Source organism: Alligator mississippiensis, chromosome 4 (genome assembly GCF_030867095.1).
Source record: "Alligator mississippiensis isolate rAllMis1 chromosome 4, rAllMis1, whole genome shotgun sequence".
Classification (NCBI taxonomy): domain Eukaryota; kingdom Metazoa; phylum Chordata; order Crocodylia; family Alligatoridae; genus Alligator; species Alligator mississippiensis.
Window position 1 is genome coordinate 1,235,639 of NC_081827.1, and position 138,794 is coordinate 1,374,432.

The 138,794-nt window shown below is 55.9% G+C and overlaps 5 protein-coding genes across 8 annotated transcripts; 3 read left to right on the forward strand and 2 right to left on the reverse strand.

Moving 5' to 3' along the window:
* Positions 1-14,677: 14,677 nt before the first annotated feature.
* LOC102568062 (olfactory receptor 5V1) lies at positions 14,678-15,634 on the forward strand. Its single transcript, XM_006261152.3, has one exon. The coding sequence runs from the start codon at positions 14,678-14,680 to the stop codon at positions 15,632-15,634; it is 957 nt and encodes a 318-aa protein (XP_006261214.3).
* Positions 15,635-21,097: 5,463 nt separating this feature from the next.
* On the reverse strand, positions 21,098-43,488 carry LOC132243222 (src substrate protein p85-like). Its single transcript, XM_059725584.1, has 17 exons — positions 42,022-43,488; positions 40,328-40,411; positions 39,688-39,761; positions 38,703-38,832; positions 34,036-34,146; positions 33,618-33,672; positions 33,404-33,514; positions 32,819-32,929; positions 32,428-32,538; positions 31,786-31,896; positions 31,443-31,498; positions 25,227-25,296; positions 24,754-24,899; positions 24,193-24,324; positions 23,435-23,732; positions 22,364-22,435; positions 21,098-21,956 (listed from the first exon to the last, which is right to left on the reverse strand). The coding sequence occupies exons 1-17, from the start codon at positions 42,298-42,300 to the stop codon at positions 21,820-21,822; spliced, it is 2,088 nt and encodes a 695-aa protein (XP_059581567.1). The 5' UTR covers positions 42,301-43,488; the 3' UTR covers positions 21,098-21,819.
* A 2,820-nt stretch (positions 43,489-46,308) lies between these two features.
* On the reverse strand, positions 46,309-89,302 carry GOLGB1 (golgin B1). 4 transcript variants are annotated; one of them, XM_014605672.3, is made up of 24 exons: positions 89,240-89,302; positions 87,279-87,425; positions 84,483-84,579; positions 82,661-82,813; positions 82,297-82,452; positions 77,026-77,178; positions 74,319-74,441; positions 72,700-72,813; positions 70,572-70,986; positions 68,732-68,841; positions 68,348-68,459; positions 66,965-67,038; positions 64,609-64,699; positions 64,084-64,157; positions 58,240-63,311; positions 54,915-56,865; positions 52,530-52,708; positions 51,081-51,246; positions 50,789-50,923; positions 50,353-50,511; positions 50,130-50,227; positions 48,685-48,819; positions 47,845-47,950; positions 46,309-47,054 (listed from the first exon to the last, which is right to left on the reverse strand). In XM_014605672.3, the coding sequence occupies exons 3-24, from the start codon at positions 84,570-84,572 to the stop codon at positions 46,920-46,922; spliced, it is 9,801 nt and encodes a 3,266-aa protein (XP_014461158.2). In that variant the 5' UTR covers positions 84,573-84,579; positions 87,279-87,425; positions 89,240-89,302; the 3' UTR covers positions 46,309-46,919. The 4 variants fall into 4 exon arrangements, with proteins under 4 accessions (XP_014461158.2, XP_019350468.2, XP_019350469.2 ...); XM_019494923.2 differs by having other exon boundaries at positions 89,236-89,277; XM_019494924.2 differs by lacking the exon at positions 89,240-89,302 and adding an exon at positions 89,172-89,190.
* Positions 89,303-93,778: 4,476 nt separating this feature from the next.
* LOC102559646 (guanylyl cyclase-activating protein 1) lies at positions 93,779-103,147 on the forward strand. The gene is made up of 4 exons (XM_006272647.4): positions 93,779-94,597; positions 100,316-100,465; positions 100,948-101,038; positions 101,747-103,147. Exons 1-4 carry the CDS (start codon positions 94,400-94,402, stop codon positions 101,872-101,874), a joined length of 567 nt encoding a protein of 188 aa, XP_006272709.1. The 5' UTR covers positions 93,779-94,399; the 3' UTR covers positions 101,875-103,147.
* Positions 103,148-131,313: 28,166 nt separating this feature from the next.
* Positions 131,314-136,527, forward strand: LOC109284983 (regenerating islet-derived protein 4-like). Its single transcript, XM_059725473.1, has 7 exons — positions 131,314-131,355; positions 131,809-131,888; positions 132,367-132,461; positions 132,978-133,115; positions 133,328-133,442; positions 135,361-135,432; positions 136,152-136,527. Exons 2-6 carry the CDS (start codon positions 131,822-131,824, stop codon positions 135,426-135,428), a joined length of 483 nt encoding a protein of 160 aa, XP_059581456.1. The 5' UTR covers positions 131,314-131,355; positions 131,809-131,821; the 3' UTR covers positions 135,429-135,432; positions 136,152-136,527.
* Positions 136,528-138,794: the final 2,267 nt, after the last annotated feature.

The window sequence follows — 138,794 nt, forward strand, 5'->3', positions numbered from 1 at the left end:
GCCTCCAAATCCGGGCTCTCTGCCCTGGTGTGACCCAGGGAGCCCGGCGCAGAGCCTGCAGGCACCTACCTGTGGCGGGGGGGCAGGCGCCGGGGCCAGGGCTGCTTCGGTGGGGACGAAGGACGGTTTCAGGCCTGGGGCCGGGGCCGGGGCAGCGCTGTGTGGTCCCAGGCAGGAGCGTCTGGACGCGGGCGGCGCGGGGTAGGGGTCCCGGGCACCCCCGGGCGCTGAGTCGCTCCTCTCCGGCTGGCTCTCCGTGCAATGGGGCCGACACAGTCACCCCGGCACTGGGGACGTGGCTGGGGCTCAGCACCGAGGACACTGACTTCCCCAGCTCCCGCAGCACCAACCCGCACACAGCCCCTCCTGCTCGCTGCACCCCGAGGGCTTCCTTAGCACTGGCTTCAGGGCCGAGTGGGACGGGGGAGCCCGAGCAGGGCTTTTCTGTCTCCCTGCCTGCGTCCCCACGGACCAGCCCCTTCCCCGGGGTCCCAGGGCATCTCCAGGGTGGAGGCCAGCACTGGAGTGGGGTGGAGGGTCCAGGGCTGTGACCTGGGCGCCGACTCTTGGCCCTGGGCTCACGGCCTCGTGCTGCCCCAGGCCGCCCATCCTCTCATGCCCACGTCCGAGTCCTGCGGCTCCTGCCTGCCCTCTCCTCTGCTCCTGTTGGTGCCGGCGCCCGCGAGGGCCCCGCTCGCAGCCGCCCGCCCCGTGGGGCTGGGTCAATTCAGCCTGTGGGGTGCAGAGCTGGGTCCCTCGGGTTCCTTGCTCTTGCTTGCAGGCAGCAATGGGCAAGTGTCGCCCCTCGCTGTCTGGGGCGTCGTGTCGTTCTCCGTGGCCGGGAGCGCAGGCAGCAGGGCAGGGACGCGGCGATGGCATGGGACAGGGACCCTGGGGGGGCAGGGGCAGGGGCAGGGGCTGCTCCGTGCCCAGGGCAGGTTGGGCTGAGTGCGCCTTTCGCTTCTCCATCCCTCTCCACCACCTTTGCTCACGACAAAACCTGTGCCATTTGCTCCAGACCACAGGCTTGGCCGACAGCCGCCCGCGTGCACCTTCTCTACCTCTTTGGGTCACAAATCTTTTTCTCTGTGGTCCCCATTTGCACCGTGTTGCGGCTGAGCCCAGAGACTCATTCCTAGTCCCTGGGGGCTCTGCTCCCCCCTCGCTCTGACCAGGCCTCTCCCTGCCCGGGGGTGTCCCTGCCTCCAGGCTCTCATGAGCAGGGGCAGGGCTGGGCTCTTGGGGTCGTGCTGTGCACCCTCCAGGAGGGAGTATGGGGGACACGGCCCCCCTCGATGCAGACTGACTGCTGTGGCCTGGGATCCCTGCGCAGCCATGTTGGCGCACCCCTGCCCACCGGGCAGAAGCAGGGACTGCCGTGGGCTCAGTGCTGCTGCTGGGTGTGCGGTTGTCATGGGGCTCCCGGGGAAAGGGCAGCGGGGTGGGCAGCCCCCACCCGCCCCCGCCATGCTTGGCTCTGCTCTGGCTGTACCACCGGTGGAGCAGGGGAATGGTTGGGTCGGGGAAAACGTGGCACGTGTCCCACCTTTACATTTGGAAAGGTGGTCACCTTAGTGCCACGCCCTGCTGATTTTGGGGACCTCTTGCCTTTTGACCCATGTGTCCTGTCTCCAGCCAACCAGTGCTCAGTGCAGCAGCTACACCCAGGCATTTGCAGACCCTTAGCTGGATGCAGCATAGTGCAAGACCCCAGCTCTCTTTCCTGCCCAGCTCAGGGGGTCAGACTCGATGACCTACCAAGGTCCCTTCTGACCTGAGCGTCTATGAATCTACAACTCCAGCCTGGTGTGACAAACCCTGATGTCTCCCATGACTTCCACTTCATGATGCAATCAACTAAATTTAGCACCAAAAAGTTTTGGAGTCAGAGCTGAGCACTGCTGACAAACAAGCCTTTAACAGTTCCCTCTGGACCTCGTTTGTGTGCTACGAAGAGCAGACTGGGTAACGAGGCCCCATTGTGTCCTGCTGTCCTCGTTAGTGCCAGGCCCAGGGGGGTAGACAGGGCCATCGGGATTGGGACCCAAGCAGCGAAGCGGAGCAGCAAAGCAGTGTTTTCCAGCGTGGTGGTTTTGCTTCCGGAGTCCTATTAGACCAGCACTAATTGGCCCCTGCGCAGACTTGGCCTCTGCCAGACAGACGCCGGGGGCTACCTGAGCCCCTCCAGGTTGCAGGATGAGGCAGAAGAAGGTGCTGGTCCAGGGATGGCTACACTGGCCCTGTCGGGGCAGCTTCTGTGTCAGCACCCAACACCTCACTAACACAACAGTGTCTTTCCCACCCCTGCAATGGGGATGGGGCGTCCTGTGTCACCAGGCCCCTTGCAGCCCCCCCTGCATTCATTGCAGTGAATGTCTTGGCCACTAAAAACCCATGCAATGAGCGCAGCTGCTCTGCTCAGGGCAGGACCGTCCTGGAAGGGACTCCTGTGCCTAAGAAGGACAAGGTCAACAAGGACAATTGAGAAGTCCTGCCCTTAGGACAGAGCAATCCCCTGCACCGGTGCAGGCTGGGGGTGACGGGCTGGGCAGCAGCTCTGCAGAAAAGGGCCTGGGGGGACGGGACAAGAAGCTGAACAGGAGCCAGCAGTGTGCCCTTGGTGCCAAGAAAGCTCCCGGCATCCTGGGCTGCATTGGCAGGAGCGCTGCCAGCAGATCGAGGGCAGTGATTCTTCCCCTCTATGCAGCACTGGGGAGGCCACATCTGGAGTCCTGTGTCCAGCTGTGCCCCCCACTGCAGAAAGGATGTGGACGCATTGGAGAGAGTGCAGCGGAGGGCAATGGAGATGTTTGGGGACCTGAGGAACAGGGCTGGTGGGGAGAGGCTGAGGGAACTGGGCTGACTGAGCCTTCAGAAGGTAAGACGGAGACGATGTCTGACAGCCGCCTGAAGCTGCCTGTGGGGCGGTTACAAAGAGGATGGGGGTAGACCAGGAATTGGCAAAATACCACCCGCGGGCCGACTCCGGCCCTCCAAGGGATTTTATCTGTCCCCCAGCAGGTCTGGCGGGCCCCAATGGCCCAGGGACGGGGTGCAGCCTGGTGCTGACTCCTGTGGCCAGTCCCTCTGCCCCAGGGTGAGCACCGGTCTGCGGCAGGGCGGCAGCTGGACGGAGCTTCCTGGCGATCCCGGCAGCTGCAGCTCCTTCCAGATTCAGCTGCCCAAACCCTGCCACCCATCGCCTTGCTCCTACCGCCGGGTGCCAGCTGGAGAGGGCGGGCTGGATTTCCACACAGCCGGCCCAGGACCCGCGCAGGCAGGGCACCCTTGTCCAGGCAGATGGGCTGGGGCCGCAGGCAGGCAGGGACCAGCTTCCAGGAATGGGGCCGTGCATCCTGCTCCCAGACACTGCTCTCCCCAGCCCACAGCCCATCTCCAGCATCCCACCCCGGGGCCAAGATCGGCATGGGGCCGGGCTCCAGGGCAGGGCCACCGAGGGATTTCTGGTGAGCTGTTGTGGGCAGTGTGGCGGGCGATGCTGGCATGGCACAGCATGGCCCAGCGTGGTGGAGGGTGCTGGCCTGGGCTGCAACAGCTCCCCACCACTCCCTAAGTCACTTTGGGTACAAATAATCACCCACCCATGAGCTGGACTGGTCTCAGTGGGAGCAGATGACAGAAGGAGCAATGGGCTCAAGTTGCAGCAAGGGAGGTTTAGGTTGGATATTGGGAAAAACTCTTTCACTAAAACACTGGAACAGGTTACCCAGGGAGGTGGTGGAGTCTCCATCCTTGGAGGTTTTGAAGATTTGGCTAGAAAAAGCCTTGGCGGGGTTGATCGCGTTGGGGCTGGTCCTGCTTGGAGCAGGGCAACAGGCTAGATGTTTCTTTGCAAACCTAATGAGCGACGACTCTGTGATTCTCGCCCATGCTCACCTAACACATGCCTGACAGAGATGGCTCACAGCATGGGGGGGCACAGGCTGCATCCCACGGCCTGCAGTGCTGTTCGCCAAGGGCCGAGGCTGGGGCCAGAGCCAGTGCAGCACCTCCCTGCGCGGGGATTCATAGATTCATAGATGTTAGGGTCGGAAGGGACCTCAAGAGATCATTGAGTCCGACCCCCTGCATAGTCAGAGAAGAGTGCTGGGTTCAGATGACCCCAGCTAGATACTTGTCTAACCTCCTCTTGAAGACCCCCAGGGTAGGGGAGAGCACCACCTCCCTTGGGAGCCCGTTCCAGACCTTGGCCACTCGAACTGTGAAGAAGTTCTTCCTAATGTCCAGTCTAAATCTGCTCTCTGCTAGCTTGTGGCCATTGTTTCTTGTAACCCCCGGGGGCGCCTTGGTGAGTAAATACTCACCAATTCCCTTCTGTGCCCCCGTGATGAACTTATAGGCAGCCACAAGGTCGCCTCTCAACCTTCTCTTGCAGAGGTTGAAAAGGTCCAGGTGCCCCAGTCTCTCCTCATAGGGCTTGGCCTGCAAGCCCTTGACCATACGAGTTGCCCTTCTCTGGACCCTCTCCAGGTTATCCACATCCCTCTTGAAGTGCGGCACCCAGAACTGCACGCAGTACTCCAACTGCGGTCTGACCAGCGCCCGATAGAGGGGAAGTATCACCTCCCTGGACCTATTTGTCATGCATCTGCTGATGCACGATAAAGTGCCATTGGCTTTTCTGATGGCTTCGTCACACTGCCGGCTCATGTTCATCTTGGAGTCCACTAGGACTCCAAGATCCCTTTCCACCTCTGTGCCACCCAGCAGGTCATTCCCTAGGCTGTAGGTGTGCTGGACATTTTTCCTCCCTAGGTGCAGCACTTTGCATTTCTCCTTGTTGAACTGCATCCTGTTGTTTTCTGCCCACTTGTCCAACCTGTCCAGGTCTGCTTGCAGCTGTTCCCTGCCCTCCAGCGTGTCCACTTCTCCCCATAGCTTTGTGTCATCTGCAAACTTGGACAGAGTACATTTCACTCCCACGTCCAAGTCACTGATGGAGACATTAAAGAGTATCGGTCCAAGGACCGAACCCTGCGGGACCCCACTGCCGACACCCTTCCAGGTCGGGTCCGACCCATCCACCACGACTCTCTGGGTGCGACCCTCCAGCCAATTTGCCACCCACCGGACTGTGTAGTCATCCACATCACAGCCTCTTAACTTGTTCACCAGTATGGGGTGGGGTACCGTATCAAAGGCCTTCCTGAAGTCTAAGTATACGACATCCACCCCTCCTCGTGTGTCCAGGCGTTTCGTAACCTGGTCATAGAAAGAGACTAGATTGGTCAGGCACGATCTGCCCGCCACAAACCCGTGCTGGTTTCCCCTCAGCATAATTTGTCCTGCCGGGCTCTCGGAAATGTGAGCCTTGATAATTTTTCAAAGATTTTGCCAAGGATGGAGGTGAGACAGACTGGCCTATAGTTGCCCTGGTCCTCCTTCCTCCCCTTCTTGAAAATGGGGACCACATTGGCCCTTTTTCAGTCCTCCGGGACTTGGCCCGTGCACCACGAGCGTTCGAATATTCCCGCCAGTGGCTCTGCAGTGATGTCGGCCAGTGCCTTCAGCACCCTCCGATGGAGCCCATCCGGGCCTGCCGATTTAAAGGCATCCAGCTCTTCCAAGTGACTCTGCACCGTCTCAGGGTCTACGCATGGCAGTCTGGCGCCTTGCTGCTGCCTCTCCACAACCCCAGTGAGAGACTTGTCGTGCCCCTCGCTTAGGAACACTGAGGCAAAGAACTCGTTGAGGAGTTCAGCCTTGTCCCCCCTGTCTGTCACCAATTGTTTCTGCCCATTTAGGAGGGGTCCTATTCCTCCCTGGGCCTTCCTTTTACTCCCTATATATCTGGATCATTGAGTCTGACCCCCTGCATAAGCAGGAAAGAGTGCTGGGTCTAGATGACCCCAGCTAGATGCATATCCAACCTCCTCTTGAAGACCCCCAGGGTAGGGGAGAGCACCACCTCCCTTGGGAGACCGTTCCAGACCTTGGCCACTCGAACTGTGAAGAAGTTCTTCCTAATGTCCAATCTAAATCTGCTCTCTGCTAGCTTGCGGTCATTATTTCTTGTAACCCCCGGGGGCGTGGTGGTGAATAAAACCTTACCAGTTTCCTTCCATGCTCCTGTGATGATGTGTGAGGGATGGGGTGCTGCTCTCTCCAGCGTGCAGGGTCCAGCACCGGGGCACAGGGCAGCTGGGACCCAGGTAGCACGGGGGCATCATCCACTTGCCAACGCCTCGGGGTAATGCCGAGCCTTCGGGCCGGGTCTCTGCAGGGTGTGAGGGGGCAGCGGGGCCACAGCTCGGGCCTGGGGGTGGGAGACACCCAAGGACACTAGGAGGGTCCCTGCCATGCACGACCCTTCTGGGCCCGCCCAAGGCACTCCACGCAGATGTAACTGCTCTTTCCCTGGGGGATCGTGGTCTCCGTGGCCCTGTGCTCACGTGCTCCCATCCCCAGTGATCCTGCGTGACTACAAATTCCCCGTATCAGTCCCGTGTGGCATTGAGACGTGTCTCTATTTGCTGGGTCAAACCTGGTGGTGTGCAGATGCACCCTGGCACGTGCACGGGCTCTTCTCTTGCGGGAGACGGCGACAGGCGAGCGACCTCTGTGTTCCTGTCCTAATTCCAGCCCTCTCGCCCACCCCGCGTCACGTCTCCTCCCCACGCTCAGGAGGCAGATGGACGTGCTCCTGCATCGCCGTCACCCACTGCAGAGCCTCCCTCCTTCTGCCGGATGTCTTCTCACACAGGGCGACCGGAGCTGCGCACTATAATCCAGGTGAGGAGTTCGCAGGGGACTGGGACAGGGTTAGGGGCAGTCTTTCCCATCCTGCTGTTCAGCTTTGTCCCCGCTGCTCTGACTTCTGGTGCAAGAGGCCACAGAGTTTCATGGAGTCACGGACAACGAGGGTTGAAGGGACGTCCGGAGGTCACATCCAGTCCAACCCCCTGCTCCAAGCAGGACCAGCCCCAACTACACCATCCCGGTCAAGGCTTTGTCCACCCTGGTCTTCAACACCTCCGAGGATGGAGACTCCCCAGTGCTTTACTACCCTCCTAGTAAGAAAGCTTTTCCTAATCTCTGATGTAAACTTCCCTTGCTGAGACTTGATGCAGTGAGGTCAAAGGCTCCAGTTTGCTTAACTATGATTTCTGAGGTCATAGCAGCTTCTGGCACATTAAATGGTGTCAAGAGTAAGGTCAGGACGTGGGTTTCTGCCTTGTTGCACTCTAGCATGATGCTGTGTTTCCATGTCCCTTTGCATTTTTGGCTGCCAGTGTTTTCCTGCAGGATTTCTCAGGCACTGCATGTGCGGTAGGTGAAATGCAGTGGGAATGAAACCTGTGTCATGGGTAGCAGGGATCTGAGTATTCAGGGGTCTGGTCTGATCCAGGTGCATTTGCAAATGAGTGCTTGGTCACTCTCACACTTGAGAGGGGACAAGACATGTGGGAATGTTTTGCATCACTCAGATGTGCTGCTTGGGAAGAAATGCTCTTGTCCCGTGTCCTGGAGGTCTGCGTTCCCCAGCAGAGGTTTCTTTCAGAAAGGAGCCGTGGCGCTGGTGCGGCTGCCTGGCTCGAGAACTCAAACCTGAGCCTAGAAGTGATGAACCTCACCCTTCGGAAGGGCAATAGGCTAAAAATGGTCATTGCACTAAAATTAGCTCAATTTCCCAGAATTAGAGGTTATCCAGTTGTAATTGTGGAGTGAGTCTTGCTGGAGTCGTGACCAGCTGTCACAGACCCACCTAAGAGGAAAGTAGAGTCTGACTTTGTGAGCACAGGACTGTGCGGGAGCAGAGCCCCTCGAACGTATTTTAATTGCATCCACTCCCTCATGTGCTCGGCATGTAAAGCTCGCCTGGACTGATTTCAGCATGGAGACAATTAACAGCATGACTCGACCAGTAGCAAGGCATCACTGCCCTGATACACTCCTGCACTGATATAGGACTCTTGTTTCAGTCTTGCTTATACTGCTTTCAAAGCCAGATGGGCTCCATCAGGAAAAAGCATTCCTATGGTCCAATCGTGTCATCTAAGTAGGGACTTACACAGCTTCACCTGCCCCATCCTCAGGACTGACCTGTCCTGAGTGCTAGCACGTGCACACCGGTCAGGGATGAACCCAGTTGGATTTGCCATCCTATTGGAGTTGGGAAACCAGCCACCAGGACAGTTTCCTCCTGTGGCTAATCATTAAAATTGGTACCTCATTTTGCATTTGAACGCCTTTAGCTTTTTCTTTTGCCTTCAGTCGATCAACCTCTGTTTTTTGGCATTATTTGAGCCCTCTTGCCCACCCCCTCTGTCACGTCTCCTCTCCACTCTCAGGAGGCAGAAGGACGTGCTCCTGGGTCACCATCACACACTGCAGAGCCACCCTCCTTCTGCGGGACCTCTTCTCCCACAGGGTGACCGGAGCTGGTCTTTGGCCATCCTAGTGTTTAGCTTTGTCCCATCTGCTCTGACCCCTGATGCTGCAGCCCAGAGTCTCACCTTCCCCGTCCTGTATTGAGCCCTGTTGAAGTTATATATTAGGAAAAACTTTCATAGATTGTAAGGCTGGAAAGGACTTTGTAGATCATCAGGTCCAGCCCCCTGCACCACATAGGAAAGATAACTGGGGGTCTGCTGACCCCAGCAAGGTGACTGTCCAGTCTCTTGAAGATTTCCAGGGTCGGCGATTGCACCACCTCTGCAGGGAGCTTATCCCACAGCCTGGACACCCTCATTGTGTAGAAGTTTTTCCTAATTTTGAGCCTGAATCAGTCTTCCAGGAGTTTGTGGCCATTATTCCTGGTTTCCCCCTCAGGTGCCCTGGTGAAGAGTTGCTCACCGAGCCCTTGATGCACTCACCTAGTGTAGCGGTAAGCTGCCACCACGTCCCCTCTCAGCCTTTTCTCCAGGCTGAAGAGTCCCAGATCCCTCAGCCTTTCCTCGTACGGCCTGTTGTGTAAGACTGATCACGCGGGTGGCTCTTCTCTGGACTCTCTCAAGCTGGTCCGTGTCCTTGTTGAAGTGCAGTGCCCAGACCTGGACGCAGTCCTGCAGCTGTGGTCTCACCAGTGCTGAGTAGAGCAAAAGCATCACCTTGGTTTTGCTGGAGACGCATCGATTGATGCACACCAGAGTATTGTTTGCCCTACTGGCTACAGCGTTGGCTCACACTCAGATTGGTCTGTTATTACTCCCAGGTCCCTTTCATTCGTGGTGCTGGTCAGTTTGGTGCTGCCAAGCCTGTAGGTATGTTGGGGTTGCTCGTCCTGAGGTGGAGCAACTTTCTCACTAGGAGGGTAGTAAATCACTGGAAAAGGCTCTCCAGAGAGGTGGTGGACTCTCATCCTTGGAGACTTTGAAGACCTGGCTAGACAAAACCTTGGCTGGGATGATCCAGTTGGGGATGGTCCTGCTTGGAGCAGGGGTTTGGACTAGATGCCCTCGCAAGGTCCTTTGCAAACCTAGTTTTCTATGATTCTAGCATGTGTGCACCTAACGCATGCCTGCCAGAGATTGATCAAGTCAGGTTTTTCAATTTATTGGCGTTGGAAAATCATCCACCTGGGACAGTTCCTTCCTGTAGCTAATCGCTAAACCTGGCATCTCATTTTAATTTGAACCCTTTTGAACTTTTCCTTCACCCTCTGGTTCCTGTGCTGTTTTCTGCCCTAGGTCCAGTGGGACCTGACTCCTTCTGCTCTGGGAAGGTGCCTCTGCCCTGACATCACTGCGTGTCTCATGTGCTGTGTGTTAGATGTCCAGGCTGACCACCACAACTGCCCTGAGAAGTAGGTCCCCCAACTGGACCTTGTAACAAGCAAACTGGAGAAATGGGGCTGGAGATAGTTGATGCCAAGTGGGTAGATATGATGTTGAATAAGGACAAGCAAAGGGTTGTTACAAACATATCCTTGTGAGAATGGCAGGGGTTGCATGTGGGGTCTTGCAGGGAACAAACCCTATGTCTAACTTAGGATTCTGGATGACCCCAGAGACCACACGAGCGAGCCAGGGGATGCAGCAGTGAAAAAGACCCAGCCATTGAGAGTCGCATCAGCCAGAACAGAGGTGTGAGCCACTCTTCTCCATGCTGTTGAGCACTAGGACTGCTGTGTGCATCTTGCTGAAGATGGGCATGGAGAAGGCAGAGATGGGCTAGACGTGGGCACTAGCATTATACAAGGAGGGAGACAAGTCGGATGAAGGAAGGTTGGTAGAAATAGGCAGGTTCAGCTCGGAGGCAAGGCTCTGGGAACCACACAGGCGAGAGCGGGATCTGCTCAGGCTGGTCCCAGGATCAAGTCACACAAAATGTGGCAGGTAGGGGCCAAAACCTGCTAGCAAAAATGGAGGCCAGCAACACCTATGTGCAGATACTCGCCCCATTTGAAATAGCCCTGGGGGATGGAGGGAAGAGCCCTGGGGAGAACAGAGCAGCCATGGGGTGGAAGTGTCTCCAGGGATGGGCTCTGTGTTAGGGCAGTAGGGGACACTCCTGTGAGCCACCCACCTCACTACGCCTGACCAAAAGCCATGCTTTGGGTGCCCCCCATGGGGTGCCTATATCTGGCCGACCACCTTTCCTGGAGCACACCCACAAGCCTGGGGTAACCGCTGCCACCACCCAGGCCCTGGCCTTTGTTAGGGCTCTGTGCCACCTGGGATACACAGACCCTGTTGACCTTGGGGTGCTTAGCTCACCATGGTATTTCAGGGTGCTTCTTTTAGCCTGAGGCATTCACAGGTAGTCTTCTGTACAGGAGGAAAGTAAAAAGCCGTGCACGCCTTAGCCAGCCGAGCAAAGGGGCTTTAAAGGCTAGCCTCACCCTCATAAGCATTGACAAGGCCTGGTATAACAGATAGCTTTATTGATCAAAGAGGGAGAGTGAGGAAGGAATACAAATCAATGGACAATTGAAAGAAAACCTACTTGAGCAAAACAGAGTGGGCTTGTTGGCCCTTTTGATACACATCGAGTTCACTTAATCCTAAATTACTAGCTAAATTTCAGGTAAGTTACTTACACGTTCAGCCAGAGACTGATGGAGCGCTGGAGGCCTTTTGCTTGTTTCAGCATACCAAAAATGTCTCTCCTCTCCAAGATGGGGTGACCCTTTTTATCACTTTTTGTGACCTCATCACTAAGTCCCAACTAGAAGATGGAGAAGGTGGCCAACAAGGAGGCTGGCTGAAAAGACCCACCTGGAGCTACCTGGGAAGCAGTTGTCTCAGGCTCCAGGACATCCAGGGCTAGGGCTGCTCCTCCCCTGGCCCTGAACAACAGGTACGCTCCCCTCACCATGCATAAGGATGCTACAATGGAGGAGGAGTGTAGACAGAGAGCTGCCACCCTCAAGAGATGCAAGGTGGTGGTGGTGAGGGACTCCTTCCTGTGGGGCACTGAGCGACCCCGTAGCCCATGAGGTCTGCTGCCTCCCTGGGGTCCACATCCGGGATGTTGTGGAGAGGATCTCTAGGCTTGTCTGGCCCTCCGACCACTACCCCACACTCCTCATCCATGTGGGCATGAATGACATGGCCAGGAGTAATCTGGACCGGGTCATGAGTGACTGTAGAGCTCTGGGGGCTGGGTTCAAGGGGTCAGGGGTGAAGGTAGTCTTTTCCTCTGTGCTCCCAGTTGCGGGCCATGGGACTAGGAGGGGAAGATGCATTGAAGAAGTGAACCATCGACTCCGGCGGTGGTACTACCGAGAGGGCTTCAGTTTTGCGACCACAATGCACACTTCAGGGAGAGAGGACCCCTGGGAAGGGATGGCATCCACCTCACATGGAGGGTAAGTCCCTGTTCTCAGCCAGGATGCCTGATCTTCAAGATAGGGCTTTAAACTAAGATCGCAGGGGGACGGGGAAACACTGACTGGAGCGTGCCTGGGGATTGGCATACAAGAAAGCTCTGAAGCTGGGGACGCTTGGAGAGCCACTCTTGCAAGAGCTGAGGGACTGGCTCCCCCTCAGCATGACAGGAAATTGAGGACTCAGGTGCCTGTACAGTAATGCCAGGAGCGTGGGGAACAAGCAGGAGGAGCTAGCCTCCTACTCTCCAGTGGACGTTATGATCTAGTAGGGATTACGGAGACTGGGTGGGACTCCTCACATGGTTGGAGCGGAGCCATGGAGGGCTACGCCCTGCACAGAAGGGACCCAGTAAGGAAGAGGTGTAGCTCTCTATGTGAGGGAGCAGCACACCTCCTTGGAGGCCAACATCGGCTCCAAAGATGAGTGACTTGAAACCCTCTGGGTCAAACTATGGGGGTGCGGGGACGGGGGGGGGGTGCAGTGAGAGAGACCTAACTGTAGGTGTGTACTACAGACCACCAAAACGGGGGGTGGAGCTTGATCTGGAGTTCTCTTGAGAACGGCAGAGGCCGTGCTCACCCAGGATGTGGTCATCATGGGTGGCTTCAATTATTCAGACATCTCTTGGGAGGAACACTCGACCAAGTCAGATCGGTCACGCTGCTTCTTCACCTGTATTGAAGAGTCTACCTGACTCAGGATGTGCACGGGCCAAACAGAGGTAACCCTCTCCTAGATTTGGTCTGCACCAAAAGAGACAATTTGGTGAGCAACTTGAATATAGAGGGTAATCTGGGCAAGAGCGACCATGAAACCATCACGTTCACTGTTCATCACAAGGCAGGCAAACCAATTAGCAGGATTGAAGTTTTGGACTTCAAAAAAGTGAATTTCAACAGGTTCAGGGCAATAGTAGGGGAAGCGCTGTGGAAGCAGGGACCGAAGGTGAAAGGAGTGCATGAAGAGTGGTCATTCCTTAAGGATACAACCCTTGAAGCACCAAAAAAGACCACTAGCATGCGGAGGAAAGGTAGCAGAAGGGCTTGAAAGCCCTCTTTGCTTAATAGGAAAATCACAGTCCTTTTGCAAAAAGAAGAAAGAGGCAATGGGACAATGGGAGCTTGGGACAGTCCCCAAGGAGGGCTATACAACAATTGTAGGGAGCAGATTAGAAAGGCTAATGTGGTGACTGAATTTAAACTAGCACCAGAAATCAAGGACAATAAGAAGTCTTTCTTTAGGTATGTAGGGAAGAAAAGGAAAACAAATGAGAGTGTGGGGTCACCGCTCAACAACTCAGGAGAGTTGGTTACTGACACTCGGGAGAAAACTGAACCCCTGAATGACTACTTTGCTTCGGTCTTTCACCAGACTAAGGGGAAATTCATGCTAGATAGGGTACAGAACGGGCATGGTGGGAATGACTGCCTTCCTACTGTTGACATTGAGCGGGTGCATGATCAGTTAGAAAAGCTAGACATTTATAAGTCAGCAGGACCGGATGAACTTTAACTGCGAGGGCTGAAGGAGCTGGATGAAGTCGTCGCGGGGCCTCTGGCAAAACTCTTCCAAAGCTCGTGGAGCTCGGGGAGGTCCCTGGAGACTAGAAGAGGGCTTAACTGCTTGACAGTCAGGTGGGTAGGAAACTGGCTATGGGAAAGGACCCACAGAGATCTAATGAACGGATCTGTGTCATCCTGGTGAGAAATGGCCAGTGGTGTCCCTCAGGGGCTGGTGCTTGGTCCAGTGCTTTTCAACATCTTTATCAATGATGAGACTGCAGCTGGAGGACTGTGTCCAGTTCTGGGCGCCGCACTTCAGCAAGGACGTGGAAAAGCTTGAGAGAGTCCAGAGAAGAGCCACCCGTATGATCAGAGACTAGCAAAGCAAGCCATCCAAGGAGAGGCAGAGGGACTTGGGTCTCTTTAGCCTAAAAAGGAGAAGGCTGAGAGGGGACCTGGTAGCATCTTACCGCAACATCAGGGGAGTATATCAAGGGCTTGGTGAACAACTGTTCACCAGGGCACCCGAAGGGAAAACCAGGAGTAATGGCCACAAACTCCTGGAAGACCGTTTCAGGCTTAACACTAGGAAAAAAAAATTCTTCAAAATCAGGGTGTCCAGACTGTGGAATAAACTCCCCTCAGAGGTGGTGCAGTCATCTACCCTGGAAACCTTCAAGAGGAGACTGGAGGGTCACCTCGCTGGGGTCACCTGAGCCCATGTCCTTCCTGCCTAAGGCTGGAGCCTGGGCTGGCTCCCAGGGACTTTCGGTGCAACTCCAGGTGCTGGGTTGACCCTAGACCCACAGCAGTCCTGGCCCACAGACCTAGGGGACTGCCTGCTCCCCTCTGCCCCATCCCTGTCCTCCAGGTCAGCCGAGAGCAACCTCTGGCAGCACCATGAGCACGACAAGGCTGGGTCCCCGAATTGCACGGGACGCCGTTCAGGGCGGCCACACCTCAGTTCTGTGACTTCTTCTCTGGAGGCTGCCAGAGCTGGAGCCTGGACATGGGCCAGCAGCAATGTGCTCTGGCCTGTGTGGGCAGCAGGTAGCAAACACAGCAGTGCCCAGATGTTGCTGAGGGCATCTCCGTCCTCTTTGATCTCCTGCTTCCTTTTCAAGCCCTTTTGGTCACTGGCTGCTCTCCTGTTTTGCAAGTATCCCATTGTCTCTCATGTAGCTCCATTCTCTCACACTTCCTGGAGCCTTGATTGTGAAGGGCATGTAGAGCAAATGAATAAATAAGCGCCCTGCCCGTCGGCGTGACACGGCCCAGCTGCGCTGGGGAAGGGTCTGGTCTTGCTCTGGATCCCTGTCCCCGTGCTCTGCCTCCGCTCACTGCTGGTCTCTCTCCCCACAGCCAGATGCCACCGGCCCCATGGACGGGGTGAACCAGACGCAGGTGACAGAGTTCGTCTTCCTGGGCTTCTCCCGCGTCCTGCAGGGCCAGGCCTTCGTCTTCCTGGCCTTCCTCGCCATCTACCTCGTCACCCTGCTGGGGAACTGCCTGATCCTCACCCTCATCGTGCTGGATCCCCAGCTGCACAGCCCCATGTACTTCTTCCTCGGCCACCTCGCCTTCCTGGACATGAGTTACTCCTCCGTCACGCTGCCCAAGATCCTCGTCAACTTTATACGCCAGCAAGAGACCATCTCCTACCGGGAGTGCATGGCACAGATGTTCTTCCTCATGATCTGCGCGGGGACAGAGTGTGCACTGCTCACTGTCATGGCCTTTGACCGGTACATGGCCATCTGCAAACCCTTGCACTATACTCGCATAATGAGTAAGAAGGTGTGTGTCCCATTGGCCATGGCCTGCTGGCTCTGGGGCATCCTGGACTCAGCCATCCACACCTTCCTGGCCACGGACGTCTCCTTCTGTGGAGCCAACCAGATCCACCACATCTTCTGCGACGTCCCTCCTCTGCTGAAGATCACCTGCAGCGACACCTACGTCAGTGAGATCATGCTGCATTTGGCTAGTATCTTTGTGGGCTTAATCCCGTTTCTGCTCGTCCTCATTTCCTACGTCTACATCCTGCTGGCCATCCTCCGCATCCACTCCAACACGGGCAGGCGCAAAGCCTTCTCCACCTGCACCTCCCACCTGGTCGTGGTCATCATCTACTTTGGGATGGCCATCCTGAACTACAACCGGCCCAGCACCGGCTATTCCCTGGAGGTGGACACGCTGATCTCCACTCTCTACTCCATCATCACCCCCATGCTCAACCCCCTCATCTACAGCCTCCGCAACCAGGACGTGAGGGGCGCCCTGAGGAGGGCTCTGGGGCACCAGAAGAAAGACTGTGTTTCTCCACAGAGCTCGTGAGTCCCTGGGCTGACCCAACAGCCATGAGCAGCCTCTTGCTCCACCTGGACATTAGTGACTCATCTTCAATCCTGTAAAAGAAATTTTCCTTTGTAGTCACCTGTTTAAGAAAACCCTTTTCTTTAGAATAAAATGACTTTGTCCTCAAATGTGAGCACCCAGGGGAAGGGACTCTTGTGTATCACTTAGCATCATAGATAATAAGGCTGGAAGGGATCTGAGAAGGTCACATCTAGTCCAACCCTGCTCCAAGGAGGACCAGCCCCAACTCCATCATCCCAGCCAAGGCTTTGTCTAGCCGGGTCTTCAAAACCTCCAAGGATGGAGAGTCCACAACCTCCCTGGGGAGCCTGTTCCAGTATTTCATTAATATCTTGGCAAGAGAGTTTTTCCTAATATCCAACCTTAACTTCCCTTGCTGAAACTTGAGCCCATTGCTCCTTGTCCTGTCATCTGCCACCACTGAGAACAGTCCAGCTCCAGCCTCTTTGAACCCCACTTCAGATAGTTGAAGGCTGCTATTAAATCTCCTCTCAGTTTCCTCTTCTCTAGACAAGTAAGTCCAGTTCTCTCAACCTGTCTTCATACACCATGTCCCCCAGCCTCACAACCATTTTTGTTTTCCTCTGCTGCACTCTCTCCAATGTGTCCACATCCTTGCTGTAGTGGGGGGCCCACAGCTGGACACAGGACTCCAGATGTGGCCTCCCCACTGCATAATAGAGGGGAAGAATCACTGCCCTCGATCTGCTGGCAACACTCCTACCAATGCAGCCCAGGATGCTGTTAGCTTTCACGGCACCAAGGGCGCACTGCTGGATCCAGTTCAGCTTCTTGTCCCCTGTCCCCCCAGGTCCTTTTCTGCAGAGCTTCTGCCCAGCCCATCACCCACAGCCTGCACCGGTGCACGGGATTGTTCCCTCCTAAGGGCAGGACTTTGCACTTGTCCTTGTTGAACCTCATGATTTTTCTTTTACCTCAGTGCTGAAAGATCAGGCTAGGGACTACTTAGGAAAGCTGGACGTGTACAAGTCCATGGGGCCGGATGGGATGCACTTGAGTGTGCTGAGGGAGTTGGCCGATGTGATTGCAGAGCCATAGGCCACCTTTGAAAACTCGTGGTGATCAGAAGAGGTCCTGGGCGATTGAAAAAGGGCCAACATAGTGCCCATATTTAGGAAAAGGAGGAAGGAAGATCCAGGGAACTACAGACCCATCAACCTCACCTCAGTCCCTGGAAAGGTCACGAAGCAGGTCCTCAAGGAACCCATTTCTAAGCACTCGGAGGAGAAGGAGGTGATTTGGAACAGTCCCTTCCTCAGCACAGTGTGGCCCCGATCCCTGGTCGGGGTGGGGTGGGGGTGCGGGGGCACGGGCACCTCTGTGGTAATGACCAAACCCCGTCACTCTGCTGCTGGCCTCCATATCCTGCTGTTTGCTCTCAGGCAGCATCAGCGAGGGGCACTGCACATCCCAGGCCAAAGACAGTCTGCGACTTCTCCTGGAACGATCTCCTCTCAGGAGACGTTACATCCCTGAAGCCTGCTCCATGGCGAACCCCAGCTGTCCCCCAGGTGTCAAAATCCACCATGCACATTGCTGACTGCTCCGAGAGCAGCAGACGTGCATCACACCAGAAGTTGAGGTCCAGACCCTGGGCTACAGCCCCGCTCGTTTCTCAGCTCTTCCCCGGGTGCACAGGAGGGGAAGTCGGGGGGTGGGAGGCTGGATCCCTGTCCAACAATAGAGGATGAACGAGGAGGCACTGGGCATGAGGAACCCATGGGCCATTTCAAGAGCCCAGGTAGACCCGACCCCTTTCTTCCTAGATCGCTACTATGATGTTGTCTTGCAGATGTGTCCCTCACCTGATCCAGCCCGGCGTCCGACCCACATCCATGACACTCTGCGCTGCAACGGTCTGTGCTGGGGACAGCAAACACACTTCCACGCACCCCAGCTGGAGAGCCAGCACCATCCTTACTCTCCTCACCCTGGCCTCCGGAAACCTAACCCAGCTCTTCTCATGTTTTTGCCAGTCGTAGCCATTGCCAAGGGACTTGGCCCAGCTGCAGAAGAGCAGCTAAAGCAGAAGGCGCAAAAACCTGGTTCTGAGCAACTGCAGAGGGGACTTTTGCAGATGTGCCAACCCGCTTTGCCAGGAATGTAAAAAAAGCGATCAAACCTGTCGGGTAAAGCAGAAATGTCATCCAATTAAACAGAGCACGAGGCCTGAATGGAGGCATCCTAAAAGAAGACTTTAAATTGGATCATCCACATAGGGTATAGCATGACCGTATCCCAAAAGCGTTAGCAGTACTGACTGACATAACTATAGGCTATTCGGCTTTGTTGTTAAATTTCTTAGCTAAGGAGTGAAAACAAAGTGGCCTCGTCTGGGAAGATGGCAAAGGAAAGGGTGAGCAACCCTCCTTCTACTTTCCCAAGGATGAAAGCAACAGCAAATTGCCGCCGCCAAGCTCACAAGAGGCCTGCTTCGCTCCAGCCCCTAACGTTTCAGTGACAGAAAGAAATTGGACTAAAACCAAACAGAAAAGAAACCATTATTGGAATACGAGACCCAGCCTCATATTGACTGCACGCAAGGCTGGGCTGCAGACCTGTGTCTTGCCTCTTCTATCAGTCTCCGACCTGCCAGTTCACCCGTCCCCCAAGTACCCAGGTCCAAACGAGGCGTGGAGCTCTGCCGCCTTCTCCTGCTTCTGAGCACAGCCCGCCCTCATTGCCACCTGCTCTTCCCAAGTGCATGGATGGGGATTTCCTGTGCTTCCAGCTGCTGCTATTCCCAGTGCACGCCAGGCAATGCTAGTCCCAGACCAGGGGTAAGCAATTGTTTTGGGACACTTAGGGAGATTTAGTGAGCTGCCGAACCGGGTCAGCACTCCCCCGCAATAGCTCACCAAAACTCCCTAATTGCCCCCCCATGTGCAGCCGGGTGGCTGGGATGGGGCTGCATCCAGGTGGAGAGCAGTATCCAGCTGGGGATGGGGATGGGGATCTTGAGGAGGTGAAAGCAGGCAGCTGGCCCCGGCCAACAGCCATGAACCGCTCTGTGCATCCCTGCAACAGGAGCCGGCTCTGTGGGCAGGGGCGTGCAAGGAGCAGATCATGGCTCTGGCCCAGCCCTGTGCTGTTACCACCCCATGGTCCCGATCCCCAGCCCTGCCGCTCACCCGCCCACGGCCTTGTCCCGTCTGTCCTGGTGCCCATGAAGGTCCCAGCTGGTCTCAGTGGAGATCCTGCCTACTCGCTCCGTGCGGTGCCTCCGGCTGTAGGTTTGGGCGTGCACTGCTGGAGCTGCCGGGCTGCCAGGAAATCGTCTGGCCTCTGCTGCACCCCCGAGGGTGGCAGAAACAGCCATGCGTGCCACGGTTTGGGCTGCCCCTTGCACCTGGGCCAAGTGGGGCCAAGGGATGTGCTGCAGGCCAGACAAGATGCCTTGGCTGTATTTTACTCACCCCTGTCCTAGATCATCCCTGCCCAGTGGCTGTCCACCCTCTCCTTGAACACCACCAGAGACGAAGAGTGCCCCTTCCCGGGGCACCTCTGCCCCTGCCTCCTTGCTCCGGCAGTGAGGAGCTTTTTCTGACCCCTGCTTGGCTGCAACGTCCAGCCACCGGTCTGCACCCTCCTCTCCACAGCAATGCAGGAAAGGCATTTCCCCCTTTTTTATGGCATTTGAAGACTGCTGTCATGTCCCCCCTTCCAGCCTTTTTCTGCAAGCTGAACACACCCAGCTCCCTCAGGCTCTCCTTGTACAGCTTGTTTTCCAAGCCCTTGATCATCTTTGTCACCCATTTCTGGACCAATTTAAACACCAGAGCCCGTCACCTCCCAGGGCTGTCACCTGCAACTCCTGTCGATGCACGACTCACCTCTGTGTGTCGCCAGCAGTGACATTTCTGCAAACCCCTCACACAGATCCTACTCCTCATAAAGGGCCACGACCAGCTCCTGGAAGCCACAATAGGAAAGCAGAAAGGAAGCAACAATGCACCCGTGGTGAGAAGGCAGCTAACAGCATTGGTAGGAGCGCTGCCAACAGCTCAAGGGCAGCGATTCTTCCCCCTTGTTCAGCACTGGGGAGGCCACATCTGGAGTCCTGTGTCCAGATGTGGGCCCCCCACGACAGAAAGGATGTGGACAAGTTGGAGAGTCAGCAGAGGGTGACAAAAATGGCTTGAGGACTGGCACACGACTTGTGAGGAGAGGCTGAGGGAACTGGGTTTATTTAGTCTGCAGAAGAGAAGACTGAGGGGGGACTGAATAGCAGCTGTAACGGTGCTGAAGGGTTTGCTCAGAGCCTGCAAACCCAATCAGGGCATTTGCACTGTTGGGACGGGGATTTGCAGCAGGCTGTTGTACGCAGACGCAACAGCCGAGATAACCATTTTGGAGATGAAGGTTGCAGCGTGCGTGCACACGCTTGCTTGGGCAGCTGTGCCTCCAGGGTGGGAAGCCGGGGAAAAGGAGCGAGCGGCTGCTGAGAGGGCTGAAGGAGAGTAGCTGAGGTCTGAAGCGAGAAGTTTTGCTTACCAGATTGGTTGTGGATTACTTTGCATTTGGCAGAACGGTTCTGTGCAGTTTTAGCTGATTAGGTATATATATAAGTTGCCTGAATGTTAAAGCTGTTAACATAATTATTTCCCCCCCATATAACAAGTACTTTCTTTTATTTGTTCGTGTAGATTATTATCGAGCTTATTGAAAATATTGTGTTGGTTATTTATGGGACGGTGAACCTGTTCATTTCTCAGTTACTGTTGTAAATAATAAACGATTGCAAATAGTCATTTAGTGTGAGGGCTGGTGTGGGGAGAACCACGGGACAGCGCTCCACCGAGGGGTGGCTCCCAGCCTGTAAATGGAGAGGAGTTGGCCAATGCCGACTGGCACCCCAGGATCCCGAAAACGTGGACGTGGCGGCAGGTAGCACCCCCGCCAGGGTTACACCGCCTTCAGCTCCTTGCAGGGGGTTGCAAAGAGGATGGAGCTGGACTGTTCTCAGTTGGGACAGACGACAGGACAAGGAGCAATGGGCTCAAGCTGCAGCAAGGGAAGTTGAGATTGGATATTAGGAAAACATTTCTCATGAGGAGGGTGGTGAAGCGCTAAAACGGGCTCCCCAGAGAGGCGGTGCAGTCTCCATCCTTGGAGGTTTTGAAGGCACGACTAGACAAAGCCTTGGCTGGGATGATGCAGTTGGGGCTGGTCCTGCTTGGAGCAGGGGTTGGGCTAGATGAGACCCCCTGAGCTCCCTCCAACCCTCATTGCCCGATTCTAGAAGCAGGCAAGACCCCCACCCCCCGAATCCCAGGCTTGCATTATAGCCTTTGAGTCCCAGCGCGCTCGGTTGTGAACCGCCACGCTGGGTTTTACAGGACGGTTGGCGTGCAGCATCCAGCCAAGGGGCCGCCCAACAGAGGCGAGGAGCCCGCGTCCTCAGCAGGATTGTCCTTTATTGCTGGTGCCCGCAGCGGCAGTGCCAACAGACGGGGTCATACATTACGGCCTAGATCATCGTCAGCACAAGCTCAGGAAGCCTCGCGGAGGCAAGGGCAGGAGAAGGTGCCAGTGCCTGGGTGGGGGCAGACCACGTCCCACCCCGAGCCCTGTGGAGACGCTGGCACCGGGGCCCTTGCTGCGGATGGGGACTGGCTGCAGAAATACCAGTCCTTCATGAACCCGCCTTATCCCCGGCGTGGCGCAGAGGGGCTACGAGACACAACAGACGCTGGCGATTAGGAGCAGGGGGCTGATTTCACATGGCAGTCTGGGGGAAGGTCCCGTACCCCATGGCAGCCACACACCTGCCCCAGCCTGGCTGGGAACCACTGCCCCCAGAAGGAAAAGCTGTAGGGTTTATTGCACACACCCTGGGGCCAGGTTGGAGCTAGCCTCCTCGAGAGGGGACAGGCCATGCCTGCCTCTCCCACCCCCCGGGCTCTCCAGCATGGCGCGGCACGGGGTAAAGATGCCGCGATTCTCCATCCCCGTGCACAGGCTAGCCTGGGAGTCCAGCAGCTCTTCCTCGCTGCTCTCCTCCCAGATGTGCTGGGCCAAGCCCCGGGAAGCTGGGATGGTGCTGGGGGTCCTGGTTGCAGACGCAGACTGAAGCAAAGGGAGGCAGCGAGGCAGGGCGGGGGCTCCGGCAGGAGCAGACCTCACTCGAGCAGCTTCACGTAGTTGGCTGGGAAGAGGCCGACTTTGCCGCGGCTCTGGCCCCGCCACCAGCCCTCGTCCACCATCTCGATGTGCGTGATGGTGTCGTTGGGATCGAAGGAGATCTCGTCGTCCCCCTCTGCGAACATCAAGCAGGCCGTGAGTCCCCGGGAGGGCAGGTGGCAATGCACCCCGCAGTGCACGCCTGCCCAGCGCCCTCGTCCCAGCCGGACTGCAACGCTGGGGGCTAGAAACAGGGTCCAGGACCCCTCCCCGTGTCCCACCCCAGCACCAGCTCCACGTTTGGACAGTCTGAACTGGACCCTGAATCCACCTGCTCGCAGGCCGGGTCTCCGGCCGTCGGGCACCAGCGGAGGAAGGAAGCAGCCTATGACCGGCAGCGAGGGGCGACCTGCCCCTACGTTGGGGGTCCAACAGGAGCAATGGGCTTAATCCCGGATGCCTGGACCCTAGGAGCTTCACCGTCCTTCCCTGCCCCCTGCCCCAGCCGATCTGCGGCCGCTTAGCGTCCCGGCACAGACCTACCTCCTTGGTAGTCGTACAGGGCTATGGCGCAGATCCCGGTGATGTCCACTTCGTACACGTTCTCAGACTCTCCTGCAGGAAAGCACAGGTCAGGTCAAGCCTGGGCTGCCGGTGTGACCACCCCGCTCCACAAACCAGCTCCCTGGTCCCCAGACTTCGCTGCAATCTCCAAGCTCCCCGGTGTTAACGACCCTCTGCTCTCGCATGGTCTGGATGTTGAGTTAACCAAGCTCGTCTTTCTCCCACGGTTTAGTATTAGTTGCTCCCTTGACGTCGCAGCCCTGAAGACTGCTCTTAACTCTAGCTACAAGCATCAGCTCAGGCGTGGAACGTGAGCTGGGGTGAACATGCATCGTGGGGGGGCGGGGGGCATCCCTTTGGTTGCATTTATGAAAGCAATTTACGTTTCATTTGCGTAACACAAGGACTCAATAAGCAACGTCTCTGGGCTGCTTTTGGCCTGGCTGGTTGTGCATTTAGGCAGAGTCTGCTCCAGCAAATGAAGGCACGTTCCATGATGTTACATTTCCTTTTCTTTTGATCTTAGACTCCATGCTACGCCCCTCGCCTTCCGGCCTATTAGTAATACTTCTAGTTTCTTTCTGAAGGGCAAAAAATGCCTTGTGCTCTACGTATGATGCCCCTCTCTGTCTGCACCCCACTTTCCAATATCCTCAATCCACCCATGGAGGCTGCTCCCTTAGCAGAGCAATGATGTCCAGACCCTGCTCCTCTGCTGCACCCTAACCCTAACCCAGGCCCAGCCAGAGCCGAGCCAGGGGCAGGAACGGATGCACCCCAGCTTTGCCCACGGCAGCCCCTATGCGAGCTGCGACCCCCCTCTGATGGGGCAGAGGCAGGAGTTAGTGCTGCGGGGTCGTGGCACCTGCCTGGATGCAGGGCAAGGCCGAGCATGGCTGCGCCCATGGCTTGGGGCAGGGACACACTCGCTCCCACCCTGCCGTGCACCCATTGCTGCAGCTCTGGCCAGTGGGGGGGCTCCCTGCAGCGATACGCAGCCCCTGGGATGCCACGGCTTGGACACTGCACACGCCTGGACATGCAACCCACCGGGGCACGGCATGCTCTGGCCGCCATGCAGCTCCGGTTCAGAAAGGATCTCCTCGTAGTCGTCGCCGTCATCATCGCCCGCGGGCTCTGGCAGCTCCTCGTAGTCGGCGACGCCACCATCATCACAGTTGGAGGGCTCGGGCAATTCCTCATAGTCTGCGTCCAGCTCGATGCTCTCGCCGTAGATGGGTAGCTCCGGCTTGGGCACCTCCTGCGGCTCCCAAGGCGCCTCGCCCAGGTCTGCGGGGCGCGGGGGCAGTGCGGGGGGCTCCTCCTCGTCCTGCGGCTCTGCCACAGCCTAGGGAAGGACCCGGAGGTCACCACTCCCACAGCCCCACGTCTCATCAGGGCAATGCTCAGCCCCATTCAGAGCTCAGGGCTACCAGCGGTCCAGCGTACACCCACCCTTGCAAGCGTGAGAATACATCCGCCCTGCCATTGCCCGAGCTGGTGGCTAATTACAATTACGTTCTGCTTTGCAACAACTAGAGGAGCAGACACGAGCCCCGTCCGCCAAAGCAAGCGGGGGGACAGGAGCTTCCCTTCCAAGATGAGTGAGCATGGGGCACTCTCTGGCCGGAGGCCACATGTCCCCACGCCGGGCGGCCGCCCCCGCCAGCCCTGTCCTGCCTCCCCTCCCGCAGTCCCACGTCTCTCCGGCTTGGGGAAGTGGCGGTGCTTTCCCGTCCCCCACGCTGCTCTCCCCCTGGCCACGGCTGTCTGTGGCCTGTGGCATCTCCCGAGGCCAGGACATGTACCTGCTGTGGCACGGGCACGGGCATGGGCACGGGCACGGGTGGTGCAGCGGTGTCCTTGGAAATCCTTTTGGGTCCTGCAGCTGGTGGCGGGGGGACCGGCTCCTTGGAGACCGCTGCAGCCTTAGGGGTTTCCTGCGGGGACAAACGTCCGAGGCGTCAGCTCCGCCGCACGAGGCCCGGGGCAACTCCCATCCCTGCTCCCGACGGACCAGGTCACGTGAGAACCTCCTTCTCCCCTGCAGGACTCAGCCCCACGTCCTGCCCTGGAGCCAGGGTCGCGGGGGGGAGTCACGCTGTGCCTGGGGGCCGAAGAGCATCTCGTGGAGGAAGCCCGCTCCCGTGCTGCAGAGGGAAGGGCGAGAGCACATGCCAGCAAGCCTGGATCCACAATGGAGAGGGTCTTGCTGGGTATAAGACTGGGGCGGGACATACTGGGATGAGTGCAGCCCAGACACCCTGGGGAAGGGGGAGGCTTTGCCTGCGGCTGGGCTGATCCCACCCAGGTCGGGCGTCCCTGGGAGAGGGGTTTGGGCTGCACGTGGCCGGGCTTGGGCCGCTCACCTGCTGCCGGGCCTGGGCCTGCCGCTCGCGCTGCTCCCGGGCCTGGCGCCTGGCCCGCTCCTCCTCCACTTTCTTCCTGTTCTCCTCCTCGGCCGACTTGGCCATGCCCTCGAACCGGGACTTCAGGCTGCTGGCTCCGCTGGAGGCTGTGGGCAAGCAGAGGCAGCTGCTCAGAAACAGGCTGGCCCCTCGGTCTGCCCGTTCCCTCCCTTGCCAAGCCCAGCGTGGTCACCCACGCACCCTACCTGCCACGCCGGCCCCCTGGCCCTGCACCCCCGCCGACCGCTTGCAAGCCACGGTCTTCTGCTCCAGCTCCCCCAGCCCAAATCCAAGCACCCCCACCCCTCCGCGCAGCCCATGCCCAGTGCACGGCCCCTGGCTGCCGGTGCTGCAGGACGAGTCAAGGGGCACCAACTCCTCCCAGGGCAGAGCCCAGGCTGGGAGCTCTGGGGCGGGGTGTCCACAGGTCTTACCAGCCTCCACGGGTTTGGTTTTCTCATAGGAGGAAGTCGGTGCTTCCATCTCGCCGAAGCCAACTGCGCTCTGCCGGGGCGAGACAACAAAGTGTGCCGCGGGCCAGAGCCGGCCACCATCTCCAGGGCATGCCCAGCAGGACGCTGCCTGGGGCCAACTCCTGGCTCGTCCGCTGGCCTGCTGCAATGAGGGTCTCCCCCGGTCAGAGTCCCCAGGTGACCCAGGGGCATGCAGGACCCAGAGCCAGAAGAAGAGCCTTGACCATGACCAGGGAGACCCAGCTCTGCTGCAACCCAGGTCTTAGTGTGCTTGGAGCTGTTCCTCATTAGACAGAGTTGCTTGTGTGGCCCTGACGTGAGGGGTGCCCCGTGGAGGTGCCTGGTGGACTGGGAGCTCCAAACATGTGGTCCCAAGATAAAACCCCTGGAATAAGCCTGTTCTGCAAGCCAGAAACCCTCCAGTACCCCCCCCCCCCGGGCCTTAACATCACTGCTTGAGCAGCACGTGGAGCGGACAGCAGACGTGCCAAGTGCCTAACGCACAAGCTCTCGAACACTGGGGAGGGGCAAGACCACACTGAGATGGTTGGCAAAGACCCGGCACAGCCACGACATGTGTGGACTGGAAACAGCTAAGGGAGCAGGGGAGGGTCCCAGACAGTTTGGGCCGGGGCGACCAAAGCAAGCAGAGGATTGCATTTACATTGCAAAGCAGAACCTGGAAGGGGCGAGAGACTGGAACACCTGAGAAGAGACGGAGACGCCGAACGCATGAGAGGTGGCGGTGGGGAGTGATCTGCGAAGGAGCAGACCTTGCCGGGACAAGACATGTAAAACCTGCCAACACCTCTGCACCACTCCCACAATAGCGACACCCCACAACAGAACCAGCAGCACTCCTGGATCTTAGTGTCGCACCTCCAGAAATGCGATATATGCAATAAATAATGTGACATATCTCACCCAGTGCATCGAATGCCCAGATGGAAGCTACATAGAAGAAACCAAACAGCTGCGTCCAGAACGAACGCACACCAAAAATCTATCCAAGACAAAAATAACCAGTGCCCAGTGGGTGCACATCTCTCAAGACCACCCCTCCTGCTCCAGTCTCAGGTCTGATCCTCAAAGGGAATTTACAAAACACCTTTCACAGACACGCCAACAAACTTCACTGCATCAACCTACTGGATACAAGCAATCAGAGACTAAACATAGATGCTGGATTTATGGTACCGTATAACCTGCCTGCCATCCGATAACCCCAGGCGACCTCTCTACATTTTACCAGCTACATCTTATCACTGGTCAACAGTCTATCACACCTGCCCGACTTGCACCTATTAACCTCCATCTCTGCTGATCTTCCCAGCCAGGCGTATGCATTTACACAGACCTGCATTTTGCATAGTGCCCACCTGGGAGCATGCACGTACACCAGCAGACTCTCCCCGTGCCTGAAGAAGGGTGTTTGTGCCCAAAAGTTTGTAAAGAACAATTTCTCCAACTATTTCATCGGTCTAATAAAAGATATCACATCTACCCAAAGAACCTTGTTTGCCTACTTCCTTAGACCAACATGGCTATACCCAACACCCCCAATGCTATAGTCAAGGCGCCCAAGGGGGAGACAGAGATGCAGATTTGCCTATAATAACCCAGTAAAGAATATACAGGAAACAAAAGGTATAAACCAGCCTGGGCACAAAGGGTCATTGGACTAAAGGGCTCCAGACAGCTGAGTTACTAGACTACTACTGGACTACTACTAGTAGTACTGTGCTATTACTAGTAAAAGGGTTGTAGGTTTTATTACCAAATGGTAATAAAACCAGCAGATAAAGGAGGAGCCATAGTCCTCCTAAACCGTGAAGACTACATAAAGGAAGCCAACAGACAGCTCTCTGACACCGCCCACTACAAAGAGCTACAAGAAGATCCTACTCCCCTTTTCACCATAACACTCAACAACACCATCGAAACATTTCCATCAGGACTACAAGAAAAACTACAGACCTTGATCCCCCCACTACCCAACCCGAGGACCTTTTACATGCTCCCTATAACCCACAAACAAGGGACCCCTGGCAGACCTATCATATCCAACCACGGGACCCTAACTGAGGAAATCTCCGGTTTTATCAAATCAACCCTAAAACCGCTTGTCACCCAAAGAGCAAGTTTTATACAAGACACTACAGACTTTCTACAGAAACTTAAAAGTATAGCCCACCTTCCCAGCAACACACTCCTGGCCACCGCAGACGTTACCAGCCTATACACAGACATCCCACACCAGGACGGCATCCACCCCTGCCTCACATATCTACAGGAACAAGATTACAACTCAGAGTACAGCCCCAAAGACATTACTGACCTTGTGCACTTCATCCTCACGCAACAATTTCACTTTTAATAACCAACACTTCCTCCAGACGATGGGCACAGCTATGGGCACCAAATGGCCCCGCAGTATGCCAACCTTTTTATAAGCCACCTGGAAGAAGACTGCCTCAAGAACTGCACCATCAAACCCTTGCTGTACTTAAAATATATCAATGACATCTTCATCATTTGGGCTGAAAACCTGCAATTTCGGATTGAGTTCCACCAGAAATTCAACAATCGCCATCCCTCCATCCGACTTTCTCTAGAATACTCTAGAGCCAGCATCTCCTTTTTAGATGCCATGATCAGGATCCTGAATGGTAACATACAAACCATGTTATACAAAAAACCCACAGACTAACATACATATCTGAATAGATCCAGCAATCACCCTAAATACACCAAAAAAAGCTGTGATATCCAGCCACACCCTCAGATATCACCGAATTTGCACTGAGGAGAAAACCTGCAATCTTAAAAAGGCTTTCATCCAACAAGGACACTCCTCCAGAGAGAGATCGCACGTTGGAAAGAGCCACCCGGGTACCATGTGAAGAACTACTGCAGTACAGAAGAAAACCCCCACAAATCGCACACTGCTGGTGATGACAGATCACCCCTCCCTTGAACCCGTATGGAAAATCCTCAAACAATTGCAACCCATACTAGAAAGAGACCTTATTCTTAAAGAGATCTTCCCAGAGCCACCCATCCCAGCCTTCAAACAAGCACCGAACCTCGCCAACCTCATCACCAGAAGCAAACTTCCTATGACCCAAAAACACACCGAAAGGATCCAGAGCATGCCAGCACAAGAAATGCAAAACCTGCCAACACATCTCCACCACCCCACAATCACGACACCCCAAGACAGAGCCATTGGCATCCCTGGATCTTACAGCTGCTCCTCCAGAAATGCGATACATCTCATCCAATGCACCATCGCCCCGATGGAAAATATGTAGGAGAGACCAAACAACAACTGCGCACCAGAACGAACGTGCACTGGGCATCTATCAAAGACAGGAATACCCAATTACCGGTGGGGCACACTTCTCCCAAGAAAACCACTCTCTCTCCAATCTCTCGGTCCTGATCCTCAAAGGGAATTTACCAAACACTTCTCAGAGACACATCTAGGATCTCCACTTCATCAACCTCCTGGACACTAAAAATCATGGACTAAACACAGACATTGGATTTATGGCACATTATAACATCTGACTGCCCAGGGATCTCTCTACTCTTCATCCCCCTCTTCCCCGCACCCAGCCTGTCTCTCACCCATCGACTCCTCAGTCTACATCTTCTCTGACCGCCCGTCTTACATGCAGACCAGCCTCTGGGCTTGGGCTGCTTTACAATTCGCTCCATCCAGGAGCGCACACCAACTGCTGAAACTTCCTCAGCCTGACAAAGGGTTTTTAAACCCGAAAGCTTGCTTAACATTTTTTCCCCAACTATTTAAGTTGGTCTAATAAAAGATATCAGATTCACCCAGAGAACCTTGTCGTTACCGGTACGAGACGCTAGGGGCCACCTCCTAACAACTTTACTCTTGACCTCCCAGCACTGGAGTACAGCAGTTTAGGAAAGTATTTAGTGATTGGTTCATTTTTTCAGGTGGCTTTTGGTTACCCTCCTTCCCACCCCCGACATTTTCTTCTGTTCAACCAGCTATTCATTTTTGGGTGCTCTCTCCTGCTTTCCCCAACAAACCTACGTGGTATCCACTTTTCCCCCTCCCATCACTTTGGGCACTCTTGTGGAGCCCCTAATTTGAAGACTGGAAGAAACTGTTGGCATCTCTGAATGCCTGCCATGATCACCCTGGCCAGAGAAAGCCGGGGTGCATGCTAGGGGGACCTCGGGAACCAGGGGGACAAAGGTGGGTGCTCTTTGGGGGAAACACTCTCCCTGCACTGGCCACAAATCAGAACCCCACATAAAGACCACTTTTCTGCCGGTCAGCGAAGCATTTTCCGGTGGTCTTCTCGAGAAATGTACTTGCATGGTTAAATTTCAGGGCACACTAGTAAGGGGCTTTTCTTTTGGTAAACCTGTTTGCCCGTGCAGCATCATTCATCGCTTTTTTTAAAGTGCGTGGATGTTTGCCATTTGGAAACCATGCAAACACTTAAGACAGCTTATTTCTTCTTGGCTTATCGCTTGTTTAGGAGCATTCACAGCCACCATCTGAACAAACCTGTGTGAACGGAGGGGAAACCCCTGTCTCTTGAGCCCTCTTTCTCCACCCACTGGTTCTGATTGGAGGGAAACAATGGGAGGGACAGAAACTGCCTCTTGAATCACAGACAATGAGGGCTGGAAGGGACCTCGGGAGGTCACATCTAGTCCGACCCCCTGCTCCAAGCAGGACCAGCCCCATTTACATCATCCCAGCCACGGCTTTGTCTACCCAGGTCTTAAAAACCTGCGAAGATGGAGATTGCACTACTTCTCCGGGGATTTTGTTCCAGTGCTTCACCACCCTCCTACTGAGAGAGTTTTTCCAAATATCCGACTTCAACTTCCCTTGCTGCAGCTTGAGCCCATTGCTCCTTCTGGCATCTGCCCCCACTGAGACCAGCCCAGCTCCATCCTCTTTGCAGCCCCTCTGCAGGGAGCTGAAGGCTGCTATTCAATCCCCCTCGGTCTTCTCTTCTGCAGACTCATTCAGCCCAGGTTCCTCGGCCTCTCCTCACCAGTCCTGTCCCCCAGCCCCCAAAACATTTTCATTGTCCTCCGCTGGACTCCATTCAATTTGTTCATAGATTCATAGATTTTAGGGTCGGAAGGGACCTATCAGATCATGAGTCTGACCCCCTGCCATGGGCAGGAAAGAGCGCTGGGGTCAGGTGACCCCAATCCTTTCTGTCGTGGGGGCTCACAGCTGGACACAGGACTCCAGATGTGCCCTCACCAGTGCCGAATAGAGGGGAATTTCTCCTGCCGTAACTCCTGCCAGCCCTGTTAGTATTTACACACTCCAAACCTTTCAGGACGCGATTACAGGCATACCCACCCTGCTCTACTACAACCTGTATGGGCAGGGGAACGAGCCACCAGCAACCCCACGGCATCGTGGCCAGGCCACGGCAGCAGCAGCTCTGCAAAGTGTCCCCACCCCTCTGACTGCCGAAGCCATCTCCAGCTCCCACGAGAAGCACGTCTCTTCCGCTTTGGAGAAAGAAGGAAGTTCAGGAGCGCGAGAGCTTTGCTAGCACATCCAGGGCTTCCCCCACTTGCCTACCACATCCTTCCTAAACGTCGAGTCCAGCGCTACTCTGGCGTCCGGGTCTGCTGCTGCTTTTCGGGCACACGGACAAGAGCTTTGCTTCTTTCCTCTTTGAGTGCTGCCCCGATACGCCCCGGCATCACGCACGCTCGCCCCTGGCTTCCAGCTCTGCCGAACGCAAGCTGCCTGCCCCTGCCCCGCACCAGACGTGGAGACGGCTGCCGCGAGCTTGATCCCCTCGTCCCTACGCGTGTCACACCAGTTAACACGGCCTTTTGCTGGCCGCTCGGCAGGCCTGCTCACTGCACCTCGCTGCTGACAGTTTGCAAGGCCAGAGATCCCCGGGCTCCTGCCTCGTTCATACTCACTTGGTACCATTGGCACCCGGGCAGAGACTGGGCCCAAGAAAAAGTGTGACTGAGCGAGGGCGCAGGACAGAGGTGAATGTTGCTCCCTGCCCTGGCCATCCCCACCATGGCCGTTGTCCATCCTACGTGGCTCCTAGCACTCCCCGGGGGCTGCCCCCATGCCAGGCTGCGTGGCAGGGGCTCAGAGACATGGCCATGAGCTGTGGTGTGCGGGGGCCTTACCTTGTCCACTCTGTCCTTCTGCACCCCGTAGCGACCCCCGAAGCCCTTGGCGTAGTCTGCAACACACAAAGGGCTCAGTCCACCCTGGGCCCTGGGAGAGCTCCCGGAGATGTCCCCAGGAGCGGCCCAGAGAGTTTGTGGAGGGACCGTCCACTTCCCACTGCCCACATCTGGGACCAGGACTTCTGCTTCCCACCAGTCCCACCAGCCTGCACCCGTGCCCACAAGGCCCAGTGACCCCAGGGATCCCTGCCCCACAGCACAGCCTCCCAGCCCGGGACCAGTCTTAGCCACTCGACCCGGCCCCTCACACCCAGCCCCCTGGCCCGAGGCTGGCGCTCACCCGTCTGGGACTCGTGCTGCTTCAGCTCCTCCTGGTGCTCCCAGCCGAGGGCACATTTGTCCTGGCGGTCTTTCTGCACCCCAAACTTGCCCCCGAAGCCCACGGCATAGTCTGCAGCCACGGGTGTGAAAACAGGCAGACAGACAGACAGTGAGACAGGCAAGAAGGGAAGGCGTTAGTCCTTCCTGGAGCTGACGGAGGTGGGGACCTGGACTCATGGGGGCTCAGACCTTTCCTGGGGGAACACACCGATGTCGTAAAACAAAGGTAGCCTCCTGCCCCGTGCCGCTCCCAAGAGGGGCCTTGGGAGAGGGGGAGCATGCAGCATCGTGCCAGCATGCACGGCTCCTCCGCCACAGCCCTCCCTGCCCAGGGCAGGGGCCGTCACCTGTCCACGAGCACCCCGCAAACGAGCTCCCATCTGTGACCCTGGGGCCACAGGACAGGGTGCCTCCTCCCCTCACCGATAGGGAGGGGTCATTGCTCCCATCTGCCTGCAGCCCAGGCCCTGCCCAGCCGCTGACAGGTTGGGCTCCTCCAACATGACGCCACGGCCAGCAATGCCCCCACCCCACTACCCTGCCCCGGGTCTGGGGACGTGCTGGACGTGCCCTGTGACCCCGGCGGCTGCTCCGGCCTCACCTTTCTGTGACTCGTGCTTCTCCGCCTGAGCCTTGTAGTCGAACCCCACGGCGGCTTTGTCCACCTTGTCCTTCTCCACGCCGTAGCGGCCTCCGAACCCCTTGGAGTAGTCTGCAACACACAAAGGGCTCAGTTTACCCTGGGACAGGGGAGAGCTCCTGGAGGCAGCCCAAAGAGTTCAGGGAGGGACCATTCACTTGCCACTGCCCACAGCTGGGACCAGGACTTCTGCCTCCCACCGGTCCCTCCAGCCTGTACCTGTGCCCACAAGGCCCAGCGACCCCGGGGATCCCTGCCCCACAGCACAGCCACAGTCCTGGCCTGAGGGCCAGTCTGAGCCGCTCAACCTGGCCCCTCACACCCAGCCCCTTGGCCCGAGGCCGGCGCTCACCCGTCTGGGACTCATGCAGCTTCAGCTCCTCTTGGTGCTCCCAGCCGAGGGCACATTTGTCCTGGCGGTCTTTCTGCACCCCAAACTTGCCCCCGAAGCCCACGGCATAGTCTGCAGCCATGGGGCACCCAGATCACGGGTGTGAAGACAGACAGACAGACAGGCAGACAGGCAAGAAGGGAAGGAGTTAGTCTTGCCTGGAGCTGACGGAGGTGGGGACCTGGAGTCACGGGGGCTCAGACCTTTCCCCAGTGAAAGCATCAACGTGGCAAAACACGGGAGGGGGCATGGGAGAGGGGGAGCACGCACGGCTCCTCCGCCGCAGCCCCCCAGCCTGCACCTGTCCCCGAGCACCCCGCAAAAGTGCTCCCAACTGCAACCCTGGGGCCACAGGACAGGGTGCCTCCTTCCCTCACCGATAGGAAGGACTCATCACTCCCATCTGCCTGCAGCCCAGGCCCTGCCCAGCTGCTGACCGGTTGGGTTCCTCCAACGTGATGCCACGGCCAGCGGTGCCCCCACCCCACTACCCTACCCCGGGTCTGGGGACGTGCCCCGTGACCCCGGTGGCTGCTCTGGCCTGACCTTTCTGTGACTCATGCTTCTCTGCCTGAGCCTTGTAGTCGAACCCCACGGCGGCTTTGTCCACCTTGTCCTTCTCCACGCCGTAGCGGCCACCGAACCCCTTGGCGTAGTCTGGGGGAGACAGCACATGTCAGGTGAGGGACGCAGGAGGGAGGGGTGTCAGTGGGGCTGTGTTAGGGGTGAAGGCGGGGGACCGGGGTGCGGGGGGACTTGCCTTTCTGGGAGGAGTGTTTCTCCACCTCGCCCTTGTACTCGAACCCGAGCGCTGACTGCAAGGAGGAGGGAGAGCGTCGGTTGTGGACACAGCAGACAGAGCCCAGGGTGAGCGCACGTGCCCCTTTCCCAGCTCAGCAAGCCCCGGCCCCTTCCAGCCCCTTGGTTGTGCTGGGGTCCCTCATACCCTCATACCCTCCAATTGCCTCTGCAGAGAAGCCAAGCACCGTGGTTTTGAACACATGGTGCGGATGTCATGAGAGCGTCACGCCAGATGCCGGCAGCACCCCCCTCTCTCCCCATCACTAGCCCCAGGAGCCGGCTGGTGAACTCCAATGTCCACCCAATGACCCAGATCAGATCGTGTCCGGCCCCCCCATCATGGAGCCACGACCCACACAGCACCCTGCCCATCCTACCTTGTCCGCACGGTCTTTCTGGACACCGTATTTGCCCCCGAAGCCTTTGGCTGCATCCGTCTGAGATGAATGCTTCTCCAGCTCCGCCACGTACTCGTGGCCCAGAGCGCTCTGGGGGGATTGAGGAGGGCAGCGTTACACCGAGCAGACACACATGCGGGAGTCAGCTACACCCGGAGGGACACACGGACAGGGACGGAGAGAGCAGGCTGGGCTGGGGTCAGCCACACACCATCCCTGACTGGCCCACGACTGTGTCTGGACCCCAGCTCGGCTCCGAGTCACGTGGGGTAAAAGTCCTGGGCAGCTCCCTCGGGGCTGACCCCACACGGCCCTGCCCCAGCATCAGGGCACTGCTCCCTGGTAGGTTCATGAGCCAACCTAGTGTCCACTCCAAGCAGGCCAGCACCCCGACTTCATCCCTGTCCTCTGTCCTGTGCCCCAAGGTAGGGCAGACACCGCCCTGCGTCCTCTCCATTGTCATGGCCTGGCTCCAGCATCTAGCCACGGGCCCAGCCCAGGCCAAGGAGGGTGAGAGCACCACAGCCCCCTGCCATGGCAATGGTCTGCTAATGCCAGAGGCCTGCAGTCAACACGGGCAGTCCAAGTTTGGACCTTGTTAGGATGGATGACAAACAAGTCACTGGCAGCAGCCGCTGACTACGTACAACAAAGACAGGATGGTAGCACGCACCATTGGTGCTCCCGGACAGCGAGCTTGCTAAAACTGAGTGAAACTATGGGCAAAATGCACTGGGAGGGGAAACGGAGAAAAATATAAATGAGAACAGCCGAGTCTTTAAGAAGAGCTCACGTGATGCCCCGAACGCCATGACCCCACAGTCAAGGAGGAGGACGGTGTTATCTAAAGTCTGTCTTGACCCGATAGGAAAGAGAAGGCAGCTGGCCAAAGTCAAACAGGAACATGTGAAAGGCGGTGGGGGCAAGGGACACAGATAGCAATCGCTGCAATCGGTGGGGTTACAGTGTAGGAAGCTACAGGCAGCAAATTGCACTGGTTGGGTCAATAAGGAGGAGGTTTCCATAGGTATATTCAGCACAAATCCCAGTGGCACAGGCCCTTTTCTTGGGGGGGGGGAACAACAGACTTTGAGTGATGCAGAAACAGCAGAACGGTTCAAAGCAATCCCGTGTTTTGCTTGGAAAGCAGCGGGCTGTGCCCATGTGTTTCACAAGAATGACGAGATACTTTCCAGCCCCGCGGCCCCTAAGGAGCTGGAAGCACGGCCCACGGGACGGCCTGTTAAACACCAGCAGCCCCGTGCGACGGCCCCAGGAGTCCTAGCGGAGCTGACCGGGGAAGTCCCTGGCATCCGGTGGAGACGTTTAACGAGACTCGAGTCATTGTGGAAGCTGGGTGAGCGCTAGGAGCCGACACGCAGCCAAGCTGGGGAGACAACCCGCATCAGCCTGGCATCAATCCCAGGGAACACAATGAAAGGAGGGGACAAGATTAAATTGCTGAAGAATTAAAGAATGGAAACACAACTCCTCCACCCGACGTGCTCGTGAGAAATTGCATTCAAACAGACCGGAGACGCTCTTCGATGAGACCCCGAGCTTGAACAAGACGGGCAACGGGGCGGACGTGACAGAGCTGGGTGGGGCACGATCCTCTGGTTAAAACAATTCGCGCCGAAAGATATCAAGGGAGTGCAGGTTAAATGGATTAAAACGTGGTGAGTTAACAACGCTGCTAAAGCTACAGGCACATGGTGGCACAGACTGAAACTGCCCAGGAACGGGTCTAGCGTTGGATGAGTTGGGAGCATAGGAGCTATTTTGGGGCCAGTTGCCAGGAATCCTTATTGCATGTCCTACCCAATGGAGCTGGTGCCATGTAAACACGGCTTCGGGTTCATGGTGTTTGCGTGAGTTGGAGTGCCGGTGTTCATTATTTTGTCCTTACAGTTGATACAGAGGCTTTTCCAAAGACCTCCAAAGCTTTCAGCTTTGAGGCGAAGTTGAAAACCTGTAACATTTGCACCGATGGACAACCCTGACAGCGACTGGCCAGAGCCAAGGACAGCACTCGTGGCCAGGGAACGTGCACAAAATGCTATCGATATTGTTGCACTTAGGAGAGGGGCAGCTCACAGAACATGGTGGTGGCTCTTGTTTTTGGAAAGAAAAAGTCAAAAAAGACACAGCCAGTGTCGGGTTTGCTATCAGGACCAAGACGGGCACTTAGAGGCCGGGACATCTGCTTGGCATCGACGAGAGTCTCACGAGCCTTCGCCTCCCACTGCCCCACAGACGATGCCCCGCAGCGGTCGGTGCATGCGCCCTGACCCTGGATGCAAATGGCAAAACAGAAGAAGAACCGTAATCTGAATTCAGACGAGTCTTGCCATCTGTCCCCAAAGACGATCATTTTTGGCAATTTCAGTGTTGGAGTAGGCAGTGCTTGAGCTGTGGAAAGGAGCACTGAAGAAATGAGGTATTAACATCAATACCTGGGAGACTTGGTCTGGGCCGCAGAGAGGGTGATCCCACTGGGTGCAGTTTTCCAGTCAGATGAGATGAGACTTTAAGGTCCCTTTTCTAGCCCTGTCCCCAGACAGGGTGAGCAGAGGGGATCCTGCTCTGGTGCAATGGTGGCTACTGAATTGCACACCAGTCAGCTCCAAGTACAAAGTGACCGTCGCTGTCATCACCTCTATGTAGGCCGGTGACTAGGGGCTTCCAGTAACCACTGGCACTTGCCTCATCACCACTCACCCACTGCCATAGGACTTGCTGTGGGTGGAAGATGCTTGTACTCATCTGTTCAGCGTGCCAACGCTTGCAGGTGGCACAAAGAGGGGTGAAGGCAGAGGGGACTGGAGCAACCTGAGTCACCCAGTGAGCTGGGCCTGTTGGGGGAAAACACACTTTCACATGCCCACGCAGGAAGGCTTCAGCTCTCTGGATGCACACAACAGTCTTCGACCCTCTGAGAGGCTGCCAGAAAGAAGAGGGAGGACAACTGTTCTCCTTCACTACAGAGGGCAAGATGTGAAGCCGTAGTTTCGAAGTGCAGCAAAGTAAGCTTAGCTTCAATCTCAGGACAGTCTTCACCATGGAGGCAGTGGGACAGACGGCCCAGGGCAGTGGTAGGATCACCTTTCATTTTCAAGGGGAGGCTGGAGAAGCATTAGACAGGGGGGATCTGGGAGTATCTTTACTGCATTTGCATGAGGGCTGGACCAGGTGACCTTCCAGGTCCCTATGATGCTAAAATTATACACCATGGGCGGAGGTCCCCAATTAATGGCTGTGAGTGATGTGTCACCAGTGAAACTCTCCAACACTGCTTTTGGCTGCAGGAAATGGAGGGAACCAGGAGGAGCCAAGTGTGATACCGTGATGACATAGAAGCTGACAGTTTAATCCGGTGCCAAAGAGGATTGGACAAATTCAAGCAAGGTGGGTACTAGCCATGACCATGATGACTGCAGCCTATAAATTAGGACTTCCCAAGCCTCTGAATGCAGGAAGCAGCGAGGGAACAGAGCAGGGGGCAGATCATCCTGGATAGGCTTCGTAATCTTCCCCTTGGCTAGGAAGAGAGGCAGGGCCATAAAATCCTGCAGGGCATGGACGAAGCAAAGAGAGGACTATTATTCCCCAAGTCCTAGAATACTAGAACAAGGGGGCACACACCGAACTGAGCAGGAGATGGGCTTAAAACTAACAAGAGACAGTACTCTTATAGTCAGCGCGTCATTAACTTGTGGAACTCCTTGCCACAGGAGGCGGGAGAGGCAGACGGCATCATGGGGCTCAAAGGGGCATTGGGTACATTCAAGGGTGACAGGTCCTTCCATACCTAGGAAACAACAGCTGGGGACGTATCCTCCAGCATCTCTGGTGGGTAGATGCCAGGGAGGGTATGGCAGAGGGTGGAGATACCCACCACTGAGCTAGATGGGCCCATGGACTACCCAATTTGGCATCTCTTATCTTCCTATGATATTCCCAGCGGTGGGTGGTTTGCTCAGCGCTGTTGTCCTTGGGCCAGGAGACGTTGGGGACAGTGGCTCTGGGAAGAGCCCCCCTTCCTGGATGGGGGCTGGATTTGGACAGAGCAACTCTGAGATGGCTCCAAGGGCTGTGACCGGCACCTCACCGTGAGCACCCAGCATGATGCCGGAGCACGAAGGGCCAACAGCACCCAGGGACACATGGGGGAAGCTGGAAGGGTCAGTCCCAGGGTGGGGGAGAACGGCCACCTTGGCCCAGGAAGGAGAAAACACCTGGAAGCGAGAGAGAGAGGGGCAAGGAGCTCGGACTATTTACTTGGTCAGAACGAGGAGCAAGATCAGCCTTCGTTAGAGTGCCCCAGGTGTTAACGAAGGACAAGAGCCAGGGGCTGGAGACTGAAACCATAGGATGTATCCTGGGAAGACGGCTCCTTTGTCACGGCAAGGGAACACACAGGCAAGGGCACATCTCCGTGTCTCCAAGCCTCCCCGGCCAAACCTGAGAGAAGCTCCATGGCTGGGTCAGACCAGGCAGCCAGCCTGGCCTTGATCCCAGGGAAGGAGCAGGCCTCTTTCATCTCGTGCCACTGGCTAGCTCTCTGGTTTCCTGCTCCCACCAGACAGACAGAGACAGGCAGACGGGGCCAGGAAGTGGTGTAGCGAGCCGCCCGCTGCCCTTACCTTGTCCATCCTGTCCCGTTCCGTGCCGAACTTGCCCCCGTAGCCATAGGAGGCCTTGGGCCCCGTGTCCAGCTCCTTTTTCTTGAGGACCTCATGCTCCTGTGACACTTTGCTGCGCAGCTGGTGGATGCTGGAGAGATGCCGGGGGTCAGGGCAGTGTCCCACCAGGCTCACAGACCCCGAACCACCCCACGGAGAGGAGTCGGTGGCGCTGCCCACCCAGACCCACCGCCAGGGCGCTGTGCGGCCACCTGCCCCGCATCCCCGCGGCCTGGTGCAGCTGGGGGACATCCCCGACCTGCTGCCAGCTCCTGGCCCTGGGACTCATGTCCTGGACGGCAGAGGAAGTCAGGACCCCCTCTCCCCCCGGGGCTGCACTGGGGTGCTGCCTTTGAGCCATTTGTGCCCTCCCAGTGCTTTTGTTCCCTACAGGCTGCAGCACCTGCACCGACACCAGGGTTTGGGCTGGAGACACGGGCCAAGGGCTGAGCTGGCTGCAACCCCACGGCCCCCAGCAGCTCCCAGGGAAACCCAGGGTGGGGAAGACAGTGACGGGCAAGAGGCTCCTCCCGCCGCCCCAGCCCTCCCCTCCCCTCCCCTCCCCCCCGCCGCCCGTGCAGCTGGGTTGCAAAACTCCTTATTTGGCCGATTTTGGCTCGCGGCGCCGCCACCGCTTCCTCTTCCTGCAACGAGCCGTCACCTCGGCAACAGTGCTGCTCTTCCCCCACAGCACCCGGCTGGCCCAGGGGGCCGGCTGCCCCATCCGCCCCACCAGGGTCATTGGCACCCCGGACCCCTGCAAGGCTCAAACCCCCATGCCCTGGGCCTGGGGCCAGGGCTGAGCCAGGGTCCCGGACAAGTGGCGGTGTCCAGAAGCAGTCACGCAGAATGGTGCCTGCCCTATGCCCTGGCCTCCACGCCATGGCCGGGGAGAGGCGCCTTGCAGGCGATGACCCTTGGCCCGAGTCGGTTGGGGGAGACTCACTTGATGTGCTCGGTGCGCCCCGAGCCCTCGATGGTCTTGGCCCCCCAGCGCTGTTCCTTCTCCGAGATGTCGTTCTGCAAAACAAGCCCGTGGCTGTGAGAGGCCAACCGGCTGCCTCGGGCATGGCGCGGACCGGAGGCAGAGCCGGGAGAGTTTGGGAGCTCCCCTAGCTCATGGGACTGGACCGGCTCCCCCGGCCCGGGGAGGGCACCCAGTTACCCCAGGGTAACTGGGTGCAGTGGGATGGAGCAGGTGCTGCCATGTGGCACTACCCCGAGTCAAGCCCCTTCATGCAAATGCATGGGTGTAATTTCCCCCGGGGCAGGGGGCATCTGTCTAAGAACATGGGTCACGCCAAGCCACGTGGCTGCTCCCTGCATCCCTGCCAGGTCCTGGGGGGTCTGGAGACGGTGCCTGCTGCGTGTGGCTGCCCCGGGATAAATGCTGTGTGTCCGCTGCGGCTCCCAGGGGAAATCCCACGGGAGCACAAGACCAATGTATTCTGCACTGGGGTTAGCCCGGGCCCCGTGTTGCCACCTCTCAGGTCGTCTGGAAACACCCTGCCCCCACTCCACCCCACCGGGACCCCAGGCCTGCCCGGAGCCCGACCCTGGCCCAGCTCTGGGCGCCGGTGGCTCACCACGAAGTCGGGGTCGGTGTCCCAGTCGTCTCCTTGCGCCTCCACCTTCACCGACACGTCGTGCCCCACAACAGACTTCCACATCTGCATGGGGAGAGCGCAGCATCATGGGTAACAACCCTCTCCAGGAATCCCAAGAGCTTTGCGTTCATGCCGTGGGCTGCAATGTGGCTCCCGGAGCCGGCAGGTATCTGACCTGCCTGGCATGGCCCCCAGGACCCCATTGCCCACATGGGATCTTCCTCCTGCTGCCCCAGGGACGGAGTTTCACCCAGCTAGCCCCTCTCCATCCAGCCCTGCCAGGCATCACTGCTCCTGCCTGGGGGTGACCCTGGGGCAGGCAAGGTCAGGAGGGCAAACGTAAGGTTCATGGGCTGGCAGTGGCCCGTGGAGGCACGTCATCTGCCCTCCCAGGGGCAGGAGACCTCAGGGGTTTGCATGGCCTCATGGTGACTACGGCTGCAGGAGGGGCCAAGCCAATACATCCCCCCAGCAGCATGGGCCCATGGACCCCTGATAACTCCTGGCTGGAGGGGAGCAGACCCCTGCCCCAGCTTGCAGGGGAGTCATTGGTGACTTCCCCCCTGATTTTCTGCAAGGGACGAGCTCCTGGCAGCGTCTGGCCCAGCTGACGGCACTCGTGGTCCAAACAGGAACCGGGCGGGGGGAGCTCCAGGCCCAGAAACGGGGAAGGGGAAGCTGACGGCAACTGTGAAATGAAAACCTGAGGCCTGCAGGCAGCAGCTCCTCCGCACCGGCTTCGGTGCTGCTTGGGGAAGGGGCTGGGGCAGGGGAGGTCGGGCGGCAGAACCAAGCAATGCAGACGTCACGGCTTCTCGTGGCTCGGGCCAGGCCGCGAGCGCTCCCTCCCCCTGTGTGGGGGCTGAGGGGTAGTGGGACGCTGGGCACCGGGGGCTCCAGGGTCCACATCTGAGGGTCCATTTAAAGGGCCTTGAGGATCCCTCCAGCCCCATCAGGCCCTGGGTGCAGGGTCAGGCTCTCCAGCAAAGGCTGCCAGTCCCTGATCTGCACCCAGCTGCCGGACCCCAGGCCACGCAGGGCAGCAGGGAGCGTGCCCCGCAACCCGAAGCAGGTCTCCGAGTGCAAGCTGCCACCAGCAGTTTTGGGGACACAGGGAAGCAGGGGGGACCGAGTCAGTCTGTTGCAGGCGGCTGGGCTGTGTCTACACTAGGGCAGCTCACCTAGACCAGGCCTCTAATCGCCAGTAGAGCCGGGCCTGGCTGAGCACCCTGCCCAAGGGCCACGGAGCACCCACGGCTGGACACGGAGCCCCCAGCCCGACCCCACGCAGACTGGGAGGTGCTTCATGCTCGATCCCTGGGGGATCTCAACCGTGGAAAACGCAGCTCTCCCCACTCACAGCCTGGAGCCACGGCTGGTTCCCAGGGTCCGTAGTAGAGCAAAGCCCGACCCGTCACGCTGGGCGCAGAGAGTGCGGTTCAGACCCAGCGCCCTGAGAGCAAGCAGCATCCGGCCCTGTTTGCACCAACGCCGCTGGGAGCTGCAGCTCGGCCGGGGCCCTGCCACGCGTGGCAGCCTGGAGGCTCAGGGGCAGTACCAGGGAGCAGCTGTGCAGGGGACGTGGGGGCTGGGAATGACCCCATGGGGGGCGAGGGGACGCACCCCTGCAAGCCTGCTCCTTTCCCCACCCCAAGCTCCCCCGAGGCTCCTACCTTGGCGTCTGCGTCACCCGCTGGGCACGGCGGCTGCTCTCTGCCGAGGCACCTGCCGGCAGCTGCGGCTGGGGCTGGGCCTTGCTGCGAGGTTCCTGTTTTAGCTCCAGGCAGCTTCACTTCCTGCCACCGAGCCCTCGTCGAGCGGCCGACGGACGCCTGCGGTGCCGCAACCTCCCCCGTGCGCAGCCAATTTCGGGGCGAAGCAGGGGAGAGCGGAGGAAGGGGGGAGATGCCCGGCCTGGACCTGTGGCTTCTGTGCACAGAGCCGTGGCTCATGGGTGGGGCTTGTTAGTCACCTGCAAACCCATCCATGAGCCGTGGTTGAGATGGGCCTTGAGTGCAGGGATTGTGGCCACCACCACTGCCCGGGGCTGAGCCCCCCCAGAGATGCCAGCGCCCCACGAGCTGCTGTTGGTTCGTGGGTGCACGCCGTGGCCTCAGATGGGGCTGAAATCACTCCAGCCCCAGAAAGGGCCAGGCGCTGCCAGGGGGGCCACGATCCTCCAGACAGGAAGGGGAGAGTCTTGAGGGCCAGGCCACGCGAGGAGGAGCCGCCGGCTTGGGGCTCAACAAACCACCCCAGCCCAGACAAACCATCATCTAAACGCCACATAAAACGACTGTCAGCAGCGAAGACGGCATCCGGTGCATCCACCGCAGGGCACAAGCTGCTCTGCCGATGCACCGTCGCATCCAGACCAGGCCGGCTGTTAGCAGAGTAGCCAAGAAGAGCCCGGCTTGAAGCAGGTCTCATCCTCTAAAGCTCAGGGGCCCATGATGGCCGGGCTGCCTTGATGCAGCCTTCAATGCCTGCAAAACTCCCACTTGCAGCACGGAGCGCGGGAGGTTCAAATGCTTCCCCCAGGCCGGGCAGCACCGGTGCAGGCGCGGAGCAGCTGCCTAGGTCGAATGAGGAGAGACCAAGTCAGGAGCAAGGTGGATGCCCCCGAGCTGAGGCCCTCCATCCCCCAGGTAGATGCCCAGGTAAGAGAAGGGGAAATGACCTGCTTATCGCGCTGAGGGGCTGGATTACAGGAGTGAGGCCAGGCTTGCAGCAGCGAAGGCCGGAGGCCATTCACTGGGCAGCGTGACATGAAGGGAAGGGGGCAAAGGCTTTGCACATGGACCTCAGAAGGACGGCGGGAGCCCTGGAAAGACGAGAGCACCCGGGGCCAATGAGCTCTGGCAAGACCTGCCTGTGCTCAGGAGCGAATGGCACCGGGGCACGTTCGATGCATCGATGAACTCACCCGCTGCCATAGAAGCGCTTCCCCAACAAGGCTCCAGGCCTGGCGTTTGGTGGGGGCCTGCCCCCAACTCCCCAGCCCCGGGCTCTACGGGGTGGGACATCAAGCACCCCCAGGCCGAGAAGCCGACCAGGTAACAGTGCAGTAGATGGTAACTGCTGCAGAGGATAGGTGCAGGTACCAGGCTGCCGGTCACAGCTGCCAGCCGCCACCGCATCCGCCCTGTCCCTTCCCCAGGAACCACCACGCATCCAGGGCAGATGATCCCCTCCGTGGGACCAAGCCTCATTCGCACCCAGATCTGAGAAACTGCCTTTATTGTACACAGAGGCGGCGCAGGGGCAGCAGGCTCTGCTGGCGCTCAGGGGCCAGCCGGGCCTGGCTACTGGGGGAAGAGACCCCGCTGCCTGCTGGCCTCTCCAGGGGATTAGCTCCCCCCACCAACCCCAAAGCCTGAGAGAGAAGGGACATGGGCCTGGTGAACAGCGAGGCGACTACACACGTCTCATTGTTGGTCGGGTCGGAAGGGACCCAAGCAGATCATCAAGTCCGACTCCCTGTCATGGTAGGAAAGAGTACTGGGGTCAAACAAACCTGGCCAGGTGTTCATCCAGCCTCCCCTTAAAGACCCCCAGGGTAGGAGCCAGCACCACTTCCCTTGGAAGTTAGTTCCAGATCCTAGCCGCCCTGTGAAGCAGCACCTCCTGATGTCTAGATTCATAGATGTTAGGGTCAGAAGGGACCTCAATAGATCATCAAGTCCGACCCCCTGCATAGGCTGGAAAGAGTGCTGGGTCTAGATGACCCCAGCTAGATACTCATCTAACCTCCTCTTGAAGACCCCCAGGGTAGGGGAGAGCACCACCTCCCTTGGGAGCCCGTTCCAGACCTTGGCCATTCGAACCGTGAAGAAGTTCTTCCTAATGTCCAGTCTAAATCTGCTCTCTGCTAGCTTGTGGCCATTGTTTCTTGTAACCCCCGGGGGCACCTTGGTGAATAAATCCTCACCAATTCCCTTCTGTGCCCCCGTGATGAACTTATAGGCAGCCACAAGGTCGCCTCTCAACCTTCTCTTGCAGAGGCTGAAAAGGTCCAGTTTCTCTAGTCTCTCCTCGTAGGGCTTGGTCTGCAGGCCCTTGACCATACGAGTGGCCCTTCGCTGTACCCTCTCCAGGTTATCCGCATCCTTCTTGAAGTGCGGCGCCCAGAATTGCACGCAGTACTCCAACTGCGGTCTGACCAACGCCCGATAGAGGGGAAGTATCACCTCCCTGGACCTATTTGTCATGCATCTGCTGATGCACGATAAAGTGCCATTGGCTTTTCTGATGGCTTCGTCACACTGCCGGCTCATGTTCATCTTGGAGTCCACTAGGACTCCAAGATCCCTCTCCACCTCTGTGCCACCCAGCAGGTCATTCCCTAGGCTGTAGGTGTGCTGGACATTTTTCCTCCCTGGGTGCAGCACTTTGCATTTCTCCTTGTTGAACTGCATCCTGTTGTTTTCTGCCCCCTTGTCCAACCTGTCCAGGTCTGCCTGCAGCTGTTCCCTGCCCTCCGGCGTGTCCACTTCTCCCCATAGCTTTGTGTCATCTGCAAACTTGGACAGAGTACACTTCACTCCCTCGTCCAAGTCGCTGATGAAGACATTAAAGAGTATCGGTCCAAGGACCGAGCCCTGCGGGACCCCACTGCCCACACCCTTCCAGGTCGATACCGACCCATCTACCATGACTCTTTGGGTGCGACCCTCTAGCCAATTCGCCGCCCACCGGACTGTGCAGTCATCCAAGTCACAGTCTCTTAACTTGTTCACCAGTATGGGGTGGGATACCGTATCGAAGGCCTTCCTGAAGTCTAAGTATACGACATCCACCCCTCCTCCTGTGTCCAGGCGTTTCGTAACCTGGTCATAGAAAGAGACTAGGTTGGTCAGGCACGATCTGCCTGCCACGAACCCGTGCTGGTTTCCCCTCAGCATAATTTGTCCTGCCAGGCTCTCACAAATGTGAGCCTTGATAATTTTTTCAAATACTTTACCAAGGATGGAGGTGAGACTGACCGGCCTATAGTTGCCCGGGTCCTCCTTCCTCCCCTTTTTGAAAATAGGGACCACGTTATCCCTTTTCCAGTCCTCCGGGACTTGGCCCGTGCGCCACGAGCATTCGAATATTCCCGCCAGTGGCTCTGCAATGTCTGAATCTACCCTCTGCCAGCTTGTGATCTTTATTTCTAGTCACTCCTGGGAGTGCTCAGGGGAACAGGGACTCCCCCAATGCCTGCTGGTCCCCTCTGACTAGTTTGTGAATGGCCACCAGGTCCCCCCTCAGCCTTCCCTTGTGGAGGCTGAACAGGTTCAGGTCCCGTGGCCTCTCCTCGTAGGGCCTGCCCTGCTGTCCCCGATCATGCGAGTGGCTCTCCTCTGGCCCCTCTCTGTGCTGTCCACATCCCTCCTGAAGTGTGGTGCCCAGAACTGGATGCAGTACTCCAGCTGCGGCCTGACCAGTGTCGCATAGAGGGGGAGGATCACGTCCTTGGACCTGCTCGAGATGCATCTTTGGATGCATGACAAGGTGCGGTTGGCCTTACTGTGTCCCCACAGTTGGCCCATGTTCATTTTGGCATCAATAATGACTCCAAGATCCTTTTCTGCCTCTGCACTAACGAGAAGGGAGTTCCCAGCCTGTAGGTCTGCTGCTGGTTCTTCCTCCCCAGGTGCAGCACCTTGCACTTGTCAGTGTTGAAACCCATCCTGTTCTCATCTGCCCACCCCTGTAACCTGTCCAGGTCCGATTGCAGCCTATTCCTCCCTTCTAGCGCGCCCACTTCCCCCCACCTCTTGGTGTCGTCAGTGAATGTGTATAAGGTGCTTTTTACCCCCTTGTCCAAGTCGCTGATGAAGATGTTGAACAGTACAGGCCCAAGGACTGAGCCCTGGGAGACCCCACTGCCCACATCCCTCCAGGCTGAAAATGACCCATCCACCACCACCCTCTGGGTGTGGCCCTTCAGCCAGTTAGTGACCCATTTGACTGTGTAGGTGTCAACGCCACAGTCCTCTAGTTTTTTTAATGAGGATGGGGTGAGAGACAGTGTTGAAGGCCTTCCTGAAGTCCAAAAAGACTACGTCCACTGCTACCCCTGCGTCCAAGGATTCTGTGACCTTAGATGCAGGTCTCAAAATCCTTCTACACCGAGTGACTGCCCGACCCCATGCCCTGCTGCTGTGACTGCCGATGTCCGGCTGCAGGTGATACAGTGCCAGTGTGAAACCAGCCTACAGCAGATGTGAACCAGACCCTGGCTGGTTTAATCCACCGTCCCGAGGTTGGCTCTGCTACCCCAAGCTGCATGGCCGTGGGCGGGTGCTGAAGCCACCTCCGCACACCAACAGCAGCACAAGTCGAGAGCCCAAGCTCCTTCTGGTGCCAATAGCCAAGGGCCAGGGCTTCAGCAGAGCCAGCAATCAAGGGGTTAATGAAGCGCTGGAGGCTCAGACACCTGGGGGTGTTTCCTGTAGGGACCCCACTGCAGCGCGACCGTGGCTGGATCTGGTGGAAGCGGCAGGTCGGCGCCACCCCGGGGCTCCAGGCTTCAGGTGGGGGTAGGGGCAGATGGCCCTTAGTGGGGCAGGGCGGGTGGCCCAGTTCACAGGTGACCGGTGAAGCACAGGAGCAGCAGGATGTGCAGTGTGAGCAGGTATGCGGCTACCAGCAGCGGCAGTCGCTTCCGGGAGCAGAAGAGGGAGCGCAGCAGGCGCCGCTGCCCAGAGTTGCCCCGAGTCTGGGGGAGGGAGAGAGGAGAGAGCGATGCCGTTAGAGAGTCTCGAGGGGCTGCACTGAGTCCCAGCAGGGACTATTCCTGTGGGTGCAGATGCAGCTGGTCCACAGCGCACTCATCCGAGGCCCCTGCTGCTGGCTCCAGGCCCCTCCATGTCGCAGCCCCAAGGAGCTACAGGCAGATGCAGCTCAGAGGGCTCTGGCCGTGACCAGCCCAGCCCACCCCATCCTTGGTTGTGTTGCCCCCTCGCCCTCCCTCTCCTGCCTGGGGAGGTGGGCTGGGGTCAGCAAACACCAGCCCCACAGCCTCCTCCTGAAGGGACCACGTGTACCTGTGGCAAGGGCTACGGTACCCCCGGAGCCTCCCAAAGCTGTGTTTTGGCCTCTTCAGGCCTAGCACAAGAAGGCAGAGGGGCTCGGCTCACGTACTGCCAGAGGTCAGTCCTCCTTCAGGCTGCACGCAGATGCTGGCCTCTGCAGCCATGGCCATCCAGGCACAGGGGCTGGGGCCCGCAGGAAGAGGCTGGCAGGTCACGCTGTCGAGCCACGAACACGGGGACGGCCCAGCTGTGGCCACAGCGAGGTGCCAGGCAACGGGTGGCTAGTGCATGGCGCCTGCAGCTCTCAGCTGTCTGGCCCCCAGAGCAAGGACCAGCCTGTCACCCCAGGGCTGGGCTCATCCAGCTGGCCGGATGCTCTGTGGTCAGCTGCTGCCTCCCTGCCCTTCAAGAGTCACGTGGACTCCTGCAATGGGTCTGCATGCAGGCCCTGGGTGCCGGCTCGAGGGCTCTCACCTTGCTGAAGCTGCCCTCGGCAGGGTCCAGAAGCAGGGCATGCTCGTGGGCAGGGGACATGTCGATGCCGTGACTCAGGGTGGATGCCCACTCCCCTGACTCCAGCCTGCAGGAAACAGAGATGTCGTCAAGCTACGGCTGGTATGGGAGGCCCCTGATATGTGGCAGAGACTGACAAAACCCCTGGAGCTGCCTCTTGCTCCCACCACAGGTGCCATGCTCCTCTGCCCCAACACCACTTACGACAGAGCCCATGCCATCTTTGCCCCCAGGACAGAGTGCCCACCCTGCGCAGCCCTGCGGATGCCCTCAGACTTTCCCCCTGGCCTGGGGCCATGGCTTCAGCAGCCTGGGGTTTCAAGAACACCAACCCCCGGCTTTGCCAACGGCGTGGCTGCCCATGCCTGCTCCGCTTCCCAGCCTCGGCATTAAACCTTCAAGGTTTGGCCCAGCGGCGTGTGGCTCCTCCAAGTACAGCCAATGCTTGCTGGAGCCGGGGCCAAACTGGGGCTCAGTGAGGGATGAAGTGCAGCATCCACTGCAACCTTCACTTCCTGCCTGGGGGCAGGGGGGAGATGGATGCCTGCTGCTCCGTGGACTTGGGCTCCTGCTGTAAGGCTGGGCACCTTCAAACAGGCAAGGGCTCGGGGTCCCAGGCAGGCTCTGGAGGTCCCCGGCCTGCCCATGCCAGCAACCTCCCATCTGGACTCCAGGCAGGGGCTTGCGGGGCTGGGTGTACAAGGCAGCCCTTGAACCCTGACTCTAAGGAAAGGCCACAATGATTTCCTGCCTCTGAGTGTGGTCGGCGCTGGGCGACGCCAGGGATTGTGGGGCTCTCACCTCCGGATCTGATCCTGCGCGGCGCAGAGCGCGTCCTCCACGGCCAGGCGCCGGTCTCGCTCCTCCTGCAGCTGCTCCTCTGCCTGCCGCAAGTCCTGCTTCGTGCTGCTGCGCAGGTGCTCAGCCTCCGACAGCCTGGAAGAACAGAAGAGCAGCCGTGGACTGGGTCAGATTCACGTCCGTCATGCCCAGTCTCCGGTGTCACACGGGCAGGGAGAGGAGGCTGAACAGAGTGACTGGGTCTGAACAGGGTTTTCCCCTGCTCCTCTCCCCCTTGCAGCCTCCAGCACTGAAGGTCCAGGCTGGTTTGACACAGAGGCTGCGCCCCTCGCTCCCAATGCCCCTTTCCTCCAAGCCCGTGTCCAGGCCCTGGGTGGATCTGTCCGAGCTCTCAACTCCTACTGCACCTGGTGGCTGCAAAGCCCCATTTTAATGCCATGCGGGGAGAAAGAGTGGCCTGGTGCTTGCTTTAAACATACTACCTCCTAGCTCTGTGCTGTGACCCCTCGCTCTTGTATTGTGAAAGACAGTACATAATAAATCCCTAGCAATTTCCTCTTTGCTGCAAACCCTTTTCCTGCCCAGGCCTGGCCTTGTGCATCTGCTAGGGAAGGCTCTCCATAGCGCTCCTCATCCTTGCTGCCCGTCTCTGCACCTGCTCCAGCTCTTCTCTCTCCTGCTGGAGGTGCAAGGACAGAGCTGGGCGCCACTCGCAAGCTGTGGCCGCACCATGGATTCGTAAAGGGTTTATAAAGGGATCTGTGGTTACCAGGCGTTTCCTGCCTACGCTGCACCAGGAAGGGGCTTGGCCTCCTCCCCTCTCTGCAAGCAGGAGGTTATTGAGAAAGCCCAGACCCACAGGCTGGAGGAGCCCTCAAGGGGCGTCTCATCCCAGCCCCGCACTGAGGCACGGGGTCCTGTCTGCACCCGGATGCCCACCTAGCCTCTGCTCACAAAGCCGTAGCAAAGGGGACGCTGCTGGCTCTGGGGCCGCACTGCCTGCTGATCTCGCAGGAGGGAGCTTTTTTTCCTGACACTTAGATACTAAAATCAGCGCTGCTGTTGAAGCCCTTTGCCTCTCAGCCTGCGGAGACCACTCGTTCCCCCTGTTCAGGAACCTGCTGTTATGCCCTCGTCTCCAGCCGAACACTGCCTCGCTCCTCTGCCTCTCTGCATGGGACCCCCAGCCCCTTCGCTGCCCTTGTCGCCCGTCTCGGCTCCTAGCAAAGATCTGCCTCCGACACGGGGACCCGTCGTTCCCATAGAGCCGTTCTTGCAGCAGGACTTGGGCCATCCAGACACCAGCCCGCGGAGAGCTCAAGACCACAGCTATAAATGCAGTCTTGATTGAGGGGTCCATCTCACAGCTTCCCGCAGATGCTGGTGGGTCTGGGCCACTTTCCCCGCATGCTGGGCCAAGGCCTGGGGCCTCCCCTCCTGCTCACCTCAGCTGCAGCTCCTGCAGCTCGGGGGTGTAGCACTCCCGCGGGGGCGCGCTCTTCTCCTGGGGGGCTCCGGGGGCGGTGTCGGTCATGAGGGAGCCCTGGGACAGAGAGCGTGAGGGTAGATGAGCCGAGTGCAGGTGCCCCGGACAGGCCATACGCCGCCCGCAGCCAGACCTGCCCTTGCCTGCCACGGGGGAGGATCCCACCCTGTGCCAGCCCCTACCACATCCTTGCTGGGTGGCTGCAGGTCCCGCAGCTGCTTCTCGAGTGTGGCGCAGCGGGCCAGGACCTCGCTGTAGTGCTGGTGGCTCTCGCGCAGGCTCCGGCTGCTGCCCCGCAGCTGCAGCGACAGGGTGTTCTTCTCCTCGAAGAGCTGGGACAGCTGCGGAGGGGAAGAGCGGAGCATGGGGCAGCTCCGAGTCAGCTAGCCATGCCGCTCCCCTGGGAGCCCAGGGCTCAGCTCACCCAGCCGAGCATGGACCGCAGCCACCGCCAACTTGCCCCAGGTACAGACCGGGGCCTCCCCTCCTGCTCACCTCAGCTGCAGCTGCAACGGGAGGGTGGTGCAGGACCTAGCAAAGTCCCTGAAGCAGGCAGGGGCCCATGGATAGCCAGGGGCCTGGCTCCTTCCCCACCCTGCAGCCAGGCATGTCCCGTACCTTGCTATGGAGCTGCTGGATCCTCAGCTCTTTTTGGTGCAGCTCCTTCAGGCTGTCGCCCAGCTGGGAGCGGAGATGCTTCGTCTCAGCTTCCAGGTTGGATGCATCCCTGGTGCCAGGGGGCTCTGTCGAAGCCTGCCGGGGAGAGTGACTCTACCGTTGAGTGCCAGCCCCTCAGTAACACCCCCGGCCCAGTGCCCTACAGAGAGCCCTCCAGGCCTGGGACCCCACAAGCCACCCCCTCGAGACGCTCAGCACCGGCCCTCTGGCTCCTCTGAACCTCGCTGCTCACCTGCCTCTGGTGCTGCTCCTCCACGACCTGCGACTGGGACAGGGGCGGCCGCAGCTCCTGCACAATCTTTTGCAGGTGGCTCAGCTGCTGGTCCTTGTCAGCTATGGCCATCAGGCACTGCTCCTTCACCCCCCTGCTCTGCTCCTCCCACGTGGCCTTCTCCTGTCTGCAAAGGACATGCAGGGGGGTTCACGGAGGATATTCCCCCAACACGGCCGTAGGGAAGGAGCCTCCCCCTGTGCGTGCTGGGTCCAGAGGCAGGCACCAGGGAGAAGCAGATGCATGGACTGGAGCCTCTTGCAAAGCTGAGCAGTTTCTCCCTACTTTGGACAGCATGAACAGCGCAGAGACCTGGGCAATGCCCACGAGGCCTGTAGGCACCCCTGCCTCAGGTATCTGCTGTTCTCGAGCATCCTCAGACTGCGTCAGTGCCTGGGGGCATCTGCCAGCCCCACCTGCAGCTCGCTGCTTCTCCTGCACAGCCGGGAATGACCGGCCCCTGCAGTGCATGCCATCCCACGCTCCCTCCCGTGGCAGTGAAGGCCCCTCTTTTTTTATAACCATCTATGCCTGGCATCAGGGGACTCCCCAACGGGCCTGCGTGGCTGGTCAAAGCTCCCACTGGGGGACCTGTGCTCGTTACCATCCCTATGCATCAGACTGGCAACCCTGGTTTGCAGAGCGGGGCACACGTCCTCTGCCTGAGGGGCTCCATCTGCCAGGTGGTCCTCAACACCAAACGGCCTCAGCTTGGGGTTTAATGCGAGGCTTTCTTGCTGCCTTCTTTAGCAAAAGAGACAACAAGGAAGTGAAACAGCATCTGCAATCAACAAGCTTGTCCTCACAGACATTCGGTGCCCATCACCAACCACGTCTGTGAGCTGTGCATGGAGACATCTCCACGCTCAATATATGACTTGCTGTTGTGCAGACACCGGGCACCCATCACCAGCTGAACGGGCCGTTGAGAGAAATGCGTGGGGAAACGAGCCAGGGCATTTGCAGCACCTCTACGAGACAGGCAGGTTACCTGTGGCTCTGGTAGCGGGGGCAGCAGGGAGAGGAAAGGGCTGCTGGATATCAGCTTGTGGACTGTGTGGTCCAGGCAGCCTTCAGCACAGGGCAGGCATGAAGCTAGCAAGATCGAGGACCTTCCCTGCGTACAACTGGGACGAGTTCCTGCAGCAACTTAAATGAGGGGTCAGCAATCACAGGGGCTGTCGTGTGCCAGAGCTGGCACGGGCCGGGGAGAGGAGGAAGTCAGCTCCTACGTGCCAGCGCTGCCCGCAGCAGGCACGACCCAAGTGCAGCAACGTGCGGTGTTAGCCACTGCCGAGGGCAGGGAACAGCACAATGGCAACCCTGCCTACCCAGCACCCCTAACGCCTGCTCCGACCCACGTCCAAGGGAGGACTCGGTCACTGCCCCGGCCCCGCGTGCTGTTCTCACCTGAGCTGCTGGAGCTCTTGCTGCCAGGAAACCCCCTCTTGCCGGAGCTGCTCTTGGACCCGGCGCAGCTCCTCTGCCTCCTGCTGCTGCTCCTGCAGCTGCGTCTGCAGGCGAGAGATCTCGGCCGTGTCCACGCCGACCTGCAGGTACTGCTGCTGCAGGTTCTTCAGCTCCGTCACCTGCGGCGGGACAAAACCAACGTGGGGAGAAGCCCTGTCACAGATGCTGAACGAACAGGCACGGCGTTTTGCTCTGACTGTTCACCAGTGCTGCTGAAGCGCTCTCTATCACAGCCTCCGGGCCTGTCCTGCTCACAGCTGCTCAGATCCCGCACCGGAGAGCTGCCCATCCTGCCCCAGCCCCCCAGAGCCAGCTTTATCTACCAACAGGACGATACATCTATGCCCGAGGAAGGGAAACAGAACAACCAGCTGATGGATGCGCCCGGGGCGATGCCTGGCTCAATTACCTGCTTAAATAGAGAAAAGCCTCAGGCAGTTTTCCAGGTTGGTGGGAAAACTTCTACATGTGAGAACAAGAAAAAAACATCTGTGTGGCTCCCCTTGTTGTTAATTTGCCACTGAAGGCAAGTGTGTCACATCTTCCCAGCACGAATCTATTGAGGGCTGCTATAAAACAGTGAAGGGAGGGAGGGGAGCGCGAGCTGGAAACCAAGGTTTGCTGTTTCATCGGTGCAAAGGCACAGGCCGAAGACTTGAGACAGATGGGGAAAACTGCTCCTCACATAGGGACCAATGACACAAATGGGCTTGCTGACAAGAAGAGACAGCTCTGCAGGATGGGGAAAAGCTAAAGCAATCTTCAGTGGGGTCCTTCCTATCCCCAGAGCAAAGACAAACACAAGGCTGGTGTTAACCGGAGGGCGAGAGGTGACTAAACCCTTCTCCGGGCCTGGGCTCCACTGGGGTAAATCAGAAGACAGCCTCCTGAGATCAACACATATGAGCTGCTTTAAATTCAGGCCCCTGCAGGGGAGGCTTGGGGGGATGCCCACACACTGGCTCCATTCACAGAAGATGCTCGCAATGACAGAAAATTGCGTGAATGAGGTGGCAGCAAGGAATGAGCGAGCACTGAGGTCTGCAAGGCAAGATCATCACCGAGCATGGAGGCAGGACAAGCATTTAGGTCATGCCTGTTCCAGCTGGGATCTTGGACAAGGCTGGACAGAAACAACCACCACACCTGTGCTGAAGCAACAGGGCTGGGCTGCAATGCACAGGAGCTGGCACTGCTGGGCTGGGGCAGGAAGCTGAAGTCTATGGGGAACACAATGGGCAAACAGGTCCTGCAAGCTTCAAGCTGTGGGGGAAGAATATGGAGCAGGGCGAAGGCACTGAGCAGCTGTGCAGAGCAATGAAGCCCCAGTGCAGCGTGGGACTGAGCCTGAGCGCAGGGGCAAGACCCTCCAGTCAGGACCCTGCGGGGATGGTGCCAGCAGCAGCATTGGCACTGCCCAGCCCCATCCCCAGCCTGGGCTGCAGCAGCACCAGCGCCTTGTGGGGAGGATTAACCCCCCGTGCCTCCCCCCCCCGGACACATGGAGCAGCAGGAGGGAGGTGGAAACACCTTGACACCTCCAGTGATGGAGTCCACAGCTTCCCCGGGCGTCTGTTACAGCCTCCCTGCTCCGACAGTGAGGAAGTGTTTCCTGAGATGCAACCTAAACCTACTTTGCTGCAACTTCCAGCGGTTTGTCTGAGTCCTCCTCTGCAGTAAGAGAAAAAAAAAGTGCTTTCCCTTGCGAGGATCTATTTCTGCTCTGCCCTCTCCAGATGTTCACACCCGATCCAGCACCAGGACTGGCTTGTGAACAGGACTACTGTGCTTGCCTGCCATGACCAGGGGATGGACTCAAGAGACCACAGATGTCCCTTCCAGTCCTGCTCTCCCATTAACAGAGCTACGCAGGCAAGGTCAGCAAAGCAACTATTGAGCGGACACCAAAGTCCAGAGATGACTAAGATGGGTAAATAGGAAGAGGGGGGAAGGAGGTACGTGGTAGGGCACCCCAGTCGTCTGCCGCAGGAAGCAGGAGCCCCAAACACCTGCCCGTCCAGAACCGGACCGGATCGGAGACTACAAGCTGTGCCGCATCAGGCCCAGAGAAAAGAGCTGGGCAAGCAGAAGCAGGTCTGGACCCCTGATTTATGACCCCGCTTTAAATGAGACACCGAGTCACAGAGGCCAAAAGAAGGATGGAGTCACGAGGGCCCTGGGTGCATTGGGACGCACGTGTGCTGCATTTGCGCTATGAATGCCAGACCTCCTGGGTCTTCAGGAGGATGCTGGAGGAGGTCCCTGCTAGAGCTCCCACCCAGGCTCCCCCAGGGGTGTAAGAGGGGCGGGGGAGAGCCAACTCACCAGCCTGTCCCTGTCGGCTTGCAGGGAGGACAGGGCCTTCTTCAGGCTCTGCACTTCAGCCGGGCTGGCGGAAGCGCTCACGGCCGCTTGCTGCTTTGTTTCCTCCACCTTTCGGGCTTTGTCCAGTTCGCTCAAGATCCGGTCCCTCTCGTCCTGCAAGCTGGCCATGGCTTTGGAGAAGGACTTGACCTGGCTGGAGGCCCCGTCCAGCTCCGAGGACATGCGGCGAAGCTCTTCCTCTTTGGCCTGGAGCTGCTGATGAAGCTTCTCCACCTGGGACAACAGTCCGCGCTCGTCCGCAGCCTCCTTCAGGGCTGCCAGTTCAGACACCAGGGAGTCTCGCTCTCGGGCAAGGCTGCTTTGCCCCTCCTGCAGCTGGGCCCTCTCCTTCTGGAGGCTGTGAAGGAGGCCCTGCTGCTCCTCCATGTCCGCAGCGTATTTCTGCTGCAGCGCCCGGAGCTCCTCGTTGCTCTGGTCCCAGCTGTCCTGGAGAGAGCTCATCGACTTCCCAAATGACTGAATTCGGGCTCGGAGATCCTTGTTCTCCTCCGTGACTGCCAGCAGCTTCTGCTCCATCTCCATCAGGTCCCGCGCCAGCTCGGCCACCCGCTCCTCTGCGGTCTCCGTCTCGTTCCTCATGACCCCCGCGTCGTGGTGAAGGTGCTTCAGCTCCTTCCTCAGTTTGTGCTCGGTCTCGTCCACCTTCTTGGCTGCCTCCCTCTGGACACGGTCCAGGTCCTCCTCCACTTCCGTCAGCCGCTGCTGCGTGAGCGTGAGCCGACTGCTCAGCTCCTGCACCTCGTCCTCCCTGCCTTTCAACCGGGCCTCAAGATCCACGACGGCGGCCCCCTCGCGCAGCGCTGCCACCTCGCCCCGCGTTTCCGAGAGGGAGGCGGTCAGGGTCTCCATCTCCTCGGACAGGCCGACTTTGTCCTTCTGCAGGGCTTCTGCCTGCTCCCGGAGAGCTTCCAGGGCACGGTCGGCCTCTTTCAGCTGCTCTTCTGCGCTGGCCTTGTCTTTTTCCAGGGCTTGGATCCTCTGAAGCTGCGTTTTGAGGAGCTGCTTCTGCTGAGAGTCCTTTATGGAAATGACCTGGTTCAGGTCCTCGCGGTACCGCACCAGCTCGGCCTCCAACTTGGCGTTCTCCGAGTGGAGGTCGTCCATCCGGCTGTGGAAGCTGCGAATCTCCTCTTTGAGTGAGTTGTTCTCCGTGGCCGCCTCTTGGATCAGCTGGTCTTTCTCCAAGATGACGGCGAGGTGGCGCTCCTCCAGCTGCTGGTACTCTCTCAGCACGCGGTCTCTGTCGTCCTGCAAAGAGGACATGGACTTGGTGAAGGAGTCCAGCTGCGCCTTCTTCTGCCTGCTCTCCTCCCTGACTACCTTCATCTTCTCGGTGAGACGGTCAAACTTGTCCAGTGCTTTTTTCCTCTCATTTTCCAAGGCCATTTTCTCCTCTTCCTTCTTGCTCAGGTTGCTCTCTAGCTCTTTAATCTCCTCCGTGTGCTGCTGCTGGAACTCAGACACGGCCGCCACCACCGCCTCCTCCGTGGCGGAGAGCAGACTCAGGATCTTTTGATCCTTGGCCCCGATCTCTTCTTGCAGCTTGTTCGTCAGGTCCCGGGAGGCCTGGAGGTCAGCCTCAAGCTGCTCGCAGCTGAACCTGCAGTCCTGGAGGCTGGCTTCTTGCTGCCGGACGCTGCTCTCCAGTTCTTCTCTTGCAGACTCGCACTTGGCAAAGGAGTGACGTGTATCGGCAAGCTGGTCTCGGAGGCTCTTGATCTCTCCCTCCAGCTTCTGTTGTTCGCTCTGAGAGTCCCTGTGCAGCCGCTGAGCCTCTTCCAGCTGAGACAGGAGCCCCTTGTTCTCTTCCTGCAACTTTTCAGATGCCTCTCGATGCTGCTGGGCCTCCCTCTTGGACTCTGCCTCCCAGTCCCGTTTGTCATGCTCGAGCCTGGACACAGGAAGAAGAACATACGAGGCCAATCTCCCACGCGTGTCACTACCCACATTTGCATCAACAACCACTAATGCTACACGTTGCTAGAGCACCTGCCACCCTAGCACATAGGGGCAGCCCGCACGACTGCATCAGATGTTCCCCTTCTCCTGGAGCGTCCCCCCTGGTCCCTGGACAGCACGGTGGAGCCCTGCCAATGCTCAGCTGTCAGTAAATGGACTTTCATTTTCTGTTCGTCTCAAAATTGTTCTAGCTTAATCCTCTCCCATGCTGCCTGCTCCCTGCAGAGACACTTTGGCTGGCATTCCCAACAAGCCTGCTGGACTGAAGAGACAGCAGGGAAGTTAACATCTGTGTCCCTTTACCCCTTCCCCATGGTGCTGAATTTGGGTATGCTGCATCTGGGCTGGTTTCACAGACAATGCAGGCTGGAAAGGACCTCAGGAGGTCACATCTAGTCCAACCTCCTGCTCCAAGCAGGACCAGCCCCAACTGCATCATCCCAGCCAAGGCTTTGTCTAGCTGGGTCTTAAACATCTCCAAGGATGGAGACTCCTTCACCTCTCTGGGTAACTTGCTCCAGTGCTTTATTACCCTCCTAGTGAGAAGGTTTTTCCTGATATCCAACCCCAACTTCCCTTGCTGCAGCTTGAGCCCATTGCTCCTTCTGTCATCTGCCCCCACTGAGACCAGCCCAGCTCCATCCTCTTTGCAGCCCCCCTGCAGAGAGGTGAAGGCTGCTATTCAATCCCCTCGGTCTTCTCTTCTGCAGACTCAATAAGCTCAGTTCCCTCGGCCTCTCCTCACCAGTCCTGTCCCCCAGCCCCACAACTATTTTTGTAGCCCTCCACTGGACTCTCTCCAGTGTGTCCACATCCTTTCTATGGTGGGGGGCCCACAACTGGATGCAGGACTCTATATGTGGCCTCCCTAGCTTCCTTGCAGACCTGGCCCTCTAAAGCCAGAAGCTTGCTGTGGGAATCCTGACTGGCTCCAGGATTTAATTAAAACAACTGAATGAAGTCTTCAAATGCCTTTTGCTTTTCAACAGTGGGCTGGAAACTTGTCCACCCCCGTGGCTTTTCCCCCTTTCAATCCAAAGGCCTGTTTACGGCAGGGATTTCTATGGGCAGTATCTTCTGCTGGACCAAGTATACAGCAGGGACGCAGACAAGCTTTCGAGTACCGCTGTGCTCTTCCCTCAGGCCTGGGACGGGCAGCACAACCTGAACGCTGGCCCAGCGATACAAACAGTCCCATAAAACACCACCCACAAAAGCCCTCATCTCCCGCGTTTTTGCTGGACTGTCACGGCTCTGCACTGCCTCCAGCTGCAAGGACCCAAACAAAGAGCTACCCCCTCGTTACCTGGATATCTGAATCTGCAGCTCCTCGGCGTGCATGGTCATCTGTCGAACCTGGTCCTTCAGGACCGCGCAGGCCTCCTCCTTGGACCGGATCTCCTCCTCCTTCTTTTGGATGGCCTTGGTAAACTTCCTCTCCCACGTTTTGGACTCATCTATCACGCGGTCCCGGTCGTCCTGCAGGGAGGACATGCTGCGGGTGAAGGCTGCGAGCTGGGCCAGGGTTTTGTTCAGGCTGCCTTGCAGCTGCTTGGTTTCTTGGTCCTTCTTGTGCAGGGTGTCTTGGACGTCCGCAGCGGCCCCTTCCAGCCGGTCCCTCTCTCTCTGCGAGGCTGCCAGCTTCTCAGCCACGTTCTCCATCTCCTTCGCATGCTTGTCTCTCTCTTGCACCAGCCTTTTCTCAAAGTCTTCGCCTTGCTTTTTGGCTTGAGCTTGCACCTGGTCCCTGGTCGCCTGCAGCTCCTCCTTCACCCTGAGGCTCTCTGCAAGCACCCTGGCCGCCTCGCTCTGGGTGTCGTCCAGCCGCGCTCTGCAGGACGCCAGCTCAGCTCGTGCTTTCTCTGCGTCTCCGCCGGCCTTGGCCACGCTCTCTTTGGCTGCCTCCAGCTCCTTCTGAGACTCGCTGTGGACAAACTCCAGGGCTTTCACAGTTCTCTCCAGGCCGCTGACTTTCTCCTGACTCCTGATGCAGTCCTTCTGCAGCTGCCTCACCTCCTGCTGCTTCTGCTTCAGCAGCTCCTGCAGCTCCTTGGCGTGCGTCCTGCTGCCATCTCCCTTCCGGGCACACTGCAGCTTCTCTGCGTGCTCCCTCCGGGTCTCCGCCTCCGCTTCGGCTTTCTCCCTCAGCAGCTGGCGCTTCTCCTCCTCCAGCTCGCACATGGCTCTTTGCAGACCCTGCAGCTCAGACCTCAGCTGCTCGTCTCTGGCCTGGAGGTCCGTCACGTCTTGCTGGTAGTTCCCAATGCTCCCGTTCAGTTCTGCCAGCTGATTCATGAGCCTTTCCTCCAGATCGTCCTTCTCGGCCTCCGTGGCTTCCTTCATCTGAGTCATCCTGGCCAGCTCTTCCTTGGTTTGTTGGCCGGTCAGCTCCATCTGGGCGACCGTCTCCTGCAGGCCGTTCAAGTCCTGGACCTTTGCTGCCACGAGGCTCTCTAAGGCTGCTTTCTCCTGCTCCAAAGTCTCCACGCTGGCACGGACGCGGCCAAGCTCCTCTTCCGCAGCTGTCCTGCCCTCCTCCAGGTCCGAGATTCGCTCCGTGAGCTGAGCTATTTGCTGCAGGTGAGCATCAATGTTGCTGGGTGAAGCGCTGCCTTCCCTCTCTTTTCGTTCTGCCTCGGCTACGGGGCCGGCGGTGGCGGGCACCAGGGTCTCTGGAGGGCTGCTCACATCCTTGAGGTCTTCAGCCCTCGCTAGAGGAGATGCTGCTGCAGGAAATACTTGACTTTCTTCTACTTCTGCTGCCTCCAGGCTTTCTTTCAGCTTGGACTCTGCATGCTGCAACTGGTGCTTCAAGTCCTGCACCTCTTGGCTAAGAGCAGCCTTTTCAGCCATTAACGCCTCCAGTTGGGCAGAGAGAGACTGATGCTCCTGCCTGGCGCGCTCTAGCTCCTCGCTAAGGCCAGCGCTCATCGGGGCTGCGTCTCCCGCCCTGCCGGGGTCACCGTCAGCAGGATGCACCTCTGCCCTCAGCCGCTCGTTCTCCTCTTCCAGTTCCAAGATCTTCTGTTGCTTGGATTTTGCAAACTTCCTCATCTTCTCCTTCATCCCCTCGACCTCCTGCTCAGCGTCCTGCAGCTGCTTCTCCGCTTCTCTTTGCTGACCCTCCGCCCCTTTCAAGCGGAGGAAAACCTCCTGCTTCTCCTGCCTGACGGTCTCCAGGACGCGCTGGATCCGCTCCGCCTCGTTGCTCACGTTCTCATAGGACTGCAGGAGGGTTTCGTATTCTTTCTGCAGCTCCTGGTGTTTCTCTTGCCACTCGGAGCTCGCGGCAGCCTGCAAAGACCTCGCGGATTCGACCTCCTTCTCTAGCGTCTCTTTCTCTCGAGTGATGCCCTCAAGGGCCAACTTCAAGCTCTCACAAGAGCTATCGAGGTTCTGGTTTTCCATGAGGGCTTTGTCTACTTCTGCAATGAGCTTCTCTCTCTCTTCCGTGAGTCTGGCTACCTTTGTGGATAACGCGTCTTTCTCCGCTGCCCAGTCGCTAGCCTGGCGCTCCAGGTCCCTCAACCTGACGGAGAGATCTTCGGCGGTGGCTCTAGCCGCAGCCAGCTCCTCTTTTAGAGACTTGCTCTCCTTCAGCGCCTCCTTCCTGGAGATGAGCGCGGCCTGCAGCTTCCTCTGCATTTGGCTCTTCCACTTGGCTTCTTCGGCCCCTTCGTCTTGCTTCTGCTGGACTTCGAGCAGCTCAGCCTGCAGCCGCCTGCTCTGCTCCTCATGCGCCCTGGCCTGCCCGTCCAGCTGGCTGCTCAGTGCCTGGATCACGTCATCTTTTTCCTGGCGCTCTGCCTGCACGCTAGCAAGAGCTTCGCTCTTCTCCCCGAGCTGCGCGTGGAGAAGTCCGATTTCTTCTTCCTTCTGCCTCACAAGGCCTTTTAGCTCCTCCACATCTTCCTGTCTGGAGATCTCTACATGGCTCCTCTCCAGCTCCAGCTGAAGACTTGCCGCCTTGGCTTCTGCTTGCTGGCAGGCTCTTTGCAGACCGTCCACCTCCGAAAGCAGCTGGGCGACGCGCTCCTGCAGTTGGACGGCTGCTTGGGACTTGCCAGCGAGCTCCGTTTCCACGCGGCTGATCTCGCCTCGCAGCTGGTCTCGCTCAACCTGCAGCGCCGCCAGCTCTGCCCCCGGCTCTTCCGCAGAGACGTCTGCGTCCTGCCGGAGGCTGCCGCTGGCCTGTGTGTTTTCTGCTTCCAGGGACGAAGACTGCACGCTGCAGCTGGAGACAGGTGCACTTAGAGGCCTCTCTGCGGACGCCCTCTGCTCCTGGAGCTGCCTGAGCTCATCTTGGATGCTTTCCTTCTCCTTGCTCTGCTTGTCAAACTGCTCCTGCAGGAGGTTGTAATCATCCTTTTGCTGCTTCAGTTGTTCCCTGTGGTGCCGGTCTTTCTCCTGAGCCTTCTTTATCGTGTCCTTGCGAGAGGCCAGAGCCTCCTGCAGCTTTCTGTGGAGCTGCTCCCGCTCTTGTTCCAGGGCAGAGACTCGCTCTCTCAGGGCGGATGTCTCCTGCTCTTCAAGACCCACAGCAGATGCACCAACATCCTCACTCTTGCTGTCGCCCTCATCTGCTGGGAAACGAGCTTCTGAGCTCTCACGAGCTGCCGTTAGCTTCTGGAGGGCTGACCGGCTCTCCGCGACCTCCGCTCTCAGGGACTCGACAAGGGTGGCCTTGTCCTGCAAGCTTTGCCTCATCTCCTCTATCTGTGCCTGGGACCGTGCCTCAGCTGCCTCCTTCTCCAGCAAGGCGTCACGGAGGCTCTGCAGCTCAGCTTCTCTTTCGGCCGGCACCATCTCCTTGCCTGGGGTCTCGGGAGTCCCCTCGGTGCCCACACGCGGCCCGCTGGGGGCATTCTCTTCCGCTGCGGCTTCCGGCGCCTCTGCACCCGGCTGCTCTCGCCCGCACACCAAGTCGCTCTCCAGCCTACTGACCTTCTTCAGCAGCTCCTTCCTGTTGACGAGAGCTACCTGCAGCTTCCGCTTCATCTGCTCGTTCTCCTTCCTCAGCAGCTCCAGTTCTCCGACCGGCGTCTCCTCCTCCCGACGCGGTGCCGCCTCGCCTTGCTGCTGGGGTCCATCACCCACCAGGCGCATGTCTTCTGCCTCCCCCACCGTCTCCGTCTGCTGGTCTCGTACCTCCGGGGTTTGCTGCCGTTGGCTCATCTGCTCCTTCAGGCTCTTCAGCTCGCTGCCCAGAGAGAACTTCTCTTCGTTTAGCAGGACCATCTTCTCAGACATGCTGACGCTGATCTCCATCATCTGCTGGTCCTTTTCGTGCAAGGCGCGCTGGAGGCTCGCCACAGTCTCCGTCTGCTCAGCGAGCAGCTCTTCCAGCCGGGCGGTCTCCAGCTCCTTGGCGGTAATGTTTTGGGACAGCTCCTCTGTCTTGACTGTGGTCTTCCTTAGGCATTCCTCCCTATCCAGCACTTCACCCTCCTTCCTCTCCAGCTGGCTTTTCAGGCCCTTGGCTACAGCGTCCTGTTGAGATAGCTCCAGCTGGGCCTCATCAAGGTCCTTCTGCAAAGCTTCAATTTTGACCTCCTTGGATTTCGACTCGTTTTTCAGGCTCTGGATCTGTTCCTTCAGCAGGCTGAACTGCACCGTCCTGCTTTCGTAGTCCGAGAGCCTCTGCTTTTCCGAGTCGGCGAGGTTTTCTTCCAGCTGCCTCACCTGCTCCTTGAGCTCCGTGATGGTACAGAGCTCCTTCATCTGTGACAGGAGCTGGTCTCTCTCAGCAGTCAGGGCACAAAGGGCACTGGAAGAGTCCTCAGCATTTCTCCTGTGTTCCTCAACCAGCTGGTTTAGCCTGCTTATGTCTGCAGCTTTCTCCCTTAACTCGTTTTCATGCAGCTCCTCTGATGATCGCAGGCTCGCTTGCAGGTCCTCGATCTGCATCTGCAACCTCGTCAGCTCCTGAGGCTGACATGTGCCAGGCTCTGGGGCTGCTCCAGAGACTTCTAGCACGGCCCCCATTTCCCCTCCGCCCTGGATGATGTTCTCCGGGATGCTCGCCTGCTCCCGATGCTCTGCGATGCCTTGGGCTTCCACCTCTGTAAGTATGGAGCTGCCGCTCAGTTCGTTTTGGGGAGGTGAGGCCTCCTGTCCTTCTTCCGTGAGGAATTCCACCTGGGAGCCTTCTCCCAGCAGGCTGGTCTCTTCTCCCGTCCAGGTCCCCACGGAGGTTTGACTGCCCGGGTCTTGCAGCTGCCGCTTCAGGAAGTCGATCTCCTCCTGAGCCTCACTCAGCTCTAGCAGCAAAACCGACAGCTCTTTGTGTTCCTCTGCAGCCAGAGACCCCCGAGTGGCGGCTGGGCCACCGGCTCCAGCCAGCTGCGAGCTGCAGGTGGAAGCGTCCTCTGTACCAGCCTAAAACAAGAAGGAAAGGTTTGCTTTCGGCACACCAGGAGGCTCTCGATCGCTGTGCAAAGCCTGCTCAGCCCTCGTGCCCGGTTGGAAAGGACCTCAGGAGCAGCTACGACTGCCAGTCCAAGGGGACGAATGCACTTGGACAGAGGAATATCAGCTCAGAGAGGTCCCTTGAGGGATTCAACTCTTGTGCTGAGCTGCCAGCTACTCAAGAGGCACAAAGGGGTCAAAATCCTTTGTTACGTGGGGTTAGAAAAAAGGCCGATGTGCTGTTGAGAGTCGGGGCCAGGGTTGGAGAAACTGAGCGAACGCCTGGAGGAAGGCACTGTCTCTTCTCAGAGGTCTTCTGGAGACATGTGGGGGCAGGGGATCCCTGACTTCTCCCTGTGCCTACCTGGGCAGTACTTTAATTGCCCGTAAGCTCCATGTCTAAGCATTGCAGAGGCTGTCCTCTGGCAGGCTGGAGGGGATCACAGCACAGCCAGGCTAGCGGGGCCCTCAGGTCACAACTAGTGCAGGCCCCTGCTCCGCACAGGGTCAGCCCCCGAGCACGTCATCCCAGCCTGTGGCTGTCAAGCCTGGAAGCACCGGTGTGTGAGGCACGACTCAAGAGGGCTCAGCATGAAGGACCTGGAGCAGCAGCAAAAGGCTGCACAATGCTGGCGGTGGCAGAAGATTCTTTGGACTTTCCTCAAACCCTCCTGAGCATGACTGTGGCCTCAACCTTGGACTAGTCTGATTGCATGAGAAGCTACCGCTGCAAAGCTCATACCTGTGGCGGAGGTGCAGGGTCATCAGGCAGCTGGGGACACGGCTCTTCACGACTCTCCGGCACGACTGAGGCACCTAGAGACAGAAAACACATGCCTGTCGCCAACAGCACGTCTGGCTCCATGCCCAGCCCGCAAGCAGAGGGAAGGGGCAGACGTGTGGCTGCAGCACACGTCTTAAACAGGGCGAAGCATGAGTGCATGCTTGGGGCCTGGCTCTCTCCAATCATCTCATGGGCCCAGCAGCCCACGAGGCTAGGAGGTCCTCCTAACCCACAGCAGCTGGGTGCAGCAAGAGGGAAAACCAGGGTCTCCGGCTCCCGGCCTAGCACCTTGCTTCTTCCCAGGCCCTCCTTGCATGCTACATTACCCACCCAGCCTTCACCCAGCCATCTCGCCTCTTCCTTGAGCCGTCTCAAGCTCCTCCCGTCCCCATGCATCAGAACCTCCCCTCTGCCGGCGTCACTTCAAACCTGGCGCCGAGCCCCGCCGCTCGGTCACCCCAACACCCGCATCCTGCATCTTACCCTCAGGCCCAGGCGAGCAGCCTCCAGCTGAGGACGGTTCCTCAGGACTCGGTGACTCTGGTGACAGGGCATCAGCTCTGGGGCTGTCAGCCTACCAGCAACAGAGAGAGGGGACTCTTTTAAACACCCTGCAGTTAACTTGTGGAACTCACTGCCACAGGAGGTGGTGGAAGCAGTTAGCATAGCTAGGGTCAACAAGGAACTTGGTAATTCATGGCTGATGGGTCTATCAATAGCTACTGACCAGAAGGGTTGGAGATTTCATAGACATTAGGGCTGGAAGGGACCTCAGAAGATTGAGGAGTCCAGCCCCCTGCCCCAGGGACAGGAAGCCAGCTACAGGCAAAGGATCCCAGCAAGATAAACGACCAAATGTTTCTTAAAAGAGTCCAGAGAGATGTTTACTCTGATCTCTCTAAACCCCTAATGGTGGATGCTAGCGAGGGTAATGAACAGGGGATAGATCACTCTAGAAGGATCCAGTTCAATGTGCTCCACTCTGCAGCATCCACTTCTACCACTGTTGGAGATGGGCCTTTTTGATGTGCCACGGGTTTCCTGCCGAAGACAGGAGACTGGGCTAGACGGACCATTGCTCTGACCCAGTAAGCCAGTGCTCATGTTCTTCGAGCTGCAGCCTTCACCCTGGGGCTCTGCTCTTTTAGCAGCCTCGTGTCCAGTTGGACCTGTTTTACCTTCACCCGTTACTTTATGACCTACCTCTGTTGCCCCATGGAGGAAAAAGACTGTATAAGAGCAGTCAACAGTTTAAGGGCAGAGCTGAGCTCAGTGGTACGGCAAAGGCTGACCTTGAGGGCGTCAAGACGTATCGCAATCCTCACGTGGGCCCGCTCCTTCCTGCCTGCCTCCCTGCACTTCCATCAGCCCATTCCCACCCCCAAGCACAGCAAGGAGAGACCCGTGGACACAGGGTCTGCCCTCTCCTTGACAGAGCCATGCCGCATAAGAGCTTCCCTTCCTAGGGCTTAGACAGAAGAGGCCTGCGGGATGAGGGGTGCTCGCGAGCGGTCAGACACATGCCGAGTAGCCGTGTGGTCTTCAGTCGAGACCCTGCGCATGCTGCCATCACTGCAACCCGCTGCATGCAGGTGGCAGTTTCTAAACAGCAGCCGTGCAGGCTGGACTAGCAGGAGGAGGGGAGGTCAAAGCTGCCGCAAGGGAGGGATGACCGAAATGCCCCTTCATTAACACAACACTCATGTGGTGCTTGGGATCCTCTCACAGCCCACGCGAACAACTCCGGGCTGAGGTCAGGTCCCAGCCAGGTCAGCCCATGCAGCAGCTGCCTGCGGGGGTGGAAAGCAGGCAAACGCATCACTGCGGCTCAGTTGCAACTGCAGCAGACTCAAGCAAACCCCTGTATGCTCAAGCGGAGGGGACAGGACACTGAAAAGTTTCAGCAATGCAAGTGGTGCCACCATCCCACAATCACGATGCACAGCGCCCAGCAAGCACCAGCCCTGTGGACAGATCGTGCCTGCAGACCTAGCTCCTGGTACAGATTTCAACCAGCAGTACTTAACCTTTTGGCCTTATGGGTCAGATGAGTGGTGCGGGGCTGGATCGAGCCCTGGAGTCTGACACCTGCCCTCTGCGTGCCAAGAATGGGTCCTGGGGGCCCCCCACACCTGGAGCCCGGCTCTGCGTGCTCGAATCAGACACCAGCATGCAGGGTCTGGAGATTTGGCAGCAGCGAACCAGTGCTGCCAAATTTCTAGATCCAGGAGGAGCCCCACGGGCCAGATGACGCAGTGCCACAGGTCGGATCTGGGCCGCCTGGCCGAACCATCCTAGCCAACATCTGCACAAAGCCGAGATGGGATGCAGCAGCCCATCCCTGCACAGGGTCCGCATTCATGTGCATCTCAGCTCAGACAGATACCAACGGCAATGGCCTGCGTTGGCACCAGCACTGATCTGATCTGCGGACACCAAGGCCAAAGAGGTTCTGCGACCCTTTGCTCCTGCCCGACATCTTACTCATTTGGCAAGATGCAAGACATATCTCCTGCCAGGGCCATGGGGCAGCACAGGGTTGGATGCATCCTGCCACGCGCAGCTCAGCTGGGCCGGACTGGGCCGAAGGCTGATGCATCTTGGGGAGGGCAGAGAAAAGCAGTCAGAAGGATACCCCAATTCCCATGCAGCCAGCGACAGGGAGGGACTTGATACCCAGCCAAGTACAGGCTGTATGCAGAGCCTCTTCTGCCACCCACATAAATCCAGCTAATCATGCCCCAAAGAGGATTGCTTGGAGAGGCCACAGCTACTTAGGGGAAGCTGCTCAAGGCTGCGCCCTTGACCGACTTGGAGTCTGGCCTGTGTGAGTTGTTACCTGGTCAGGATGCTCCGTGCCCGTCGCAGCTTCCAGCTGAGCCTCCACAAGGGCCAGTCGAGCACGCAGGGTCTCTGAAACAGTCATGAACAAGCAGGCCTTAACCTTCCCTCCCAGGCTCGCTCTCAGCAACGCGCCAGGTGGGGACAAGAAGCACAATCACCCCCAGACGAAGGATGTCTCAGAGAAAGGCTGTGATTGCCCCGACAAGGTGCTGGCACCAGGGCAGGCGCCTTCCAGAGCACCCTGGAGAGGGCTACAGGATTTAGGAGAGCCTGCTGTGACAAAAACCTTTAGGCGCCCTAGTCCCACTCTCCCCTTTCATGCAAAGGGAAATGAAGTTGCTATTCTGCCCCAAAAGCAGTTCAGAACCGCAGGGCTTGCAGCAACAGGTGCCAGGAAAGAAAGAGCCACTCGGTGACCTTCTGTAAACCAGCACCTAGAAGCCGCGGTGAGAGGCGCACTGCAAAACCCCAGACAGAACTGCAATGGGAAAAGTGCCCACGTTAACATCATCTGATACGCTTGAGGGTAATGCTTTTAACGACCAAAAGAGGACTTTCCCGACTCACTGCTGCAGGAAAGGAACTCAGAGCGACTCCCGTTGGGACGAGTTATGGACAGGTTTGACCAGGGAGATACTCGAATGCGTGTCCTCCTCCAGGATGCGCATCCTGAGCTAAAAGACTAAGTGTGTAACTCGCTTCCATCCACATTGGGCCCGGCCAGTAGGAGCTTTCCATTCAATGCTAAGCCATTTTATGAAAGATGTTACCTTGACCTTCTAACAAGGTCGACCGTGACCTCCTACCGAGTGCAGTCAGATGGGATTTATAGGCTTTCTTCCTTCCTTCCTTCCTACAGCAACTCTTGGGTATGCTGCAATGACACAGTCTGCTTTTGGACGTGAAGCTTAATACTGGATGGTGTTTAATATGCATCATACCAGCTGGTCTCAAACTAGGCTCTATGGATCACACGACCCCCTTCCACCCTTCTCAATTAAAAGCCTGGTGATAAGGGCACAGGGGGATCCCCAAGATATGTGGTAAGTGGATGGTAGTGGCACGCTATATGAAGACCAGGACAAATGGAAACCAGGAGGAACCAGTCTGAACAGTGCAATAAACCCTTTCCCACACAGCCTTGCCCGTCACCCCACCACTCCCTTCAACGGTCTCCCTCACACACCCCAAGCCTGCCAGCCAGGAGCTACTGTTTTCTTCTAAGCTGCACCAGGCTGAGATTTGAACAGTTCTTTCCCCCTTCCTTGTGCAGAGGATTAGAGAGCAGCTCTAAGTCCTTAGCAGGGCATGTAGATTAATCCAGTAACCAAAAGCATGTTCATTAGCTAAAAATAGGCAAGAGGAGGTGTAATTATACCATTTTCAGCCTTCAGGTCCTCCAGTGCTGCAGTGGAAGGCAGTAAAATCCCCTTCTCTTGCTGCTCCACGAGGTTTTCCTGCAGGGTCGCTTCAGCCTGTGCAGAGCCTGGCTGGAGAGCAGAAAGACCAAGTCGCCAACAGGTTTCTCATGAGAACGAGGTCCTGTTCTTTCCGCCGGGCTTTCAACAAGTCAGTTTGCAAGTTCTCCATCCCCCAGCCTTGACCACCTCCCAGATGTTTCTACTCTGCCGGTTTCGTAAAACATCTGCCCAGCCTGGACCATGCATCAACCCTCTCCCCCAAGGCAGTGAGGGAAGGTGTCCCCCTCCTCTGCATTCTAGTATCGATCCTCAGGACATGGGATAGTTTCTGGGTACATTACCTTGAGAGCTGGCACCTGCTCCTCGAAGACCTGTGTGACTGGCAGGGAGTTCAGCAATGCTGGGTCAGCCTGGGGGTGAATGGACGCCTCGGACGTCTGTGCAAGCTCCTCTAAAAGAAAACATTAACACAGAAGCGTTCCTGTCTGAGCTTTTACACCCATGGCCAAGGGATAAAGGCATTGTGCTGTGGCTCCAGAAGTGCGAATTTGAAGCTCACTCCAGACTCAAGATGGAAGCCACCCCGTCAACCCAGCTGTAAATGGGCACCTGGTGTTTGACATAATCCCTCACAGGCCAGTAAAAGGCAATAGAAAAAAGCAGTGCACCAGTGCATACGGTTGGGTGGACTCAACTCAAGTTGCAGCAAGGGAAGTTGAGGTTGGATATTAGGAAAAACTCTCACTAGGAGGATAATAAAGCACTGGAACAGGCTCCCCAGAGAGATGGTGCAGTCTCCATCCTTGGAGGTTTTGAAGACCTGGCTAGACAAAGCCTTGGCTGGGATGATGTACATGGGGCTGGTCCTGCTCTGAGCAGGGGTTGGACTAGACGTGACTTCCTGAGCTCCCTTCCAGTCCTTGTTGTCTGTGATTCTGTGACCCACCTTCTGCCTGTGTGTGCACACACTGGTTTATTGCACCAGCCATTTGCACCAGTGCCCCTCCATCCAGTCATTGCTTCCTCTCAGGGCCCGTACAAGAAAAAGCAGCCAGAGACTGAGATTATGTAATATAAATTAATCTAGACTGAATTCTCAGTGCACCCCTGTCTGCAGAGATGTTGCAACAGCTGGCACCCCCGCCTCTTGCCCGGGGCCCCAGCAGAGGCCCAGGACCAAAGACTCGAGGAAAAAGGATGCTCCTTTCTGGAGCGTCAAACTATGTGTCTAGGAAACCTGCGCTGTGACTGTCGGCTGCCTGGAGCCCTCAACCCTACTGGTAACCCTTGTGCCCAGTGCTCAGATTCCTAGGTATGAAGGCCAGGAAGGATGTATGCAGGAGGGCAGACTGGAGGATCATACTGTGACCATATGACATCATTAAGGGCCCTCAGCTTCTGGCAGTGCTAACGGGTCTTTTTAGAGACGCCCAATCCTGCTGTAAAGCAACAGAGCATCCTCAGGGAGCTGCGCTAGCAGTTAAGGGCACTTGGCTACCAACAGTATTTCTCATCCGAGTCTGCCTCCAGCTGCCTGTGTCTTGAAGAGCCTCTCCTCCAAGGGGGCAGGGACAAGTTGCTGTTTAACTTTCTCTCAAGTAAAATAAATAAAGTCGAGCTTCTTCCGTCTCTCCCTGCAAGGCAGGTGCTTTGCATATTAAACGAATAACTAGCCTATGGTTCAAGGAAAGCATTAGCACGACGTCCAGTCTCAGGAATTCCTCCTCTTCATGGGCCACCCACCTGCCAAGTTTTATGCTTTTACCAACCCGTTTTTGCAACAGCAGGAAGGGGCTGTCCTGGGAAAACAGCAGAATCAGCTGCACAAAACACCCTCAAACTCACAACGCAAAACCAGGGAAAAAGGTAAGTTTTCCCTGTCATAACACAGCCTGAGTTCTCACTGCAACAGCCCTTGGTGATCTGCTCTTACAGGGACTGGGATGGCTAAGTTTGTGAAGGAATATCCCCTGAAGGTATTTTAAACAACTTAGCAAGCAAACTCACACAGTTTGGACAAGCTGGTAGCTGGGGAAAGCGTGACGCAAGGCTCAGGGTTATGCTTCCCTCTCCCCGAGAGCATTATGTGCTTCCTTGAGAACCACCATAAAAAGCAAAGCCGCTTCCCACCCACCCAGGAGATCCCCAGGACGCCTCGGCCCCACTGCACCATTGGCTGACCTGCACCGTTGGCTGGCACAGCGGCAGAGCATTCAGTGGGTGGCACCAGCAACCGATCGACATCCTGCTGCAGCTGCTGGTTCTGAGCGACAAGGGCATCGTGGCTCGAGCGCAACTCTTGCTCCACCATCTGAAGCCGACAGATCTGCAGGTCCTTCTCCTCTGTCTCCAGCATGTGCTTCTGCTCCAGGGCTCTGCACTCCGACTGCAGCTCAGCCCGCGCCCTCCCTGCCTGCGCCAGCTGCTCAGACAGACTCTGCACCTCTTCCTGAAGGCTGTGCAAGGCCCGCTTCTGCTCAGCCAGCTCCAGCTCCATCTTCTCTGGGAGGCTCCGAGACGCCTCTCTCTCTGCCTCCAGCACGCTCTGCAAGGCGCTCAGCTCTGCCTCCATCTTCTGGCACTGCTCCGAGAGGGTCTGTGAAAGCAAACCGGGAGGGACTTAAACAGAAGGGAAAGCCAACCCACCCCAAGGCACTGATTGAAAACGGGACCATACTCGTTATCAAACTGAAGCAAGGGAAAGTTTCCAACTATCCAAGTAAAAGAAAGAGTGCATGGGAACAGCACGGGATGGAAACTAGGCCAGCACAGGAGAATATCATCCTAGGACCCCAAAGGGGAAACTGCATGTGCTGGGAGAAATCTGGATTACAGTGAGGAAAAGACACTTAGAGAGCCAACACGCTGTTTCTAGGCAGCTCCAGAGCAGGAAACGGGCACCCTGCTCGAACACAGGAGTAAGGGGACGGCTGGGCTAGAAGGGAGCTTCTCAGAAGAGATCAAGGCAGCCAACTCCCAACCCTCGCAACAAGCTAGGTGGAAACTTCCCCAGGTCAAAGTTCTAGGGTATCGGCTCGCTCGCTCCCAGACACCAGTGCTAGACGGGAGTGCCTGGCATCGCACCCAGCTTTCATCGCACAGCCAGGCCCTTCGGGAGGGACTGCACAGAGGCAGGCTTGCATTGCGGCAGGGCCAGAGTGTGCCACTGCCAACCCGGTGAGAGCTGGATCCAAGCCAGGGGGAGTGCCTCTGCACCTGGCGTCCTTTCAGCCTAGGGTGTCAGGGATGGATGAGGAAGGGGACGGTAGAGGGAAACAAAACATTTCCTCTCCAGCGAGTTTCACTTGCTTACGAGCGGTGCTGTCGTTACCCCACCATTTCTGCAGGGGAGACACGGCAGAGGGGGCCTTCTTGCAGAAAACCCACACAAACAGCTCAGCTTTCCACGCCTCTTGAACAGCGAAGCATAAAGGACAAAACTCAAGTTTTCTTTTGCACTTCAGGCAGAGGTTGGACTAGAAGGTGCTCAAAGGACCCATCCGGTCCTGTTTCTCCACGACACTGTGACTGAACAACACCTAACATCTGCACATCTCGTTTGGACTCTCGGAGGTTTGAACCACCCACACGCTCCAACCCTATCTTGAACATTAACGTTTTAAGAAAAGGGAAAGAAACCAGCTCATCTCGGAGCCAGGTGAGCATGTCTGTGCCTATGTTTCAAGAGTCTCGGCCATGAGGCAGTTTGCGTCTACTCCCCTCAAAACTTGAAAAAGATGAATAATGTTAGACCCCCTGCTCCGGCCTTCCTGCAGAAGCCAGCACTGGCGAGTCCAGTGCAGCACTTAACCACTCTTCTCCTTTTTTAAACCACAGAGGTGGTAAAATTAGGTACCCTCCAGAGCTCTTCTAACTAGACCTGGTCTTACTCATGACATGGGAGCCTCAGAGATCAAAGTGCTCCTGATGCGGTGACAGTGGGAGAGAGACTAGCCAGTAACGGTGGTAGAGAAAAAGATCCTTTGGTCTGGGACCAGAGACCCTGAAAGTCTGACACTGAGCATGAAAGCAAGGCCCCACAGCTGGGAGAGCTGAGCTCCTCAACCTCAAGATGCCAGGGGCAGACTGGATAAAACTCCTAATTCACACACAGTGGGTCACTGCAGTCCCACTGCAGACAAACCGTCTCAGATCCACAAGTTAACATCCCTGAACGACCTGGGAGTTCCCAAGAGCCCAAGTCAGAAGCGAGGCCTCAGCAGCAAGGAGCTGTGAGAGCCGCCAGGCTCCAGACAAGATGCCTGCACCAGAGGAGCGAGTCTGCTGCAGGCAGCACACGAGGCAGTACCTGGCTCTGCTGCTCTGCCCCACGCAGCTCCTGCTGCAGAAAGTCCACCACCTGGGCGCGCCCCAGCAGGGCTTCCTCCTGCTCCTCCAGCTTCCGCTGCAGCGTCTTCAAGTGCTGCAAGAAACACACCGAGAGCCGTGTCAGCACCGCCAAGCACAACGGCCCCAGAGGGCAAGAGGACTGGATGTGCTGGAGGATTGCTTAGGCTTGTTACTTTAGACATCAGTATGGCCCATTTCTTTAGTGCCTGGGCACTCCTTATCTGCAGAGCATTTTTCCCCTGCACCGCAGGGAAGTGCTACTGTTATTCCCATTTTACAGGCAGGGAACCGAGGCTCTGCCATGGTCACAATTTGCACAAGGTTACATGAGGAGCCCACATCCGAGTAGGGAATTGAATGTGGGTCTCCTACAGCCAGCCTTAGCATGCACGCATCCTCTGCACTCCTTTGTCTGCCTTTCTGCAGCCTCCCAGCAGGCATCGCAACTCTCAATGAACCATGTGGCACAAGCCCACCCCAAAAGCAGGAATGATTTGGGGGTTCAGAGCACAAGCATGCGTCTCAACAGCCCCGAAGCCTGATCTCTTTGAAAAGCTAGCAACAAACCGTGGTCACTGAACCCCTTATGTCGCTGCATGGATCGTGTTGTTCTGTACGCACGCTTCTTTGCAACATGGCGACAACGCTAATCAAAAAGCTATAGCAGGCCAGACGGCAAAAGTACTTGTCTCTAGTTAATGGCTAGTTACAGGCCAGAACCGCAGCGTGCAGACCCCGTGAACTCTCAGGTGTCAATGGCCAGTTGCTTTACAAGGACAAGAGCAACTTTCAGGCTCATCATAGATACCAGCCAGAAAGGGCTGCGGCTGGGATGAACACCCAAATTATTGTGGGCGTCGATTCACTCGTAAGAAAAAAATATTAGCTTCCCAATAATAAGTATATTTTGGGGAGAAGAGCAATTAACCTGGGCAAATCCCAGATCCCTCAAGTAGGAGGGCTCTGGAGAGCTCTCAGACCCCGCAGCAAACATAGTACAGTAAAGGTGTGGAGGGGAAGGGCGCTGGTTTGCAGGCATTTAGGAGGCATCTCTTAGGTACAGAAGGTCTTTGGATTTTCCCGTGCACTGGAGTGAACCCTGATCAGAGATGGCAGACAGCAGGAGGGCCGGTCTCTGAAACCACGGCCAGAAGTCTCCGAAGGACTGTGCTGCAGTCAGAGGAGTGGATAAGGAACCATATCCGGTTTTCTCCCCTGTACTCGCAGTTATTTTCCTCTGTGCAATCAATCCTGCTGTGTGGCTGCCTTGCTGACTGCCTGCAGGAAAGGGCAATCTCCAAACACATGATATCCCAGGTGTCAATGGGAGACTCCCTGAAGCCAAGACCCCTTGTTGCAGCAGTGGACTCTGGGGTTTAAGGCCAGTGGAGCTGAGGCTTGTAGGGATGAGTTGTCATCCCAGGGGCAAACCTTGGTCTACTCCTTGAGATAAGTAGTGGGAAAGCAGGAACCTGGAGCCACTCTGACAGCCAGGTCTGTGACACTGTGCTACTTGCCCCACACCACACACGTTTTACAGCACACAGGAGATGGTCATGCCACCCTTCTGCACCGCACCTGCTGCATCTCGCCTTCCAGATCTGGTCGGGCTGCTGCCTGAAGCAACTCAGCTTGGTGACAGCGAGCCTGTTCCTCAAGGAGAGCATCCTTCTCCCGAATCACCTCCTGCAGTGAGCTCAGCTGTGGGCACAAGTCACAGAGCATCATTAGCCAAGGCATGTGTCTCAGTGGGAACAGAAAGACCATTTCAAGGGGTAACAGGGCTTGAAACACTTAAAAAAATGGAGCATTTCAGTGGCAGACAGACTCCCACCCGCCAACAGGGAGTGTGAGGAGTGTGTGATAGTCAATGAGTGCTCCCTGCACCCTGGACAGCCCACAGGTTCCCTGGCAGGGGGTAGCACAGGGGATGTATGTTTGTGATGGGAAAGGGGAGAAGTGCTGCATGATGGGATGCCTGGAGGACTGACCAGCCCCTTGTCACGCTCCATACAGCAGTGGTTCTCAACCATTTCAGGCCTGAGGCAGCCTCTGTGAGCTTTTGTGAACTGAGCAGCACTCCACTTCACAAACCAATGTATTTGTTAGAGAGCTTACCCGGTCCGAGAAGGGCCAGGAAAGGGGAGAAGCAGCCAGCAGGGAAAAGCCTGCACTTATCTCCTACCTGGTGAACCCCTGGTTGAGAATCACTGCCACAGCGTGCACAAAATGAAACGGCACAATGCAGCACCTGCTCCCACCAGGGTCATTCTCCCTGAGCTTTGGACATTTGCAGAGCATTTTACCCTGTGCGTACGTCCACGCTTTTGCCATTAGAAATACTTCAGATGTTATGTCTGTCCACTGCCTCAGGGGGAAAGCAAGATGGAAATCCCCAGAAGAGCATGGAGGGATGAGACAGGCAGCTTCTGCTCAGGTCCGTATCAGGTCACATCACATGTGAGGACAGACGTGTGCTGGCAGCCAGGCTGCCCTCAGCACTGTGACCCTCTGCGCTGATGCCGTCAAACCACAGACAGTTTCTCTAGCACCCGAGCATCTCCTGACTCTCGGACTCTGCTGAGAGCAAAAGGGCAGACTACATTTTTTAATTGGGGAAAGCTACAATACCCAGGCGATGACACAGCCCTGCAGCCTCTGACCCTGGATCTGTGCCCAGTTTCACATAATTCCTCATTTCTGCTTTGAGCGCTGCAAAACTGCCTGTCCGGTAAAAACTAGTATTCAAGAACTCACATAATAAATTAAAGTATCATGTCACATCGCAGTGCTTATTTCCTAGACGGAAAGTTTTCTGGCATGGGAGTCTATGCAGAGACACAGGGGAGGCAAGAAGGTGTTGGAGTTCTCAGATTTTGGATCTTATTTTGGGAATCCCATCTGTCGGAGGTTTGTTCACTGTAAGCCCTTCCAGGCCTTTCCGATAGGGTGGGGTATAGATAAATAGACATATAAATAGTTTGGATAATGATCTTAAAGTCACTTTACAATTTTGTGGTGTTTTTAAGCTGAGGTGCGACTGATCAGGTCACAAAATCATTGGATGCAGGTATCACGGTAGACATAGTCTTTCTGGACTTTAGGAAGGCCTTCGACACTGTCTCCCACCCCTTTATCATTAAAAAGCTAGGCAACTGTGGCACTGAGGCCTACACAGTCAGATGGATCGCAAATTGGCTGAGGGGCCGCAACCAGAGAGTGGTGGATGGGTCTTATTCAACCTGGAGGGATGTGGGCAGTGGGGTCCCCCAGTGCTTGGTCCTCGGGCCCGCACTATTCAATCTCTTTATTAGCGACTTGGACGAGGGGGTGAAAAGCACCCTGTTCAAATTTGCTGACAACACCAAGATTTGGGGCGAGGTGGGCACGCTAGAAGGGAGGGACAGGATACAACTGGACCTGGACAAGTTACAGGGGTGGGCAAATGAGAACAGGATGGGTTTCAACACTGACAAGTGCAAGGTGCTGCACCTGGGGGGGGAAGACCCAGCAGCAGACCTACAGGCTGGGGAACTCCCTTCTCGAAAGCACAGTGGCCGAGAGAGCTTGGAGTCATTAATGACTCCAAAATGAATGTGGGCCTCCAATGTGGGGATGCGGTCAGGAAAGCCAACCGCACCTTGTCGTGCATCCACAGATGCATCACAAGCAGGTCCAAGGAGGTGATCTTCCCACTCTAGGTGACACTGGTCAGGCCACAGCTGGAGTACTGCGTCCAGTTCTGGGCACCGCACTTCAGGAGGGATGTGGACAGCATGGAGAGAGTCCAGAGGAGGGCCACTTGCATGGTCAGGGGGCAGCAGGGCAGCCCTACAGTGAGAGGCTATGGGACCTGAACCTGTTCAGCCTCCACAAGGGAAGGCTGAGAGGGGACCTGGTTGCCATGTATAAACTTACTAAGGGGGGCCAGGGGGGAATGGGAGAGAACTTGTTCCCCCGGGCACCTCCCAGAGTAACAATGAATAACGGCCATAAGTTGACAGAGACTAGATTCAGGCTGGACATCGGAAGGCGCTACTTAACAGTCAGGGCAGCTAGGGTCTGGAACCAACTTCCGAGGGAAATGGTGCTGGCTCCTAACCTGGGGGTCTTTAAGAGGAGGCTTGGTAATAACCTAGCCGGGGTTATATGAGCCCAGCTTTCTCTCCTGCCCAGGGCAAGGGGTCAGATTTGATGGTCTACTTAGGTCCCTTCCAACCCTACATCTACGAATCTATGACTCGCTGCTAGCAAGTGCTTAGATGGCTGGACCCCTTCTTCCTACCTGGGCTGCTTGGTTGGCCTGCATGTCTTTCTGGCTCTCTCTGGCTGCAGCTAGCTGCTCCCTCAAGTCCCTGAGAGTCTCCTCCTGCTCTTGGAGCTGCTGTTTCAGAGCTTCAGCCTCTTCTCTGTGCTCTTCATTCGTCCTCTGGTCATTCTGAGTGGAAAGGAAGCAAACAATGAGAAAACAACACTCTCTAGCATAACAACTCAGTCTCAACTGGAGTGCAGGGTACAGTGCTGTTCTTAACCGCAACCTGCTTCCTTATTGCTCTGTTCCCTAATTCCTCACCCTTTCATTAGCTGCTGCTATGTAAAATGTCTCCAGTTATTCCACAGTAAATAATGCGGTGAGCAGCTATCCAAATCCCTCCGGCCCCATGGTGCGGCTACAACCTGCGAGGTTCATGCAATCAGACCCACACGGCTACCTTGACTTGTAACTCATACGCACCTCCCAACTATCACTAATGAGTGAAAGAGGGGACCCCTTTAATTAGCAATGGGCAGTTAAACCTTCCTGATGGGAAAAGGACTGAGAAAGACAGTTATCGACCAGACTGGGGTTAGGCAGCGTCTGCTGGAATTTGAGGTGCCAACTTTTGGCATGGGCAAAGAGACAGGGAGCCCTAAGGCAGTATCTAGCCAGAGCAGAGGGACTCGCAGCAGCCCAGCACGTGGCATAGGGGAGCACACCAGTGTAACCATTAACTCAGCAACGGCAGCAGCTGCTCCCTGGGTTAACGAACTGCCCCGACCGTGGAGCCGACAGAGCTCAAAGTACAGAAAGTGCTGTGAAAATACAGGCTGAAGCCTGGGTTTGCTCAGGACGTCACTGTCCCCAGCCCAGGAGCTCACACTGCTTTGGAGTTTTGCCTAGAAAGACGTGGAAAGCATGTCAGCTTTCACATAAGGACTTGTTTTGGCATGAAAAAACCCACTAATAAATACGTATATATTGTGCCCACCATGACTGGCAAAACAAGCCAGTTATGGTCATCACCTCTGGCATGCCACGTGCTCTCCACTCAAACCCTCTGTGCCTTCACATGCCAGCACTCAAGAGATCTGCCAGAGAGAAATCACCTCCCTGCAGCAACACATCCTCTGCGGCAAAGGAGCTAGTAGGTTAAACCAGGCTGGGACTGGAAGAGACCAGCTGCATCGCTGGGGCTCATCCCCTGCTACTTCAGGCAACTGGGTCAAATAATCCCCTTCAGAAGGGTATCTGCCTCCCTATTAACACCAGTTTGGTTTCTCGTCACCACTGCTCCTACTGGAAGGCTGTCCCAGGGCATCTCTCCTTGGATGTTTGGAAACCCACTTCTAATTTCTAGCCTGAAGTCACTGGTGGCCAGTTCAGCCCCGCTTGTTTCTGAATCAACACGGTCCTTCAGTTTAAATCACCCTCTCCTGCAAATCTAGAGAGGCTGTGGGGGACATGACTGCTCTGCCTTGCTCGACCAGCGGTTCTCAACCTTTTTTAGACTCGAGGCACCTCTTGATAGACTCAAGGTCCCCATGGAAAATGCCAGCTCTTACTTCTCCCTCTTTTTTGGATTACGGAAAGATAATAGAGCAAATCTCCTGCTGCAAACACCACAACAGGTCAGGATGGCTTTAATACTCTGGATTCCTATTTGAAATTGCTGGGCTTATCTTGTGAACCATGTCTGCACACCTCACGGTGCCAGCACTGCAGGGCACGTGGCATCCTGGCTGAGAATCGCTGCTCTAAATTCATCCCTCTTTGCACGAGCGAGTCTCTAATGTACCACACTGCCCCGTCTTCTGCCTCACATCACACTAACGTGACTAATGACCTCTTTCTAGACAGGCGGTGCCCAGCATTGTCCAGCAGGCCGAATGGGCACTGCCTGATCCCTCCAGGGGCTGGATCCAGCTGGTGAACCCAATCTGATGCCTGGGACAGGTATGGCAAGGCCCCATCTGGCCGTGCAGAGGGCGGAGGCGGGCAGTGCGGCCCCAATCCAGCTGTGCAGGGAAAGGGGCCAACTTGGCCCCACAGGAGGGGAAGATGCATGACTTGGCCCAGTCCAGGCCTGCAAGGGGAGGGTACATGGCCTGCTTGGTAGGGAGAACAGGCCCCATTTGGGAAGGGGCTGCAGCCTAGCTCTGACCTGCCTCGCAGGGCTTGGGAAGTTGGCAGCGGGCAGGGGCAGCAGTATTAATGGTCCCTGCTCCCCTGCCGCTAAATTTCCTGACCCACGGGGAGCCCCACGGGCTGGACTCTGAGGCCCTGGGGGCCGAGGTTGAGCGCCCTGTTGCAGACTAAACAAGCCGAGCTGATTCAGCCTCCTCTTGAATATCTTGGATATGCATCTAGCTGGGGTCATCTAGACCCAGCACTCTTTCCTGCCTATGCAGGGGGTTGGACTTGATCTATTGAGGTCCCTTCCGACCCTAACATCTATGAACAGTGGGCTCTCCAGTCCCTTGACTCTCCTCATGTGTCCCTGCACTTACTGCAGCGAGGGGTCCTCTCTCCTGCACGCAGGTGACCAGACCTGGGCCATTTTCTAGTTGAGTCTCAGCAGCGCCTTGTAACACTTCCTTTGCTCTACAGGAAACGTCTTGCCTAAAAGCCTCCTGGGATCGCACTTGCCTGCTCTGTGGCTGTCACGCTGGTGGCTCGTCATCACCCTGCGATTGACTTACACACCTACATCTTTCTCCTCCCATCATTTCAACTTCCAGTCTAGAGCAGAAAGACTTGTCACAAGCCTTTAAGTGCATGACTTTACACTCTGAATTGTTAAATTTCCTCCTGTTTCTATTATCCAGTTCCTCCTGTGATGTACTCCAGCTTTCTTCTGCACGGGCAATGCTTCCCAGGTCTGTACCAGCCACAAGCACCCTCCTACTCTTTGTGCCAAGATCATTAAGGAATATATTAAGTCTCTTCAGGAACTGCACTAGTAACTTCCCTCCAGCTCAGGAGTCCACTTGGCAGCACGACCGAATGCTGTCACGCCTCTAGCCAGCGTCCTGCCACTCTCGCCTTTCTTGTCACCAGTGTGCATTCTTCCATTTGGATAATAAAAGTCCTGTGCGGAGTCTCATCAAACACCGCATTGAAGTCCAGACAGATCAGGTCAGCAGGAGCCAACCTTTTAGGCTCGCATCATGTTGAACCTCTTTCCCCATCTGCTGCTCTGCCTTCTGCTCCTGGCCCTTTGCTCCCTGCCTGATCTGCTGCTCTGCTTTCTGCTCCCTGACTCATCTGCCAAGAGCCACATACAGGAGCTGCCCATGCCACTTGTAGCACCTGTGCCACAAATTGGACACCCTTGGATTAGATCAACCCCATTTCCCTTGTGTGAGAAACAGTTATTTTATCAATGGGAGATGCCAGGTTCACAGAGTATCCCACCTCCAGCTATAGCCCATACTAGGTCATTCAGAAGATGAAGAAAAACTCATTAACAGCCAATTTCAGAATAACTAAGTCACAGATGAAGTTTTTACATAAGGCCCCTGAAACGTGCAATTCACTCGAATGTAACTGTGGACATTTGCACCTATATAAATGTCTCTCATCCACTTAGTAAGATGTGCTGGGCAGCATCTCTTGTTGCTCCTCGCACATCGCAGCTACAGCACTACTATAACCCTTTACTAAAGCTGAGCCCATGCCCTCAGTGACAGCGTGTGGCAGCGAGCTACACAAACTAGCTATGTGCAGCACTAAAACAATTTGGAATTTGCTCTTTCAAATTCATTAACCACCTTGGTCATCTCTGCAGCTGCACCTCCCCCCTTCCCCTGCCCCAGCTACAGCTCAGACAAAATAATGATGGCAGGTTCTTCCCCACGCCGTGGCCGAGGCAAAGGGAGTCAGGCCACAGACTTGAGAGAAGACTACAGCATCCTGCAGAAGCAGCTGGACTCTGGCTCCAGAGAGAAGACTTCCCTGCTGGAGCATTTTGAATAGCATCCCCTCAGCTTGCAGGGTCATTTAAGTGGGAGGAACATGAATAGCAGAGATCCAAACTCAAATGCTCTCCAATAACAGGAACCCTCTACCTATTAATGACCCTATTCATCAATGATTTGGAAGATGGCACAGCGCGCACCCTCAGCAAGTTTGCAGATGACACCAAGCTGGGGGGAGTTGTAGATATGCTGGAGGGTAGGGCTAAGATTCAGAGAGACCTCGGGAAAGTGGAGGATTGGGCCAAAATAAATCTCATGCGGTTCAACAAGGACAAGTGCAAAGTCCTGCACTGAGAAGGGAGCAATCCCATGCGCTGGGACAGGCTGGAGGTGACGGGCTGGGCAGCAGCTCTGCAGAAAAGCACCTGGGGGTGATGGGGGACGACAAGCTGAACAGGAGCCAGCAGTGTGCCCTTTTTGCCAAGAAGGCTACACGCATCGTGGGCTGCATTGGGAGGAGCGCTGCCAGCAGATCCAGGGCAGTGATTCCTCCCCCCTATTTGGCACTGGGGAGGCCACATCTGGAGTCCTGTGTCCAGCTCTGGGCCCCGCACTATAGAAAGGATGTGGACACATTGGATAGAGTCTAGTGGAGGACAATGAAAATGGTTGGGGGCTGGGGGACAGGACTGGTGAGGAGAGGCTGGGGAAACTGGGCTGATTTAGTCTGGAGAAGAGAAGACTAAGGGGGGATTTGACAGGAGCCTTCACACCTCCCTGCAGGGGGGCTGCAAAGAGGATGAAGCTGGGCTGGTCTCAGTGGGGGCAGATGGCAGAAGGAGCAATGGGCTCAGGTTGCAGCAAGGGAAGTTGAGGTTGGATATTAGGAAAAACTGTCTCGCTAGGCGGGTAGTAAAATACTGGAACAGGTTATCCAGAGAGGTGGGGAAATCTCCATCCTTGGAGGTTTTGAAGACCTCAGTAGACAAAGCCTTGGCTGGGATTTCATAGACATTAGGGTTGGAAGGGATCTCGGAAGATCAGAGTCCAGCCACCCACCTGAAGTGCAGGAAGTCAGCTGGGGTCATAGGGTCCCAGCAAGATAAGCATCCAATTTACTCTTGAAGGTGTTCACTGTAGGTGCTTGAACCACCTCTGATGGCAGGCTATTCCAGCTGGATTATGTAGTTGGAGCTGGTCCCGCTTTAAGCAGGGGGTGGATAGATGTGACCTCCTGTGGTCCCTTCCAACCCCAATTTTCTATGATTCTGTAATTTTATCGTGCCAACCCACCCTGAGGGGGAGGGCACCTCACAGCTCATCAGGGGCTGAGGCGCAGGCTGCCCCAAAGCTTTTCCTACAGCCAGGACATTCCCACCTTACTGGGATCCAGCTGCTCGCCAGGCGTGCTCTTCACAGGCAGCGATGCCCCTTGCCCCGTCAGCTCTTCCATGCGCTTGTTGAGAGCTGCCAGCTTGGCTTTGGCCTGAAGCTTCAACTTCATCAGCTTTGCATCTGCTGCCTCCCGCTCCTCCTGCCGAAGGAAAGGGGCAGAGAGACTGTGATGAAGATGCCATGGCTCCTCCACAAGAGAAGGACGTCTGCATAGCTTCATGTTGTCACACTGACTTCGTATTTCCAAGTCAGGCAGGAGACCCCCACACTCTGGGGAAGTCCAACGCTCGACTGCCTGGCAAACAGCAGCAGCATCTCACCCAGCCCCCCACAGAACCACAGGCTACCTTGAGTGCAACTTCTTTCTGCTGGAGCTGGGCATCCTTCTCTCGGATCAGATCCTTCAGCTGGACAACCAGGCGCTCCGTGTGGGCCAGACGCTCCAGCATGTCTTCGGGCGTCTCGTCCCTGCTTTCCATCGTCGACTCCAACACTGGCACCTGGAGAAATCAGAGGAGCAGTTGGAAACGCCTATAAGTACATAAGACCTATAAGTATGTAAGGGGCGTACATCAGGATCTGGGGGAACGCCTGTACACCAGAGCGTCCCAAGAGATGACAAAGTCCAGTGGTCACAAACTCCTCCGAGACCATTTTAGGTTAGATGTAAGGAAAAGCTTCTTTACTATCCGAGCCCCCATGGCTTGGAATAGGCTCCCTCCAGAGGTGGTGCAAGCACCTACTCTGGACTCAGGTCTGCAGCCCCATGCCCCGAACAGAAGACAGCAGCTGCTACAGCAGAAGCATAAGCCGGATCCCCCCCTGCTGCAGGCTTGGGCAGGGCCAGCTCCCAATGGCAGCATGCACTCCTGGGGGGAAGGGGGGAACCCGCGCCCCCCAGATCTGTGTGGGGGATGGGGCAGGGCAGATGTGTCCTGCCCCCATGCACGCAGAGGAAGTGTGGCCAGGGCAGCATGGAGCTTGCAGCGGCAGGCTGCTTTCGTGCATGACCCTGCTGTGTCCTGCCATGCCAGTTGCACACACTGCACTCTGGAGAGCCTGGGGGAGGGCATCAGAGCAGGGAGCACAGCATTTGTGACCCAGGGTTTGCAGCTGGCCAGGCACTTCAGCCGGGAGGGGGTTTGCAGCCTGCCTGCTCTTGGCCCGAGTGCTCGGCCGGCTGCAAACCCCCGCCGCTTCCAGCCAGCTGCAAACCCCCCATTCCCAACCGGGGTGCCCGGCTGGGGAGTGCCCAAGCTGGCTGGGGGCTGAGGGAGCAGGGAGGTTTGCAACCAACCGGAAGCGGCAGGGGTTTCCAGCCAGCTGAGCAGTCCAGCCAGGAGTGGGGAGGCTGCAAACCCCCTCCCGGCCGGAGTGCCTGGCTGGCTGCAAACCTCCCCGCTCCCGCTCAGCCCCCAGCCAGCTTCCCCTCCAGCCCTGCTCCACAACCCCCAAGCCCCACTTACCTCCAGCAAGAAGAGTGAGCCTGAGGCAGCCTCCAGTAAGTGTGAGTGTTGGGCCCTGCCCTTCCCCCCTCCCTTTCCCTCCCCACAGGGTTGAGGGTTTCCCCACCCCTTTTGCAAACAGCTCTTGTAGGCTGGAACTCAGCCAGCCTGAAGAGCTCTTTGCAAAAGAGGGAAATCCATGGGTTTCTCTTCTAAAAGGGAAAATCCGCGTTTTCTCCGATAAAAAATGGGAAATCTGTGGTTTTCTGTTTTTCCGTGGGAAACGGAAAACCAGGATCCCTGTTGATGAATGAGGCCAGCCCAGCCAGAACCAGGTGGGAAGGGAGTATCTCTACTGTAACACGGCCTCGGAGAGCCTGACAAGTCTAACGCGGTGGGGTTCCCCTGATCCTCACCCACCACTGTCCAGACACAGTGCAGTGGGCAGAGCCAATGGGCACACAGCTCCCTCAAAACCATTCCACAGACTCCCAGCTCAGGTCACTGCCCACTCTCTCCCGCTCTGCTAGCTGGTTCCACTGGTTGAAAAGGTCCCGCGGTTCTGCCTGGCACTTGCCTCAACTGAAAAGAGGCAGCCAGGAATGCAGGAGCGGCAGAGCTGGGACGACAGCCTGCGTCAGCTGTCAGGCGACAAGAGACTGCTACCCACAGGCGTCCAGCAGCTCACCCCAAGCCCACCACTGGCACGATGCACCGTACTTACGGGGGCAGAAGTCTCCGCTGCCTCGTCAGCTCCATCCCCCGACAGCTCCTGCAGAACAGTGTTCGCCAACCCGGACAGGCGGCTCAGCATCTTGGGCCTGCAACCGAGCAGAAGGATGATAAAGAAGCAGCTGAATTTAGGGAAGAGCCAGACTGCTAAGGAACACAGGTGCTGCTTCCCTGCCTATGGCTGAGGTCCTACAGAGGGGCAACCCTATGGGGATGCACCGCACCTCACCTCGTGACAAGGTAGATGCCAGAGCAACACTCAAGGAGAAGCAGCAATGCTGTCACTAAGAGGGCAAGTCTGGGCATGGATATGGCATCAGGAGGTGCAAGTCAGAAGTGGGGAGGCCTCTGTACCACCAAAGATGGACTAAAAGACAGCTCCAACAGCTGGAAACAGAAACTAGTTTCATAGTTGGTCGGGTCAGAAGGGACCAGAGCAGATCATCAAGTCTGACCCCCTGCCCTGGCAGGAAAGGATGCTGGGGTCAAATGACCCCAGACAGGTGATTATCTATCCTCCTTCTGAAGACCCCCAGGGCAGGAGCGAGCACCACTTCCCTTGGAAGTTGGTTCCAGACACTAGCCGCCCTGACTGTGAAGTAGCGCCTCCTGATGTCTAGTCTGAATATACTCTCAGTCAGCTTATGGCCGTTATTCCTCTTTACTCCCGGTAGTGCTTGGGGGAACAGGGACTCTCCCATTCACCGCTGGTCTCCCTTGGCCAGTTTATAGATGGCCACCAGATCCCCTCTCAGCCTCCTCTTGTGGAGGCTGAACAGGTTCAGATCCCATCGCCTCTCCTCGTAGGGCCTGCCCTGCTGACCCCTGATCATGCGGGTGGCCTCCTCTGGACCCTCTCCACGCTGTCCACACCCTCCTGAAGTGCGGCGCCCAGAACTGGATGCAGTACTCCAGCTGCGGCCTGACCATTGCCGCACAGAGGGGGAGGATCACCTCCTTGGACCTGCTCGAGATGCATCTGTGGATGCACAGCAAGGTGCGGTTAGCCTTCCTGACCGCATCCCCACACTGTCGGCCCATGTTCATTTTGGAGTCTATAATGACTCCAAGATCCTTTTCTGCCTCTGCGCTGACGAGAAGGGAGTTCCCAGCCTATAGGTCTGCTGCTGCTTCTTCCTCCCCAGGTGCAGCACCTTGCACTTGTCCATGTTGAAACCCATCCTGTTCTCATCCGCCCACCCCTGTAGCCTGTACAGATCTGATTGCAGTCTGTCCCTCTCCTCTAGTGCCCACCTCTCCCCACATCTTAGTGTCACCCCTGAATTTGAACAAGGTGCTTTTTACCCCTCGTCCAAGTTGTTGATGAAGAGGTTGAGCAGTGCGGGCCCGAGGACTGAGCCCTGGGGGACCCCACTGCCCACATCCCTCCAGGTTGAAAATGACCCGTCCACCACTACTCTCTGGGCGTGGCCCTCCAGCCAATTAGCGACCCATCTGACCATGTAGGCACTGACACCACAGCTAAATGAACCTCGCTAGGAATAAAGATGTGCACCTGTAAGTGAGGGTCATTAACCACCAAGTCACCTGAACCAGGACATGGCTGAGACTCCACCCAATGACATACTCCATTCAAGATGAGGCACTTCCTTCTAAAGGACATACTCTAACTCAGCCTGAAGTGTGGAGGCAGAAGCAGGACCCAGAGGTGCAACCCTGTGTTATGCAAACCCATGTAGCGCAGGTCAGACTAAAATCTGTGCAAAGCATCAGGCATCATTCTCCATTACGTGTCTGTACAGCACCCACAGCACAGGGACCCTGCTGAGACCCAAGTGCTCTTGGGGCCAACAAGAAACAGAGGGCACAGCACGAACACAGCCACGTGCACAGGGTTGCAAGCTGCTACCAGTCATCCTCACGCAGATTTTGCAGCTGAACAGGCAATGAGGCGCTGGGCAGAGGCTTGGCCCGCTCTGACAGACTAGCAGTCAGATGCGACTTGACTTCATCAATGCCACCGAAGGAGAACTCTCACCCTGCTCCTAGCAGGGACAGCGCAGCAAGGAGCAGAGCAGGGGGCTTAGGGAAATGACTCAAGTACCCGAATGTGGTTCATCTCCCTGCAGGGAGGCCAAAGAGGATGGAGCTGGACTGTTCTCAGTGGCGAGATAACAGAAGGAGCAAAAGGCTCAGGTTGCAGCAGGAGAAGCTGAGGTTGGATCTTAGGAAAAACTCTTTCATGAGGAGGGTGGTGAAACACAGGAACATGTTACCCAGAAAGGTGGTGGAGTCTCCATCCTTGGAGGTTTTTGAGACCCAGCTAGACAAAACCTCAGCTGGGATGATGTAGTTGGGGCTGGTCCTGATCTGAGCAGGGGGTTTCTGTGACTCTCACTGAGGGGGTGGTACAGGCAGCTGCCGGGACCCAGTGCTTCCCTGTGACTCTTCAACATTAGCAGACACACAGCTAGGCTTTGCAATAAAGAACCTAGCACATTTTTCACATGTGACCAGCTGAAAGACAGTGTTTCTCCCAACTTGTCACAGAGCCAGCAACAGCGATTTGTGCATTCATGACTCTACATGCTCTGAAAACACTCCCGCCCAATACAAAAATACAGCAGCATGCATGCTCTGGGAACATGTTATCTGAGTGCCCTGCCCTTTGCGTTCGTGCCTGGAGGAGGAACTTCTACATAATTGTTGGCAACTGACAACACTGCAGCTTTCATGAGCACTGTGTAGTATTCATACCTCCGAGCCAACTGCCTTTGTGGAGGAGGGAACGTAGAGAGGAGCTACCCCAACCACGACTGAGACCCACCTCTTCTACGCACGGTGCAGCTCACAGTCCTGCTGACTCTGCAGTAGGGATCCTTGCACCAGAGCCGACGGCCATGAGCAGGTACCTCGGATTCCAGATACGCATCTATTTGCCCCTGCAGCGGTAGGTTGTCATCACTCAGGAACCCTGAAAAAAACAGGAGAAAGCAATTTATCCAGCCCAGGGAGGAGAGAAAGTCTCTTCTTCACCCCTTGCCACGTGGACTAGGCATAAAATGCATTCTTTTGCCTGCTCTAAGCCCCTGGCTTCTCCCACGTTGCCTGCGGCACCTCCTGGCCTCTACGACTGCCTGGCAGAAGCTCGCGAAAGGCAGAGCAAAGCTGGGCAAGAAGGCAGGGCCCCAGGTGGTTCTTTACAAAGTGCACTGCGGGCTGAAGCTCTTAGGAAGGGACATGGCCAGACACGCAAGCTTTCAGGATGTCTTCTTGGAAGATGAGACTCACCGAAACCAGCTGCCCTGTCCGCTACTTGCCTGCCCAAGAGCCAGCCCTGAGGCACAGAAATCCTCCAGGACTTCAATCTCTGCGACTGCCCCGAGAGAACCAAGCATTATCTCTGTGCACGAAGGCCGGTGCGAGTGAAACGGCTACTGTCCATCTCTGAGGTCTGCAGTCGTTTGCTAATCACAGCAGTAACCCCTAACAGATGCTTGCACCGCACCCCCAGTCCTTTACGGCAGAGGAGGAGAAAGACACGGGTGTGCTAATTGCACAGTATGGCTACGAGCAAATATGACAGAGCCATAAAACAAGATCCCAGGACGTATCGGGTCCGATGCGTGTACAAGAGCTAGGGAAGGCTTCGTGCCATTCGACCAGCCGCTGGGGAGAGCTCACCTGTGCTCAAAAAATGAATTCAGGTACAAAGATGAGTCCCCAGGGCAATGAAGGGAACGGAAAGCTTATTTCATGAGGGAAGAATATAACAAGCAACATGAAAACCGCCAAGAGATACAGTCGTTCTGCCTACACCCATCAGGGAGCCCGTATCACACAGGGAGATCTACTTTAGCTAAAAAAATACCAAGATCAGCACAAGAACACGAGCCGAGCTGGCCACCCAGACCACGAGGCCCCGCACCGGTCCTGGCAGCGTTTCTGTGACGAGCGAGCCTGCTTCTGCGTCCTTATCACGGCAGCCGAGCCCCGGCCGAACCCGCTCCGAGGAGGAACTTGCATTGTTTATCCAAGGGGCGACGGGACGGGAGCAGGGAGGGGACCCGGGAACCAGGAAGTCCCTTTCAGTCCAGCGCTCCTAAGGAAATGGAGCCGCCCCTGGTTGTTATATCATTTACCTTAGAGCCCCGCTTTTAAAGTCAAGTAGAGAGTTGGGCCTCCAAGCCAGACGGCTGCTGTGAAAAAGAAAGTCACCCCCCAATGTCTTCTATTAACTCAGGGGAAAGGGGCAACTCCCGTAACACTTTATCGTCACGTTTTCCTGTCCCCGAAACTTCGGCACGCCGCGGTGCGGAGACAGCTAACAAGCAAGGTGACCGTACCCTGAGACCGTAGGAAGGGGGCATCTCTACGGGGACGTTTTCGGAGCAAAACCACCGGCCTGACAACTCGGTCGCTCTCTCCCTGCGCCAAGTGCTACGTCGCAAGCTCTTTGCGCTGCAAGGGCGCACGCCGGCAAACACTCGACCGCGTCTGTTCGGGGCAGCAGCTCGCCCACAGCACCTAGGACGAGGCTTTATTTTTTTTAAACACCAGTCAGTGGTAAAATGAGACGCAGGCGCGTGCTGGGCCAAAGTCACGCCGGAGAGACACGCAGGGGGGCAACCTACCCCCCTGCAACTTACACCCCCCGTGCAAACTGCCCCCCTGCAACCCCCCATGAAACTTACCCCTCCCACTGCCCCGTGCAACTTACCCCCGTGCAACCTGCCCCGGGCTTGTGCACCCCCCTCCCGTGCAAGCTGTCCCCCCACACTCACTTACTCACGCACGCACGCACGCACGCACTCCCCGGCCCCTCCCGCGGCCACATCAGCACCGGAACCCGCCGCCGCTTCCGCCTCCCCGCGGCTCCCGCCCCGCGCGCGGGCTCCACCAATAAGCGGAGGCGCTGGGGAGATAGACGCGGGCGCCCGCCAATGGCGGCCGGGAGGCGGTGCCGTTGCTATGGCGGCGGGGGCGCGGGGAGGGGAGGCGGCCGCGAGCGTCGGGCGACGCCCCATAACACGGCGGCGGCCAATCCGCGCGCGGCGCCGGGGGAAGTCCGCCAATCCGCGCCGGGTGGGGGGCGGGACAGGCCTGCAGTGGGCGTGGCCGCGGGTCAGCGAGATGCCAAGGGCCGGCGGCAGTGGGGGCGGGGTCTGTAGGATGAGTGGGGGATATGAGGTTTAAATTTACTGTGCAGTAAACTAATTTACTGTGCAGTAGGTGCCTGCTCGTATAGACAGTGACGCTTTAATGCGCAGTAGATTTGCTTAGTGCTCAGTAAAGTGCCTTGCGTGTACCGAATGCTGCCGCGACAGTTGTATCCAGACCTAGACGACGTTATTCGGTGCATCTGGGTGCACTGGGGGGTGCTGGGAGACAACTAAACCTGGGCTGCTCAGGTTTAAGGTGCTTACCCGAGTCGGTCCCGGGTATCTGCGGGATCGAGCCTTCCTTCTCACGTCCCTGGCTGCTCACCAAGCTTTCCCTCGGATCCCCGTGCTGTCTAGACTACAGGCCCGGGGTGCTCGGGTCGGATGCTCTAGGCATTCATCGTTTCACAGCGTTGTAGGCCGTTAGAGCCCCTCTTCTGGCCTGTGCTGTATCAGAGGTCGTTACATTTCACCCATTGCCCCCGTACTGCACCTAAGAACTTGGATTTAGCTAAATCTTATCTTCCAGACAGACATCTGTTCTTGATGGGAAGATGTGAAGGGGTGGCGAACGCACCCTTCCCCACAGCCGTGCGTCCCGGGAGCTAACTGAAATCTGTGCCGTTTCCCGTCTGAGTTTGTTGGGTTTGGCTTCCAGCCCCTCATTTTTGCAACGCCTCTCGCCACTAGTTAAACAACCCTTTGGAGCCCGGTATTTTTCGGTGGGAAGGTGCTTACCCGCTGCAGTCAATGACCTCTCAAGCTGCTTTTTGATAAACTCGACAGATTGAGCTCCTTAAGCCGCTGCTCAGAAGGGTTTTCTCCTGCCCTTGGATTCCTTTAGAGGCTTTTTTTTTCTTCTGTGCCCTGTCTCGTAGCTCAGCATCGCTTTGAAAATGCAGCGACTGGTATCAATGCAAGAGCCTGGTATCTACCTCCCTCGTGTCGCGTGTAGGGGTAAAGTCATCTCCCGACTCTTACTTGCTACTCGCCTTTTGAACGCTGTAAAGACGGTGCGGCCCTTTGCCCCACACACGCCGTGATGCTGGGAGCTCGTGGGGAACTGCTTGTCCACCAGGTCCTTGCCAGAGTCCCTGCTTTTCAGGATACAGCTGTAACGTGTGCATTGTGTGGGGGTTGTTACACGGCCACCCATTCATTACGTGTGGTTTCAGTCCGTACCCCTGGATGTATCGTTTTGCATTTCAATTTTCTTTGATTGGGTTCATCGTATTAAGTCATTCAGAGTTCGCTATATGGCTGCCTTGTCACCCTCATCATTTACCACCCTTTGTGTCCTCGATCATATAACTGTATGGATGAAAATGCCAGCTAGTATCTGCCCTAGATAGTCAAGTCCTCCAGAACTGTACTAGAAATGCCATAATGTGAGGATTATTTCTCTCCAGCACTTCACTGAGACCTGTCAGTCAGCCTTTTAATATGTGCTTTGTTGGTATTCTTGGTGTTTATTTTCCTTGTACAATTATCAGAGTGACAGTGGGTTTCTTTGACAAGACCTGTTTTCCATCTGATCGTGTTTGCTGGCAATATATTCCTATCCTTTAATTCTTTTATCAAGTCACTCTTATATTAGTTTTAATTATTATTATTATTTATTTAAGTATGATTATTCTTTAAGTAGTATTTATTATTAATATAGTGTTTATTATATTTATTATATATTATTTAATTTATTATTAGGCTCAATAATAATAATAATTATTGAGCCTAACAGTAAAATAATATATACTAGATATAATTAATATATAATATATAATAATATAATGCAGTATATAATGTATAATGTATAATAATAATAATGATAATAATGATGATAATTATAATATTATTATTATATTATTATAAAAATAATTATATTATATTATAATTGTATATATATAATTCTATATTATATATTATAATTATTTAATATAATAATAATAATGGTAATAATAATAATAATAATTATTATTATTATTATTTGGCTCAGGTTCAGGTTAATTGACTTGATGTTACCCAAGCCATCCAATTGCTCTTTTTGAATACAGGTGCAATATACAAAATCTTCTAGCTTTCTGGTATATTTTAAGACATACTAAAAATAGTAGCGCAAAGTCTAACACAGTTCTTTTCGGACTCTTGGGTGCAAGCAATCTGGGTTTGATGACTTAAAATGTTTAACATTTCCTTAATTACTGCTGGACCGGAAGATACCGCCACACCCTTCCTTCTATGCTGTAAGTATACTCTCCTCCTCCTGAATACATGACTGCATCTGGATGGTCTTTTAGCAAAATCATCCTTTTCCTAATGGTGGAATCCCAGTTTTGATTGGAAGGAATTTGTTTTTCTTTAGCTTTTGGAAGAGACACCTCTATAGACTGAAGGTGGGGGTTGTTCTGTTTGCCCGTATCACTGTGGTAGACCTTTGTGTGAAGTTTGAATACTTTTAGCTGGCATTATAGTCGTTTTAGTTTGCCTTAGGGTTGAGTTCGAGTTAGGCCGGGCTAGCCTAAATGAGGCTGACAATGCAAAAGACACTGAGTCCCGGGCAGAATTTCCTTGGAAAGCCGAGCTCAGCCGGATTGGGATGGGTGAAGGTCGGTACGTTCCAGCCGGACCGTAATGTAACACAAGAATGTCACCTTTCCGCTCATATTTGTCTCATTTGCATCGAGTGATGTTGTAAGCCTCTGTCTGAGGAGAGGGCTAACAAGAGGCTCCGTGCTCTGAGACGGGCTCCTCCGGCTTCCCATGTGCAGACATCATGAAGAGCCAACCCCTCTTAGGACTTAGCCTCTGAATTTGGGTAAGACCTCTCTAGCACTGGCCACCTGTTAGCAAGTCGAAGGGGTTTTAAGCTGTAGCGCTGCTTGTGTCTCCTGGATTGCTGTAAGAACATCTAGGTGGAGCGTGTTGTTGTTAATTTGCTAGCAATGTTCGTGTTTGCTAATATGTTAATGAACTTCTCTTTGGCATTCATTCCACTGGACGACCCACTCACTGAAGAACAGGAGCAACCCGTGAACACCTAAACTTCCCCCGGGTCAGCACTTGTAACCAGGTCGTCATCACTGGGCACCAGGCAGTCACCAGCGTCTAGACAAGGGATTCATTCACCTTTATCATTCGTAAAGGATCCCAGATAGTTATCTCCAGGGTACAATGCCCGTTCTGTTCAAACATGATCAACTCTACCTTTTCGACGTTCCAGGAATTTTCCCGCGAGCGGTCTGAGACTCTGGAGCAAAGTCTCCCACGATGTATGTTTTCTTTCCACTTGTTACCGACAGAGTTAATTTTCCTGTTCCCTGGTCTGATCTGGAGGCCTGAATAACCCTCATCCGTCCCTCCTCTGGGTTTTGTTAGTTGGCTTACGGGTCCATGTCATTCAGCACCTGTTCTGAGCGCCCAAGAGCTCTGCCTTTAACAATGCTATCCCTCATCCATCTTTGCCCGCTCTGTCCTTCCTAACCAGGTTATTACTGCTGTTTTTAACATTCAAGTCATGCAGTTGGGCCAGCTGGTATCAAATTGGTTTTCATCAATAAGACTTTCCTGTTCTGTTGGCTCGTGACCCAAATGCCCAGCACGAGACAAATGCAGCACTTTGTCTCTCTACAGTCTTTCCTGTATTGCTCCAGTATGCTCATGAGAAGCTGAGTCTGTGTTTGTACCGTACCCTCCCCGCTTAGCATCGGTGCTTGTGCTGCTAGCAGGGGCAGAGCCAGGAACAGCAAGTGCTAGGACAGCAGCCTTGTGTCTTTTGGTGCCCCTCGATGCAGGAACTGGCGGGTGGGTCTTGATAACAATCCCAGATGAGATATTATCAAAGTGGGGGGGATTGATTATCCTCTGGCCCAGGTGCCCCTGCAAATGGACACACAACCCTGCCTCCTCGCTTGACCTAACCGCATCGCCACTGCATGCTCCACTGCCGTGGGGCCTCCAACACCGTCACCGGTGCCCGAGGGCTGCCGTCACCGGGGCCTGAGGGCTGGACATCCAGCAGTATCAGGCCAGCTTCAGATGATCCCTGTTTCGTGCTGTTGGATTTTAAACCCTGGCCATGGAGAGTGTAAAAGCACGTGTAAGCAGGCCAGCAGGATCGTCACCATGGGGCTCGGTGTCAGAGCCCACTGCAAACCTGGAGAGACGCTGCTCATTTGTCCCAGTGCCCGCATTCATGAAGGACACCGTAGAAATACTGCATCGTCTGCCAGGGGACTGCACAGAGACCTGCCTGTGAGGACGGGAAGAAGGGCTGGAACGAGGAAAATCTCGTTCCGGCCTCTTGTGCGGATGCTGTCCTGTCATATTGTGGGAGGGCAGTGCTGCAAAACTGGGCAGCATTTTGTAGACAGTTACTCAAGATTTCTAATAAGGAGTCAGGCTCCCTTCAGCCGCCGAGGGGAGCAGATCACCTCAGCCTTCAGGTCTTGCTATTTCGGAGGCTGCAGAAGAAGGGTTGAGAAAGCTCACCGGGTGCTGGCAAGAGTCCTGGTGCCAGCATTTGCTTAACTCTTCTGATTTGACTCCTGAAATAGCAGCGCTTTGCTAGATCATCCCATCTTTCTTCCCTCCTGAGGAAACTATTTATATCATCGAGACCTTCAAGTTTCTAAGTCAGCATCAAAGCGGATTAAAGATTGCAACTGACTGCTGGGAAGGTATATCCATCACTTAAGCGAGCGCGACGCGGGGAGTGAAGGGGGACGGCATCAGACAGCCGCTGCAGCGCTCGCAGCAGGGGTCCGAGGCCTCCCCGCATCCCTTCGCGCCGATGGGGAACAACAGCACCTCCACCGTGGATGACCTGCAAGCGGTCGAGATCCACCACTGGTACAAGAAGTTCATGACCGAGTGTCCGTCGGGGCAGCTGACTGAGCACGAATTCAAGCAGTTCTTTGGGCTGCGGGGGCTGGATCCGGAGGCCAACGAGTACATCGAACAGATGTTCCGCACGTTTGATATGAATAAGGTAGGTTTGCAGCCCGGGGTGGGGGGAAACTGAGGCAGCTTGGTCCTGCATGCCAAGAAACTGATGTATCTGAGTCGGTGCTGTCACCACTGCGGCTTTCCGGCCTCCGGCAGCACACAACAGCACAGTGTTAGGGCACCGCGGCGAAGGCGTCGGGATACCAGAGAAGCGGGGGGGTATGTCGTGGTTTTGGTGCTTCATTGTCTCTCTCCGTTGTCTCTGCCCTGACCGCGTCTGCCTCCTGCCCAAGTACCGGAAAGAGGAGCATCTCCAAGGGCTGCAGGGACTATAATAGACTCGTTATTGTGCTTACAAAACGGGGCTATTTCCAGGCCCTCGGGAACAGACGTACAGCGGTAGTAGTCCTCGGACCAGGAGAGGGAAGAAGAAGCCTGGAGGACAGGATCATATTAGCAGCCTGCATTGGGAAGGTTTTGGGGAGTCAAGGGACCCCAAATCTTCTGTGGGCACGACAGTTTATACCAATGCTGAGATGTCAGTCCTTGCTGCGGCTCTTTTCTGCTGTTCTTGGAAAGACCCAGCCCGAAACCGCAGAGCAGGGGTGGACCCAGGATTTCCCCATGGGAAAGCACCAGAGCTGCCCTGGGCTGTACTGGGCTCTGCTGGGGACGGGGACAGCGGCAGCAGCAGGGCAGAGAGCAGTTCCCCCCTCCATGACCCACCCCGTGGGAGGAGGTGAGGGAACGGGGATCCTGTTCCCTTCCCAGCAGGAATGGGCATGGGCTCATTCCCACTGCTGCTTCCCAGTCCCCAGCTGAGCCCAGTCCACATGCAGCCTGGCTCGGGGGGGACAGGAGCAGCCCTGGTGCCTCCACCACCCCCAGCACAGTGGGGACAGCGACAGTGGCAGCTGGGGAAGAGCATAAAAACACCCCAACACGAGAAGGCCATTTGGATAAGCCCTCAGCTTCTGCAGCCTCACTTCTTGTGGGTACCGTGAAGGAGGGGGACACCCGCCTGTTAGCAATCAGGCAACGTTACATGCGTTTCATAGCACTTGTTGCATGCCGACGCCTCTCAGATCCGGTCCAGGGCAGCGGGCTCGAGCTGCAGCAGATCGGTGCCAGCAGCTCCGCTCCATGCAGAAGGTCCCATCACATCACCAAGGCGGTTCAGCGCGTTGAGCTGCTGCAGGATTGCAGCGCGTCTGCGACGAAGGGCTGGGCTGGCCGTCGGGGATACTGCGGGCCGTACAGGGCCGAGCGCTGGGCGGCAGGCGCTTGCCACAGTGAAGGAAGGACTCGCTTGGCATTGCAGACGTGGGAGAGGATCAAAGGGGTTAACGTGGGAACAAATCAGCCGAAAGGCAGGGATCGGTGGTGTGTGCATCTCCCCTTGCATGGGGATTACCTGGGGGCACTGGAGAGCATCGCTTGGAGCTGTGAGAATCCGGCTGGGCTCACGCGGGCCGGGAAAAGCTCTTTGGTTTCTCAACACTTTGGAAATCCCCAGCACAGGAAAAACTGCTTCACGAAGCCCTGTCTCAATCTTGTCTCTGCGCAGCCGGGGGCACTGGGGGGCTGTTTTCTGTGCTCCCGTCTCTGGTTCTTTGTCCGTCCTGGCCGTAAACACCCCAGCGGACGCGGCATCTACCTCTCTCCTGGAAAGACACAGACCCCGTGGTGACTGCTAGCACAGAGAGGCTTTCTGCTGCCTGCTTACATCTGCCTTTTACACCCTCCGGGGCCAGGGTTTAAAATCCAACAGCACGAAACAGGGATCCCAGCTGAATACTTCTGGATGATGTCTGCCTTCCAGCCCTCAGGCCCTGGCGACGGCAGCAGTCGGGGGCCCCGAGGCGGTGGAGCACGCAGCAGCGATGCGGCTAGGTCAAGCGGGGTGGCAGGATAGCCTGTCCACTTGCAGGGGCACCTGGGCCCAGGAGATAATCAATCTCCACCATGGTCCTAAGCACCGGGCAGTTTATCCCCTTCTTGCACTTCCCACTTCCTGCTCCTAACGGGAGCTCCCGGGGCTGCGAGCGAGACTGGAGTCCCCTCCCTGCCACGTCGGAGCACGTTCTGCAGGAGACAGGGATGCAAAGTGCTCCCCTCCAGAAGGGACCCTAGGTCCCCTAGTCTGAACCACTGCCTTTCACCCTAACCTTGACCCTGACCCTAGCCCCAGCCTCCCCTATGCTGAGCCCGGTCACCCGGGTCTGACTGAAACGTCTCTTCCAGAAAGGCATCCCCTCTTGACTGGTCTCAGGAGATGCAGATGCTGCCACTTCCCTTGGTAATGCATTCCCATGGGCTTTCGCCCTCCCTTGCAGTTATAATATAGGTCTATTTGGCTTCAGCTCCTAGCCTCTTTTTAGTTCTTGTGCCTCTCTCCACTGAACTGAAGACACCTTTATTTCCTGGCGTTTTTTCCCTGCAAAGTTTTTTAAAAATGTTAACATAGCTGCTTCGCTGTGCTTGCTGGGATAAGCGAAACAAATGGAGCTCTTTAAGTGATGCAATGCAAGGCACTTTCTCCAGCTGTCACACTGCTGTGGGGCTATTATTGTTTTCAGCTTGCTTGCAGGAGTGCAGCGATCAGAGCTAGGTAGCGCTCCAGCAGCGGTCTCGCCAGCTTGGAAGATATAGCGGTAAAACGACTGGCACAGATATGCTCATTGCTCGTCTGTTTGTACAACCCAGGACTGCATTTGTCCCGGCTTGGCAGGGGGAGCTCCCGATGAATTGTTTGTATAGCGTGATCCCTAAGTCCCTTTCCGAGTCACTGCTTTCCAGCATGCAGTCCCCCGGTCTGTAGCTCTGACCCGTATTCCTTGTTCCTCAGCACGGAGCTGTAACTTGCTTATCTTAAATTGCATGTTATTTTCATGGGTCGAGCTCCCTAAGTGATCTGCGTTATTCTGCAGGACGGCCTCGTTCTCCTCGTTGTTTACCCACCTGCTAATCTTGCTCCTCCAACGTATTTGATCAGTGGCGATTGCTATGTGTACTTCCAGATCATTTATGAACATGTGGAAGAGCCTCTCTCTCAGAACCGATCTGGATTGAACCCCGTTAACGCCCCACAACACTATTCAGAGATGATTTCCTGCCGAGGGCTATGTTTTGAGAGGTGGCAGCTGCCCGGTGCTCATGCATGTAATGTTTTTATGCCAGTGAGCATGTCGTCCCCTGCCAAATCGAACTCCTTGCAAATGTCTGGGGGTCAGATACAAAAAAGGGGATAAGTGCTTAGAGCTGTCCTTAGGCACTGGAAGTCTGCGTGAGTGTGCAAGTGTGAACCAGGAACCCCTTCTGTGAACTCAGAGCCTGCCTCACTCTCAAGAAGCCCAGACATCCCAGGTACCGCCTGGCTGGACCCAAACGGTGCCCCGAGGGCCCTGCCCAGGCACCAAGAGGGTATGCTATTGGTTGGGACCACTCTCCATTTGCCCACATTGAAGGCCCCTGGGTCACAATCACCAGCTCGAGGTGACCGTCAGCTCCTAGTCCAGTAACTAAAGGCATCTATACACATGCTCCAGTATTGGGGGGGGGGGGGGGGGTGCTTTAATTACAGTGGCTCCAAGAGCTACTTTAATTAAAGCACCTGGAGCATCTCATGCATCAGCATCCCCGCACTTCAAAATGGTGGCGGGGGCATTTTATCTCAAGCTTGTTGAATGAGCTTTAAATAAAGCACCCCCACCGTCTTTTTCAAGCACGGGGATGCTAATACACAAGGTGCTGGAGTGCAGTGATTACAGCAGACTTGATTAAACGAGTCTCCTCCAACGCAGTGTAATTACAGCACGTCGGAGCAGCCTCGCTGTTCATGTATGGATGCCCCAATTCACCTTTGTGCATCCAAATTAAGTCTTCCTTCTGCGTTAGACAATTATCACCTATCCCTTTAGCCAGCTCACAGGCAATGGGCGCTAGCACAGGAGGGACCTAGGGAAGGAAGGGGCTTGCGCAGAGAGCAGTGGAGGGCCGGCGGGGAGAAGAGTGGCTTCCTCAAGCCTGCCTGGTGTGGGGTGAGAGATGTGCAGTCCGGGGAGGACAGATGGGAAAGGGCAGAGATTAGTGTGCCCCGAAACGGGCTGGAGAGACACTTTACACCCTGGGCAAACTACCTGTGCAGTAAGACGTCTGCAATAACTTGCAGCAGCCCCCCGCCAAGTCTGGGGCTTTCCAACCTGGGGGGAGAGGTCCGGCCCCGAGCATTCAGGCGGAGGACAGATGGGGCAAGGCTATGGTGGCAGCTGAGGAAATCATCCTAGTTATGTGGGCCGTATCCCACTAACCCTCAATGTCAAGCCTGTTCCTGAGCACGCTTAGAGGAAAGCCATCTGCAAGCTCCTCTAATTGAAGCTGATATCACGGACCTGACATAATCAGATTCAGGCCAGGTCACCTGGCTGAGATGGCTTTAGTGGCCTAGATGGACGCCTGCCTGCTGTCTGCGGGGGGGGACAGACCCTGCTCCTGATCTGCAGCCTTTGCCATGGCCCGCTTCCAGATGCTGCTGGCTCGCAGGGGGAGGGAGGCAAGAGCTGAGGGTTAAAATGACATGACCCCCTTCCTGGAGGGATGAGCCCAAAGGGAAGGGATGGGTAATAGCCGCTCCTCTGCCAGATCGCTGTCGCAGGGGTCCATCAATGCACTATTCTGGCCCTGTGCAGGCACCACGGACCCGTGTCTATCTCTACGGGCTCTTGGGCCAGCTGTACATAGGCACCGTGTATCTCCATCCTTGTGCATTCACACCACTCTCCCCCATGTTGCCCACAGCCCAGAGCCAGCAGCCTATGGGTGCAGCTGGGTTCATCACAACCTGACCACGACAGAGAGGGCACGGGGGGGTGCAGGAAAGCACCCCACGGACCCACAGTCTTTGGCCAAAGGCACGCACCTACAAGTGGTGGGCTCGGTCAGCAGCATGGATGTGGTGTAGGGCCTGGACCAAAAGTATTTTCAGCCACCCTGGGGAACCTGCCTCTTAACACAGAGCCCTACAGCTGCCAGTAGCTGTGCAGCAAACGTCAGTCACAGCAAAGCATAGATTTCATAGATGTCAGGGCTGGAAGGGACCTCCCGAAATCATCAGGTCTAGCCCCTGCCCAAGGGGCAGGAAGTCATCTGGGGTCAGCAAGATAATGCATGGCAGCAAAGCCGTCCAAGTAGCTGGCGCTTGGTTGAATCTGTGCTGGGGGTTGAGGCGATTCCTTTTTTTTCACGTTTATTTTCATCACAAGCCTGGTAGGGTAGCTAAGAAATCCTGCATCCTGCCTGTAACCCCGACCTTATCTCCCTCCAGGGATTACATGGATATGTGGCTTCTTTTCTTCCACGCTGGCACAGAGGACTTTGCTAGTTTCCTGCCCTCTGAGGGGTGCAGTGAAGATCAGCGAAGTCTGCAAGGAGCTCAGACAATCAGAGGTCTCTGTGTGGTGAGAAGGGTGCATTAGCCAGGACAGGACATGGAGCAAGAGGCATATTTTTTCTCCTGTTTGGGCAGGCAGAATTGCATTTGCTGCTCACAGCATGTCTTCAGGCTGCACCAAACCTGCAGGGAGTGTTGTGGAGTTTTAATCCCACAGACCCAAGGAGCAGAGACCTGGTCTGGATGCAGACAGGTCCCCAGGCCCCGACAAAGCTGTAGCTGCTTTTGCCTGCACCCTGCCTCTGCAAGGAGGCCCCAGAGCCACGGCTCCCCCAGCCGCCCCGGCTCTCACGCTCCCTCTCTCCCTTGCAGGATGGATATATCGATTTCATGGAATACGTGGCTGCGCTCAGCCTCGTTCTTCGGGGGAAGATGGAGCAAAAGCTGCGCTGGTATTTCAAGCTCTATGATGTGGACGGCAATGGCTGCATCGACCGGCACGAGCTGCTCAACATCATTAAGGTGACCGACCGCCCTGGGGCTGGCACGGCTGCGGCTGCCCGTCCCCGTGTCACACGTTCACGCGGTCTCTGGGGGTGCACCAGGAAGGACCCTGCCAGGTCCCTGCGATGCTGCAGGTTGTCCCTACCCCTGGCCTGTGTATGCACCTGTCAGGCTGGCCTCCCCCTCCGGGCAGGCAGACCCCAGTGAGCTGCTGCTCCCTGACTTGCTCCAACAAACCTAGTGATGCGGGAGCAGCAGGTGGATTCACAGACGTAGGGCCCCAGAGCCGTGGGGCTGGCAGTGACCTGCTCACACAAGAGCTGGGGCTGGTGTTTTGCAGCTCCGGAGTAGCTCTCCAAGTGAGAGAAGGGCTTTTGCTTGCACCGAGCCCGTATTGAACTTACATTTTTGACTTGCCCCAGAGATGGGCGCTTTGCTCAGCCTCTTGCCCCCTGCCCCAAACCACAGGCTGGTCATTCCCCCACGCTTTTCCCTCCCAGGCTATCCGAGCAATCAACGGCTGTGACCATGAGACGAGCGCGGAGGAGTTCACCAACCGCGTCTTCGACAAGATTGATGTCAACGGCGATGGTGAGACTCCAGCCCCCGCCCCGAGGAGCTGCCAGAGCCCATCCTGCAGCCTCCTTTGCCTCCCGCGTGCCTCAGTCTTGAGCTCGCCCCATGTAAACTGCATATACCTCTTCCGAAATGAGGCTGCCCCTTCTGCCCCTGCACGAGCTCATAGAGCTGAATGCTCAGCCCCTTCCCTTCCTTCTCTCTGCCTTGCCACCCTGGATGAAACCACGCACTACGGTGTCTGTCTTGCCTGTCTGTCCATCCCCATCTTGAAACAACTTGGGGCTTGAGCTGCTCATCTGGCATAGCAGCACTGTCCATGGCTGTGGAGGAAATTCGGGGCAGCGTAGGAACAGAAGCACCCCTGCCAAGACCTGCTCCTTCCTAAGCCTGTCACAGCAGCCAGGAGGGGCAGGACTGGACCATCACTGGGTGCTCCAGACTTTCCCGGAGCAGGGACACAGACAGCAAGTTGCCCCTGGGGCTGTGGGACAGATGTTCTGGGCACTCTGTGGTGTCATTGAGAGGGCACAGATGAAAGGATAATATCACTGCAGACACAGGACAAGGGGGGCCGGGGCCGGAGGGGATTGAGGTACAGGGCAGGCCAGGCCAGGCAGACTGCCCAGTGCTTCTTTGCACAGGAATCACTCATTTGGGGTGGACCAAGGGATTTCCCTGGGTCTGAGCATCCCTGAGCATCTCTCTATCTCACCCCCCCAGGGGAGCTGTCGCTGGATGAGTTTGTGGAAGGAGCCCGAAAGGACGAGGAGTTCATGGAGGTGATGATGAAGAGCTTGGACCTGACCCACATCGTGTCTATGATCAACAACCGTCGGCACAGCATCTAGACTCGGCTGGGGCAGCGTGGTGTGAGCGAGAGGCCGAGCTGTGTGGGCCCCAGGCAGGGCACGGGTGTGAGGATGTCAGCCATGGAGCGGGGAGCTGCAGGTGGAGGGATGTGGTGGTGTGAGTGTGCCCGTGTGTGCGTGCACAGCCCGAGAAGCTCAGACACGCACAATCAGGTCTGAGTCCTGCTCAGGGCTGCTGGATGGACCGGCTAGGGCCAGGGGCCAGGGACCAGGGGTCAGGCTGGCCCAAAGGGCTCTACCATGCCAGCTTGAGGTGTGCAAAGTGGGGCGGAGTGCTTGTGCAGGGAGTTGGAAACAGGGTGATGGAGGAAGGCAAGTCTGCACCTCACCAGGCTGTGTTTCTACCATTCAGCCCAGGGCCACAAGTAGTTCATCCCACCCCGGGTGAGGTGGGCCTGGGTCTGCAGGGCTGGCCCCAGTCTGGAGTGGCCCTGCACACACCATCAAGCAACTGGGCAGGAACCCAACCCCCCAGGCACACCTGGTGCGCTACCCACCGCTCCCACACAGCCCTGCTGAGGAGCATCCCCCATGCGGAGACAACAGGGTGAGGAGTGGTGTCCGCAAGAGTGGCACAGGACTCTGCCCAGTCTCCAAAGCCCTCGTCATGCCCCCAGCACCAGCGTGCCGTGCCCCAGGCCCCGTTCCCCTCTACCGTGATGCCACCGGAGTTGATAGCACTGGCACAGACTGGCAGAGAGGAGAGCCGGGTGCCCATTTCATCAGGGAAGGGGAGATCCCACGGATGGCAGCCCCAGGGGCTGTGCCCCTTGCTCGGCCTTGATTAGCGGAAGAGGTGGAAAGTCACTGCCCCTGCCCCTGCCCCTGCCCCAAGTGGCCCCGTGCCCACACAGCGTAAATGGGAGATTTTAGACACTTGCCTTTCTTCAGCCTGGTGCCACTCTCCAGAGGAGGAGGAGATCCTGCTGGATCCAGCACCAGGGAGATTCCCTCAGGCCCCATCTCAAGCGGATCTGCAAAGAGCCCCAGGAAATGTCCAGGAAAGGGATGCTTTGCACAAATGAGGCAATGAATGAAATACAGTTTTCAGGAGCTGCCGGAAGATGCAGCTGGAGCTTTTCTGTTGGAGAAGGTTGCTGTTTGCAGGCTCCAGGCCACGTCCATCCGGGGGGTGGTGGAGCCTGCCATGTATGTGCCTTTATCAGGAAAAAAAAAAAATTTCCCTTGGGGAGGGGATTTGTAACAGGCTGTGATTTTTCTGTACTATTTGGCTTTCTTCGTACAGTTACAAATAAAAACCCCATGAACCAAGCAGTCCCTTGACTGTGCTCTTTTTCAGGAGATCCTTGACCAGGTGCTTGGGTGTTGCGTCCACACTAGGAAGCCAGTGTAGATCCCCTTTTGATTTTATTTCTTTCATTGATGAGTCATTAGCCAGAAGCTCATTAGACCTCATGTTCCGTGGAGCACTTCTCCTTGCTCTGCAAAGCCCCCTGCCCAAATCACTGTCTAGAATAGAGCTGGCCCCTTGTTGTGCCTGCTTGTCCCTGGTGTACACAAGAAAAACTTTGGGGGCTCTCTGCTCGGCTAGAGTCAGGGCATCATAGACAAGGAGGGCTGGAAGGGACCTCAGGAAGTCACATCTAGTACAACCCCCCTGCTCCAAGCAGAACCAGCCCCAAATGCATCATCCCAGCCAAGGCTTTGTCGAGCTGAGCCATACAAACCTCCCTCATTGCTCAAACAGGGGTAGGTTACTGCTAGCTTTGCCTGTTCAGTTACTGTGTGAATCAATGGGTGCTTCATGCAGGACCCTGGTGCTTTGGCAGCACTTCCACCTCCTGGGATGGAGCAAAGCACGGCAGACACGGAAGCTGGAGCTTATTGCGGCTTTGTTCCAGGCCCCGGAGAGGGGAGAGGTGCAAGTTAAGTAGTTTTGTAGGGACGAAGGAGTTCAGGGTGGAAATCCCAAAGGACGTGAAAAGGGGGCAGTCGGAGTGGTTTGGCACTTGCAGAGGCTCACCTTGCTGTCGAGTGAACTGTGTGGATAGGAAGGGAGAAGAGGTTATGGTGTGCATGGGGCAGCAGAGAGTGCACAGGGTTGTGGGTGGTTAGTGCCAGAGTCATTTGCAGCAGCGAGAGTGGGAGAAAACCCCAGAAATGGAGCTGGAAGGTGTCCAGGAGTCCCACATAGTCCAGCCCCCTGCTTGAGGCAGATCATCCTGAGCTCACACGTGCATTAGTCTAACCTGCCTTTCAAACCTGCCAGTTCCTGCAAGGACCCAGCTCAGCGTTTCCTAGGTCAGGTCTTCTGCTGCTCAGCTGTCCTCCAAGTTAGAACCGTCTTCCTAATATCACACTGGGATCATTCCTGCTGCTATTATCCCCTTGTTTCTTGCACTATCCTCTGTGAACAAAGAACAGGAGATTGCCTTCCTCTTTACTCTGAAGATCAATCAAATGCCCCTCAGTCTTCCCTTCTCCAAGATAAATAATCCCTGTTCTTCCAGCTATTCCCCAGCTGTCATTTCAGGTGCTCTCAAGCTGTGATGGTCCAGGAAACATGCAAGAAGAGTTTTGGGGGCTTGTTAAGCCTCTCTCACAACAACACAGTTACTCCAACAAAGGATATCGCCAACCACCCCATGTATCTGCCATGGAGACCAGCAGCAGGAGCCCACGTACTGGGTTGCTCCCCCGGCTTCCTCTGTGGATGTCGGTGTTCTGGGTCCGGGGTCCTGTGAAGGATGAGTTGGGCTTGGCTCAGGACACAGCCCCGAAAGCCCAGCTGCTGGTCCCAGTTCAGAGTCCAGAATGAGAAGTGACCAAACATACTGAAAACTTAATTGAGGAAATGTTAATATTACCTTTATTGCATGGCTCGGTAGAGTTGGAAGATGATACAGGACCCCATGCCTTGCACCTATGTAGGCACATGGTTGGTGTATGTTGACTCAATCTCAGATAAGTGGTTAGACACAGCCTATGTTAGCCCATGGTAAAGTGTTTGGGAAATATCAGCGTGGACCTATGGAAAGAAGAGAGACAGGACCCCATGCATGGAGACAGCACTGGCACCAAGGGTGTGAGGCTGTCAGGCATCTCAAGTCACTGGCTGTCTCTTATAGTGGACAGGGGCTGGGTGGGGAATGTCCAATGGCCTTAGCCGTCTTCACAAGTCTAGGCCATGTGAGATAGGGTCCAGTCCCCTGGCAGCCACACCCAGGCCCCCAGCAGCAAGTTTGCCTGGAGTGGAAGCCAGACTGGCTACAGGGAAAGAGGAATCAACTCCAGGTCCCCAAAGCTGAGTCATAGAATCACGGAAATTTCAGATGGGAAGGGACCTCAGGAGGTGACATCTAGTCCAACCCCTGCTTAAAGCAGGACCAGCCCAAACTGCATCATCCCAGCCAAGGCTTCATCTAGCCAAGTCGTAAAATACTTCAATGGTGGAGATTGCACCACCTCTCTGGGTAACATGTTCCAGTGTTTTACTACCTGCCTAGTGAGAAAATTCTTCCTAATATCCAACTGTGACAAGAACAATTTCCAGGCCTAGTGCTAGTATGGCCCTGCCCCTCTCTCTGGGCAAACCACCTGCCTCTTTCTCCTGCCATGCCTTGGTGTCATATTATTCTAATGTTATTAGGTGGGAGGCCGCCCTTTGATCCATCCTGGTGTCAAGGGCCAGATATACATGCTCCAACCATCCCTACACATGTCCCATGATTTGCAGATATCATGCTATAAACATAAACATCTCTGGCTTGCAGCCAGGTTGAATATAGTCCCTTGTAAGGCTGCTCACATATGCCCCACTTGGCCCTCTCTCTTATTTCCCCCCTTTCACAAGGGCCTGTCATGCTCCATCCCTCTCTCACACAGGTCTCTTACACATAGCCTATCCAGGCCACACTCCCACCGCCCTACTCGGCAGAGATCCTCAGGCTTGTCCACTTATACCTCAGACAGCCCTGGCCCAGCCTTTTGGGTCTTCTGAAACCCTCATCTGGACAGTGACCATTGATTCACCCCACCCCACTCCAGCCTCTCTCAGCCCTATGCCCTTGTTGGCTACAAATGTCCAACTCGGGATCCTTAAAATTCTGGTTTATTAGGCGGATTGAAACTCTGCAATGAAGTTAAATCATAAACCTTGGGGCTGGTCCCCCCCCCACACACACGCACATATGCACACCCACACAGCAGCAAGCTACAAGAGTCAGGTATACCTATCCCACAGGTGCTGGAGTCTGCTGTCGAGGCTTTTTTCAGTGTGGTGTTATCTTCCAGAAGGGGGTCGCCGGCTGGTCCTTCTGGCTGGACAGGTCGGGTGCTGGTCAAGTTGGAGATCAAGAGGGCGCCACTGAGGGTCACTTTTCACTGCTTTTTATCTGTCCTTGGCAGACTTTGGTGACTCCCCAATTTTCAGGTTTGCGCAATCCAGGGGTCGTTGACCCTCATGGGACTTCCCCCTCGGTGGCTACTCGATGTCATCTGTCAGCCCCAGGGGTCGTCCACATGTACGTGCAGGCTTGGGAGTCCATTGATGAATTTTCAATAGGGCTCTGGGAGCGGTCTATGTGGAGATATTCATCCCAAAAGTTGGTCCCCGGCATTGATTAACTCAGACCAGGGCTGTTAGCTCTTGAACAGTGATGTTTAGAGATTTCCCGGTTGTTACAATGTCTTCTATTGATTTCTTCCACTGGTTGATCTGCGGTTTCCCTAGGTGTTAATTGCTGTCTGCTACCGTGTTACACATTCAATCACTGATTCACTCGCTCTTTCAGGGGACCGCCTGCTACAGGGAAGCGGCAGTTTGACTCCTGCCCTTGTTAACATTGTTACTAAACACATTTACAGTTGAAAGTTGAAAGGTGAGGAGTATAGAATATAAGCTACAAATGCCAAGGCACACAAATAGATAAAAACACCACAATACAAGGGGAGATACAAAATGCACACATACACATTTTAAAACACAATTCCTTATCTTAAAGTGAAAGAAAGAGGAAGGAAGAAAAGGTGGAAGAGGAAAAACATATTCAAAGAGGGGAGAGCAAATGCAGGCAAGAGGAAAAGGGGGCTTTCTGCTACACCCTCACTGCACCATTCCTTATTCCTGTCCCTTTGGGCAAACACACTGCTCTTCTTATTGTGGCCTGGGGTTGAACACCTCTTGGGACTCAGCCTCTCCGCTCTGAGATTAACTGGCCCCACTGCTCTGCCCTGCTGCTCTCAGGACTCAGAGTCTTGCACCCCTACAGGCACAGGTGCTTCACCTTTTACCCTCCTTATAACCCACCCGAAGGTGGGGGCAGAGGTAATTAAGGCACCCCAATCCACCTTTCACCAGCGAGATGAGCAGTCCTGGTATTTATATAGGGCTGCTGCGCCACTGGCAATCCCACCTGGCCTCCCTATCCTGGCAGGGTGCACTTTTAGGTCATGCCCAGGACCAATGAGCCCTCCCATAGCCCCATCCCTACCTCCAAGTTACTCTTGGAGCCAGAGCTCAGCAGGGTGATGCTTCCTCCCACCTGGCAGCTCCCTGCTCCAGCCCTTGAAGTGGCAGACACCCAAAAGGGTGTTCTGTCACACCAACCTCAGCTTCCCTTGCTGCAACTGGAGCCCATTGCGCCTTGTTCTGCCATCTGCCCCCACTGAGAACAGCTCCACTCCATCCTCTTTGGGACCACCCTTTAGGGAGCTGAAGGCTGGTATTAAATCCTCTCTCAATTTCCTCTTCTGCAGACTCAATAAGCCCAGTTCCCTCAGCCTCTCCTCACCAGTCCTGTCCCTCAGCCCCACAACCACTTTTGTTGCCCTCCACTGAACTCCCTCCAATCTGTCCACATCTTTTCTGTCAGTCCTTGACCTTGTACCACTCTTGAGCCCCAAAAATAAAAGCAATGGTTAAAATTATTGGCAGAGACCTGACACACTCATTACATGCATATAACAAGACTCAGAGAGCAAGCTGGAAAGCCAAATGGCCTAGGAAAAAAACTACAAACTACATGTACATCTCAATTGAGCTAAGTGTCACTAAAGCAAACAAAGGAACTAAAATATCCACTTCAAAGCAAAGCCTGTAAGAGAGGGGAAACCATGGAAACATGACTGTAAATGTATCCTGCTTAACACATTCCCCCTTAGATTAAGACATATTTCCCAAAACAAACATCCACTATCTCCATAAAATTTTACAGATGTCTAAGGGTGCTTGTAGACTTCACTTTTTTTGCCCTTTCTTGCACAGCAACTGTTTGCACGAGCGTGTTTTCCAGAAGCTTTAAAAGTCTCTCTGGCACATTAAAGTAAAACTCCTTCGATGTCATTTAGTTTGGCTCCCCCGACTTAAGTCATTGTGTCTATGCATTTGTTGCATGCAAACACAAAGGCACTCAAAGCTGTGTAATCAGCCTCTTTGTCCACGAGATGGTGCTGAAACCTTTTGGTAATTCATCCCTTCCAATTGCAGCTGCTTTCAAATTAATGCTGCTTTTTTTTTCTTGTGCTGCATGCCAGCACCCTGCTCCTACAACTGTGGCAAGGCACGGGGTGGGGGACAGGCCTGAGGGGCAGCACGGGACCATCCCACTCTCCTGCGGCACTGCTGACATAATACATTCGAAAACCCAGTACAGTAAAAGCTCTGTTATCTGGCATCCATGGGGAATGCGGGGGTGCCGGTTGATCAAGTGTGCCAGTTATCTGAGAGCTTATCTCCAGTGGGTTGGAGGCGTCTTTGTCGGTGCACCAGGGTTTTCACTCCCTGGCCCCATGCAGGCTGCTTTGCCCTGGCCGTGGTCCTCAAGGAAGAAGTGGGATGTGGCAAAACCAGAAGCGCCACGGTGGGACTTCCAGTTTCACTTTTGCTGCGTCAATCCACTGCCGTAAAAAAACAAATGTTGTGAGAGACCGTATCAAAAGCCTTGCTAAAGTCCGGGTATATCACATCCACTGCTCTCCCCCCATCCACAGAGCCCGTCGTCTTGGCATCAGGCACCAGGTTGGTCAGGCATGACTTGCCCTGGGTGGGTCCCTGCTGACTGTCCCTAATCACCTCCTCCTCCTCCTTCAGGTGCTTGGAAATGGGTTCCTTGAGGATCTGCTCCATGATTTTTTGGGGGACTGAGGTAAGGCTGACTGGCCTGTCGTTCCCGGGATCCTCCTTCTTCCCTTTCTTAAATATGAGCACATTGTTTGCCCTTGTCCAGTCATCCAGGACGTCTCCTGATCACCATGAGTTTTCAAAGATGATGGCCAGTGGCTGCAATCACATCATCAGCCAACTCTCTCAGCACCCTCGAGTGCATCCCACTCAGCCCCATGGACCTGTATAAGGACAGCTTTTCTAAATAGTTCCTAACTTGTTCTTTCGCCTCTGTTGGCTGCTCACTTTCTCCACAAACCGTGCAGATGGGCTGCAAGCTGCAGCTGGCTTAGCTGCAGAGAGGACCTGGACAGCTCAGCGGGGCTGCAGACAACCAGACGCATCCCTGGCAGGGCAGGACAGGCCTTTCCATGGACAACCGCTGTGTGAACTACTGTGCAGGGCAGCCCGGCCCCACGCTGCTGAGACTCATTCACATGGGAGCGGGGACAAGGATCTGGGGCCTGTCCAGAGCAGCAACAGCAGGGCCAGACCCTACTCGGGGACCTGACAGAGGCCAACCGATGCTACTTGGTGTGGGGAAGGGAAAGGTCTCGGCCGTGTTGCTGCATGCAGTGTTGTGCCATCACTGCAGCACTTGGCTTTCATCCGCCCTGAATTGTGTCCTGCTGTCCTGGACCCCAGGCAACCTGGGAAATCTGGGCAGACCCCGGCACCTCTACCGTCCTGCTGCCCAGGCCTGGGCTGACATCCTTCCCTCTGCAAACACTGGTCCATATTGAACTGAATCCCAGGGTTTCCACCCAACTTCCCAATCAATCAGAGTCATTCTGAGTTCTGCTCCTACCCTCCCACAAGTTCATGCATGTTCACCGCTGGGAGATGTGCCATGAAGCTTATCTGAAGCCAAACAGGCATGCCTCTGGCAGGAAGCGCCAGGCCTTTCCATGGAAAATCACTGCCAAAGCTATGGTTTGGTGGCCAGCCTGGCAGGGGGAGCGTCCAGAGGTGTGCCCGTGTGCTGTGATCAGATCAGTGTCACGTGGCTGCTGCCTGGAGTCCAGCCAGGGAACTGGTTCATAACTGTACACTGCGAGGAACTGCCGCAGGGCTTTCCCCAGCCCCCAGGGAGAGCAGTGCTGGCCCCGTCATGTCCCACAGGGCCCGGTGTGAGCAGAACCACAGCCCCCAAGCAACATTGTGCCCACGCACACCTCCTACCCCAGGGCTGGGTTAGCTCGACCGGGAGCTTCTTGGGGCTGGGGCTCGTGCATATTTGTGGAAGTGGGGAAAGGCAGGAGTGGTTCAGGGAGCCGGACTGGCAGGAGATGGAGAGGAGAGCAGATTAGCATCAGCTGAGGAGATGCGGAGCTGTGGGCTGGCCCTGCATGCTTTGCATGTTCACACCTTTCCCTGATCCCCTCCCTCCTCCAAGCCCATAAACTCTCTGGGCACCAGCTACACCAAACCCCCTTGCTCCAGACCAGACCCCAGCGAAGTGCACAGGTGAGTCCTGTGCCCCTGGCCCTTGCCCCTCTGAGCTGGGGCCAGGCCCTCAGAGCAGCCCTGGCCACGGTTTGGGGGGGACAAATGTTCTGTGTGTGAGGCACCCTGGGAAGGAGCCGCTGTGTCCCCCTTTCCCTACAGCGCTGTCCTTGCACCAGGCCCCGTGGGTCAGTGCTGAGCACCCACTCCCTGAAGACCTGTTACCAGGGTCCCTGCCTTCCCTGCCCTGCAGTGCTGGGGGGAGTGGAGGGGAGGGTCTGTGGGGCTGGAGCTGGAAGGTCCTTGGCCCCAGCCCTGGGTCACAGACCCCTGCCACCCTCCTGCCCTGTGGGGATCTCCCTGGGTCCTGGTTTTGGGCCCTTGCACAGATGCCCTAGTCCTGCAACCCCCCTGGGAAGGCAGGGAGAGGTCGGTGTGGGGCACAGTGTGTGCTCCCAAGGCCCATCTTCCCTGTTTACTCCCAGGACATCAAGGAGATGAGGACTGCTGCCTGCCTCATCCTGTGCCTCCTGGGCTGCCTGGTGCTGAGCCCCGGGCTGGAAGGTAAGCCCACACCATGCTGGAGCCCTGGGCTCTGTGTCCCTTGGCAGGGAGCACATTGGTCCCACTCAGGCTCCCCCAGCCCCTCAGCAGGAAGGGTCCTTCCCCAGAGACCCCGGAGCCAGGCTGCAGCAGGGGCCAGCATGTCCCTCAGGGAGACAGGGCCCCTGCCTCGGCTCCAGGGAATGACGCTGGAGCTGGGATACCCCCCTTCCCCTGCCTCTGCGTCCTCCTGCCCTGACAAATGTGACAGTGGGCTCTGGGGTCCCACTGGGATCCCCAAATCCCTGCTTTTCCTCCCAGTCACCTCCCCCAGGCATCTCCTCATGCGCCTTGTGCCCGGGGGCTGCTCTCACCCCCTCTGCCCTGAGTCCCAGCCCGGTGCCCCTGCCCTTGGGAAAGCAACTGCTCTGGGGCTGGGGGAGAGTACACCAGGGTGTTGTCCCCCCTCACTGCCCGCCCATCGCTGACTCTGTGCAGGGGCTAAAACCAAGGACTGTCACAGTGGCTGACTACACTATGGAGACAGACGCTATGGTTTCTTCCCCCAGAAGATAACATGGGCGGAGGCTGAGGTGAGCGCTGGGGGGGTCTGGGTGCAGGGGGCTGGGTTGGGATAGGCCTGTCCAAGGGGAATGGACTGTGGGACTCCATGCATGGGCGGTCACCATGCTAGGTACAGCCAGGCTGCAGATGGAAAGGAACTGGCTGCCACGGGCCCCAACATGGCCCCAATGTGGGCTCCCCGTGGGAAATGGCTCCTAAACTGGGCTGGACCAAGCGCAGTGCCTGGCAGCATGGAGCGCAGGGGTGTGCCTTCACCCACCTCTGCCAGGGCAAGCTGCCCTCTTCGGCACAGCCAGGAGGTACCTCCATCCCTCAGGTGCAGCCTGGGGCCCCTCACGGCACTGGGCACCCACCGCCTTTCTTTGCACAATGCACAAGAAACTGCACATCCTTTTTGCATTGTAGCAGGGCCTTCCCCTGGGCACATGGCAGCGCCCTGGGCACAGCCCTGCTGGATCCTGCTGCGGGACAGTGACTCCAAGGCTATGGTTGTGCAAAGAGCTGAGGGGAATGACGTACTGAAGTATCTGGCACAGGCTGTATGAGGCCATTCTGATTGTGGGAGCAGCTGAATTCAGGGGCTCAAGGATGGTGTTGCCAGAAGTCAGAGCTATCTGTAGCTCTTGGGTGCTGAAGAGATGAGGGTGGTTATGCAGCATGGGCCAGGATGGTCATAATGATGTTTTGGCAACAACACTGGATGGCACCAAAGGACCCGACTCCCGTCCTTGGTTTCTCTCTTCCTGGAAACAGCCTTGTGGGCACCACGTCCTCTCCCAGGGACTGGGCAAAGGGCAGCAGAGTCAGTCATAAGTGCACCCAGAGCCTAGTACACCAGCTCCTGGGATGTGAGCACTTTGCATCCGGCCCATCTTCCAGGGAGACCCATCCTGCAAACCCATCAGCTGTGCCCCCTCCTTGCACTGCTCTGCCCATACATGCCAGTCCTACTCTGCTCTCACTCTGTTGGGCTCTCTCATTTCTCTCCCTCTGCAATTTTAAATGATCCCAGCACAGTGCAGTGATAATAAACTTCCCTTTGGCATTCAGTCCTGTGTGTGTCTCCTGTGGGCCCTGCCTGCCTGCAAAGGGGAAGGGGCCACATGTCTCCCATGGCTGTGTCAGGAGCTCCCCTTGCTCAGCACCTTGAGGGGAAGGAAGGCAATGGGGAGGGATGAAGAGGGCCGTGGCATAGTGGTTATCCTGCACGGCATTGCCACCTGCCCTGCCACAGGCACTTCTCTGCCCTTCCCCAGGTCAAACCACAGGTCCTTGGTGCAGCGATGGGGTTGGGGTGGGTTCAGGGGCCATGCTCCCGGGGTCCCTGGCCCCGACCTGGGCTTCTGTGGTCATGGGGCAGTGCCTGTGCCCGGCTGGGTCCTGCTCCTGGCCTCTGACAGGAGAGACGATAGCATTCCCCCATCCTGCAGCTGTTTCCGTCATGGCTGCTCAAGATAGCAGAGGGACATTAGGAAGAATTTCTTCACAGTTCGAGTGGCCAAGGTCTGGAACGGGCTCCCAAGGGAGGTGGTGCTCTCCCCTACCCTGGGGGTCTTCAAGAGGAGGTTAGATGAGTATCTAGCTGGGGTCATCTAGACCCAGCACTCTTTCCTGCTTATGCAGGGGGTCGGACTCGATGATCTATTGAGGTCCCTTCCGACCCTAACATCTATGAATCTATGAATCTAGGGGAGCAGGGGCCTGAGGGCATTTCAGCCCAGGGGACCAGAGATAACTAGGAGCAGGGAGCGCCAAGGAGATTTTCTCTTCCTGATATTGGGATAGTAATAGTGGTAGCGCAGGTAGGGCCGATAAGGAAGATGAGTAACCAAAAGGCCTATAACGCTGGGACGGTGTCCCGGGGCAGATCAAACAGTCCTCAGAGAGCAGGGAGCAGTCAGTATGTGCTTGTTCAGGATGTGATCATGGCAGAAGCTTCTCAGCACCAGGATGGGAGAGCTCCTGACCTCTGGCGCGGAAGCCGCTCTGGTCTTGAGAGATGTCATGGCACCGTGGTCCATGTCTGTGGGTGGTCCACTATCAACACTGCCAGCGCCATTTGTGGGTGGTTGCTGACTGCTGGCCGGAGCTCACCATCTCCCACCTTCAATGCTGACAGCGCTGTGGCTGCCTGTGGGAGCTCCCTGCTTGCCACTGGCATGCTTCCACTGCCAACAGTGCTGCCGCCACCTGTGGGAGCTTTCTGTGGCCCCCCAGCCTCCGGGGGCATGCGACGTTCATGGGCGTCCATGTCCATCCAGTCCTGCTGCTTCCTCTCACCCTGGGTTTCTTCCGTGTGCAGGGAAGTCCTGGCTGCAACACAAAGCATCGGGGTGGCACAGGCAGCAGCCCTAGGCAGCAGTGCTGGGGGCCTGATGGCCCATGTCTGCATGGATGGAGCAGGGAGGAGGTTTGTTCCCGTCTGTGTCCCCCTCCCTACCGCTGGGTCTCCAGGGAGGCCATGCACTTGTGTGTCCTGCTGCTTCTGCCTGCGCACAATCTCTGTGGGCAAGTCCATGGTGTGTTGCTCCCAAAACACCAAGGGTGCCCAGTAGCGTGAGTCTCACTTGGGTCTCCTAGGAGCCAAACAGGGCTTTCTGGCAGGAAAGGCCCCTTTGACACTTACAGGCATAGCATAAAACTAGGTGGGCCACTGTGTAAAGGTAATCTTTACCTTTACACAGTGGCCCAGTGTACTTGGGGGAAGGGAAGTTTAACCCCTGCTCCCTGGCCCCAGCCCCCAGCAGCACGTTTGTTAATTTTAAAAAATGTTTTCAGGTCTGGCTTTTCATTCTGATGAGCATCATCCACAAGATTTGGCAGCCTGGTTTTGAGTGTCCTGTTATGCTGCATTTCTGCTGGGGACAATCCATGGTTCATGGGTGTTGCCCTATAATTTAGGAGTGAGAGGTAAACTTCAGTGTGTGAACCTTTAGCTTTTCCCAACAATTTCTTCACTACTTATGTCATCTCCCAGGACAAGGGAGGACTCCGGGACCTCCCCTTCTGTCCAGCCATGGGGGTGGACCAAGGTCATCAAGGACCCCAAAGCCTGCTGTACCAGGGTCCCCACTCTGCTGGAGCTTTGCAAATGGTACGAATCTCTTGAAGCCCCAGCAGAGACTGCCAACCTAACAGCTCCCTCAGGCAACAGGTTCAACTGTGGATACTGCCCCTGCTCCCCCCAAGACAAAGCACAAAGTCCTTGTCATGGGAGACTCCATCCTGAGGGGGACTGAGGGGGCAATCTGCTTCCCTGACCCCTTAGCCCAAGAAGCCTGCTGCTCTCTGGGAGCCTGTATGCAAGACATTGTGGAGAAGATTCCTGGGCAGCTCCAGCCTGCTGACCACTACCTTATGCTCCTTATCCATGTGGGCACACATGACAAGTCTCAGAGCAACCCCAGCCAGGTCATGAAGTGCTACAGGGATTTCAGAGTGGGGCTTAAGGGGTTGGGGGTGCAGGTAGTATTTTTCTCATTCGTTCCAGTTTGGGGCTATGGCCTGAGGAGGGACAGGAGGATCCAGGTAGTGAACCAAAGACTGCTGCACTGGTGTCATCGGGAAGGCTTTGGCTTCCATGACCACAGCCCACTTTTTGGGGAGAGAGGCAGCGAGCTGCTGGGAAGGGATGGCCTCCACCTCTCTCCGCTGGGGAGGAGGCTCTTCTCAGCCAGACTGGCTGACCTGCTCCACGGGGCTTTAAACTGAGCCCGCCGGGGGTCGGGGGAACTACCGCCACTGCTGGTCCACTGAGCAACCCTAGCAAAGCCAGGAGGCCAAGGCGCTAAAGGGAGCCCACCCCTGCACCAGCCCTAAAGCAAGCTGTGGGCAAGGCAGGGGCCCCCAAGGGAACACTTGCATACCTGTACACAAATGCCAGGAGCTTGGGGAATAAACAGGAAGAACTTGTGGCTCCTGCTTAACACAAGTAAATATGACATCATAGGGATAATGGAGACCTGGTGGGACTCCACCCATGACTGGACCATGGGTATAGATAGCTATACCTTGTACAGGAGCGATCAAGTGGACAGAAGGGGCAGGCATGTAGCTCTCTATGTCAAGGAAAGCTACGTGTCCTTGAAAGCCAACATTTGCACCCAGGGTGGATGACTGGAGACCCTCTGGGTTAAAATCCATGGGAAACACGGCACAGGAGACATGATGGTGGGAGTCTACTACAGACCCCCTGCCCAGGATCAAGAGCTTGACCAGGAGTTCTCCAGGAAATTGGCTGAGGCCGCATGCTCCAGGTCCATGGTTGTCATGGGAGACTTCAACTACCCAGACATCTCATGGGAAGAGTGCTCGACCAAATCCAAATGGTCACAAAGTTTTCTCACATGCATGGATGACCTCTATTGATGCAAGAAGTCAATGGGCTGACAAGAGGTAAAGTGCTGCTCAACCTGGTACTTAATGATCGAAGGGAAGCTGGGTGACAGTGACCATGAGCTGATCACCTTCACCATCTACTGTAAAGCTGGCAAGTCAGTCAGTAATACAGAAGTCCTCGACTTCAGGAAAGCTGACTTTGACAAGCTCAGGAGCCTTGTCAGTGAAGCCCTAGGGGACCACGACCCAAAGGGGAGGGCAGTTCAGGGTGAGTGGTTGCTCCTCAAGGAAGCAATCCTAGATGTGCAAGCAAAGTCCATCGTGTCTCGGAGGAAAGGCAGCAAGAGAGCACAGAAGCCCCCCTGGCTCTCCAGGGAACTAGCAGACCTCCTGTGTCTAAAAAGAAAGACCTACAAAGGATGGAGGAGGGGATCCACCTCCAAGGAGCAATACTCTGCACTGGTCCAGACCTGCAGAGAGCAAACCAGGAAAGCCAAGGCTGCGACTGAACTCCAACTGGCTACAAGTATGAAGGACAATAAAAGTTCCTTTTTTAGATACGTGGGGAGCCGGAGGAAAAGCAAGGGCAACATTGGACCCCTGCTAAACCAGATGGGACAACTGACAACCAATGCCCAAGAAAAAGCCAACTTGCTAAATGGGTACTTTGCGTCGGTCTTCACCAGTCCCAAGGGACGACCCTGCCCATTACAGTGTGATGGGCAAGTTTGTTTTTACCCTGAAATAAAATAGTTTTCTGTAGCATACTGTTAGGTTAACAATAATCTAGATTATTGAGAAGTATTAGCTTTGCTGCTGACCACAAGGCATAATAATATCTAAGCCAGCCATTTTCTTATGCCAAGTGCCTTAACCATTTTGTTAGAAAAAGCAGAAATTAAGTCTGTGTACTGAGTACCAGTTACAGCTAGGAGTGAGATAAGATAAAGGGGGGCCCAGAGTGAAGAAGATGGTACAGCGGAGCACAGGAAAACAGATTGGAATGTGTAAGATAACACTAACTTTTTTTTCTTTTGGAAAAGTACTGAAATTTGTAATGCACCATATAAGGAGATGATTACCATAAGTATTGCATATTCAATAACCTTGTAGTTTTCTTTGTTAGAAAAGGTATAAAAGACAGCCCCACCTTTCAGTGGGGGCCATTTTGCCTCTTTGCTGGCATTGTGGTCATTTGCTCGAGCAAATAAAACTGCAGTTAACCCTTTCACCCGCGTTACCTGATTTCTATGCGGCTGGACAATGAACTCCAGGGAGTTTTCTCCCACGACAACAGGACAGGGAGGCCTGGGTGAAGGAGATTCCTTACCCTCCATCAATGCTGACCTTATGAAGGAACAGCTTGAGAAGCTGGATACCTTCAAATCAGCTGGCCCTGACAATCTTCACCCCTGGGTACTCAAGGAACTGGTGAGCATCATAGCTCAGCCCCTGGCACGGATCTTTGAGAGCTCCTGGTGCTCCAGTGTAGTGTCTGAAGACTGGAAGAAGGCCAGTGTGGTGCCTATCTTCAAGAAAGGGAGGAAAGTGGATCCAGAAAACTATAGGCCCATCAGCCTGACCTCTATCTAGGGGAAGATCCTAGAAAAGATTATCAAACAGACCATCCTCATCAGACTGGCCAGTGGCAAAATCCTGAGGGATACTCAGTGCAGGTTTGTCATGGGTAGGTCTTGCTTCACCAATCTTATTTCTTTTTATGACCAGGTGGCCTATCACCTGGACAAGGGAGAGAAGATTGATGTCATATATCTTGACTTTAAAAAAGCCTTTGATCTGGTATCCCATGATCACCTCTTTGCAAAACTAGCCAACTGCGGCCTCGTACTCACCACAGTCTAGTGGCTGGGGAATTGGCTCCATGGCTGGACCCAGAGGGTGGTGGTTGACAGAAGCCAATTGTCGTGGTGTGCTGTGACCATTGGAGTCCCCCAAGGCTCTGTCCTTGGACCCATATTGTTCAATATCTTCATTAACAATGTGGACATTGGCATCAGAAGTGGACTGGCCAAGTTAGCCAATGACACCAAACTTTAGGGTAAAGCATCCACAACTGAGGACAGGAGAGCAATTCAGGCTGACCTTGACATGCTCAAGAAATGGGCAGATGTGAACCTGATGGCATTTAAAACTGAAAAATGCAAGGTTCTCCACCTTGGGAGGAAAAACCTGCAGCAGGCTTATAGGCTCGGCAGTGCTAGATGAAAGGGACTTGAGGGTCATCATTGACCACAAGATGAACTGGAACCTTCAATGTGATGCTGGAGCTAGTAAAGTGAGCAAAACACTGGCTTGCATCCATAGATGCTTCTCAAGCAAATCCCAGGACGTCATTCTCCCGTTGTACTTGGCCTTGGTGAGGCCGCAGCTGGAGCACTGCGTCCAGTTTTGAGCTCCACAATTCAAAAAGGATGTGGAGAAGCTTGAGAGGGTGCAGAGGAGAGCCATGTACATGATCAGAGATCAGGAAAACAGATCATATGACGAGAGGCTGAGAGCCATGGGGCTCTTCAGCCTGGAAAAGCGCAGGCTCAGGGGTGATCTGGTGGCCACCTATAAGTTTATCAGGGGTGACCACCAGGATCTGGGGGAACGTTTCTTCACCAGAGCACCCCAAGGGATGATGAAGTCGAATGGTTATAAACTACTGCAAGACCGTTTCAGGCTGGATGTAAGGAAAAACTTTACTGTCCGAGCCCCCAAGGTCTAGAATAGGCTGCCGCCGGAGGTGGTTCAAGCACCTACTTTGAATGCCTTCAAGAGACATTTGGATGTTTATCTTGCTGGGATTCTGTGACCCCGGCTGACTTCTTGACCCTGGGCAGGGGGCTGGACTTGATGATCTTCCGAGGTCCCTTCCAGCCCTAATGTCTATGAATCTATTAATCGATGAAACTTGTAGTCCATTTTCCACCAGATCAGTGGACTGTGGATGTTTAGGAATTGAAGTGTTGTGATGGAGTCCATATTTGTTTGCCAAATCTTTAAAATCAAAACAGTTGAATTGAGGCCCATTGTCTGTTCTCACAACTTGTGGAATCCCAAGTCTTGCAAAAATCGTGTTGATACGAGTTATGACATGGTTTCCTGTTTTGCATTCAAGCACTGTAATTTCAGGAATTAATAAATTGATGTCCCCTTGATACCATGAAGCTAGTGGCTCCTCCGTGACTATCATGGACTCTTTTCTTTGTGCCAAACCATACTTTAGCCACATTGTACAAGCCTTTACAGCATCTTCTATGCCATTATTTATGTTGGGCCAATATGGAGCACCCCTTGCTATCCTTTTGCATTTTTCTATGTATCCCTCATGTATTCTGTTTAACATGTCTTTCTTTAGCACTGCTGGAACAACAGGTCATGAGCCTTTGAACAAATGCCGTCCAGTACTGACAGCTCTTCCTGGAACTGAGAGTAGGGTCTAGGTCTATGTTTTCTAAGCTGACCAGCATTAATAGCTGTTATTGGTTTTTGCAATGTGATGTCCTGAGCCGTTGCTTCTGCAATTAGTGCCCACATCTTATCTGTAACAGAAATCACTCTTTTACTTAGATTAACATGTACTATGTCTGATAACACTTTTTATGAAACCCTTGCCCAAGGTTTTGTGATCTGTTTCAGCTATCACAAGCTTCCATAGATGAATATACAGGTCAGTCGCATCTTACGCGGGGGTTAGGTTCTGAAGTCAGCACGTAAGCTGAAAATTGCGTATACTCGAATGATGTATTACCATGCCAGTGGTGACTGCCTCTGCCTCCAAAACCTCCTTCCACTGCTGCGGAGCCATGCTTCGAGCTGTGTGGCCGGTGGCTGCAGCGCAGAGCGGGGTGGTGGACTCCAAGATGAACATGAGTCGGCAGTGTGACGAAGCCATCAGAAAAGCCAATGGCACTTTATCGTGCATCAGCAGATGCATGACGAACAGAACCGAGGCGGTGATACTTCCCCTCTATCGGGTGCTGGTCAGACCGCAGTTGGAGTACTACATGTAATTCTGGGTGCCACACTTCAAGAGGGATGTGGATAACCTGGAGAGGGTCCAGAGAAGGGCCACTCATATGGTTAAGGGCTTGCAGGCCAAGCCCTATGAGGAGAGACTGGGGCACCTGGACCTCTTCAGCCTCCGCAAGAGAAGGTTGAGAGGTGACCTTGTGGCCACCTATAAGTTCATCACGGGGGCACAGAAGGGAATTGGTGAGGATTTATTCACCAAGGCGCCCCCGGGGGTTACAAGAAACAATGGCCACAAGCTAGCAGAGAGCAGATTTAGATTGGACATTAGGAAGAACTTCTTCACAGTTCGAGTGGCCAAGGTCTGGAACGAGCTCCCAAGGGAGGTGGTGCTCTCCCCTACCCTGGGGGTCTTCAAGAGGAGGTTGGATGAGTATCTAGCTGGGGTCATCTAAACCCAGCACTCTTCCCTGCCTATGCAGGGGGTCGGACTCGATGATCTATTGAGGTCCCTTCCAACCCTAGCATCTATGAATCTGTGAATGTATGAATGTTGGGGTGCTTTAGTGAACTGGCGTTCTCCCAGATCCTGATGCACACCCCTTATGTACTTATAGGCTGCCACCAAGTCATCCCTGAACCTGCACTTCTGCATCTGAAGAGTTCCATGGGTCTCAACCTTTCTTCAGAAGTCTTGTTACCTTGCCCTGTAATCATGCGCATGGCTCTCCTCAGGACCCTTTTGAGCTTCTCTGTGTTCTTCCTGAATTGAGGAGCCCAGAATTGGATTCAGTACTGCAGCTGCAGTCTCACCAAGGCTGAGTATAGTGGGAGGATGACACTTTCTCCCAGCTTCCCTTTAATTCTGAGGTCACTGATTAAATCATTCCCTTTGGCCAGTATCAGGTCCAGCAGTGCCTTACCTCTTGTCAGCCCAGAAACAGGTAGAGCTCATCCATGAAACAGGTAGAGCTCATCCATGCATGTGAGGAAGCTTTGTGCCAATCAGATTTGGCCAAGTGCTTTTCCCATGAGATGTCTGGGTAGTTGAAGTCTCCCATGGCAACCATGCACGAAAAGTGTGCAGCCTCAGCCAGTTCCCCGATGAATTCTTGGTCAAGCTCTTGTTCCTGATTTGGAGGTCTGTAGTAGACTCCTGCCATTTTATCCCCTTTACCACATTCCCCTCATATTCTAACCCAAAGGGTCTCCAGTTGTCCTCTTTGGGTGCCAGTCTCGGCTTGTAGGGACGTGTAGCTTTCCTTCACATAGAGAGCTACACCCCGACCCCTTTTTTCAGCATGATCTCTCTTGTACTGGGTATAGCCATTTATATCCATAGTCCAGTCAGAGGAGGAGTCCAACCAGGTCTCTGCTATCCCTATGAGATTGTAGTTGTCTTTGCTTAGCAGACAGACCAATTCCTCCTCTTATTCCCCAAATTCTAACTGGCTATCTCATGACTTTCTTGCAAGCAAATTATAGAAGTACAAGTTGGATGAATAGACTGTATGGTGCATAGAAAACTGGCTGGATCATCTGGCTAAGAGGATAGCGATCAATGGCTCAGTGTTGAGTTGGCAGCCGGTATCAAGTGGAGAGCCCCAGCACTTGGTCTTGGGGCTGGTTTTGTTCAATATCTTCATCAGTGGCCTCCATCAGGGTTACTGACTGTGGGCTAAGACAGAGGTTCGGGTACCAGTCATTTCTTGAGCATACAACTACCTCTGCCCTTGAAAACTACCTCTTACAGGAAGCAATGGCAGAAACCAACTGCAATGTCAAGCTTTCCGGTGCCTTGGGTGTCTGGGCAGAAGGCGAGGTGGAGAAAGCACTGGACGGTTTGCAAACACTTAGTAGATGCAGGTTTTATAAGTGTCAAAATCCTAAGGTATAAAATATGATGGGGATGTCCAATGAAGACACCACACACGGCCAGCTAACAGGTTATCTGAATCAGTCAGAAGACAAGTCAGAGGCACACCTTTACAGACTAATAAGTGTAGCCCAGGCAACTTGGGTATATACTCCCCTTTTCCAACCGAAGGGGATTGTTAGCTGGCAGGTGTGCTTGGGGTGGGAACTGCAGACCGCTCAGTTTCCCTCCATCCCCATAGAACCAGGCCAGGACAGTCAGGGGATAAACTCAATCTCGAGGGGAAACCCCAATGCCCTTAGGCTTTACCCAAGCCCTACAAAGAAGCTGGTAATTTTAGGGGGGCCCTCCCAGTGGGACCTCCCCTTTCAGGAGCCCCTAACAATCAGGGGGGGACTCCCCTCCCCTGTGGGAATCCTCTTTTCCCTACAACTCATGGCTCCCAGGCCGGGAGGGTGGTCCTCATCCTCTGAGCCAGGCTGCTCTCTCTCCTGCAGTGGGTTTCGGGTGGGGGGGGGTCACTGTCCCCTGGAATGGGACTCCACAATGCAGGGCTTCTGGGGCCTCTGGCTTGGCCCTGTCTGCTGGCTCAGCAGCCCGATCACCGTCTGGCTCTCTGGACTCAACATTTTGCTATGTGTTGGAGGCCTGGGCTGCCTCATGTAGCACCAGGCTAGGTCCACTCCCAAACCCTCCGTGCAGCATCCCCTGCACCGAGCTCCCAGCCTCGTTCCGGGGGTTGAGGACCTGAGCTGCCCAAGGGCTCCAAAGGTCCTACTCCATGCACCTGTAGCAGAAAGTCCCCTTCTCCTCTTGCCTGCAGTTGCTCTCCCCTCCTTGGATATGTTTTTCCTCTTCTACCTTTTCTTCCTTTCTCTTTCTTTCACTTTAAGATAAGGAATTGTGTTTTAAAATTTGTATGTTTGCATTTTATATCTCCCCGTGTATTTTGGTGTTTTTATCTATTTGTGTGCACTGGCATTTGTAGCTTATATTTTATACTCCTCACCTTTCAACTTTCAAATATAAATGTGTTTAGTAACAATGTTAACAAGGGCAGGAGTCAAACTGCCGCTTCCCTGTATCAGGCTGGCCCCTGAAAGAGCGAGTGTAGCTGCAGACAGCAATTAGCACCTAAGGAAACTACAGATCAACCAAGGGAAGAACTCAATAGAAGACAATGTAGCAACTGGGACATCTCTAAATGTCACTGATCAAGGGCTAGAAGCCCTGGCCTGAGTTAATCAACGCAGGGGACCAACTTTTGGCCTGAATATCTCCACATCGATCACTCCCAGAGCCCTATTCAAAGTTCATCAATGGACTCCCAAACCTGCATGTACATGCGGACAACGCCTGGGGCTGACAGATGCCGTCCAGTAGCCACCAAGTGGGAAGTCCCACGACGGTCAACGACCCCTAGGTTGGGCAAACCTGAAAACTGGGGAGTCACCAAAGTCTGCCAAGGACAGATAAAAAGCAGTGAAAAGTGACCCTCAGTGGCGCCCTCTTGATCTCCAACTCGACCAGCACCCGACCTGTCCAGCCAGAAGGACCAGCCAGTGACCCCCTTCTGGAATATAACACCACGCTGAAAGAAGCATCGACGACAGACTCCAGAGCTTGTAGGACAGGTATACCTGACTCTTGTAGCTTGCTACTGTGTGTGTGTGTGCTACTGTTGGGGGGGGGGGGACCAGCCCCAAGGTTTATGATTTAACTTCATTACAGTGTTTCAGTCCACCTAATAAACCAGGATTTTAAGGATTCTGAGTTGGACATTTTTAGCCAACACACTGTCCTGTGCACTGTGTCTCTGGCCTCACATCAGAGGTTGCAGACCTGAGTTGCCTCATGCAGCTCCCAGGGTCTAGACATCGTGTGCTGTGCTGCACAATGAGAGCCTAGCTGCTGGAACTGTTTGCTGTCCCCGCTGATGGAAGTCTTCAGGAGCACTTCTGGGCTACTGCTTTGCCCTGCTGAGCAGATCCCCTCAGCCCCGCTCTTCTCTCTTCTCTCTCCCAGATGTGCTCCACTCATGCTCAGCACACAGCTCCTTTTATACTCTCCAGGGCTCACCCCCTGAAGTCTACCAGACCTGAGTGTTGCAGTCTTCAGTCAGGTCTGGGGGTGGGGGGGGGAACTCCTCTCCCCCTCCCCTCAGGAAAGGGACATGACTGAACTCCCCTTGCTGCCTCCTGATTGGGGGATAAGCTCCATCAATCAAAACAGCAAGATTTCAAGCCTGGGACTAAACCCAAGCTCCAAAGTCCTGTTCCCCCCCCAAACAATCTCCACCCCAGAGTGCTTGGGGAACTGGCAGAGGTCACTGCGGGTTCCCCTGGCACAACTTTAGGAGCACTCGTGGTGCTCTGGTGAGATGCCTGATGACTGGAAAAGGGCTGATGTCATCCACATTTTCAAGAATGGGAGGAAAGAGGATCCAGGAAAGTATAGGCCCATTAGTCTTACCTCGGTCCTGGGGAAGCTCTTTGAAAAAAAATTATCCAGGAGCACGTCTGCGAGGGGCAAACAGGGGATCATGGGGCAATCAACATGGGTTCATTCGAGGCAGGTCCTGTCAGACCAAACTGGTGGCCTACGACCAGGTCACAAAAGCCCTGGACACAGGTGTTGCAGTGGATGTAGTCTTCCTGGACTTTAAGAAGGCCTTCAACACTGTCTCTCACCCCATCCTCATTAAAAATCTAGGTGTCTGTGGTGTTGACACCTACACAGTGAGATGGGTCACAAATTGGCTGGAGGGCCGCACCCAGAGAGTGATGGTGGACAGGTCATTTTTGACCTGGAGTGATGTGGGCAATGGGGTCTCCCAGGGCTCGGTCCTTGGGCCTGCACTGTTCAATATCTTCATCAGCGACTTGGACAAGGGGGTGAAAAAAACCTTGTTCAAGTTCACAGATGACACTAAGATGTGGGGAGAAGTGAGCACGCTAGAAGAGAGGGACAGGCTACAACTAGATCTGGACAGGTTATGGGGTGGGCGGATGAGAACAGGATGGGTTTCAACACTGACAAGTGCAAGGTGCTGCACCTGGGGAGGAAGGACCAGCAGCAGACCTACAGGCTGGGAACTCCCTTCTCATCAGTGCAGAGGCAGAAAAGGATCTTGGAGTCATTATTGAGTCCAGGATGAACGTGGGCCGACAGTGTGGGGACTCAGCCAGGAAGGCTAACCATACCTTGTCATGCATCCACAGATGCATCTCAAGCAGGTCCCAGGAGGCGATCCTCCCCCTCTATGCGACACTGGTCAGGCCTCAGTTGGAGTACTGTGTCCAGTTCTGGGTGTCGCACTTCAGGAGGGATGTGGACAGCATGGAGAGGGTCCAGAGGAGGGCCACCCACATGGTCAGGGGGCAGCAGGGCAGACCCTACAAGGAGAGGCAACAGGACTTGAACCTGTTCAGCCTCCACCAGGGAAGGCTGAGAGGGGATCTGGTGGCCACCTTTAAACTTGCCAAGGGGGACCAGCAGGCAATGGGAGAGTCCCTGTTCCCCCGAGCACTACGGGGAGTAACAAGGAACAATGGCCATAAGTTGATTGAGACTAGATTCAGGCTGGATATCAGGAGGCGCTACTTCACAGTCAGAGTGGCTAGGATCTGGAACCAACTTCCAAGGGAAGTGATGCTTGCCCCTACCCTGGGGGTCTTCAAAAGGAAGCTAGACAGCCACCTAGCTGGGGTCGTTTGACTCCAGTATCCTTTCCTGCCCATGGCAGGGGGTCGGACTAGATGATCTGTTCAGGTCCCTTCCGACTCTACCTACTGTGAAACTATGAAAAGGTAAGCCTTCTACATAAGGTATGTCAAGAGAGTGCAAGGTTTTTGTGAACCCAAGTTCACTTTTTCAGATGCTGTGAAAGAAGGTGCAGGAAACAGAGTATGAGAAGGAGAGAAATTAGGATAGGGAGGAGGGGGAGAGTGATGGGGCAGGAGGGGAGAGGGCCAAGCTAGGAGAGAAAAGTGGATGAGCAATGAATCCACAAGAACAAAGTGGGTGCAAAAGCTAATCCATGTGATGAGAGAAGAATCCACAGTCCCTATTTAGGGCATGCTTAACACAGTCCAGGTTGTGGACGATGTCTTGTTCTGCCACTTCCCATTCAAACTGCCTTTTCATAGATTCATAGATTCATAGATGTTAGGGTCGGAAGGGACCTCAATAGATCATCAAGTCCGACCCCCTGCATAAGCAGGAAAGAGTGCTGGGTCTAAATGACCCCAGCTAGATACTCGTCTAACCTCCTCTTGAAGACCCCCAGGGTAGGGGAGAGCACCACCTCCCTTGGGAGCCCGTTCCAGACCTTGGCCACTCGAACTGTGAAGAAGTTGTTTTTCCCAGAGAACAGCTTTCCTGAGGTCAGGGATGGAGGGTCTGCCCTCTGTCCCACTCCTTCCCCATCCCTTTTTTTGTATTCTAGTATTCTCTTTGCTTTCCCTTGGATTGTCTTGGCCTTGCCATGGGGGTCGTGTGCCTAGGGAGATAAAACAGATAAATAATTACAGTCTGCATAGCGGGCTGGGTACAACCCTCCCTGCCTTGTTCCCATCCCCTGAATAATGTGCACTCTTGTCCTTATGGACTATGTACAGACACTCAAAACCCTGAGGTGGAATAAATCTAAGTAACATGGTTTTATGCAAGCAACACTTTGGCCCTTTGGTGGAGATGAGTCCTAGACCGAGTTCCACCATTTTTACCCTGTCTGTTCTGTTATGGGTATCGACCAGTTTCCGATCACTTATAGCAGTAAAAGTACCTGGATCTGAAGGCTGAGAGCAAAAGGATCTGTTGTTTGTGGTTTATGAATAGTAATGAACAGATTTACCCTGTTGCTTATTACTAATGGTGTTGGCTACAAATGTCCAACTCAGGATCCTTAAAATTCTAGTTTATTAGGCAGATTGAAACACTGTAATGAGTTAAATCATAAACCTTGGGGCTGGTCCCCACACACACACACATGCACACATGCACACACACAGAGTAGCAGGCTACAGAGTCAGGTATACCTATCCTACAAGTGCTGGAGTCTATCGGTGAGGCTTCTTTCAGCATGGTGTTATCTTCCAGAAGGGGTTGCTGGCTGGTCCTTCTGGCTGGACAGGTCTGGTGGAGTTGGAAATCAAGAGAGCACCACTGAGGGTCACTTTTCACTGCCTTTTATCTGTCCCTGGCAGACTTTGGTGACTCCCCAGTTTTTAGGTTTGCATAATCCAGGGGTCGTTGACCCTCGTGGGACTTCCCCCCCCTCGGTGGCTACTGGACGGCATCTGTCAGCCCCAGGAGTTGTCCGCATGTACGTGCAGGTTTGGGAGTCCCTTGATGAATTTTGAATAGGGCTCTGGGAGTGATCGATGTGGAGATATTCAGGCCAAAAGTTGGTCCCCTGCGTTGATTAACTCAGGCCAGGGCTTCTAGTCCCTGATCAGTGATGTTTAGAGATGTCCAGGTTGCTACATTGTCTTCTATTGAGGTATTCCCATGGTTGATCTGCAGCTTCCCAGGTGTTAATTGCTGCCTGCTTCCATGTTACACATTTAATCACGTTACACATTCAATCACTGATTCACTCGCTCTTTCAGGGGCCAGCCTGATACAGGGAAGGGCAGTTTGATTCCTGCCCTTGTTAACATTGTTACAATGTATAATTTACTTATGAAACTAGACACATTCAGTTGAAAGTTGAAAGGTGAGGAGTATAAAATATAAGCTACAAATGCCATGGTACACAAATAGATAAAAATACCAAACTACAAGGGGAGATACAAAATGTACACATACACATTTTAAAACACAATTCCTTATCTTAAAGTGAAAGAAAGAGGAAGGAAGAAAGGTAGAAAAAGAGAAACATGTCCAAAGAGGGGAGAGCAAATGCAGGCAAGAGGAAAAGGGGGCTTTCTGCTACAATGGTGAGTGTTTAACAGCTTGGAAAGCTGGCTCCTTTCAGGGTCTTATCAACAGTGCTCCACACACAGCAGGAACCTGCAGGGAAATGCTGTTCTGGAAATTAACTTCTGACTCCAACAAATAGGGACTGGGATGCTAGACGCCAGACATGCCGACTTTTACATCTCTTGTTATCTCCAGTATCACATTTCTAGAGAACCAGGAGCTTTCGCAAGTGGTATTTGCAGCCAAGTTCCTGTTTCCAACTGAATTTTGGCTCCCCTCCACAACAATTTTAGAGGACCTCCCCAGTTGAGTAAAGCCATGTAAACAACCTAGCAGTGGGGAGGTCAGGACAGCAATGGGGTTCGATGGTTTCTGGCTCCAGAGGGTCCTGAGACCGAACACTCAAACATTTACATGTTTCTTCCCACAAGATTTTCCCTGCTCCTTTCTAGTTCCTTCAGAGAGGGGGGAGGAAGGGGCAGGAGGCTGGTGCAGCTCCGCTCTGGACTCACCTGTGCAGTTCCTACTGCCGAACCCAAGGTCTAGCCGGGAAATATGAGAAAGTGGGCACCACGCAGTGACTGCCTCTGGCCCTGGGGATCGGTGAGGGGTGGCTTTTCCGGGGCACGGACACCCCAGCCAACCTCCCCCAAAAGCATCAATGGCACCCCTCCCTTTCCACCCCCCACCCCCCAACCTGAACCCATGTCTGGCCTGTGCATAGCGGTCAGATCAGTCATGTGGTCACTGTCTGGAGTCCAGATTTACACAGCTTTACACTGTGGGAACTGCCCCAGGGCTTCCCCCAGCCCCAAGGGAGAGCTGTGCTGGCCCCGCCACATCCCACAGGGCCCGGTGTGAGCAGGACCGCAGCCCCCAAGCAGCACCACACCCATGCACACCTCCTGCCCCAGGGCTGGGCCAGCTGCACCGGGAGCTCCTTGGGGCTGGAACAGGGGCAGACCCTGTTTGGGGACGTGACAGCGCCCCAGACTGAGGCCAACCAGAGAAGTGCTCCTTGGTGCGGGGAAGGGAAGGGTCTCGGCCGTGCTGCGTCTTTGCTCTGTGCCCTCACCACAGCACCTGGAGTTCATCAAACCTGAACTGTGTCTGTCCTGCCGTCCCGTACCCCAGGTGTCCTGGGAAATCTTGTGCACAGGCCCTGGCACCTCCACCATCCTGCTGCCCCAAACCTGGGCTGAAATCCATCCCTCTGCACACACTGGCCCAGGGCTGGGGCTTAAAAAAAGCTGGGAACTATTTGCCTATGCCAGTGAAAGGATTTCCTTGTTCTGCATGAAGAACCACCTTGTCCCCCTCAACTCTCGCCCAGTGGCAGGGCCCGGGGCAGAGGCTGCCAGGTCACAGAGCGCAAGGGGAGCCAGGTGGGCTGTGTCCCAGGACCGGCCCGGTGGAGGCCCAGGAGTTTTGCACTGGGGCAGATTCCTGAGTACAAGCGACTGTACGTGGCAGCACGGGCCCGAGTGCCCAACTTCCTCTTTCACCTCTGGACCCACGGCCACAGGCTGGCACGTGTCCATGCTGGGAGGAGGCCCCTGCCGTCGGACCCTCTCCCTCCCTGGGAGTGAGGAACGCAGCATCCCTTGGCCTCGCAGGGGCCTCCTGCGGGCTGGGGAAACTGCTGGCCATGGCCTCGGGCCCTGCTGCAACTTGCAGGTCTCTTTGAAGGACTTTTTCTTGCTGCAGCAGCCACACAGGCCCCAGGCCAGGGCTGCAAGGGAATGAGCTCTGCCAGCTGCACCTGGGAAGAGGCAGCTGGGGCAAAGGGGCACAGGACCCTGGCTTCCTTCTGCTCAGGGGGACCAAGAGAAGAGGCAGAGGTCACAGAGCTGCAGCCTCAGATCGTGGCTTCTAGCGGCAGATGAGCCCTGAGCTGCGCAGGGTGTCCCTACAGGGCCAAGCCCCCAACAGCCTCCCTTGGGAAAGCACAGCCCCATGGCAGCTTCCCCATGACAGCAATGTCCACGGGCTGGCACCCGAGGCAAGGGGACCCCTTCAGAGACCAGGGCACTCCCAAGACAAAGAGGTGCTGGATCCTGCTGGGCTCTGCTGCATGGCGATGTCCAGACACAACTTCTCTGCACTTTGGTCTTTCCTCCTCCTCCTTTGCTCTTTCCACCGAAGCAGTGCAGGGGCAGGATGCTCGCAGGCATATGGTATAGGGGGAAGAAAGCTGGTTCTAGCTCTTGGAGGACAAGCACCAGTTTGACAGCTGAGCATCTCACGAAGCCAAGGACCCATTCGTGCTGTCTGCTGCCCTGGCCTTGAGCTGCTCATTCAGCTACACCTGCACAGAGACTGTCCTGGCCCGTCCCCATGCACTGCAACATCTGTACACTGTGGTCTCTGCACTGGTCCAGTGGGGTTGGCAACACTTGTTCCTATGCTATCTGATAAAGCCAATGCAATTCCCTGAGGCCCCATCTTTGGTGGGTCTGCAAAGGGCCCCAGGAAACGTCCAGGAAAGGGATGCATTGCACAAAGGAGGCAATGGATAAAATGCGGATTTCAGGAGCGGCCGGCAGATGCAGCCGGAGCTCATTTCCTTTCTGCTGTGCTTTTCTGTTGCAGAACGGTGCTGTTGGCTTGCTCCGAGCCACGTCCATCCTGGTCGTGATGCAGCCTGTCATGCATGGGCCTTGAGCAGGAAGGATTTCTCACCCCAGGGAGAGGAGATTTGTGACAGGCTGTTATTCCTCTGAAGCATTTGTTTTCCCTTGTACAGATCCCAATAAACACTACATACAGTGCAGTCTCTGGGCCGTGCCCTTCTCCACCAGAACCATGACCAGGTGCTTGGGTTCGGCTTCCACACCAGGAAAGCCAGTGTCGGTCCCACACTCATAGTGTTTGTCCTGTTGACGATGGGGAACTAGCCAGAAACCAACAAGATGTGGTTTTCCCTGGAACAAGCTTCCCTGCTCAGGAACATCCCTGCCCTTTCGCTGTGTGGCAGAGCACGGCCTGCCTGCTGTGCCCGCTGGCCCCCGGGTGGGTGGGAATAGCTGTTGGGGCTCCTAGTCCAGGCACTCAAACAGGGGTGGGTTACGCTTAGCTTCGCCTGTTTGTCTACTCTGTGAATGAAGGGGGACTTCACATGGGACGCTGGTGCATCGGCAGCACTTCTGGCTCCTGGAATGGACTAAAAGAAGGTGTTCGTGGAAGCTGGAGCTTATTTGTGCTACTTACAGGGACCTAGATAGGAGACAGGAGGAAGCTAAATAGCTCATTTTTAACAGTACAATAGGGTTCCCCCTGCAAGGAGGTGGTGGACACTTGTGCAGTGTGTGCAAGCACGCGGGCTGTCCCCAGGAGAGATGGTTCCCTCCCCTGGGTGCAAATGGGATCAGCAGTAGGTCCTGGCCAGCACCTGGAGCATTGGTGTGGAAGAGAGAGGAGGGGCAGAGAGTGGGGCAGGCAGGAGGCAGGGAGGGGCGGGGGGCAGGGGCAGATTAAGATCAGCTGAGGAGATGCGGAGCTGTGGGCTGGCCCTGCCTGCTTTGCATGTTCACACCTTTCTCTGATCCCCTCCCTCCTGCCAGCCTATAAACCCGCTGGGCACCAGCTGTGGGCACCGGTTGCACCAAACCCCCTGCTCCAGACCAGACCCCAGAGAGGTGCACAGGTGAGTCCTGAGCCCTGGCCCTTGTCCCCTCTGTGCCAGGGCCAGGCCTTCAGAGCAGCTCTGGTTGGGGCATGGGGGCCGCACGTGCTGTGCGTGAGGCACCCTGGGGAGGAGTCGCTGTGTCCCCCTGCCCCACAGCACTGTCCTTGCACCTGGCCCCGTGAGTCAGTGCTGAGCACCCGCTCCCTGGAGACCTGCTCCCAGGGTCCCTGCATTGTCTTGCTCTGAGGTGCTGGGGGCAACAGAGGGGAGGAAAGTGGAGGGGAGAGTCCGTGGGGCTGCTGCTGAAAGGACTTTGGCCCCAACCATGGGTCAGAGACCCCTGCCCTGTGAGGGATTTCATTGGGTCCTAGGTTTGGGGCCAGGCCAGAAACCCCACCTTGGGAGGCAGGGAGAGGTCAGTGTGGGGCACAGCGCGGCCTCCCAGGGCCCATCTCCCCTGTTTACCCCCAGGACAAGCGAGGAGATGAGGACCACTGCCTGCCTCATCCTGTGCCTCCTGGGCTGCCTGGTGCTGAGCCCCTGGCTGGAAGGTGAGTCTGCGCCGTGCTGGAGCCCCCGGGCTCTGCTACCCTTGGCAGGGAGCGCGTTGGTCCCACTCAGGCTCTCCTGGCCCCTCGGCAAGAAGGGCCCTTCCCCAGAGACCCCGGACCCGGGCTGCAGCAGGAGCCAGTGTGTCCCCCAGGGAGACAGGGCCCCCGCCTCGGCTCCAGGGAGAGATGCTGGAGCTGGGATACTGCCCTTCCCCTGCCTCTGTGTCCTTCTACCCTGAGAAATGCGATGCTGGGCTCTGGGGTCTCACCGGGGTCCCCAAATCCCTACTCTTCCTCCCAGTCACCTCCCCCAGGCATCTCCTCATGTGCCCTGTGCCCAGGGGCTGCTCTTGCCCCCTCCTCCCTGGGTCCCAGCCCGGTGCCCCTGCCCTCGGGAAAGCAACTGCTCTGGGGCTGGGGGAGAGTACACCAGGATGTCTTCCCCCCTCACTGCCCGCCCATCGCTGTCTTTGCACAGGGGCTGAGACCAAAGCCTGTGCCAACGGCTGGCTACACTATGGACACAAATGCTATGGATTCTTCAAGAATAAGAAGTCCTGGGCGGAAGCTGAGGTGAGCGCTGGTGGGGTGGGGTGGGGGGGTCTGGGCACGGGGTGCTGGGTTGGGATAGGACTGTCCAAGGGATGGGGGCTCTGGGGCTCCCTGCAAGGGCAGTCGCTATGCGAGGTACAGCCAGCCTGCAGCTGGAAAGGAGCTGGCTGCCACGGGCCCCAGCACGGCCCAGGGGCAGACATGGGCTCCCCGTGGGAAATGGGTCCTAAACTGGGCTGGTCAGAGGCGACGTGAAGCCAAGGGGCTGCCCGCAGGTGGGACAGGACAGGCTAGTGCAGGGAAGGGCCCAGGGGCTGGAGGGGAGCGTCTGGGGGAGCTCAGCGCTGGTGCGGGCGCACCTGGGTCTGAAGTGCAGGGGAGGGAAGCAGCTCCTTCCTCCTCTCACCCTGGAGCCAGGCTGGCGAGAGGCAGCAGCAGGCGCTTCCTCCCCTTCCCCTCCCGGTGCCCAGGCTGGTGCTGCTCTCTCCCCTCCCTGCCCTGGGAGCTGCAGACACAGCTGGTTTGCTCCTGCCGCAGGTGGAGTGTCAGACCTACTGCCACAGGGCCCATCTCGTCTCCATTCTCAACAAGGCTGAAACAAATGTAATTGCTGAGTACATCTTGAGAAAAGGTGCTAGTGGGCGAGTCTGGATCGGGCTCCATGACCCTTGGCAGGTGAGTGTCTGCTGCCCCTGCCCACCTACTGTGGTGCTCCCCAGCTCTGCATGGTCCTTACCCAGCCTTTTGTCCATCCCCTGCCTTCAGCCCTTCTCCATCTGTCCCCACACAGCACGAGCCATTCTTGGTCTACTGCTTTTTGGGGGTGCCCACCGCACATATTTCCAGGGGATGTTCCCTCCCAAACCTTTCCCTCCTCCTGTTTGCAGACCAGAAAGTGGACATGGACAGATGGCTCCATATACAACTATAAAGCTTGGAGACCGGGGCAGCCTGACAGTTGGTATGGGGTCGAGCACTGTGCAGAGCTCTTAGCTTATCGAGGTAAGCAGGAGGCCCTGACTCGCCTGTCAGGGCAGCGTGCTGGACACCCTGTCTCTTATACACTGACCAGTGGGAGGAACAGAGCTAGCCTTGTCTCAGCATTTAGCCCAGGCTGCAATAATTGACAGGATGTGTGTGAATGCACACACATGCACACGATATACAGGTGGACACGGAGGGCATCTGTCCTGGGGTGGGTGACTGATGGTCTGTGAAAAGGCACTCATGGCCATGGGTAGTGGTTGTGCTTCTGTGCTACTAGGCGGTGCAGGAGGCTACATAAGAGGACACAGGCCCCTCTGGCTGGCACCCGCTCTGTGCTAGAGATCCGTGCCCCCGGGTGCGGAGCAGGAAGAGCCATGAAAACACGGATTCACACCGGGAGGGTCAGTCTGCAGCACCAGACATGCCATCCCCGCTGACCGTGACTGGCCGGTGTCTCCATGGGACTGACAGGTTGATCTCTGCATGCAAGAAGGATGGGATGCTGCTCTGACATGGGCCACAGAGAGACACGCAGGGCTGTGGCAGGTCACTCTCGCCCCGCTGGCCACTCCATCGCTGACCTCAGGGTGGCAGTTTGCAGCAGCCAACTTTTAAACATCAGCTTGAATGGGAAGTTGTCAAGCAGTCGTTCAGAGACTGAACTGTGTTAGGTGGGGTTTAAAGGCAGGTTACAGGTCCTTACCCCATCTCCTGGGTTAGCTTCCGTGACCCGGTCTGTGTCTGTGGGTCGGTGGCTTGTTTGCTTCTCCCAGCACTGTCCCTCTCCCTTCCCTCTCCCTCCTCTTTTCCCACCTCTGTGCTCAGATCAGCCCTCCACTTCCTACCCTGCTGCACGCTGTGCCCTCACAGCTCTGAGATGCCTACCTGGGGAAGGGACAGGCTCTACTTTCTCACAGGCTTTTCCACGAGCGGCCATAATTGACAGGATCTGCATGAACTCACACACGTGTGTAGACGATATACAGATGCACACAGAGGCCATCTTTCCCGGTGTGAGTGACTGCTCTGTGAAGGGGCACTAATGGCCAAAAGCAGGTGTTGTGTTGCTGTGCTACTAGGTGCTGCTGACGGCTACATAGGAAGACGCAGGACCCTTTTTTACCCACCTTCTATGTTCAGAAGGTTCAGCCCACTTCCTACCCTGCTCCTCTAACAGCCCTCTCCCAGAAGTGAACTCACATTCACCAAAGCTTGTGCTTGCTGTCTATCTAGCTTAGTTATATCTATGCTGTCTTCATGTGTGCAAGTGTGCAGGGTTCCTGGCCTGTGCAGGAAGATGAGTGCATGTGTCAGTACCACTGCAAACACCCTTGATCCTGGCTGTGTGGAAGAGACCAGGAAGCTCCTGTGCAGAACAAGAGAGGGAGAAGCCACCGTCAGAGCTGTGGCCGCAGGGTGGTCTGATGAAGAAGAGAGAATGAGAAAACAAACCAGTCCCTAGGACCTGATTGAAGAAGCTGGGGCTGGAGCAGTGGTTGGACGGTGTGTGTTTGTGTGTGTGCGTGTGTGTGCAGCAGCCAGGCACTGACTGCACTGCACTGCACATGTGTGCGCCAGTGTGAAGAAGCCAGGAGACAGTGTGAGACCCGGGGCGTCCTGCCCTAAGCCCATCTGGAGAGAGGGCTGGGGGTTGGCAGTGTCCTGCTGGAAGAGCAGAGCTGGGGATGGGGCCGTGTCCAGGGGAACTGGGCTCAGTGCAGCTTCCTCGCAACGACACTGGACGGCACCAAAGGACCCGACTGCCGTCCTTGGTTTCTCTCTTCCTGTCCACTCTCCCCACTGTCTCCACTCTGCCCTTCCTCAGGGTCAAGGACAGGAGCTGGGATCACGTCCCAGAGCAGGGGTCAGAGTGGGGAGTGTGTTATGCCCAGCCTGTCCCCCTTCCCTCAGTAATTTCTGTGTTGTCGCCTAGGGTATCAGGAATGGAACGATAATAACTGTAGAAACAAAAACTCCTTCATCTGCAAGTACCAGCTCTAAGCAGGTGGGACAGCTTCTCCTTACTGCAGCCGTGCTGGGGCCCTGGGGGTGGGCATGTCACGCCCCTTGCACGTGCAAAATCTGTAGCCTGTGCAGATGGTGTTTGTCCATCTCCCACGAGAGGCTGGGTCCTGTGGGCATTGCTGTAGGTTGCAGTGAGCATTACTGTGGCTGCCAAGCCCTGTTTACAAATAATACAGGCATTTGTATCACCTCTGCTCACCCCTTCCCTGCCCCATGTCACCCCGGCTGGCTCTCTCATCTCCCAGACATCCCAGTGTAATTGCAATGGTCATGAACAGTCTTGCGTGCAGGCAGCTCCCTGAGTGTGAATGCATGTCACCTTCCCCACTGCCCTTCCCGTATGGGCAGGCCCCCCTTTGCTTCCCATCCCTCACTGGGTGGGGCAGAAGGGTGCTGCCAGGGGCTCCTCAGGCTTGGAGCAGTCTCTAAGCAGCTGCTTTCATGGCTCCTCTGCCCTTGTCCTGAGAAACCAGCCCTCCCTGCCCATGGGGAGGAAGGATGCAGGAGGAGGCGCTGGAGTGGGAGCAGGAGCCTGGGTTGGACTTGGATCCAGGTTGCCCCGGGACGGGTGGTTTCAGGGGCCCACATGGAGGCCTTTGCAGAGGCCAGGGATTTCCAGACAGAGCTGCCCCTGCCTGGGATCATCAGGCCTATTCGAAGGGTCTCCCCAATGGATCACAGTGACACTTGCTCTTTCAGGAGGTACACCAGCTCCTGGGATGTGAGCACTTTGCATCCAGCAGCTCGTCAAGGAGACCCATCCTGCAAACCCACCTGCTGTGCCCCATCCCCACACCGTTGTGCCAATCCATGCCAGCCCCACTCTCCTCTGCCCCCTCTTGCTCTGCTGGGCTCCTGTGTCTCCCCTCCCATCATCTGCATGATCCCAGCACAGGGCGGTGATAATAACCTTCCCCTTGGCATTCAGTCCCGTGTGTGTCTCCTCTGATCCCTGCCGGCCTATGAAGGGGAACGTGCCAGCTGAAATCATGTCTGTGTGATAAAAGTGCTTGCTGAAGTCTCTATGAAGATTAGCCCAAGTGTTTTTCTTGTATTTGTTTAGATATTAAGCTATATGTTGTTGCTAAGAGCCTAATTAAAGTTTAAGATGTAGTGAGGCCTTGTATAAAGTAAGGCCTAGTTAATTTAGCAAAGCCTTCAAGTAGTAAGGCCTTGTGATGTAGTTAAAATTAACCTTATCAAAAGAATGCAAGGCTTGTAGTGCTATTGGTCAGTCTCAGGACAGTTGAAGTAAAGAATCTAAGTGGCTGTACGCTATCGGGACCGTTTAGAAGCTATAAATTGGCTGGGACATCCAGAAATCATTTGGAAGGAAGATACAGCTCCGTGAAAAGGATTAGTTAGCTGTTGGCCTGGATCAGTGGGCTCGTGGATCTCCTGTGGCCCCTGCCTGGCTGCGAAGGGGAAGGGGCCATGTGTCTTCCTGGGCTGTCCTGGGAGCTTCCCTTACCCAGCACCTTGAGGGGAACGGAGGCAATGGGGAGGAATGAGGAAGGCCATGGCATAGTGGTTACCCTACATGGCATTGCCACCTGCCCTTGCACCCAGTTGTCTCCGGCACTTCTCTGCCCTTCCCCAGGTCAGACCACAGGTCTCCAGCCCAGGGTCTGTGTGAGGAGGTCCATGGGGAGGGAAGGGCAGTGCAAGGGCCTTGCCCAGCATCCCACAGGTGTGAGGGAGGGAGGCAGGGCCAGGTGGAAACACTGACCATGGCAGGCGTGTGTCACGGGTGTGGGGGGAGCAGGGAGCTGCACACCTGCTGTGGGGTAGTGGCAGTCAGCGCGTGTCCATGGTGCAGAGATGGGGTTGGGGTTGGTGCAGGGGTCATGCTCCCAGGGTCCCTAGCCTTGCACTGGGCTCTTGTGCTTATGGGGCAGTGCCTGTATCAGGCCAAGCCCCACTTCTGGCCCATGACAGGAGAGACAATAGCGTCTGCTGTCCCCCTACCCCAGACAGCTGTTTCCTGCTGTAGCAGAAGGTGTTGCAGCTGCTCAGGATGGCAGCAGGAGTGGGAGCCTGAGGGGATTTCTGCCCAGAGGACAAGGACATTTGCAGCAGGGGACTAGAGAGGAGGAGGAGGAGTGGGAGCCTGAGGGGATTTCTCCCTCTGGTTGTTACAGGCTGTCCATGGTCCCCAGGGATTCCTGTCATCGTACAGTGCTAGAGGTCATTTGGGCTGTTTCATCCCACCCTAGTTCATGGCCACACAATCCCTTCTGGGCCAAAGCACAGAGCTGGAGGGGCCCATTCCTGTGCCAGAGCTGGGGTGTCAGGACACCTCTCCCTGCCCCAGCCCTGACGGGGCTGGGCCGTGGTGCTGAGGGCAGAGCCAGGAAAGCCGGCAACATCGTCCCTTCAGCAGATAGGATGGAGGAGGAGGAGATGTGTGCACATGGCCCTGAACGCTCAGGGAAGGATTCCTGTCAGCTCCCTGAGCTGAGCCGATTGAGGCAGGGGCTGAGCAGGGCTGAGGAGGGCGATGCTGCGGGGAGTCCCCAGCAAAGGGGCAATAGTGCTGGGGGTGCAGGACTGTGGCCTGTGGGGTCCAGAGCAGGGGTCCTCATCTTTTTCCAACATGGTGTCCCGAGCCATTCCTTCTGCACTTAGTGCCCACATCTGATCTGTAACAGAAATCACTCTTTAGCTTAGATTAACATGTACTATGTCTGATTACCCTGTAGCTCAGGAAGCTGACAGGATTTCTCAGGAAATCTCCCAGTCCCTGCGGGAGAGGAAGGGTTTGAGTCCTGGGCTGCCCACATACAGGAAACTCTGATGACATGGCAGACACCAGACGAAGAGAAGTGGTGGCATTTTCTTGACATGCTAAGGGAGCCTGCCTTTGGAGTTATTTGGACCGCTAAGCTCCAGGACCCTGGTATCACCACACAGCAGTGCTTTCAGACCCTACAGGATGTTTTTGGACGGCCATCCCATGGCGGGGGAGCATACTGCTAACTGCTTAGCATGTTCCAGCATAAAGGTGAGGCTGCGTCCTCATATTTGTTACACTTGGAGCGGGTGTTGCAAAGAGTGGTTGTGCAAGGGGCCATTAGCTCCCTGATGGGGGGTGGGAAATGAGGGATGGGTGGAGGAGGGGAGTTGGCTCCACCCCAGAACCTGCCAGACTCCCAAGCCCTGGTCTCTGTCACAACCCAGTTAAGTAGTGCCCATGTCACAAGCAAGTAAAACCATTCAAAACAGTTTTTTTCTGCACTATGTTAACTAAGGGTTAACAATAATGATAGTAACCGTTTTTTTCTGCGCATGTCAAAAAGAAATTTATAACTGCGACACCAACATGAAATAGAACTTAGCCTT

Bases quoted from the DNA above. Each gene is read 5' to 3' on its own strand.
- GOLGB1 (XM_014605672.3), bottom strand. From the start codon at position 84,572: ATGCTGAGCCGCCTGTCCGGGTTGGCGAACACTGTTCTGCAGGAGCTG. The intron at 63,312-64,083 runs GTATGAGCTTTG...TTCTTGTTTTAG, and splicing joins ACCCTGCACCTCCGCCACAG to GCTGGTACAGAGGACGCTTC. The intron at 56,866-58,239 runs GTAACGAGGGGG...TCCTGTGTCCAG, and splicing joins CTGCAGATTCAGATATCCAG to GCTCGAGCATGACAAACGGG.
- LOC102568062 (XM_006261152.3), top strand. From the start codon at position 14,678: ATGGACGGGGTGAACCAGACGCAGGTGACAGAGTTCGTCTTCCTGGGC.
- LOC109284983 (XM_059725473.1), top strand. From the start codon at position 131,822: ATGAGGACCACTGCCTGCCTCATCCTGTGCCTCCTGGGCTGCCTGGTG. The intron at 132,462-132,977 runs GTGAGCGCTGGT...CTCCTGCCGCAG, and splicing joins AGTCCTGGGCGGAAGCTGAG to GTGGAGTGTCAGACCTACTG. The intron at 133,443-135,360 runs GTAAGCAGGAGG...GTTGTCGCCTAG, and splicing joins AGAGCTCTTAGCTTATCGAG to GGTATCAGGAATGGAACGAT.
- LOC102559646 (XM_006272647.4), top strand. From the start codon at position 94,400: ATGGGGAACAACAGCACCTCCACCGTGGATGACCTGCAAGCGGTCGAG. The intron at 94,598-100,315 runs GTAGGTTTGCAG...TCTCCCTTGCAG, and splicing joins GCACGTTTGATATGAATAAG to GATGGATATATCGATTTCAT. The intron at 101,039-101,746 runs GTGAGACTCCAG...TCACCCCCCCAG, and splicing joins GATTGATGTCAACGGCGATG to GGGAGCTGTCGCTGGATGAG.
- LOC132243222 (XM_059725584.1), bottom strand. From the start codon at position 42,300: ATGAGCCACGGCTCTGTGCACAGAAGCCACAGGTCCAGGCCGGGCATC. The intron at 38,833-39,687 runs GTGAGTCTCCCC...GCATCTCTCCAG, and splicing joins GGGCGCACCGAGCACATCAA to CATCCACCAGCTGCGCAGCA. The intron at 34,147-38,702 runs GTAAGGGCAGCG...CAATCCCCCCAG, and splicing joins AACGGGACAGGATGGACAAG to AGCGCTCTGGGCCACGAGTA.